At 42.6% G+C, this 144,179-nt stretch overlaps 2 protein-coding genes and 1 long non-coding RNA gene across 11 annotated transcripts; 2 read left to right on the top strand and 1 right to left on the bottom strand.

Annotated features, from left to right (window-relative positions):
• The first annotated feature begins 45,701 nt into the window (after positions 1-45,701).
• Positions 45,702-88,702, top strand: LOC119706375 (core histone macro-H2A.1). Of its 8 annotated transcripts, none has more exons than XR_005258514.1 (10): positions 45,703-45,853; positions 53,468-53,668; positions 66,401-66,507; positions 67,969-68,166; positions 69,965-70,075; positions 75,139-75,238; positions 76,719-76,809; positions 80,671-80,760; positions 83,834-84,008; positions 87,976-88,702. XR_005258514.1 is itself a non-coding variant. In XM_038149986.1 (10 exons), the coding sequence occupies exons 3-10, from the start codon at positions 53,497-53,499 to the stop codon at positions 88,139-88,141; spliced, it is 1,119 nt and encodes a 372-aa protein (XP_038005914.1). In that variant the 5' UTR covers positions 45,780-45,853; positions 50,927-51,010; positions 53,468-53,496; the 3' UTR covers positions 88,142-88,702. The 8 variants fall into 8 exon arrangements, 6 of the variants coding, with proteins under 6 accessions (XP_038005919.1, XP_038005916.1, XP_038005913.1 ...); XM_038149986.1 differs by lacking the exon at positions 76,719-76,809 and adding an exon at positions 50,927-51,010 and having other exon boundaries at positions 45,780-45,853; XM_038149991.1 differs by lacking the exon at positions 75,139-75,238 and having other exon boundaries at positions 45,702-45,853; positions 69,968-70,075.
• On the bottom strand, positions 87,072-112,330 carry LOC119706376. Of its 2 annotated transcripts, none has more exons than XR_005258516.1 (3): positions 112,218-112,330; positions 96,239-96,315; positions 87,072-87,465 (listed from the first exon to the last, which is right to left on the bottom strand). It is a non-coding gene; the product is annotated as an uncharacterized LOC119706376 (long non-coding RNA). The 2 variants fall into 2 exon arrangements; XR_005258517.1 differs by lacking the exon at positions 87,072-87,465 and adding an exon at positions 88,834-89,791.
• A 9,755-nt stretch (positions 112,331-122,085) lies between these two features.
• LOC119706592 (acidic phosphoprotein-like) lies at positions 122,086-123,161 on the top strand. Its single transcript, XM_038150446.1, has 2 exons — positions 122,086-122,504; positions 122,988-123,161. The coding sequence occupies exons 1-2, from the start codon at positions 122,303-122,305 to the stop codon at positions 123,056-123,058; spliced, it is 273 nt and encodes a 90-aa protein (XP_038006374.1). The 5' UTR covers positions 122,086-122,302; the 3' UTR covers positions 123,059-123,161.
• The last annotated feature ends 21,018 nt before the right edge of the window (positions 123,162-144,179 follow it).

The raw sequence follows: 144,179 nt of genomic DNA, 5'->3' as shown, positions 1-144,179 counted from the left end.
ATTACAAAGACACCATTTTTAAAAAGTGACTTAAGAGGTCTTAGTGAAAGAATTCTTACTGGTTTATTTCTTTTGGGTTTGCAGGAAGAATCTTGCAGGAAGATTTCAGTGCTGTCACCTTGGAGGTTTGATGAGTCTGAAGAAGGGTTCTGCTGGCTGCTCTGTCCCCTTCTCCTCGGTGCCAGGGTCAGAGAGAATCCCACAGCAGGAGGCAGACAGGGCAGCTTGTGAGCCCTTTGCAGCTGCCAGCAGGGGACTCACCCTGCTTTATCCCCCAGGATGCTGCCCGTGCCCCAGCATGTCTGGATGCAGGGTGGAGGGATGCTGATTTGGGTGAGCACCAGTCTGGACATCATCCAGGGTAAAAAAGCACCAGAATGTTCCAGCTTTCCTTCCTCATGCCAGGTAGATGCCTGCAATGGGCTGCACCCTTTTTTTTTTTGACTACTGCTCCTTCGAGCATGTGTAACTTCTCCAGCTAAACTTCTCCAGCTAAATATAGCTTGACTGACAATTTGAAGGCTTTTTTTTTTTTTTTTGGCTGCAGTACTTTCCTCTTTCCAGTAGCAAGAAACAAGTTGTGTTTTGTTTTGTGTATTCAGGTAACAACATTGTTTGAGTGCTGATGATGATTTATGTTCCTTTCAGCAGCAGGACTCTGGAAAACTACTTGGAATATATGAACACCAAGCATTTTTTCATTTTCTCATCAGATTTCAATTGTTATGATATATGCCCTCAAGAGACTGTGAGGGGGGGAGAGGGGGGCAGGGAAAACCTTTTATGGCATATTGTGATCCATATGGAAAAAATATATATTTCCCACACATCTGATTCAACACAGCGTGCACATTTGTAAGGCACATGTGAATGAATGCCAAGAGAAGGGAATTTTTATGAAAGCAGACTGATTACATGGCAAAAAATCTATCGGCTGAAGTTAGATTTATTTACAGCATAGTAAATTGTATGCTCAGAGGGGCTGGTACTGTACTGGTGATCAAGATGTCTGGGGAAATGTTGAGTTATGTTTGATAAAAGCCACCCGGGACAGAATTCCCTGAGCCAAAGTATCCATGTGTCTTGCCTTTCTTGTGTCACAAGAAACCTGAGTGATGAATATATTTGTACCAGCCTCCTGCAGATAAAGTTGGAGAAGGGAAGGAAGAATGGTGTGGGATTAAAATGTCCACTAATGCATTAAGTGAAGCTCCAGAGATTTGGGGCCCTGGCCCAGCTATTTTCCTGTTTTCACGTCAGCTGGAAGTAAAGAAGCAAAGTTCCTCCTCCCCTGGGATTGCAAGAGCTGCAAGGGAAGGGGAGGAGGAGGAGGGCAGGATCCTCCATCCTGGGTTTGTGTGCAACGACCTCGGCACCATCCTTCCAGGCCAGAGATGCTGCCACTGCACAGCTGGACCCTGGATGGTGGAGATGAACCTAGTGGAGGATATTACTTGGAAAGTGGGTCTCCAAAAAAAACAGGAAAAACCCTGTCTCCTCTTAGTGGGCACATAACCACTCCTGCCAGTCTTCCTCCTCTACAGAAAGTAAAAACATCTGAAGGAATAGGAATTTCTCCATTTTCCTTTAGCAACTTCAGGCTATGGGTTTTCAGCATTAGAAGGTGGTTTCTGTAATTCATAGTTGTTCTTTGGTTAGTATTTTCCTGAATTTCTCATTCTTGTTGTCATCTTCATCTGTGTCCCATTTCCATGGGGTAAAAAGAGATCCATCTTTTATCTCCCCAAGATCAGGGATTATTTTAAAATCTAGTCTTTGTAATTAGGGGATCCCCTTCTAACTGGAGATGAACTGGAAGAAAAGGGATAATCACAAACCTGAAGAAATCGTGCTGAACTACTGAGCACCTCTGGAGATGCTCAGTAGATGGTAAAGCTCTTGCTCTCCCACAACTCTACATAGTCCCACTGGATTTCTTTCCACTGAAATGATAGGCCAGGTGGAATCCATCATCCTTCTTGGAATAAGGCTAATTTGGGAAAGAGCTAATGAGCTTTGAAATATTTATTCGCATTGCAAAACAGTGAAAAGAGTTTGAAAGAAGTCACCAGAATCTGGATTAAATACTCTCAAACTTAACCCTAACCCTAAGCCTAGCAGCAGCTTGACTTTGGGGCTCAGGCTCCCCACACCAGGGCTGGTGCAGATCAGAAAGATGCAGAAGCAGCAATGTTGGGGCCCTGCTGGGGTCACCTTGGGACACCTTTTCCAGTCCCAGTGTTCCTGGAGCTGTAGGCTCTTTGACTCAAACCCAACCCCAACCCTGCTGGTGTCTTGTGCTATTGCTGCCACCCCCATTACCACAGGGCAGTGTCAACAATGCTGAGGCCCTGCCATGATGCCCTGGCAGTGCCTTTTCCAGCTCCACTGTCCCTGGAGCTCTTGGCTCTGTGGCTCCCTGAAACCCTACACGAACCTCCCAGCAAGCTTGGGGCTGCCACTGCAGTGCCCATCCCCATGCGTGGCCCTAATCTGAAAAGCGTGGAGGCAGCAATGCTGTGGGCACACCAGTGTGTCTGAGCACACACACACACACACACACACACACACACAAACACACACACAGGCTTTTCTTTAAGCAAAAGCAAACCAGATTGCATTACCCCATAAGATTAGTACTTTATTGAACCTCATTATAGGTTCACGTCCTCCCATAGTCATATCCCACTGTGTTATTTCTGGCACATGCAGCCATCATGATTTAGTATCCTGTGTGAGAAAAATGAAGTCTCTTTCTAAAATATGTTGACTATTATTCCAGATGTGGTAGTTGCCTGAGTTTCTTTTCAAGCAGGTTTTTATGGCTGAGGTTGTTTGGATCAAGCATTATTTATTTATATGTTCAAACTAAAGAAGGGGTGGGAGCAGTTTTTAATGAAAGCTAAAGGAAAAGGGATAATAAAGTGAGCTTGCTGGAGAAAGAAATATTTACACATAACTTTTGTATGTTCCCCAAGAAAAATGAAACAAGGGTATATTGAAAAGCATGGTTATTATTTGGCATTCTCCTGCAACAGCAAAATCACAGGAAAGGACTGAACTTAAAGTAATTAGAGTTTGCAGTTAATTAACTGGTTATAACTAACTGTGTTACTGACAGTAGATCCAGGAGAGGCAGTGAATCATTACAGACTTTTCCAAGGCAAGATCACACATTTGGAGATACACATGAGGCAGACACTGAGAGGGAGAAAGGACCTGAATTCCCCACTGCCACACAAAGCTTCCATGTCCTCACCTGCAGGTTTGACTTACTGTGGACCTGCTACAAACAGAAGAGTTATTTGCACAGCCAGATCAGGGGCATCAATTAAACATTAAACAAACATACTGGGGGGAAGAAGAGAAGTGGGAATAAAGAAGATTAATAAATTAATGTATTGGATGAGAAATAGTGACAAATGAAAGTGGGGATAAAACACACCCAGGGGATGAGGATTTTGCCATGATGTCAGTAGGGGCAGACACGACCCTGGTGTGGGGGACAGGACAGGGCCCATCATTGGCATAGCAAGGCAAAGTGCTCATCCTTGCTCTTCTGGGCATAATTGAGCTCTAACTATTACTGGTCAGGAGAACTTTTTCTGTGAGCAAACTCCTTCTCGTGGAGGAGCAGCCCGTGGGTGGCACTGGGCAGGAGATGGGATACAGAGCAGCAGCTCCCCTGCACTGCAAACTGTGAGCCTCTTCACAGAGCAGTGGGCTGGGATTGGGGTTTCAGGTTACAAAGAATCCCCCTCAAAACAGGCCAAAACTAAATTAAAAAAACAAAAAGGATAAAAAAGAAAAAAAGGCTGCAAATGCTGAAGAAAACTCAGCCAGAAGACAAGCTTACATCAAACTGGAAAACAAGGATTCAAGTCAAAATTTCCACTGAAACATCCAAGTGAAGCAGCCTCAGGTCTGTTACCACAGTGATTTTGTCATGTACCTTCCCTCCTGTGTGTCTTGAACAGATCTGGAAACAGAACCAGAAAAACACCAAGTGAAAACCTATTTCATGGACTTTCCTCAGCTTCTGGGAAGAACAAAGCCCTGGAATCCACAGTGCATTTCTAACCCTATTTGGCAGATGGAGCAGGGTGAGCCAGCACAGCCAGAGCTGAGCACAAAGGTGGGTTTGAATTGTCCAAATGTGCTTCCTTACTGGTCTTTGGTTTCTTTGGATTCACCATAAGGAACTAGTTTTTCTATTTGATGATTTTAATTTAAGCACAAATTACTGTGGAACAAATTCTCCTGTGTGGACCTGGCACATGAGATTCCCACTGCCTCCAGTTAATCAGGGATTTTTAAGCACACCCCATCACCTCTCCAGCAGGAGCAGCACTGGGTGGGGTGTGCAGCTGGAGAAGGCCCCTTTTCACCAGCTGGCTGGGATGAGTGGAGCTGCAGCCCCTCACCTGCCATCCACAGCAGGACAGGTCCCCAGCAGGAGCCCCTTGTCACAGGGAGGATGTTGGGATGCAGCCCAGCAGCCAGCTCTGCTTCATGCTCCTCTGAGTTTCCTTGACAGCTTGTGTGCTGGGACATCTCACCACCACAAATAAAATCAGGAGTGAGTCTCTTGTTAGTTTTCCTTCTCCCCCTTGAGATCACAAATTCTTCAAACAGAAAGGAAAAAAAAAATTAAATTCCACATCTGTGCTCACGCCCAGGCTCACTCCCAGTTATTCTGGATCTCCATTCAGTGGGGCTGTGTGCTTCTCAGGATGAGAGGTGTAAATCCATGTGTGTGCACACACAGGAGCAGCCTGCTCTCACTGGCATCCCTCACTCCTCAGGGGAGCAGGGCAGCCCAGGAGATGGAGCACACGCTGCAGGCAAAGGAGAGTTAAACCCTGTGCCTGAAGCTCCATGCTCATCCTCCCCTGGCACCCGTTCCCCCTCTCAGAGCCCCACGCTCAGCACTGGGGTCACCCTGGGCCTTGTCCTGCCTCAGCCCAGCCAGCACCTCCCTGAAGGAGGCACCAAAACCCTGAGGAGCTGGAAGGCCAATGTTAAATGCTGGGTTTTAATATCTCTGGCCTTTCTTTTTGTATTTCAGCTAAACCCTCTAAGGCTGTCCACACAAAGCTGGGAAATTTTAGAGACACTGAACCCTGAATGTCCACATTTCACCTGGTGCTTGAGACTTTGGATTGCCTCTCCATCACTAAGCCTTAGGGCTGGGAGGTTGAAACTGAGCAGAGAAGTAGGCAGCAAAAACATACAAAATCAATACAAATTCATTCATCTGCTGCTAAAAGACTTTTCTACTTTTAATTAACGACACCAGGTCCTAAATTATCCCTGAATTCAGTGGCAAAATCTGGCTTATTATTAAAGCATCTCAGGGCTGGAAATACACTAGATGCAGAATTTGTTCTTGTAAATTAATTCCTCACCCAGCTAATCGTCTGCATCAATAAAGGTCCACGTGAGCTTAGTTCAGTCTGCACTGGAATGGATGAAGAGCACTCAAACAGTCATCACAACCTCTCAAGACAGTGGGAACAGGGGCTTCTCAAGCTGCTGTTGCTGTTTCATGCTCCATGGTTTTCTCAAATCCAGAGCAAAACAATCTCCAGGGAAAAAAAAAAAAAAAAAAAAAAAAAAGCTTTCTGCTGTCTGGCCTTCAGCAAAATAAAATTCAGCCCAGGCTCAATGCAATTCTGATTCATTAGCATCTCTGTGTGAAAGCAACAAGAAAAATGGAAATCTGAGCAGCACAGTGCATCCCAGAGCAGCAAGGAGAGCCTGTGGGCAGTGAGTGGGGTGCTGCACAGGGCATCTGTGGGTGCTGCACAGGGCATCTGTGGGTGCTGCACGGGGCATCTGTGGGTGCTGCACGGGGAACCTGTGGGTGCTGCACGGGGAATCTGTGGGTGCTGCACCGGGCATCTGTGGGCGCTGCACGGGGCATCTGTGGGTGCTGCACGGGGAATCTGTGGGTGCTGCACAGGGAATCTGTGGGTGCTGCACTGGGAACCTGTGGGTGCTGCACGGGGGATCTGTGGGTGCTGCACGGGGAACCTGTGGGTGCTGCACGGGGAATCTGTGGGTGCTGCACGGGGAATCTGTGGGTGCTGCACGGGGAATCTGTGGGGCTGCTGCTGCTGCTGCCCACCAGTCTGGGTTCCTGCCCCGAGCTCCTGTGTGCCTCCAGGTGGCTGCACCCGAGCCCCAGCCCAGCTCACTGGCACAAGAGGCACATTTGCATGGATGAGAGGGCTGTGAACTGCTTTAGAAACATCCTGAGGAGAAAGCCAATGACAGGCGAGGCCATTAGAGAAGTGGGCTGGATTACCATAGTTTTATTTCCCCTTCAGCAGCACCTGATGGCACAAGCAGCATCCCCAGGCTGAGTCTAAAAACACCAGGATGCCGAGGAGTCTCCCAGGTGGCTCTTGGTGACCTCAGGAGCCTGTGGCTGATTTTGGTTTTATTTATACCAGACTGTCACCACCAGCAATCTGCAACTGGCCTGCACAAGTGAGAAGAGAAATTAGGCTTTTTTTTGGCAAGCTTTTCAAAAGAGACACCAGCAGCTCCTCACGTTCTCGCTATTGGCAAAAAAATAAAGAGGATAAATCCAGAAAATTAAATATATATCTGCTGTTCTAAACCTATTTGCTGATAGCCAGATGTTAGCTTTAGTCTGGGTATTCCTGCTAGGAGGCACAGAAAGGCCAGCTGCAGATTAGCTCCAGGGAGGTTAGCTTTTATCCTAAATTGTCAGGAAACTGAGGAAAAAATAGATATTATCCACTTGATAGTGTGGATAGGCGGAGTAGACTGAGCTGAGGTAAGGGCATGACATGAAGGATGGCTGTCCAAGGAGCAGACCCTGACACTGTTACACCCTCCATCTTTGGCAGCTTTTCATTGCCTCTGCACAACACCCAGTGAGGTTTTTTATGCTGAAGATTCTTTTGGTAGTAAAGAAGGGAGAATTTCACACTCTGGCCATTCCACAGGGACACTGAGGTACCAGTATGAGGTTTAACATTTTTCCAACATTACTCAGCACTCAGGAAAAAAAAAAAAAGTCAGATGACAGATTTACATCCCTGAATTTCAGTGGATGTGAAGGGTCTAAAATCTCCCTCATGTTTCTTTTTATTGATTGCTCCCAAGATGAAACAATTGCAAGTCTGAACGAATTTATAACTAGCTTGTGAAATAAACCTCACATCTAGCAAAGATATTACATTAAACAGGAAACAAGCCCACAGAAATTCATTATGTTCCCAGAATTAAATGAAAACAATATAGTTTATGGACCACAGAAGGTAGTTACAGTAAAAAATGAAATGAAAATCCCTGAGCTGTGCACAGACAGCACAGAGGTCCTGGATCCTCGGGAGTGAGGACGTTTCAGCTGCCAGTTTTGTGTCAGCACTTCAGCACTCCTGATCTGGGGGCCTGCAGCACAGCACCAAGCACAGGCACACCCTCCCGTGGCTCTGCTCACCCCAGGAATCCAGCAGCAGCACTGGGAGTGCCCCTTGTCATCCCCGATGGCAGGGAGCACAAAGGAGAGAGGGATGGCACGGATGGCAGGGGATGGCAGGGATGGCAGGGATGGCAGGGATGGCAGGGATGGCAGGGATGGGATGGCAGGGATGGCAGGGATGGCAGGGGCTGGCTGGGATGGCAGGGATGGCAGGGATGGCAGAGGATGGCTGGGATGGCAGGGATGGCAGGGGATGACAGGGATGGCAGGGATGGCAGGGGATGGCTGGGGATGGCAGGGATGGCTGGGGATGGCAGGGGATGGTGGGGATGGCAGGGGATGGCAGGGGATGGCAGGGATGGCTGGGATGGTGGGGATGGCAGGGGATGGCAGGGGATGGTGGGGATGGCTGGGGATGGCTGGGGATGGCAGAGGATGGCAGAGGATGGCTGGGATGGCAGGGATGGCTGGGATGGCAGGGATGGCAGGGATGGCAGGGGCTGGCTGGGATGGCAGGGATGGCAGGGATGGCAGGGGATGACAGGGATGGCAGGGATGGCTGGGGATGGCTGGGATGGTGGGGGATGGCAGGGGATGGCAGGGGATGGTGGGGATGGCTGGGGATGGCTGGGGATGGCAGAGGATGGCAGAGGATGGCTGGGATGGGATGGCAGGGATGGCAGGGGATGGCAGGGATGGCAGGGGATGACAGGGATGGCAGGGATGGCTGGGGATGGCAGGGGATGGTGGGGATGGCAGGGGATGGCGGGGGATGGCTGGGATGGCAGGGATGGCAGGGATGGCAGGGGATGGCAGGGATGGCAGGGATGGCATGGATGGCAGGGGATGGCAGGGATGGCTGGGATGGCAGGGATGGCAGGGATGGCAGGGGCTGGCTGGGATGGCAGGGATGGCAGAGGATGGCTGGGATGGCAGGGATGGCAGGGGATGGCAGGGATGGCTGGGATGGCAGGGATGGCAGGGGATGGCAGGGATGGCTGGGATGGCAGGGATGGCAGGGGATGGCTGGGGATGGCTGGGATGGCAGGGATGGCAGGGGATGGTGGGGATGGCAGGGATGGCAGGGATGGCAGGGGATGGCTGGGATGGCGGGGATGGCAGGGATGGCAGGGATGGCAGGGATGGCAGGGGATGGCTGGGATGGCGGGGATGGCAGGGATGGCAGGGGATGGCTGGGGATGGCAGAGGATGGCTGGGATGGCAGGGGATGGCAGGGATGGCACTGCAGCAGCACAAGAAGCAGCAGCCTGAACTGAAGGGCAGCATCCCTCAGCTGCCAGCACCTGGGGGAAAAGAATCATGTGAGCTGGAGCCTTTTAAGCTGGCAATGAAAGGCAAAAAAAGGTCTTGATAGCCAGCCTTCCTGTGTTTATTTTTAGCAAGAAGCATTCCTCTCCCAGCTCTCCTGTGACCAGGGATTGCTGCAGTGGGGAATGCGTGAGCTGAATTTCCAGCAGTGGAAATCTCCTTGCTCCTGGGTAAACACTGAGCAATAGAAATATATGCCTCTATACACACAAAAATATATTTCTTTTAGGATAGCCAGATGACAGCAGCACCAGCAGATCTCAGTGTCCTGCTGGCATTGTCCCGCGGTGGCTGTGGGGTGACAGACATGGCCGTGTCACACCTGGGGGGAGCAGCAGCTTTTGACTCCACATTTTGCCTCTGGGAATAATGAACTTCTCATTACTGGGGTCAGCCTGAGGAGGTGAGACAAAAGCCGGGACAACAAAGCTGTGTGTCCACACCCAGAGAAAGGCACGTGGGTATCACCAAGGGGACACAGAACAGTGTCCCTGAAGAAGATGCTTATGTCAGCAGATATTTTATTTGGTTATGAAAACCAGCTGCACCATGAAAAGAGAACTACAGTAAAATGAACCATCTCACCCATTCGCAGTGCAGTAGCGAGGAAGATTTTTAAAGGCTGTGTCAGAGGAGGAATGCAAATGGAATAAAACCCCAGTGTTGGAAAGCTGGAGACACACAGAGCTGGGGCTGCCCCAGGAGCCATCACAGCCCCGGGGGCAGCCTGGACTGGGTGACTTTTTCCTCAAAATAGGCTCAGCTGAAGCACTGGGGGTTTATGCAGAGCCAGAGCACCGTGGAAGTGATAATCAATGTTTCTCCTGCTAAAGCAACATCTTATTTCTGGCTGATAACCCAGGTCCTGTTAAACCTTGTTAATTAAGAATTGGCCCAACATAGAAACCCCTGCTTGGTGGCCCACAAAGAATAACTGACAGACAGCATTTAAAAAGTGGCTGAGGATTTCAGGGAGCACCAAGCCCTGGGCACAAGATGAACCAAGAGCCAGCCTTGCCAGCTCCATGTCCCCTCACAGAGGAGGCTTCTGAATTCCAGCAGGAGCATTATACACCCCAGGCAGCGTGGCTTGAGAGATGTTTGCCATCAGCATGAACGAGACCATGCTTCCCTTCCCAGGTCAGCCTCTGCCTGGAGTAACAAAATCATTTAGGTTGGAAGAGACCTCTGAGATCATTGAGTCCAGCCTTTAACCAGCACTCCCAAGCCCACTGCTAAACCATGTCCCCAGGCATGGGGACACATCTACATGTTTTTTGAACACAGACCTGCTCCCTGCCTCAGCTACCCCACTAAGAACCAGAGCAGGGATGTCAACCCTTTTTGGAAAGCACGTGGAGATCTGGAATTGCACCAGAATTTGCCTTAAGGATTGGCACACACCTGTGAGGCACCTAGCATGTACAAAAATTCAAACACAGCCAAAGGCAATGGCTGCAGCTCCAGCTTATTGAAACTGGGGGAGAAAAAGCTGTTCTGGGAGCCAGACTGGCTGGGCAAGCCCAGCAGGATGATGGAAAGTGTGAACAGACCTGATGGGCTTGAGGTCTCCTCCCAATTCATGTCTCTCATTCCTTCAGTCTTCCAAACACCCAGCTCCAGGAGAAGGGAGTGGCAGGGGAAGGAATGGTGTTATGGCAGCTGGGATGGAGCCCCAGCAGCACCCACACCTCAGCTACCTTTGGAAAGCCCCATGAGCAGCACTGGCTGAAACTCAGCCTAGGAAAATGGAAAGTCATGAACTGGTTTCATAGTCCCGGCAGTGAGGCAAGGAGGAGTGAAATTCCAAAAGCAAGAAAGACAGCTTAAAGAAGGGGCACTGCTTTGGGAATTACTGCATGGAAAAAACAGAGTCAGAAGTGAATTGTGATCCCTTCTGCTCCCAGGCCTGGTGAGCAGAGCTGGGTGGGGAAGGGCTTCCCTCCAACACCACATTTCCAACAGTGTTCTTTCACCTTTTAGGTTTCACATCCACTGAAATAAGAGACGCTGTAGCAAACAGCATAATGGAAAAGCTGGCAAGGCTGGCTGCCCCTGGAGAGCTCCAGAAGCTCAGCCCTTGCTTTCCCTTGTCCTCACAAGAAGCTTCCAGCAGAAGCTGTGGGCATGCAGAGAGCTCTGGGGGCAGGCAGGGGCTCACCAGGAGCTGCATGCCTTGCATGGGGAGTTGCTGTTGCTGCAAAGGTTGCATTCAAAAACATCAGCTTCCTAGCTTGGCACAGGAAAAGGTTCTGGCATTACAGACTAGGAATCTGGCAGAGCCTTTACAAGAAACCAGATTCCCACTGCTAAACACCTTCCCCCCACCCTGTAGAAAGCTAGAAATGAGAATATTAACTTCTTCATGAGCTTTAACACAGTGATTTAGTCTGTGAACAGCAAAACTAACAAAGCCTGGATCTGTCCACATTTTCTCTGGTGGTTCATTTTAAAGGTGAAGCAGGAGCTTCAGCCTTTTCTGGGGCTGATCACATATGGGGACTCCAGAGTCCCACCTGGGCAAGCTGGTGCTGTAATGTTTCTCAGACATTACAAACAGACCTCACAAACTTTTAACATGTCAGTATCTCAGAGCTTTCTTATCGTTTGCTCAATTTGTATAAAATTGACCAATAGATTCACAAGTTACAGGAGGGCAAGAGAAGTAGGAGAGGGAGGCACAGTGAGGGACACAAGCGTTAGGAAACACACTTCCATGAGAAATCAGAGGCTGATTGGGGCTGCTCTTAACTTTCAAGTGGCAAAAAAGTTTCCACAGCATTATATTTTCCAAAATTATGAGGAATATGGTTTCAGCTGGGAGCAGTGCTCCTGGCCAGGTTCAGCTCTGAAGTCATTGGGACTCACAGTGAGCTTGACATGGGCTCATCCTTAAATATGTCCTTCCCTAAGCAGGCACAAAACAGTTCCCATCACATGCCGTGACCCAATTGCCCAGGAGACTGCTGGGTTTTCCAGACTGAAACTCCCTTCACACTGAAATCAACAGCAAAATTCCCATCTGCTCCAGTGAGGGAAAAAGATGAGACAAAGCAAAACACTTGGGAAAGAATCCCACTCCATCTAAGCTGGGGTTGTGCCATATAGCAATGAAAATTACAGACATGCAGAGAAGGTGTCAGACATAAGTAGCTTTCTTAGACAAGGTATCATTTATCCGCTTGCATACAAAAGTTAAATAAGTGGTCACAAAATTGTCTCATTCCTTAACAGTCTCTTTTCCAGGCCACCAAACTCTCAGAGACTCTGTGCAGCTGCTGAGGGTCAGATGCCTTCACCACTTGAGCTGAATGAGGCCACTGGCATCAAAAGTCATGTCTGCTCCCAGCCAGGGACACACCACAGCCCCAGCCCATCCCAGGGCACAGCGTGAGACAAGTCCACAAGCCCCAACCTCACGGGTCCAGAAAAACCACAGAAGAAACCCAGACCATTTATGCTGTTGCTGGAATTCTTGGAAATGGTGTGGACACGGAAACTCAGCCTGCCAGGCTTCACTTTTAATATTCAAACAGAGGGGGGAGGTTATCCCAGATAGAAATATTCATCCCAATTTACAGCTCTTTTCTTTTGTTATTCAACCAACCTATTTAAGTAGCTCAGATGAAGCCAAACTGAATCTTTTGCATATCACCAACTACTGTGACATCTGTACCAAGCCTGCCTCCTCGCCCTCAGCCTGCTGAGGTTCAGCAGGACACCCACTCCATGGCAGAGCTTCCTCAGCCTCGTGCACATCCACAGACTGTACTCAAACAGCAATTACTCCCAGGGTGACTTATGTGGTTGAGCTGCTGAGGCCAGCACTGGCAGGAAACACATGTTAGAAATTAGTGTGTGTCTGGTAGTGTCTCCCTTCTCTGTTTCTCCAGGTGGCTGAGCAAAAGCAAGAGCAAGAGCATTTTCTGATGCTGACCCTGGTTAATGTGAGCATAAATACAAGGTTAATACCCAAAGGATGGTTGATGAAGGAAAAAGTGAAGAAAAGTACCAAGATGAGGAGAGCAATTCAAACAATTCCTTGAAAAATATGCACCTTTGGCTTGTATTCTGACAACAAAGGGTGAGGATTACCATGAAATAGGAGAGTAGCATGTGTTATGTTACTTACTCCTCAGGAACTAAATCAGCAATGTACAGAAGATGCTAAATCTCAGCAAAACTAACTCGGTGCCTATTTTTAATCCAACAGTGTGCCCCAGCTCCAAGCAGAGTGTGCAGGCCCCTCTGTGGCTTTCCTGTGATGATGTTTTCTTGCAGTCTTGCTGTCTTGCAGCTCAGCTTGTCCTCAGGGATTTCAAAATTCACCACACAGAAATGGAGCTCCTGCTGCCTGAAGCATTTGTGGAGCCAAGTGCATCCCAGTGCAGCTCCTGTGGGTGCTGCAGGCTGACACCAACCACACCTCCCCAGGCAGGAGCCTCCAGACATGCCACAGAGAACACAGCTATTGAACACACTGGGTTGGAGAAAGCCAGCATTGTCCCCAGGGGTCTCCACTGGGAGCAGAGAATGAGGAGTGCAGAGCTGCTGTGATTTTACTGTCAGGACATTGGTACAGCCAAAGATCAGTCAAAAGGCCAGACAGCTTCACAGGAATTATTTGTCACCTCCATCACTTTCTTGTCTTTTTTTGTTCCCTACTATTATGCTTAAGTTTTTTTAAGGGAGGGAAATTCCTGCTCCCTCCCCTCCACATATTCAAGAAAAGCACAACCTGTCCCAAAGCCTTAATACATTTTTATAGATACTTCAGGCCAGTTTTGGCTCTCAAATCCATCAAGGTAAATTTGGAATGAGCAGACTTCAGAGGAGCCGCTCCAGCTTCCCTGAGAGCAGATTTGCCCTCTCTCTGCCCAGTGCAATGGAATAAAACCAGTGAGAACCACATCTTTGGTGTTCTCTTTGCAGGCTGGATCTCCTCGGCTGACCCCCAGTTTGCTTCATTAGCTGTCATCTTCTTCAACCAGCTTGTCAGCTCCATTTCATGTCCCAGACATGGGAGGCACTGCAGGACACGAAGAACAGGCAGCACAAGCACAAGGCTGGGCTGCAAAGACCCCAGACCCTGCTGAGAGCTTCTCCCCGTGCTCCAGCAGGATGCCAGAAGGCCTGAAGGCCCACCAAGAGCAGCTCCCCAGCTGCTCCCCAGCCCTCAGCACCACGTGCAGGATGCAGGTGTCTGCAGGGAGCCCCTTGACCTGGCCACAGCCTGTTTGTGGCAGGGACACAGTTCAGGGTGTGCTTCAGGACCACTGCTCCCTCTGTGAACAGCCCACAGCACCTGCTCCACTCCGCTAGGGAAGCAGATCTATTGCAGATCTACTGCAGTGGACTGAGGGATCAAGACAGGAGAAGTAGCTCTTTCCCATAAGAATAAACATTCCTAGACCCTCATGGCCAGTGCAGGAGAGGATGCATGTGTGCTCATCCCAGCTCCTGATTCACAGTGCTGTGGGTGAGCTTTAGGAAGTGCAATTCTTTTTCCAGGACAGAGGCTTTCAGCACAAACAATAGGTGAGGATATGAATACTTCTAACACTGCCTATAAATTCTTGCTGAATGTCCAACAGTGATAGTTAAGAATGAGCTTGGCTGGTTATAGAAACATATTTCAAGTTTGCTTCAGACAAAATGCAATGAAAATTAATGCAATATATGTTTTCAACCTTCTGTAAGGCAATAGTCTCATCAAACAGGCATTCTGCTCCTCTGTCATCTTTGGAGGCAACAGACTACATAGAGAAAAGTAAACCTCTGGAGTCACAATTTTTTGGGGGTTTAGGTTTCCTCTGTCCATTACAGCCCCTCTGATTCAGCACTGCATCACCTCTTCTGCTTTTAGTCTGGTTTTACTCTACCTCCTTCTAACCACATCAGCCTGGGAGCCAGAAAGGGAGGGAATCTAAGTCAGAAAAAAATCCTGTTTAAGGCAAAAGTCCAACTCAAGGCAAGTTCCCTGGTGCCTAGCCAAGCCTTGTGCTGCTCTCCTGGCTATTCTCTCCCTCCTTTCTGATGGACCTGCGTTGCAGCTGCAGCAGCAGCAGCAGCTCATCTTTGCACAGTCTGTGAAATGAGCCTCATCAGGTCTTACCAAGTTATCCGACCTCCCCACAATGCATTAAAATATATCACATCACTTATCATCTGTAGCTGTAGACAAAGAGCCTGCCTAAACCCACTCTTCCCTCAAAGAAAACCAGACACACTTGCAAGACCTTCAATTACCCCTTAAGCCACCTCCTCCTCCCTGCTGCACTCATCCCTGAAGACCCTGGAAAACAGATGGTCCTTGCAGCTTGCCTGTGAGTTTTTTAAACCTGATGGACCAAATGAGAGGAAGCACGTTGCAGAAAGCAGGGCTGTGATCAGGATGCCCTCTCACCTCCTCCCCCAGTCACCAGGGATTTTGGCCTGAGCCCCTCCAATGCCCTCTGCTGCTACGGGTCCCTGGAGGGAGCAGCTCCCTCTTCCCCTCCCTCTCTTTATTACCCAGGTCACGAAATGGTTAAGGCTTTGCAAGCTCTGCTCCAGACCTGGAATTTCACCCAGAAACCTAATGGCAGCTGTGCTGATTGCAGAGCTCTGCATGAAATTCAGCTTAAGGAGGGGGCAGCTGCAGGCTGTGAGGGTTCCCTGAGGTGTTCATTCCCCAGGAACTGCAGCATGGACACCTTGGAGACAAAGGACCACACTCACATCCCTGAGTATTGGCAACTGGGGGCTGTGTCCAAGATGTACTTGCTGCATCCCAGATAATTCACACACTCCTGAGAAGGAAGAAGGCTGAATTCCTCTCCTGCAGATGCCCCAGGGAAACATGTTCAGTGTCTTTATTTGACTCATTGGACATATACATAGTCCTGACATATTTCTTCATGGAATAGCTGGATTTCCCTCTGAGGTTTTGCCTCCAGGAATTCATCATGGTCATTAGGAAAATCTCCTTTAAAACCACCATCTGCATGTTGCTCATACCCAGTAAGAGGGAAAAGCCACTGCATGCACAAATGGGACCACTGACGAGAGCAATGGGGTAGCTCAGGAACAAGCACGGCAGACATCAGCATCTAACTCTCATCTGTAAAGATTCTTAGATTAAATATGTGCCACAAATATGAACATCTGCAGCTCAGAGTAATGACAAAACTTATAATCAGCTCATAAAGTGGACTTTCATCAGCTCTTCACGTGGCTTAGCTGGATGTGAGACTGATGCAACATGGCTCGTTCAGGAGCTGTGCCTCAGGTGCAGCAATGGTGGGGCAGAAGGAAGAAAAAGGATGGATTTTTCTAGTTTAAATGTAAATCTCAGTTTGTTACAGAATATCAAATATCTCTTACAGATTTATCTTCCTAATGCAGCTCCCAGAAAAGAGTCCATTTTCAGTTTAACCCATTGGGCACTGAGGTTCCTGTGTTGGGTAATGAACCCTTGATTGCTTTTTTACAGGACAGGGATGTCTGTGCAAGTGCCTCAACTCTGAGGTCACCACATTCTGCACAAGGACATAAAATATCAGCCGACCTCTATTTCCTTCCTGGTTCTGTGGTAACAGAAGGGAGAAATAGCAGCGATCTCCAAACCTCTTTGAACAGAGGGCTCAGATACTGTGCTTTAATGAACTGCTATCACCCTGACTGGAGAGCTGAAGTATTTCAAGACATCTCTCAGCAGCTGCATTGCAAAAGTTAATGATCTGTTCATTGCAAGAGCACATACAGATTCAGGATGAAGGATATAGAGTCAGCCTTCTTGCCTTGTACCTTTTAATATTAACCTTTTCCTTTTTGTAAACATTTTCCTAGTATTTGACCTCAGAAATGTGACCAAGCAAAGTCACCGGCATAAAGAGAGAGACTGGGATTGCAATGAGGTGGTGAACTGCACGTTTACGTAGAATGGATGTAGTGATGGATGTTGTCACAAAAGAGTCTTCTTGCTTCAAACCTGGGACTGATTTTCCTCAATCCTAGGCTGATAGATCAATCCAGCTAAAGAAAGGTGACTGATGTAAAAAACCAAAAATTGTATGTGATAATAAAAGCTAGACTAGCAAGACCTGAACTAGTTTTGTTTCCGTGAGTGGACAATGCTACAAACAAAAGCAATATAAAAAACTCATCAAGTCTGAGATGGGAGTTTATAAGAAAAGAATTGTTTTAAAACACTTAAGTGTTAACAGAGAAAACAGGGCTGTGCTCAAATCTCCAATTTTGCCCAGAAGAAAACTTGAATTTGCAGTCAGGAAGTTATTAAGAGAAAAGTTTGTTATATCAAAGAACACCATCTGAGTCAAAAGTACTTGGATGCACAGAACACAAGATCATCATCATCAAAAGCTGTTTACCTGATGTACAAGTGTTTCAGTTTGCTGAAGTAATTTTGAAGTGTTTATATAAGAGGAAGAATCACAGTGAGCTGCTTTGAAATCACCTCTAAGCACCGAGAACTGAGCACTTGAGCATCTGAGTTGGCAAACAGGGAAACTTCAAAACTTCAGGAAACAGAAGCTTGGAGTAGCCAAGAGCATTTCTCCACAGAGGGAAAATTAAGTAGCTAGGACGAGAAATAGGAAAGGCTCTTGGGCATGTCTACGAAAACAGCCTCTTCACAGATCTGTGCCCTTGACAACAAATAACTTTCAAGTACTCATGCAAGGATCTGAGCAGAGGAATACAGGAAAATGAGAATTTACTATTAAAATGGTTATGACAAACTGGAGAACTCCTTGGCACAAACTCAGCTCTTCTCAGCAAAGTCTGAAGCACTCCTTTGTTGAGTGGATGAGTTTTTGCAGGAGGTTTTTTCAAGCCTACCTAGAAAGGGCAGTTGCCATTGGCATCCCAGTAGATGATCTTGCAGACCCTGATCCGAGGCCTGTTAAAGCCATGAAGAAATACTTCAGGAGACAATAAATCTGGCATTTGATGCTTAAATGACTTGCATTTTCACTGATATTCTTGGAAAGTTTAGGAATAATAAAATTGTTTAAGGGAGACTTTTATTGCATGGGGTAAAATGAATGCATAGAGCAATATTTTAAAATTCATCTTTTAAAATGTCACATTTTAGTCCTTGAGAAAGGCTCACTTTTCCAGAACCTCACACATGTCATGCAATTTGTTGTGAAACATGATTCATTTTTAAATAGAAAACCCTTTCACTGTCACATTCACATGGGAAGAAAATTTTGTTTCCCTGGATGCAGGGATTCCAGACAAGGACCAACAACCAGAATCCAGAGCATTGAGAGAGCTCTTTCTGGTGAACATTCAACTTTCCAAACTATTCACAGTTACTGAAATCCACCATTCAACAAAATACATACAAAACACCTTCTCCTGAGGTTTGTACCTTGCTGATCAGCCTGGCACAATGATAAGGACATGGTTTAATGCAGAACCAAAAATGCGTCACCTTCCCTGCAGTAATCAGCCATCTCTCATCCCCAGGTCCCATATCTAACATGTCCCCAGTGATGTGGAGACTTCGAGTGAGCCATGCACTGTCATGCAATCATAGACTCATAAAATAGTTTGGGTTTGAAGGGACCTTCAAAGGTCATCTAGTCCAGGCATCCTGCAAAGAGCCTTCAACTGCGTCAGTTTCTCAGAGCATCATCCAAACTGACCTTGAATCTTCCCAGGTATGTGGCATCTGTCACCTCCCTGGGCAACCTGTTCCATTTTGACTTGCCCTAAACACTGCTGTCAATATTGGAGATACTCCAAGAGCTCATCTCAGATGTGGAAGAAGAGGGAAAAAAGGAACGTTAAATAAGCATTTATGGCTTCAAGCTGAATCTCCTCCCAGGTGCATGCAGGCAGGGGCTGAGGTTTGCACACTGTCTCTGAACAAGACCTGCCAAAAGGATAAGCAAGGGCTTAGTGCACCTGATCCTGCAAAGTGGCCAGAGCTCAGGTCCCAGTTCTGCAAGGCAGTGAAATGAAGACTTAACTGTAGGCACATGAATAGTCTCTCCCACTTGGCTGAAGCTCTTTTCCAGAACACATTTAAAATGAGATTGGACAGAAAACCAGAAAAAAAGGAAAAAATAAAAACCAAGCTCAATTCCCACAGTAAGTGGGAAACAGAGAAAGAATACTAATAAACGTTCATCATCTCTAAAAGCAGCATTTGCAGTGGTGACTGGCTTGGAGAAAGATCTCATCTGGGTCTGAGCTGACAATGTGCTGTGTTCCCATTGAGTCCCCCAGTGCCTGAGGAACTACAGCTGCTTTTTTCTGGGGCAGAGAGGAAAAGGGGAAAGAAAAAAGGGGTTTTTTTGGGGAAGGCCAGGGTGGGGGGAGGCAGTGGTGGTGTAGGCTTTTACAGGTCAGCAAAAAGAAATATTTCCCAAGTGTTACATGATTTTTCTGATTGTGCTTGGTCCCTGTAAGTTCATGTGCTGTTGTCCTTGCTGCACCTTTTGAGCCACTTCCCAGTTGGTTTTGCCCTCAGGAGCACCCTGGAATCCTCCATGCATAAACAGAGCCAGGGCTTCTTCCAAAAGGAGCTGCAGAATTTAATTAACTCTACTCCATGTTTGCAGTCCTGTGATTTCTCTTACCTTTAACATGAACTCACATATGGATTAAAGTGAAATAAACCCTACAATTTGAGTTCAATTCAAAGCTGATTGGAAACATGTATTACCTTTCCTTGACCCGGCAGTGGGAAGGGAAGTTATTACAGTTCTTTAGTGAGTTTGTAAACTCTTTACTGCTGTGGCAGTTTTAATCCTGCTGAGAGAAAATTTGATCTCTACAATAAATTGCTCCCATTTTATTCTAATACTTCACAATCACAGGTTTAGATAGCAAACAAGCATCACGTTCTTTTGGAATCAACAAGTGAGAGTATTACCAGCATCCTCGTGGCATTTTTAGGGTAAACAATAAACAGCCATAATAACAAGAAATGAATGCTTCAGATCATGCAGGTTCTAATATGCTGATGCAGAAAAATTTGGCAATTTTAATGGTTTTGTTACGCCATGACTCAGAAAAAAAAGGTGCATGTGTGAAGTAAAGTTACTGACCCTGCATTCCCAGATAAAACAGCAGGGCTTCACCATTCTTTGGAAGTTTGTAAACATTTCACAGTCACACAGAAAAAAAGTCATAAATGATATGCAAAAATACTGGCAATGCTCTCATGAAAGTGTGAGTCTAGTCCAAAGGAGTGCAGAGCAAACCCCCAGCAGCTCCAAAGCTCTAACAAGCCCTAATGGCTGCTTGCATGGCGGCCGAAAGGAGCCGGAACCTGCACTCGGCTGAGTGATGGCAGTGAGCACACATTATAAAAGCAGAATTGGATTTTCTATCTCTTGAGGTCTTCAGATGAAGGCAGGATGTCTTCCTGGAAGACGTGCTTTGGCAAAACAGAAGTTATGAGGTTGCAAACAGAAATGAGCTGGGTAACATTTATTGGCCAGTGATAGATGAGTGGTACTACATCTAATGTGCTTCCAGCTTCCAGTGCCATGAATCTCCCAAGAAAAATCCATGAAGAGTCTCACCCAGGAAGTCTAAAATTAGCTAATTTGCTCAAATTAGGCAAATCAAATACTTTGTAGAGGACTGACATCTCCTAAGTGTTTGCATTTATGCATTTGCATGGTGATAAGGCACAAATCTCCCATGCAGTGTAAGGTTCCCGACCTTTCCTCTTCATTTAATGGTGTCAGCTGGTTCTGTGCATTCCGACAGAGGACAGACCTCACGCAGATCAGCATGTCACTGCCCCAGGAAAGGAGCTGACACTCTTGGCGTAGAAGAACTGGATACATTTTAGCAACAGAGTGAAATGTCACCTGTGAAGCATTTCTACATAATTCCTTAAAAATAATCTAACAAAGAAGGTGCAGGAAGGGGGAAAAGATATTTTCCTCTACTCTTAATTTGCTTGCCAAGTTGGATGCTGTGTAAGCCACCTGGGCACTCAGGCTCTAGGAAAGGCACTGTCCACTAGCAGGATTTTCTATTGCACCTGGGCACCAAATATCCACAGATTCTAGATCAATTTGCCACACTATTCAAATTGAAATATTAAACACTCCAGGGTATTCAGCTAAAAAGTGGGTTTTATTATTCTAAGTGAGCTTTAGACTTGCCAGGCAAAACCCCTCAATAATATTCCTTTTAACTCAAATAAATTATTTGTTCTACACAGAAGAGTCAACATAATATTATTTATAGGAACATAATCATGCCATCACTTTTACTATCCCTGTTTTTTTGCATGGCACAAGGGTAAAAAAGGAAAAATATTGATGCTGAAATCAAATCAGACAGAAGATGATCCAGTGTAAATAGAGCATAAGGGAAGAACTCTTTGGATTTGTTTTCACTGCTGACATCTGTTCCTTCTGACACATAAAATTAAAGAGAATGTTAATCTGTTTTCATGGGTGAACAAAGAAATGACTGCAAAATAGAAATAAAATCAAAAGTATGCAACAATGTCAGTAATGGGTCACACAAAGATGAACCAGCTGACAGTGGCTGCTGCTCAGGCTTTTGAAAAAGAAATGAGGAAGAGGATGAATACAGTGTGATGATTCTCCCTGTTCTTCCGTGCTGGCACGTAAGGACTCCCAAACCTGAGGTTCCAGGTTGGAGCAGCATGTTTGCCACCAGCCAGCTAAGCTCCAGGACTGCTTCCAGGACCTCGTTACACTTCTATTTGTTCAGGGGTGGTTGTCTTGTCATTTCCCTGAGCACTCCCTCCTTTTGTCTGAGGACAGCAAGGACAAATCACTCCTTACTCAATGTGCCCACATACAGTCTTACCAATCCCTGTGCTTCTGTTTAGCCTCTCTTTTTATGGCAGTATATTCCCTGTTCTCTGGATCACTCCCAGACTATTCCCACTCTGAAATATCTCCTATAAGAGGGGTTACCAGCCTCCACCCCTCAGTACTGCTTAAGCAGGAAGGGTTCAACAGCCCCTCCTCGCCCATTCCCCTCAGTTTCCCATGCAAGAGGTGATGTGTCTTCATAAATCCGTTGTTACAAATTTCAGAGGACTTTCAGACTGAAGGAGAAATCATTTTCCCTGTCAATAGATGATGAGAGGGGCTGAAGAGGGTCAACATGCATTTTCTCACATCCTGGGAGTGTCCCTGATGCTCCCAGCGCCCTGGGCCATGCCAGAGGCTCAGTCCTTGTCCCTTGGCTGTTGTCCTCTCTCCCCAGTCCTACTGCAGCCCAGCTCCCCTCTGGCACTGCTCCTGCTGAAGCTGGCTCATGAGCACAGGGTTTGCATGCACTTTCTCCAACATCACTGTAACCAGCTGACTAGCTCCCCTCAGCCCCAATTTAATTTTATATCATTAAACAACAAGGTACAGTCCAGAATATCTAAAGCCTTTGAGTGGTCAATGTAACCTACAGCAGCCAAAAGCTCCTGATCCCCAGCCAAAGCAAACTCATTAGGTACCACAGAAACAGCCGTGGCAACACTGTTTTTCTTTCAGTGCTGACTGCAGTGGGGATATTATATGAGGAATGTTCAAATGGAATATGATTTTTACTTGGCCAGTAATAATTCTGTGAGGTTTACAATCGCTGGGGTCTTGCAGGTCAGGAGTTATTAAATGAAGTTATGAATTTTGCATACCTACCAACATAGGAAATGGGCAGTGACCTCCTACACCACTGAGACACGCTCAGGTCTGTGGGGCCTGATGGGATCCACCCAAGGGTCCTGAGCCACTTTCCACCATTTACCATCAGGGCTGGCTGACGGGGGAGGCCCCAGCTGTGAGCAAATGTGACACCCAGCCACAATGCCTGGCTCCAGGGGTGCTGGGCAGTGCGACAGCAGGGTGGGGTGAGGATGGAGATGGGGATGGGAATGGGAGCATATCCTTCCCTGCACTGCTCCCTCCCTGCTCCTGGCCTCCCCACTTAAAACTAAACGTTTCAGCCAGCCTTTCAGGGTTGCTTTTGTTCTCTTTCTGCCTCTAAAACCTTCCAGGGAAATGCTGTGCTAACAGGCTGGCCGGTGCTGTGCTCGGCACAGGGAGGGAGCAGGGGGGAACACACAGACACCGAAACCCAGAGGTCACCGCACCGATGGGAAGCACAGAACAGGCTTTGTGCAGCTTTGCCCTGCCAGCTCCCTTCATTCTTGACTTGAAACACTTGCTGATAATCCACTCCTTGACCTCTCCTACACAGGATGCAGTGTCACTATATGGAAGCCATATGGAACAAAGGGATCACTCTCAATACACGCTGAGCATAAAAAATAAAAGTTTACAATGGCACTGTCACCACAGCAGCTGGGTCGGCTGTTTGCCAGCGTGCCCTCGTGTTGGCAGCTGGAGCCTCGTGTGCCTGGTATGACAAAGCACAGACTATCAGGCTTCAGTAAGAGGAATTTCTGCCAGGGAATGTGTTTGTACCTCTAACTGAGCTAGCTCCTAAATTTATTGTCCAGATTTTTTTTCCCCCCCTTTGAGTAATCATTAAACCTGTGAAATGTTTTCTAGAACATGAGAAACAGATATGAGCCTTGATGGTCCTGTTCCTTTGAAGGAGGATACCTGGTTCCCATTAATAACCTCGATATTATGGGATGGAGCTATGGACAATTTGCTTTCTAGTGATTACAGATTGGAGCACAAAGCTCAGGAATAATCAGAAAATACAATGAGTTTCTGCTCCAAATGCATTAAATGTGCATACATATCTCATATCTAAAATTTAGATTTGCCGATAGAATTTAATAAACTCTAAACTACCACCAAGATAAATGACCTACTTGTGCTTTGAGAAGAAGGGAAAAAAATCAACTAAAAAGTTGAATTACTTTGCAAAGAAACAGTAAGACTATAACTTTGCCCCCTCAATACAGAAATAAGTTCAAGGTTTCAAATAAGCCTTAGAGGGATGGAGCTACAGGTAAGGTTTTGACCTTCTTGTTCTGTATTTTTTTCCTAATCTGTCTCTAATAGCAGAAAAGATGTTCTGGCAGATGCAAAAGCCACCTGATGACCAAAATTGAGCCCAAGTTTCCACGTCACTTTTATCAACAAGGTGCTACTCATCCCCTGCCCTGCATCCCCAGCACTTCTGGAGCAGATGGCTGGAGCCGGACTACAACCAGCATCTCGTCTCTACCTTCCTCTGCCTTTCAGGAAGGTCTTATTGAAAATCTCATCTGCTCCCATTGGTTTGGTCCCATGCCAGCTCTAAATGAGAAATGGCCCATTTCCCATTTCATTTCCCCTTCACAATTCACGGGGAGTGCTTGGCAGTTTTCAAACCAAGCCCTGACCCAAAAGCCCAGCACAGGCTAAATCCACAACCCAAAGGAAAGCCAGCCACTCAGCCCAGTGCTGCTGCACTGGCATCACTGCAGGGAAAGCAAGTTCTGCTTGTTTGCAGTATCTTTTGCAGAAACCCTTCTGCCTGCACCAGACAGGAACACACCTAACTTTTGCTGATCATCTGGATGCCTGATAATGAGAAGTTTCTCATGATATGGCAGAGCACAAGCAGTGGTTTCTTCAGCATGACAAGTTAAACCCTTCTCCACTTTTCAGCCAGGAAGGAGGGGGGTTAGTTTGGAATCAATTATTTAGTTATTAGGCTTGAGAGTTCAGTATCCCTTATGAAAATGATAGAGAAAAATGTGATGGGTTTTAAGATAGAGATTAAGTGACCTTCCTTGCACACAGATCCCAGCTTGCTACTCCACACTTTTGGGTGGCAAAAAAGAGGGGTAAACTGTGTCTTTTCTTGTATGCTAGCAGCTGACCTCAGAGTAGCCTGAGGTCATTTTAAACCTACCTCTGCCTTTATTATGTGTGTCATATGCCCCTAGTCATCCTTTGTAGTTTAAAGCAAAAATGACCTTTTATAGCTATCTAAAGCGTAATTTTGCTTATGTTCTCCACTCTCACCATTTGTTTCGAGTTAAATATCAAACATATGTGCACCCATTTTTAACAAAAAAATGTTTAATATTAGAGAGCATGCCCTCATATAAGACTGGGAAAGCCTTTCGGGGAAATAAGCCTTTCAAATAAAAAGGCATATTAGTAAATTTTAAAGTGATTTTAACTGTATATTTTCAAGCATTAAAGGAAACAGATCCAGCAAGCCATAAAGTGACAAGTGGGAGGTGGGGAAAGATATACGGTACTAGTTTGAAAGAGAAATTAGACCTGGAACGGGGTGGAAAAATCCACCCACCCTGGAGCTATTTGAAGTCACAGGTTTGGAGGTAGGGAGGTTGGACAGAAGGAGGGAGGGCTGAAGACTGGACAGGGGCATCAGCTCCATGCCTCACCCCCTGGCAGGCACAGGCTGCTGACTGTTGCAATCACACCACGGAGAAGGTGGCAACATCCAGGCTCATTTTATACCTCATGACTAAGAGGCAAACAGCAAAGCTCAGGCTTTTCAAAGCCAGCTCCCAGCTGGAATATTGTGCTGTGGCTCCATGAAGGTACCAATCAGCTCAGTACAAGCTTTGCTCTTGTTTCCCTCCTGACTCTGCAGCACTGATGGTGCAGGGCTGCGTTAAACATTCCACATCTCCTAATACTTCTTGGCACTGCACGTATTCAAAATACAGAACTGAATTACCTGGCTTCCATGATCTGCAACAGCCATCTCCTCTGATGGTTAATGCTGAAATTAAAGTATTTCCATGTGGCTGCTTGAATTTCTTCTGCTGTAGGAAAGGACTTTCTCTGCTGAGACATGCCTGCAAATTACATTTCCATTTGGCACCAAGGATGGTTTGCACAGATTTACTCTATTCTGGGGCTATTCCATTTGCAGTTTGGAGGAGAACTGATACCTCTGGTGTTTTACAAACTCAGGTTGTATCTGCTGGTGCAGTCCAAGAAGATGTAACTGGTTTATCACTCCATTAGGCTGGTGCAGCAATACCCTGAATAATCTGAAGTCATTTTCCTTAATGACTGCTGAAGGGAAATGGTCCTGCTTCCGTCCACTTAGCTTTGACAAAGCAACCGAGCCCAGGGGTCTACAGGAATTAGAGCTTTGGGAGCTTGGGGAAATAATTCTCTTGCTCCCTCACTCTGTTTCTTTTTCAAGGCTGGCTGCCAGCTTGCACATCACAGCAGCTCCCAGAGCTGGCTGCTGGCTTCCCCGCAGTACATGAAATACAGGTTCCTCAGCTGTGGGCAAAGGAAAGAACATTTCTGTCTCTTTTAATACCTTTGTTTCTCATGATCAGCTGAAGTGGGAATGGAGCATTATTACATTGTGAAAAGTGTATCAAGGCAGTAGAAGATTTATTCCTGGATATTTCACTCTTGCTGAGGGATCTCTTGACCAAGGTCTCATAGTTTGGTGGCTTCTGAGCCCAGGGCAGACAGCAAATTTTGTGTTTGGGGAACAGTTGCATACCCCTGGAATGGGTCACATTGAGCACAGAGGTCACAGCTGCCACAGCACTGGCTAAAGGAGCAGTCCCATCACATCACCACAGCACTGGGGCAGTGCATTCCCAAAGCTGGGCAAGGAAGGGAAGTCAGTGTGTTTTTTCTGTGCCAATCAGCCTGGCCTGCCACTGCATAGTATGTCCATTGCATCATGAATTTTAAGGTCAGAAAGTACTACTTTCATCAAAGTGTATTTTCTTCTCTATTCACCTACTTAGTTGAATTATGAAGCCTATCACCACCACCGCAGTTCAGCAAAAGGTCATCAGTTCCTCAATTAGGACTTGTTTTGATTGTGTTCACTCACAAAAGAGCAGCTCAACCATTTGGAGACCTTCCAGCCTGACCCATCTCCCAGAAAGTCAGTGGGACTGAGGTTGGGCCCTTCCTTCTTTCATCTGGAAGGAAGAGAACACAAAGGCAGGCTGGAGAACAGGAGAGTAGAGTAGGCCCCTTCATCATTAAGGCAACTCAAATCACAATCCAAGAGAATTCAATAGTGATTTTTAAATTCAGTGCATTAAACCAGGACAACCTAATAAAACCAGTTTTCCACTCTAAGTATTGAAAAAGAACAATGGAATTATCGCTGCTTGCTGGACCTGCTGCCCAGCTCAGTAGGATTTCCCATCCTTTGCTGAGAACAAATACAGAGCTGACAGAATGTCAATGTGTGGTACTAGGCAATGAGAATCATTTAGATTCCAAACCATCCCATCCTAATCCTCGCCTCCCCACCAGCCGAGCTATTCATCGGATAACCAGAAACACCTGGGTACAAGGAATTTCCTGCTGCAATTCAGCCTTAATTTCCTCAGATAGTAAAAACCTAAGGCTCACAAAGGTGAAAGAAACCAGCAGTCAATCAAGTAAATCACCACCACCACCACTGCAGCAGTGATAGTACATTCTAAATTAAATTTTAATTCCCACCTGATGGTTCACTGGGAGTTACTTACATACAAACCATTCATCTGACCCACCTTTGTATTTCAGGCAATTTGTTGGGGTCCCATTAGTTATTAACACCCACCTAAGTTCCTAACACCTTTTTTATTTTTCTGTGATTGTGATCAGAATCAAAATCAGAAGCAAAGATAGCAATGTCTGCAGGAATTTGCTGGACAGGAACATTAAGGTACACAGACAATCTTACTGTGGAAAGCAATGAACAACAAAGCCAAGAAAACTCCCAAGTTCAAGCCTAAGTATAAACAAGACAGGTTTGGGAACTTTGATCTTTATTCATTTTGGGGTTAGAAAGAGCTTATGGTACTTACTGGGATCATGACTAAGTGACAAAGGTCACCTCTCCCTGTGGTTAACAGTCTTAGCAGCAAAGATTTCTGAGAGTTTGGCACAAACACACAGAGAAGGTATCCCTGGAAATGTTCAGGGCCAGGCTGGATGGCGCTTTGAGCAACCTGGGACAGTGGAAGGTGTCCCTGCCCATGGCAGAGGGGTTGAAAAGAGATGGTCTTTAAGGTCCTTTCAACCCAAACCACTCTGTGATTCTATGACTCCTCAAAGAAGGCCAGGCATTAATTAGAAAAGGTGATCAGGGCTGAGGGGTGTCGGCAGAGCTGAGTAGAGAAAGGCAAGAGGGGACATTTCAAACCAGCACTTTCAGTCTCTCATCACCTGGATTAATTCATAAAAAAAAATAAAAGTAAACCAAGTCCTGAAAGCCAGATTTTTAAGAGCAATATTTGTGGAATTTCCATTTTTACAGACTCAGCACAGCATCTGCAGTCATTTCTGTTTGCAATTCTGCCAGATCTCTCAAAGTAATGCACACAATTAAAGTATGTTTTTGGCAAAATTTATTGCAAAAAAATAGCTTAAAAGGAAAAAAAAAAAAAGTGAATTCAGTATAAGAGTCATCCAAAATTGCTGACACTCCTTTTCCCTTCTCAGTGAATTTAAATATGAATAGTCACAAATGCCTGTGAAAACTGGAGTCTGTATCCTAGGAAGATGCTTTGCAAGGCAGCTTCTGACACTCTCAAAGACTATTAAGACCAGGGAGCTTGCTGTGCTCACCAGGCAGGGGCTGTGTTAAGAGACAGCTGCCAATCCCAAAGGAGTGAGACCTTCCCCGAGAAGGTGTTGTTAGGCTTTATTGATGGGACAGGAGTTTCAACAACGTCTCCTGCTGCTCCAGCGCCCCAAGCACCAGGAAATGTCACATTGCACTTCTGTGGTAGGAAGGCCCTTTGCCTTCTGGGGGACGTGAGAAATAAGACTTTCTCCATCAGCTTTAAAATTCCTTAGAGCTGAAAAATGCTGTAGTGATCAATGTGAACACAGTAGCATCTTTAGGAAGGTATTTGCTTTGATATGTTGCAATGTGGGCTTTTAAAGGAAACACTATTTTAAAACAGTCTTGTCATTGTGCCTGAAGAGCAACAGTGTGGCAGCTGGAGCGGGTATTTTTAGGGGCTCAGTAAGAGGCTTTACACACCAGTTGCCTCTGACATCAAGATCAGTGCAAGGCAACAGACCTTTCCAAACTCTCTGGCAAAGCAGCAAAGTAGTGTCAGTGATAGTCAGTATCAAGCCAAAAAGAAAAATATAGGAAAAAAACCAAACCCTGCAACGAAGCTGTATGAAATTCTGTCATTGCAAACTAGGATACAGAATGGGATGTTACAGCAACAACCAGATTATGTTCTGGCAGTGTGAAATTCATGTGGAAAAACAGGAATCCTGCACTCACAAGGAGAAAACAAAGCACACACAATGTTCAGGTCTTTATCCTTTCTGGTTTCCGTCATGCTAAAAAGCTGATCACAGCCTGCAAAGGCTCTCAGAGTCCCTGTCCCATGACATCTCATAGAAACTGCTGGGACCTTCTCAAGGAGGAGGAAGATGAGCAGATGTCTCTGTAGAGCCCAGCTCCTTATGGGTCAATGAACTCCTTGGGACCCTGTTGAAGTGAAACTAAAGGGAGACTTTTCAAGCTACCAGGGCAGCTTTTCAAATCCTCTTGGTCCATATTTCTCAAGAAATAAGGTCAGATAAGCTCTGGAAGGGGAGAAATTCTGCAGTAAAGAACACTTCCCACAGACAAATCGCAGCCTCAGATGCACCAGTTTCCCAGCAGAGAGTGATTCCTTTCCTCCTATAATGACACACACACATGGACAACCATGTCCAGCAGTCTCTGAGAAGGGAAGGGTGATGGGTGGACTGAACAAGGACTGCACCAGGAATAACAAACACACTCATGTGGAAACAATTAGAGCTGTTTCTCAAGGGAGGAGATCTCTCTCTGCTTCTTCAAGCTTTTCTTTATATTCCTCCCTTGGAGTTAGCCTGAGCAATTTTTTAATTCATAAACTATATTATGTAGGTGGGATTTTCCAGCCTCCTGCCTGTTTATAGCAATCGAGATTGCCTCTGTCAGGATATTATGTCTATTTAAAAATGTTTATCACTCACTACTTCAATCAAATCTGAAAGCATATCTGTTGCCAAGCAACAGAAAAAGCTGCTCCTGTTTCCTGTGCAGAAAATAGGAGTTTAATCACCTAATGTCATCCTGTTCACTGATAATTAGGCAAAATATGTTCAAGGAAATGCCTTATGTTAAAGTTATGGGAATTAATTGTACTTCCACGTGTAGGATCAGTTCGTGGATTCTCCTCTGTGGTTTGTGGGGGAATTTTAAAACTTACTGTGTAATGGAAAGGTTTTCTCCTAAGTCCTATTCACTCAGGACAGTCTCAGAGCTTAATTCCAAGCAGGTCATGAGAGAGAGGGAGGAACCACACTCAGATCTCTAGAAATTCATCTCAACACGCCAACCACAATGTGAGCCCCTCAGAACTGTGTGCAGATATTTTCTCTGCTTCCCATGACCAGGAGATCTGCCTGACTCCATAGTCCTGCTTATGGCCACAGCTCAAAGGCACACCAGGAATGCTCCCTGAGGTCTGCCCTTCCACGTGGTCCTCTTGGCCTTAATTCAGGTGGATTGATCCCTGTACGTGACTGGGTGAGACAGCTATTCACAGCCTTGGATGGCACTGATGATCCCAACAAAGCCTGGTCCCTTGTGCAAAGGATGATCAGAACTAGCTCCTCCAGTGTTGTTCTCAGTGCCTGGGAGAGGAAGCCACAGGCATCCTGAACGGTTTAGAGTCTTCATGAAATGAGAGCAATTAATTTTAATCCCCACTAGATGGTGCAGGAAGTCAATAAATGTCAATCGTCCGCTAACACTGGACTTGTCTTTCAAGTGCTTCCATATTCTCCTGAAATACCTCATCAGATGGTTTCTTTCATGAAGCCCTAAGCAGGGTTTGAACCAGAATCTGAGCAGCACCTGAACTCCCTGCTGTGCACCAGAAAAAGTTTTTAAACACCTTTTGTGCATATCTCTGTGTTTGTACAGTAAATTATTATTTTGAAAAATAATAAAAACAGTATTATCATTAATAATAATACCCATACAGGAGTTGCTTGCAAGACTTAACAGAAATCTAGTTCTGCTGACATTTAGAAATTCTCTATGGGATTTAATAGACAACTGCATCCTTAATCTATATTAAGCTGGTTTAATGCATCAAAGGACAAGATCTTTATCTTATAATTAGATTGTGAACGATTTCAAAATACAGACTGTACAGCTTCTTGTACAAATGCTCTAATTCATGCTTAAAGATCTCCAGGATGCTGGAATAACATAAAAATATACATAAAGATAATAAAATCCTGATGTATTTTATAATTGTTTCTGTCTTTCAAGATTATAATAGCCTCATACCTCCAGTTCAGTTTTTGGACTCTCAGGCCATAAACCAGAGGGGTCTTGCAGGATCAATATGCAAGTTATTTAGAGGACTGTTTGATGCACATATGATTTTCTGTAAAACTGACACATGGCAGCACGTAGATCTAAACCCAACAACCAAACATGCACACATTGGGGTAAGGATGAAAGAGAGAATGAGCATGGCAGATGTTAGTCGGATCACATAATGCTTGGCTGGAAGGCACTCAGATACTCTCTGGTGATGAAGGTGGAATAACATCCTGTATAGATGAGAAAGCAATTTACCCAAGGAACTTGCAAGCAAATAAAAAATACAGTACCATACTCATGAAATGAGCCCTCTCTCTTCAGTCCTAAATTCTGCCATGAGGCAGTGCTCTGAAACATCTAAATCTATATGGATCAGATGAATTTCCAGCTCTGAACACAAATCAAATCCAAAGAGATAACGAGCCAAACAGAGACATTAATTATTTTTTATGCTGTCATTTATTTTGCAACATTTAATTAATGCCATAAAAATATATACTATACATTTTCAATAAAGAATTTAAAGTACCACAATCAAAGATCACATGACCCTAGTTTCATTATGAAAAGTACCTGGATTCAATAAAAGGAGGACATAGCTTTATCCAAGACATAAATTTGGTTCAGGCAGCAATACTGAGAAAGGTTAAATGGTAAAGAAAACTAATCTCTTAAAGCAATATGAATCATAGAAAAGAGGTGGTGGTAAGGTGCTAATAAAAGTCAGAGCTGTAATTTTCTTCTCACAGGAGCAATGGCTGCTAGGGAATGTAGAGCACTGCGGGTGCCTTCACAGCACAGCAGGAGCCAGCAGGGACCAAACACGCAGTGTTAGGAGTCACACCTGGGGAAGGATGATGGAGGAGACTTTGGAAACACGTTAGACTGCTTAACACGGCCGCTTTGCAACCTTCAGAGTGCCACTAGGGTTAAATACCGTGGGCACACATTGTCTCCTGGTGTCAGAGAGTGCAGAACTATCATTTGTGTGGAGCTGTGCCAGTCTACCCCAAACAGACAATTCAGTGCCAAATATCTCCAATTAGTATAATTGCTTATTTATATTTTTGAAGTCAGTTTAATCAAAAGCAATTTAAAACTTCTTTACTCTTCACTGTCCATTCTCTTTGCTGTCAGCCTGAAAATGCAATCCCACCAAAGTAAGTTGTTTCCATTGCCATTTGTCCTACAGTTTTAGACCTTGATGAGTTCAGAACTTTGAGTCCAGCTGAGGAGATGCACCTCTCAGTCAGCACATCTGGCCAGTCACTTATATTTGTTAGCATCCATTTAGAGACATAAAGACCCTTCATGTTCTGGTTTGCTTCTCACTTGTTTCCAACATTCAATGTAAACCTTGGCATGTTTTGAGTTCAAGTTTTTTAATTGTCTTTTTGGAGGGACAAATTTGATCTGACTTATTTTGGTTTACTTTAGTCTTCCTGAGCCCAGACTGGAAAAACGCAATGACGTAGCAAGGCTGTCAAGCCACAGTGATTAAAAAGGCGGTGTCTTGAAACCATTGCTTCCTGAAAGGTGGAACTGCAACATGTCTCCTCAGATTCATTCTCTCATTAGGAAAATGCAGTCTGGTTTCCCTCCTGCCATCAGAGAAAGACTGATTCTGAAAGTCAGTGCTCATGAAAGCATGAGAAGAAGACTTGGATTAATTCTGCTTCTTTAACAAACCAGTATGTCCCTGTATTTTCCTGACACCTACCTGAAAATCTTTGTTGCACATTCATTATCCTGCTATCAGCTGTCTGAAACCCTAACAAGTGTCCCTGGCACCAGCTCTGTCTCCTATCCAAAACTCTTTGATGAAAACTTTAGATGCACAGGCTGGAATTGAGTTGGCTCATGAGGAAAGGCTGATACTTCCCAGAAATAAAAATCCCAGCTCTGTTACTCACCAGCTGGATGTGGATAGCATTTGCTCATATTCCTAATAATTTCATATATGGGCATCAACCAAACCATGAAATGGATGAAACTTGAAACCTTCTGCAGTGAAGCCTCTCTGGATTGAAAAAGAGAAAGAGCTGAGTGGGTCTCAAGTATTTTAAGCTCTTGATCAAACCAGCGAGCTCCAGGCATTGTGGCTGTGCATGGCACATGACCTTCTGTCATGCCACTCTCCCCCTCATCCACCCTTAAACTTGCAGTAAAATATTGGATATAATAATAATTTCTCTAACCCTCTTACTATTTATTGCCAGACCCTGAGGAAACTGTTCCAGAATCCCTTCATTTCCATTTCCCTGGCAGCTCTGTAGCTACATTCAGGATTTATTTCTTGAAAGTACAGACTAAGTCCTAGACACAATCACACTACATCACTGCCCTGTGCAGAAGTTGTCTTCACATTCTGCTACATTCCCTGCAAGTTTCTCTATTATCTTAAAACTGATTTTTTATGTAATTACATTAATTCTTCTTTTATAGCTGAAAGCTTCTCTGATAACCAAAACAGAGATATTTGGGCTGTACATTTAAATGTTTTAATATAGTTCCATGTCTCTTCTATGCCTTCTTGGAGAAATAGATTTAGACTAGCTAATACTGTCTGGATAATGGAGTCCAGAAGCCAGGGAGAGTGAGCTCCTTCAGCATGTTTTACACAATCCAGAGCACAGACAAATAGCATTATAAGGCAAAATAATAAATACCTCATGTGATACACTGCAAGCACTGCCTAAAGAGAGATACACATCTTTAGGATGCACATCTGACAGAGGCCTTTATTTGATAAAATCACCAAACTCTTTTCTGATGAGCCCTCTTTCAGCCTCAACAGCTCAAATCTGCTTATTCCAGCGGCAGTGTTCTATTCCTTTGCTTCCCGTGCTATAATCCCCTCCTCGAAACAGTCAATAGCAATTCCTACACACTGCAAACTGACCATAACCTCCTCATTTTAATTCAGTAATTACCTCAGTTAGAGAGCAAAACCGGGGTGCCCTTTGCCTTCTGAACAACTGCTTTCACAGCCAAGGAGCTGATTCCCAGATTTAAAGAAAGGAGTGTGCAAAGCAGAGCTGTGTGTGTTTCACAGCAGCCTCCAGCACAGCCATCTGCAGGGGAGCTGCACTGGGGCATGGCACAGCCACAGGGACCACACCATTTGCAGCAGGAGGGGGACATTTCAGCCTGAGGAGAATAGCCTAAAAAAAGCAATAGACCTTGGTGACGAACTACCATAGGTATCCTGAATGCTTAAAGCTACATGATACAAGAGCAGGAGCTCCTGCACAGAAACAATGGTCCTTTAACAAGAAATAGTGAGTTTCCTCCAAATCAAAGGGATGATCTCCTATAACCCTCTTCCATGACAATTTCCCCACCTTAGATTCCTCCCTCCTTATTCCCTCTGACTGCTAGAAGTCAGCAAAGACCTGATACTAATAAAACCCCCACTGTCTGCTTTGTCTTCGGACTGAGGTGATGGCAAGGATCCCTGCAGAAAACAAAGCCTTGCTGCTGATGAAGTCATTTTAAAACCATCTGTCGTAATTTACTGACTAATGAAGTGAAGGCTTGCTCTCCCCAGCCTCACTGCAATTTGCCATTTTTTTGGCACATATATAAAATAACACTTGCCTCCTCTAGCAGTCTCTGTGACAGTCTCGAGGTGACTGTCCAAATATTCCTCAACCCTGGCAAATGTAAAATCACCAAACTTTGTTTGACCCTCTCTGAAAGACATTACAATAGAGTTAGTTTTGCAATACTCTAACAGCAATTTTTCTCCCAGAGGCTGTGTGTTGGCAGTAAAGGACAAGATCACACAGAATACACAGCAAATCCAAGTAAAACTGGAGTTCATTGCAGAATTGATTGACTGAGGTTCAGATGCAACTCAAAAGGTGAAACTATGTGTTACCTCACCATCACCTCTTTTATCTTGTACAGCAATTCACCGTCCTTGACTTCGAATCCTTTCCTTCTTCTCTTTTTTTTCTTTTCTTTTTTTTAATGCTTGTTCATGTCTTTTGATGTCTGAAATAAAAGTCATTCTGCTGGAAATACTGCAGTTAATATGTGGGAATCCAAGCAGCATATTACTTGTGGAATCCCATATTATTTCAGGTACATCCCACTGACCTCATACCCCATACACTGGCAGTTAGATTTTGTTTAGAAACTGAAGAAAGAAAAATAATACAGAAACATAGAATGGTTTAGGTTGGAAAAGACCACTGAGATCATCGAGTCCAACAGAAATATGAGAAGAGTTTATTTAATTAAAAAAGAAATAGCCTGATCTTGCCAGAATTTTCCACTTCTAGTTCAGGGAGGTTTATAGCTTGCCAGTAGCTCAGTCTTCATCCTTTGCACATTTTTCTTCCCTTATGTCTGTTACTCCCTTCAATCCTGGCAGGTAAAATGATGGTGGGACTGTAAGCACCGAGGTACACAAGTATGCTGACATCAGGCATGAAGCATTGCACCAGGAGGCTGAAAAGCCTGTTCATAGTGTATCATTTCAAGAGTGGAATGCCATATATTTTCTTTGCTTTTTGTAGCTTTCTTTAAAAAGTCTTCATGGGGAGAGCTGCTGATTCAGCATTGCCTCCTGGTGAGCCATGAGAGGGTGATGATGTGAAACTGAAACCCGAGATCCAGCGCTGGAACAGATCCTTAGATCAGCAGTCAGCCTTCTGCTATGGCAGAAAGCACAGCATCCAGGCCTTTGCATTGCTGAGGTTTTCTAAGGTGGCAAGCAAAACGCTGTTAATTTTTGCAGTTGGCGAGACAGTAGGAATAAGCCAGGGCTGGCTGTCTGGGCCCACCCAGGCAGGGGTGACCTGCCCCCTGGAACACTTCCCAGCGTTATTTATGACAGCCTCCGTGGCCACGGCCGCTCTCCTTCTCCAGCATCGGCTGCCAACTTTCCTTTTTTTGGCACTTAGTAAGGAGAAAATTCTTTTTTTTTTTTCTTTTTTTTTTTTTTGGCCAGGTGAAATGTATTCACTGAACTCAGGGTATTTGGTAGTAAATTCTGGCTCTGGCTTTGTTTAATGCTACTTTGGTCTAGTGAAGTTTGTCCATCTGCTCCCCAGTGCTGCATCCATTATGGGTGCTGAGATGCTCGTTTTACAGCTCCTGTTACTCCCTTCTCTCTCCTGAGGCGTTCTGCTGACTGATTTGAGAATACAAGCACGTTTTCAGATGCAAGGATCTGAAAATCATTTCAATGCTTCCAAACATTGTCTGGACATTTTCTAGAAGGTTTTTCCAGCCTGTGTCATCTGCTTTGAACATTATTTTTGTGGTGCTTTGCAGCTCTCCTTTGAGTCCTTTGTCACAGGTTTAGTGTCACTAGTTCAGGACAGCCCTGGTTTAGATGAAAGCAGTAGTTTTTCTGTAGCCTCCACAACTGAAATTTCAGTCTGTATAATTTGCTTCAGTGTTTTGCCTGTAATTCACATTGTCTCTGCAGCAATGGGATTGTGTCATCATGTGCTTTCAATGGCTGCCAATTCCCTTTCTTCTCCTGCATAGCTCAGAGGAAGTCAAGGTAACCTGGCAGTCCCTGATCTGCCCATCTGGTTTGCTTTCCCTTTCCTCTTTGCGTGTTCCTGCCTGATTTGTGTCCAGTAGTACTCTAGATTTTATAGACTCCATTTATGTGAGGTTCTGCAAACCACTCCTGGCCAAAAGGATGCAACCTTTAAATCGCCACAGCACAGTGTAACAATTTTCCCCCTAAAAATTGTGACATAAGGTCTTCCCTGGATGCCAGGACCACTTACAACTCTATTAACCAAAGCAAATCCCTGCATTGTTTTTCTTCACAGTCTTACACACATCTTACACTGATTTCTGGATAACAACAAAAGCTGCCTCCAGAACAGAGTAGCTTATCATAGCAGCATTTACTAAGGAGTTCCTGTCTTTAACCTCAAACCAGAACTCACAGTGCAAGTGATGCCAGACTGCACAGTTCATCTCTAAGACTGAGGTATAAGCCTTGGAGCCTGGCTCCATTCCCAGGCAGATGCCAGCCATAGCCATATCCTGCTCAGAAGGGTTGGCCAGCCCCAGTCTCTCTTGCTTTGGCTGTTGTTCAGCATTAGGCTCATAATAAAGCTCAGTGACAGATGCAATAAACCTTGCTCTCATCTACCTCCCATTGCTACCAGTGCAGTTTTATGATTTTTGTCAGAGACTTCTTGACTCTTCCATCTCTTTCAGTGCTTAATGCAGCTTCTAGTGAATCACTGCCATCAAATCCTACACTGAACTTATTCTAATCCTATTTTTTGCCATTAAGGCAAAAATAAAACAGTTTAAATTGGGAATTCAGTTCATCTGAGTGCTCCTTCTCCCCTCATGTCTGTTCAGGTACATATAAAAATGACAGATGATTTTTTCTTTTTTAATTTACACATAATGACGATTATTTAGCACTCCTCCACATTACTCCAAATGTGAGTCAAGCAAATTAACAAACTGCCCATGCCACCTTTGCAGCAGCAATGTGGTCCTCACTTAAACAGTCTGACAGGCAACAAAACTTTACCAACCCAACACTCTTCCAGAAGTGTCCTTAAGAGACATTTCCAGTAGCAGTTTCAGATAAACCTTAATCAAAGTCTAAAACTGCTGTTTAAACGCAATTTAAACTCCACCTGCTGGCTGAGCTCCTTAATGGCATCATGTCTGCCCATACAGATGGTAAAGGGGCTTAAGGATTCTCCCCTTCCAGTGCTAAGGGGCTTAAGGAAGATCTATGATACATCCCATTAAGAAAAATACCAGGCAAGACTTTCTAAAGTGATTAATGATCTCTATAGCTCTGTTTAATAGAAACATGTCCAAAAGATCTGATTTGCAAAATCACTAATCACATTTGGCAAAACCAATCCTGAAATACTCTGAAACACAAATGTGTCTAAGGAGAAGCAACAAATGTCCTCTCAGTTAAAAAAAAAATTGAATGTATTTCATGAACAAGGCTTGAAATAGCGGTTTGATGACCAGATGTTTTGTTTCCCATATCCAGTTTCCAGAGATACATTTCCAGCAACTGTAGAACACTAACTGTACATACACACACAGAGAATACAATGCACACATGTGACAATGAAGGATTTGTGCAGAGAGTTCACATTCAATTCCATTGGGACTCCTATATGCCTGTCTTTTTACAAAACCATACATTGAAAGAAAATTAGTATTTTGTTTTCATTTTTTATTTCAGTACCTAAAAATCAACTTCAGTGGAAAAACAATCTGTAGAGCAGTTTAAGAATATGAGGTGCATTCAGGAAAAATGTTGGGCATTAGTAAACTTTTCCATGTGTGATAAGGGTAATTTAGCACAAAACTATACATCTTCTATTTTCTTAAAGCTAGCCAGACTTCAGAAAAATGTTATGGTACCAATGAGACAGAAATCTCTGACAATTCAGTGCATGGCATACAGGGAAATCAAAAATTAATTTAAGAGGCATATTTCCAAGCTATGAGGGTTATTGACAATAATCAGTACAATCAGGAAGTCATCAAACACTGACTAGACTCTTTTCAAAACAGTGCATAAAAAGATATTAATTTTGTTTCATGTTCATATTTCATATTAATTTATTATCCAATAAACAGTTTATGTGACTGTATTTATATTGCATGAATTGTTTGGAAAGTATTCACCACAACTATCACCCAGAGAACGTTTTACTTTCCGTAGCTCAATTTGTGGGGCAGGTCAACTGACACTTGAGACTAATTCTGCTTGCCTGGTTAATCCACAAGCTTCAGAATGACCCTCTAAGCACTTTCAAACAAATACCCTGGCCCATTTCTCTCTCCTATTCACCCCAGTGCTTTCCATAAGCCATTTTTATGGATAAAAATGTCATCAGATGAATTAGTAAGAAGCAAGTAGAAAAGAATAACATACCCTGACATGAATTGTAGGGCTTTATGTAAACACACACCACACGCAAGAATATATATGTTACAGGCACCTGCTGATTCTTATTGTGCTAAGTGACAGAATCTGAACATGACAGAAAGATGGACCTGTTCTGTTGGTAACACCCTGTTAGCTTAATGCTGCTTACCCCTGCAAAAGTAGCATGGAAGAACAACCACAGTGCAAAGTCTGTTAGGGGAAGGAAAAAGAGAAAAGCAAAGCAAAACCCAGCAATAATCATAGGGTTTGTCATCAACATGTGTACTCTTTAAAAACTCAGGTTGTGAACAGTTGTCAAGAAACCAAGACTTAAGTTAGAAATAATTAGTTACGGTTCATACCCTCAGCATCTGCACCACATCAGCCCACCCAGCCTCTCTGGAATTAGCAGGAGCAGCAGAGGCTTGGCCACACAGGTAAGGCACTGCAGGAGATTTCAGTTGCCCAGAGCCTGGGGCTGCAGTACAGGTGATTCCCATAGAGGGAGATGTTGCTTTGTTTCTTCCTCGCTTCAAAGTTTTTCCGTCCACGTCATAGGAAAAACTCCATGTGCTCCACTCACGGCACAGACACTTCCCAATATCTAGATTTTGAAGATGAGCAAAGCATTCACCAGAACTTGTCAGTCATGTCTACTACTGAATTAAATGTTTCCATTCTCCTGCCATATGGCTTTTTTGAGCCAGCATTACTGAATTTACAATTCCTGATTGTTTTCTTATCCTGTCCAAAGGAGCCCATGAGGATGCTCAGAGGGCTGGAGCATTTCTGCTACAGAGACAGGCTGAGAGAGCTGGGGGTGTTTAACCTGGAGAAGAGAAGGCTCCAGGGAGACCTGTTAAGGACTCTCAGTACTTAAAGAGAGCTTACAAAAAATGGATAGAAATTTATTCCAAGGGCAGATGTCCTATCCTTAGTGATCGGACAAGGCAGAATGATTTTAAACTAAAAGAGGGGAGACTTAGATTGGATGCTAGGAGGAAGCTTTTCCATGTTGGGGTGGTGAGGTGATGGCACAGGTTGCCCAGAGAAGATGCGATTGCCCCATCCGTGGAAGTGTTCATCTGGGCTGGATGGGATTTTGAGCAACCTGGTCCTAGTGGCAGGTGTCCCTACCCATGGCAGAGGGGTGGAACGAGGTGAGCTTTCAGGTTCCTTCCAACCCAAACCATTCTGGGATTCTATGATTCCTAAAGAGGGATGGAAATGGAAACTGTTCTTACAAAGCAATGAAGCAGCTACTGCATTCCCAGCACACTCTGGATCCTTCAGCAATAGCCAGGCTGACCACATCACTTGGCACTTTTGACATGAACATACTTCTGTGTTCATCACAAATAGCTGGCACCATCAATTCCTCATTCTGTACTTCCACACAGAGAACTTCAAAATAAACAGAAGGAATAATGGGCTGTCTCTCATATAATGAATTTATGAAGCTCAGGTTAAACTGAGGACATCACCCTCTGCTAACCTATGCTTTGCTATGACAGCCAATGATCTTTGCATCTGCAAGAGAAGTTTTTTTTGTTTAATTTAAGGAGTTGGGTTTGTCTGATGAGATGGATGTGAAAGCACCTGATTTCATTGCTGCCTGGTATTATGGTGGACTCTAGTTCTCTTGCCTCCTTCATGAACCATATTCTATATAATATCTGCTGTCCAGCACAGGAGCTTTTTTAATTAATATTCCTCAGAGAGGTGATCTGATTTTGCTTTTGCAGGCAAAGAAATGGGTCTGCTTTAAAAATAACCTCTTATATGAAATGATGCATCACAGCAATCCCATGCAGAACAGCAGCTAGGAAATTATTCCATAGCAACAGCCACATCTTAATAGAAGATCATCTCCTGGACATCTCCCTCTGCATTTCTGCAATTACCAACTATGTCTCCTACCATCTGCAATTATATAAAATCCCTCTGGCAAGTACAGCTATTGCTTACATGGAAAATTAATGTAGTGGAGCAATGGGACCTAATAACTAAATATAAGAAATGTGAGTTATTACTACATTACTATCTGCCAAGCTTTACACCAGCTACCAGGAACCATTGAGCTGATCATTATGTGAAGTAATTTTGAATTCTTTGACTTAATAATATAAATCATAGCTCTTGGATTTAATATTTTCTTTGCACAGTAATGCAGAACTTTCCCCTGCCACTTGACATTAAAAATGCAGCAATGCAAGAGGCTGTTTTCAAAATCAGAAAGGAATTAATTGATCTGCTCAAAGGACAATGTGGGAGTCAAGTTATGTTAGCAGCAGCTGTGACCACACGAGCAAGGGACAAGTGTGCCTGTTGCCTGGGTACTCCAGGGCACATCAGGCTTGTTTCAAAGCACACTTCTTCCATATTGCTCAGAAAAAGGCATTTAAGTTTCCTGATGCCCCTGTGTCATACTGCTGTTGGGCTATTGGTTTTATAAATCAAAAAGCACTTAGATTCTATTTAGAAGAAGCAGGTTTTGAAGTGTGTCAGATTGCAGGTTAATATTACCCTCAATCTACTGATTAATAATGATTTTACAAACTTTGGCTTTTTCTTTTGTCCCAGCATTCATTAACTGTATGAACGACTTCCCAATCTGGGTTTAAAAGGTGCAGTTATCATAGTGGCTCTCATTTTCATCTTAAAAATATAAAACATTTGCCTTCTTTTTTTAAAAGGTGACATTTTATTTAAAGTATTTTGAAAGCAATTAAACATTTTCTAACAACGGGTATAAACATTGATAAAAAATATCCGTAACCGACATTTTTCTAGAAGAAAGCAATGACAAATGGCATACATGTTTGAAAATTTGCACAAATGTCATCTTGGGGAAAACATTAAGAGGTCGCCTGCCTAAAAAGATTTGGAACAAAGTAAATTATTGGTACTAACTTATCTCTGTCTACCAGCCTGGGAAAGAAATCCTAGACATCCACTTTTTGTGCCCTGGAAGTATTAATCTCACCATAACATATCAGCACCAGTCAGCACTTCTGCTACAGAACAACATGCCTGGCAATTAACAGAGTCACCAGTGCCTTGACAATGTCAAGGCAGGAGGAAATGTTCTGAAGAGGGAGGATATCCCAATTGTCATGACTTGGATGTCAAAGCAAAGATTGACTGTTTGAAAATGGAATTAATCCTGTTCACCTGTGGCAGATAAAGAAAGGCTGAGAGTAAAACAGCAGCTCAGTTCAACAGTCAGTTCTCAGGTTTTGAACTGTACTGAAACCAAACTGCAATTCTCTGGTGGTCTAGATAGAGGAGATAAAAAAGGGATCATTAAGATCAATGGCTCTGACCCTGAACCAAACAGGTATCAAACATACCGCGCTTCCAGCACCGGTCTGTGGGCAACCCTAGCTGCAGAACTTCCTGGTCTTGATGGGCTAATTTTGAATAACAGGGAAGCTGAGTTTCCTCCGAGTGGCTGGAAAATAGAGGGAAGTGAGAGCAAAGGCCTGGCCCCCACACACTCAAGTCCTGTGGTGTGTCACTCCTCGGGATGGCAATGACACCGGTGGATTACAGCAATCTGCTGGAAGGCCAGGGTCAGCCCTCTGGGAGTCACAGCTAATACTCCCCTAGGACAGGCAGTAGGTCTGTGGGGTCACATTAGAAGCACGAGCACTGAGTGGATTCGGTACAAAGTCACTGTGCCCCTCTGATGGTGAAGGCAAGAATGCCACCAGCATGATGCACAGTACAGGTGCATTTATCTGTGTCACTGTAACCTGAAGAAGCATGGATTAGTCACATGGTCAGCAGAGAGGAGGCTGAGCAGCTGAAGGTGGTTCAGATAACCCCTTCTGAGAAGCAGGTCAGGTATGAGGAATCTGTACTTTCTTTTCACCATGTGAAGCTTGAAGAAAAGCATCAGGGATCCGCTGGTTAGGCACACAACATCCTGAAGGAATATTTCAGCAACCTGCAGTAACCTAGGACATGCATTCTCATTGTCTCATAGCCAATAAACATACAACAACAAACAAATACCAGTGCCAAAAGAGGTGACACATTTAGAATTAGGATAGCTGTCCCAAAGTGAAAAAGCTTACCTAAGTTTAAGAGGATTACCCCCAGCCACAGCCCTTCCCACGCTGCTCTGCCCCCTCCCAGGTGACACTTCCTTCTCCACCACCTCTGCTGCATAAACAAGTGAAGTGTTTGTATTCTCAATCACTCAGAACTGTCTTCTGCAAACAGTCCCTTGAGGTTCTTAGAACTGATTATAGAATCAGAGTGTCAAAATAAAATAAGAGTAAATAAATGTAAGAATATGAACCGTTTATATTGGAAATAAAGACAGTGGAACCCTGGAAAGGTGCTCTTTATCATTCTATAGATAAATAAATAGATCACAACTGGCAAAGAGAACAAAATCTAAGCCAAGGTTTGTTTTAGCGAGGTAGTTCATGTAGTGTAGTTTCACAGGCTTTTGTAGAAACTTCTAGACAGTCATGATACATTGTGTGCTTTCAAAATGGGCACTCTTTGTAAGTCCAGCAGATGTTCAATATAAAATCTGTGTTTTGGTGGGAGGTGAGCCAGTCAGTGCTAACATTACACATTATCAACAGCAGTCTTCATGCTAGCATCCTATTCCACAGACAAATTGCTCAGGCCCTCTGCAAACTCAGGCAGCTCCCACTCCAGAAATGCTCACCAACTGAGAAGGCTTTGAAAGATAAAATGGAAAGTTTTGAAGGCTTTCTTCAAAATCATTAAATCCATAGGCTCCTTTTCAAACCGGACAAAATGAACAATGATAGCAGACGAGCACAGAAAGTGACCTTTGGGTAGTAAGGGACCTTAGAGATCATCTAGTTACAACCCACAAGTTCCTACCCCTTGCAGCCTTCCATCAATCCCATTAGACAATGTTGTGTGTTCTTTAATTTTACATGGGCCCTTGCAGCTCATATCAACAGAGATATTTGGGGGAGGATTGGTTTTGTGGTTTGGGTTTGTTTTTTTGTTTTGTTGGATTTTTCTTTATTTAAATAAAGCTTGTGTAGGTGCCAGGAAAACAGTGTGAAGAGCCAAGCGCTGGAGGACCAGTTCTGTTGGGTGCTCTGCACAGCATAGGGAAAAGGTGACTGCGTGGGCAGACTACCAGCATGGAAAAAGGGAACGGGGCAATACAGGGGAGGAAGAGGAGGAGGAGGGGGAGGTGGGAAGGAGATGATGTGCGTGGATAGGAACACAGGGAAAGCAGAGTGTGTCCTCAGCTTCCTAAGAAGAGCCGTGGCAGATGGCCTAGTCAGGACTGTATCCATATCCTTGGGTTAAGGGCAATCAGAGTACTCATCCAGCAGGGAGCCTTTGTTAGGCAAAACTGCCCCACAGCATGACAGGCAGGGTGCAATCAGCACTCAGGGAGTGCAGCCAGGACTAGGCTGCATTTGACCGTGTGGTGCACTGAGAAGTAATAAGAGATGTCTCAGGAGTCACTGAGTTTAGCTATGTTAAAAACCAGACCAGGTCTGGCCATTTAGATGGATGAGAGCATCGCAATTATAATGCCTGAAACACTTTTTGAAAGGATTTTCTCAGACCAGCCACACATTTTACATAGGCTGTTCCCACTCCCCTGTTTTTCCTTTTTCTTTTAAACTCCCTTCTTCCTTTCTGCTTTCTATTTTGTATGACAAAGGCCCTGTGATGATATGCTGATATAGCAAAATAAGGAAAGCTGGAGCTCAAAGTGGTTGATGAGAAGAGCAGGAGAGAAACTACTTGTAATCTAGTAGTAATGGCATTATGCCACTTGTCAGCTAGTACAGCTCTACCCATGAAAGAATAGCAAGGGACACTGGGGAGGAGGCTATGGGTTGGCATTCTGCTTTGAGTACTGAAGAAATAGGATGCTCCATTCAAATGGCAGTGGCAGGAGTCTGGGAGCATTAGCAAGCCAGGAATCTTCCAGGATATTCAAAACTCCAGCTGCTTCTAGTCCCACCATTATAAACATAGAGGCAGTCTGTTGTGACTTGTCCGTCCTGACTTGTCTGTCCTGCAGCCAAGATCTGCTGAGGCAGTTCCTCTTTTCCACTGGCAGCCGGTGGGCGAGGCAACTGGGGGAGGCAGGAGAGGAGAGGTGGAAAAGGGAATGAACCCTCAGTCTGGCACAGGGCGTGGGGGCAAGGGGCAGCAGCAACCCAGGGCTACCAATCCGGCAAGGTGAGCTCAAGGACATCTGTGTGGCCCATGCACAAACGTCTCCAAAGGCTCCATCTGGGGCCTTGGTAAAATGGCATGGAGCCATTTTTGTATAGCACGAGGAAGAAGGTGCGTGCCCCTCACAGAACAATCCAGCTGCTCATTCTCTTCCCTCCATGAACTTAATTCTTCGGAGAACACAGCGCGAACCCCTCGTTCTGGCCTCCCCATCCTGAAAATTTGGGAGCGAACACATTAATACACAATGGCTCGGCCGGCAGCAGCTGCGGAGGCCGCGGTGCCAAAGCCCAGCCCCACGCAGGGACCGGGCTTTTCAACAGCCGCCTGGGGCCCGTGCGGGCGGGAGGAGAGCCAGGAGAGCCCCGGGAACCTCCGGGATCGCGGAGCCCGTGGCCCAGCCGTGAGGGATCGTGAGGGGATCGGTGAGGGGATCGTGAAGGATTGTGAGTGGAGCGTGGGGAGACCGTGAGGGGATGGTGAGGGACCGCGATGGCTCGCGCGGCACCGTGCGGCGGCCCCGCCGTGAGGGGCGGGCGGTGGATGTGACGCGCGGGCGCGCGGGGCATTGTGGGAGCTCCGCCAGCCCGTCCAGCCGATCCCGGTGGCCCCGCGGGCGGAGCGGAGCAGCGGGAGCGGCAGCGGGGACGGGAGCGGGGCCGCCGCCGGCCGACCGGAGACATCTTGCCCGCGCCGTAAGTCACCGCCGTGGGCCGCCCGCCGTGCGGGAAGGAGGGGGCGCGGGGGGCTCTGTCGCGGCGCGGTGACACCCGGCGGCGGTGGGGGGGCCGCGAGCCGGCCGGGCTCGCCGTGGGACGGAGGGGTGCCGGTCCCCTCCCCTGAGGGAAACCGGCAGTCGGTTCAGCTGCTTCTTGGTGTGCCTCGGGTGAAGCCGGGAGATCCACCCGCGCCCCGCGAAATGGTGGCAGCGGGGCTGTATTTCCCTGGAATCCGCTATGGAATGACGGCGTGGGGCTGGAGGGAGCCCGGCGGGGGTGCCGGAGCGGCCGGGGGTGTGGAGCCGCGGTCCCCCGCGTCCCCGCTGTTCCACGCACGGATGGGCTCCGTCCTTGTTCCCACCGCGGGTCGCCGGGCAGGGGAGGATGATCGAGGGAGACTGCGAAAAGCGCAAGGCAAAAAACAGCAGGACTCGTTTTCCGTGCGTTTCACTTCGGGACGAGGAACCCGTGGTATAAAAGTTACCTGCCTCGTGTGAACGACTTAATTTAAAAAAGCCTAATGATGCGTTTTAAACCGTAAGCAGAGGCTGCTGAGAGTAGTAAAAATAAATGTTTGTCTGAGAACAGGGCTCCTTATTCTTTCAGGACTGTCACTTCTTGTAGAGGCTGCAATATGTCTGCCTGCAGGATCTGAGCAGCCCATACGGACTGGCTGGCTGTGGGTGTTCTCCAAGGGGACTGCGAGTACTGCAGGGCGCAGGTGAATGCGGGTTCCCGGGGCTCCGCACCGGCTCCAGCGCAGGAGCGCTGGGACCGAGACTCGAGGCTGGCGTGTTTGTGCGTGTAGGTGACAGTGAGGGCGACAGACTGATTCTGTGACTCGCATCCCCCTCTAATCCCTTTGTTTTTTCTGTAATCTTTAAAAGTTGTGGAAGGCCCGTGAAATTGTGTCTGAAGCCGGCAGTTGGAACTAGCTCCTATGCAAGCAGGGTGGTATAAAGCTGAGGTTGCTTCATTTGTAGAGATGGAAGGAGTCTTGTTGTTGAAATATACTTGGATGAGACTTGTTATTTATCTCTTGACCATGCAAGTGAACAACCATTTTTTCCCCAGGACTGTGTGTGGCTGTCACTTAGCAACAGGTCTGTAGAGAACTTGGCAGATCCACTGCCTCCCCCATTCTGAAGAGTAAAAGAAATAAATTAGCGAAGGAGCAAGCGTGCCTTTAATAAAAACAGTACCTGGGTTCTCGGGGACAGCCCAGAGTTGAAAGACTTATGTTGGAACAAGACAATTACAGTTTCTTTGAAATTTATGTTTTAATGCAGTTGGGTATGAAAAATTTTGCATCACTAGAAAACTACCCAGTGTATTTGGGAGTTTGGGGCTTTTTTTTTTTAATATTGTGAAAGAAAGCCATTACATTGTTTACTTAGTAATGGTTGCAGGTTATTTTGCTGCATTATGTTTCGTAACCTTTCGCACTGAAATCTAGGTCTTCTGGGTTTCTAAAGAGTAACTTTGCTGTGTGTGCTGTATACCCTTCTGATTGCCAATAAAGCCAAATGTTGACAGTGTAGATTAAGCCATAACTGATATAAAAACTAGTGGCAAGACTAGAATTTGGCTTAATGACAGTGAAGTCAGTAAAGTGCTTAAGCACGGCTTATTTTGTAGATCAGCATGAGCAAAAAGAGAAGTCCACCACTGCAAGCTTAGTCTTAAAAGAAACCAGTGTGTTTAAGTTTGTTCTCAGGAGTTGCCTAGTTCTGCCAATACATAGCAATGAGCTTTGATAAAAGATATTCTCTTGATAAGGTAGGTGATATAATCACAGTCTGGAAGAATAATCGTGAACCTTTGCTCTCAGAGAAGAACAGAAATATTTTTGTGCAACTCTGTCAGCCAGGATCAAAGCCTGCTGTCTGTTGCACAGAAAAGGTAGTCCTACCCCAGCAAGGTTATAAAGTAGAAATAAAGGAGCAGGGATCTGTAACTGATGTCACAAGTGGAGAAAAGAGCCTCCAGATAGATCCTCCATTGGGAGAGGAAATGTTGGCCTTCTGGGTAGTGCTGAGCATTAGGTTTTGTCATCTCAAGAGGTAAAATTGGAAAAGAGAAAGAAAAATACAGCGCTTGTGGAAAGACTGCAGGGCTGGCTTGCTTGGGAAGGGTGCTGAGAACACACAAAGAAGCTACAGTTCCTTAACCAGGCCCATTCTAAAGACAGGATGGTCAGGATTCAGCTCATGGTCCTTGTTCCAGGAGTGATGCAAGAATCACACCATTCATTACCTCCTTGATGCATCAAGTTCTTGCAATCTCTTCTCTCAGCAGTGTATTATCTATTTTAAATTTTGTTCTGCATCTGAATTTTGCCTTGGAAGCATCCACATGAATTCTTTATTGTGTTTTTATTTTCCTAAATGTTAAGGGACAAAGTTGTTTTCAAAGTGTTATTTAAAACAGTTTTTGTGCATTGAATTCACAAATGGTCCAGTGACTTAAGGCCCTCTGTAAATTTTTACGCTTTCTATCTAGTATACAAAACTATAATATATAATGGTTATTTCAGGCCAGTTCTCCCAGCAGTGGTCAGTGAAGACAATTGTATTTACATTTTCCTGGTTATTGGTGGCAGGATGCCCAGCAGAAACTCTTGTCATGCTCCCAGCACAGTTCTTAGTGGAAGTTTGCACATTAAGGGGCATTTGTTTTGGTGTTTCAGACCCACTGTGGGAGGGAGGGACTTCTGCCAGTAGAATACAATTGTGCAGCAGTATTTTGTTTAGCACACAGATTTTGTGAAAATGCTATTCCTCTTTGTCCTATCCTTTATGTTACTGCTATAGGAATTTTAATTGTCTTAATATTCAACAGAAAGTACACCTGTGGTGCATTCCTAGATGGGGAGTGTTCTCTTGGTTTTCCAAATGAAAATAAAAGTATGGTGCTATCTTCTCAGATGAGAAGTTAATGAAGTTTTGGAACAACTATTTTACAACTGTTTTTCACTCTTCTGTCTGTTTCAGACCTCAAAAAGTTACTGCTTTGATAGAGCTTGAGATAAGTTTGAAATCACATCAGATCAAATGATAACTGAGTGATTGGCTCTTTTTAGTTCTCTTGTACCTAGAATCCACAGTTCCAGGCAGAGACACTGTTGTGCCAGGCAAGTATCATCAGAGACCATTCTATACCATTTTATAAATATGCCAGAGTGGCTTCTGACTGGCTAAGAACAGAGCAAGTTCATTGTCACAGCAAAGTCAAATGAACGTTTTCAGCAAGAGTTCAGCAAGTGGCTATTATTATGGGACATAAATAGATTTAAGAGAGAATGGCAGCACTTACATTGTTAATCTTTTGAAACAATGGAAAGAAAATAGTATTGCAGTTAATCTTTTGTGATACAAAAATGAACTTTCCAGCTTAGTCTTTGTACTGAAAGAAAAATAATTATTACATCTTAGTGTTTTTCCTATTGTGGTAGTGATCTCCTGGATTCCACTACTTACTGATATGATGATGTAGCCCTAAACTGAATCATCTCTTTGCTAAGTGCAGTTAATAAACCAGTGTAAGCCCACGATCAGAACAGTCTCTGTCTGACAGCAGTAAGACTCATAGTGATTTGTTTAGTCATTAAGAACCAGTACCTGAAAACTGTTAATAACAGGCTGGGTTTATTACTGCTGTTTGAGCAAGGTGTCAAATCAACTGAACTAATGAAGTGCTCGTGTTTGGAATTTGGGTATTGCTTTACCAGGATGTTCAAGCTGTACTTTAAAGAATTTTGTGATGTTAAACCTTTCAGAAAAACAGATGCCTTTGTGCATTTGAGGAAGATGGTGTTTGAAAGTGTGGTTCAGCAGAGTGTCTGTCTTCACACAGAAAAATATGGCCAACCAGAGTTACTCCAGCCAATTTCAAAGAGAAAAATGTTAATTATGCTGATTTCATGGCTAGACCTTAAGGTTGTTTCTTAGGAAATATATTTCTGGCTTGCAAAGACATGACAGCAGAGGAGCCTTGTAGCTTGAATCTTTGCTGTCACCCAATTAATACATCATCAAATCTTATTTATGCATTTGGAGATCTTAGAAAGCAGTGTGAATCTTGCCAGTCTTTAAGGAGTTGCAAAAGGCTGTGAATCAAGTGCTAAATTCTGCATCTAAGGTGATCTGCATCCAAGCACAGCAGAGCCACTGAAGAATATTTGATTTGAAGTCAAAGGTGAACTTAGATACTTGACTCCTCAATGATATCCCCTAATTATCACAGTTATAATTATGTGAATTCTCACATTGAAACAAAATCATTTTATCATCAAATATTTGGAGACTTTGCAATGTATTTGGTAAAGTTCTCAAAAATTCCATTACAAAGGCAGGACAGAAGAAAGAAAGGAAAGTACTGCTCCATTGACTGTGATTTATTTAAAAATATATTTACTTACTTTTATTATACTGCTCAAATCTTGTCTGAACTATGATGTGTGTGATAAGGTTGCCTTCGGTTGCCTCTCTGATCTGTGGGCTCCCAGTGACTCAGCAAACAGCTCTAGTTCATTAGTGTTGGCAGCATTCCAGAGTTTCTGGTGTTACAAAGATAAACCATTTCGGAACATGTAAGGCATACAGCTTTCTTTGGTTTTTGATCTGTTGCCATGCTCTTTGCATTTCACCTCAATACATTTTCTTGTGGCTTTTGCAAGTAAAATCTCTTTCTGTTCTCTTTTTTGGTGGAGAGCTAGAAATAGGGAAGAGGCATTTGAGAGTTGGTTGGGCCATCCTGCAGCTCAAAGGCAGGACAAACAGGTTCTGCAAAGTAATGATCCTGAATGCACAGTGAAGCCCTGAAAAAGGTTTCCATGCCAGGCTCTCACTTTCACCTTCCAACATGGTTGGTAAAAGTGGTACTTGAAACGTAATTGAAGTTTTCCTCCCTCCACCCCCAACATCTAAGCAATCTGACCATACATGTAGGAATGGGATCCTTGAGATGGGAAGGTCTGAAACTCATCTGTATCACATTTCACCTTTAATACTGAAAGTTTCAGAAGGTCTTGTTTTTTTCATTATGCAGCCCCATGCACCAGCAGCTTTCGGATTCAGGCAAAGTTTCTCCTCAGAAATAAACTTACAGCTAGAAAGGTCTCTGATGTTCCAGGTAAGGGGATCAGGTGAATTGTCAAGATGGTCACATTACTCACATTAATATTTAGGATACCCTGGACCTAAGTGCATAAAATGAAGAGAGAAATTAGCTGTAGAATTTGCACAGGTGATAAAGTAGCTTATGAAAGAAAAAAAAACCAAACACACCATTTTATTTATGGGTTACTGCTCTTCTGTATTAGTACCTACTTTACTAATGCTTTGGTGCAATTGTTATAGCAGCTGGTAGCTAGAATGACATTCTCCCAAAGAAAGAAAACATTAGGAAGTAAGGATTTCCATATTCTCTTCCAGCTGTTCTGATATCCCATAAACTCACTAAATGATTAATAGACGTTTACTGCTAAAGGCTTGCAGGCTTTCTGTAGAAAAATTATGGTTTTCATCATTGACCTCTCAGTTACAAACCAAATATACTGTGGGGCAGCACAGATATTTCTTATGCCACTTTCCGTGGTGTTTCGTTCAACGAACCTCTTAACATTTGAGGTTAAACATCCCTAGTACTGTGGATGAAAATGGATTATGAAATATGAAAATAATTCCTGGCAGAAGGTCTATAGACAAGTCAAAGCCCCACCCAGCCTTCCTGCTAACAAAGACAGAGCTAGCTAGATGAGAAAATGCAATTAAATGGATGTTTTTAAAATCATTGGTGAGCTGCATTTGGGTCATTTCTCAAGGCAAGAAAATTGGCTTTTGTCCTCTTCTTCACAGAACAATGGCTATTACAGAGCTGAGTCCACAGCAGATGAAAGGAGAAGGAGCCCTTTGGATGGCTTCCCCTTTCCAAAGATTCCTGTCTGTTTCTGGACATGAATTTCCTAAACATAATGTGACTTTCATCTGATCTTCGAAGATGGGATTATATTGTTTAGCTTTAAAAAACAGTAAACTCATTGCATTTAATTTACTGAATGTGCTGTGCAGGTGTAGACTCTTACGAATGGAATGTGGAAGTGGAAAGGAGAAGAAACCTCTGATGCTCATGTTCCTTTAGCTATTCTGACTGGTATTTGTTTGGCACTTATGTAGCCTGAATCTTATTGACTCATTGAGAATTGAAGGGCTGCAGGATGTGTCAGCACAGAACAGAAATTGCAAAACCTGGAAGTGGGGTTGATGAACCTGTTTTGCCTAATTCTGAGATCACTTCTTTGTGGATTCAGGCATGTGGAAAATACAGTTAGGTTCACGAGGGCAAGGAGAGAATTTAGAATAAACAAGTGAAAAATAGGGGAAGTAGAGAAATGGTGTGATGGGAAAGCAGAACTAAAGGGGGTTTCATTGTGGAGTGTATAAACACATCAGTGGATTTGCCATGTGTGTTAGGTAGGATTTGTGCAGCAAGGGAAGAAGTGGGGTGCACAGAGGTGTGTCTGTATCATTGATGCATTCCGTTGGTTTCCCTGGAGTTCAGACGAGGGAGGGGAGAGATGGGGAGATGGACACTGTCTCCTTTCCTCTGAGGTAATTTCAAAACCCAGTGAGTTGCCTAAACCTTCAAAGACACCTTGAGAGCCTGTGAACCCTCCACCTCTTTGGATTTGTCAGTTTCTATTTACAGCCTGAGCAGAACTCAAAGAGAGGACAGAATATGTTTGACAGCTGTATCAGCAGTAGGTTCCCTCCGTGAGATAAACTGAGATACAGTTGTCAGATACATGCCGGGTGCTCAGAGCACTGTGCTGTCAGGGAAAGGTGGCAGATAGAAGATTGTCAGATTCCTGGAGGGAGTGTTGAAGCAATATGGTCTTCAATGTAGAGATGGCTGAGTTTTGGTAGGTTCAAATCTCAAAGGGGTTATTTAAGATATTTCTAAAAATAGAACATCTACTGTACAGGAGATGTATTTTGCCATCCATAGGCCTTTGTTCTGTCAATTCTCACACATCTGGAAAATCGAGTTTTTTAAAGGAAGTGAATGCACTTTATGAAAGCTTTGGTAGATGTGGTTTCTCCTAGTTTGGAATGTAATTATGCATGAACTTAACTGCCCTACCACAGCTGTTCAAATGCCCTACCAAAAGGTTTTCATGGAGATAAGGGGGCTGTGTCAGTCTCCTTGCAGAAAGCATCCTCTGCTTCAATGCAGAAGTTCTGTTTTAAGTCCAGTACCTACCACTCTTTGCTCCATTAGTGGTACAGGGCTTAATCTGTTAGGAATTTCAGGAAAGTAGATTCTTTGGAAATAACTTGTTTTATATATTTTCTGTATAAAGTTATACCGAATTACATTGGGAAGTAAACATTCCGTGGGAAATTATTTTAGGTTCTTGTTGTGTATACTCTAAAAAGGCAACTTGTCTGTATGTTTTAGATACTGTAATGCATTGCCTACCCAAAAAATGCTGATTTGCCTTGGAATTCTGGTCTTATAGTATCAGTCCCTATTAATAACCTTTTCTCTTTTGTTCCTTTTTTTTTTTTTATTTCCTCCTAAATATAGAGTGCTGTTTCAGACCTGATACAGACAAAATGTCCAGCAGGGGTGGAAAGAAGAAGTCAACCAAGACTTCGCGCTCCGCAAAGGCTGGGGTCATATTCCCTGTTGGAAGAATGCTCCGGTACATTAAGAAAGGCCACCCGAAGTACAGAATTGGTGTTGGTGCTCCCGTGTACATGGCTGCTGTACTGGAATATCTAACTGGTAGGTGTTGCTGAATGATGTGAAATAGTAGCAGTAAAAGTTAAACACAAACTGAATTTAAAAACAGAAAAAAACCCAAACAAGCAAAAAAAGTTATAGCTGAAATGTGTGTTTTGCTGACCACACATCTAAGCCAAAATCAAGGTATCCTCACCCCTGCCTCAGGGCCTTGATGACTTTTGTTCATTCCAGCATAGAATTTGCACTTGTAAACATGGTCTTTCCACATAGTCAGGGTTCCCACTGCCATCAGTGTGTGTGGACTACATTGTTGCAGTGCTCCTTGCTTTGATTTTGTGCCTGATGAGTTTGTTTGGGTTATAATAGTCTGTTAAGCATATACATTAATTTTAAATTGAGAGTTTCTCCATGTTTACACAGGGCTGAGACTGCTTACAGCCTTGTTTAAACATTTTTGTTCAATTTGCAGATTTCTTTTCAGACTACACGTGCTGTTTGCAATTTGTTTGAGTCTGTGTATACATGCAAGCTGTTCATCTGCCCTGGATCTATGTAGCTTATGTAGTTCTTGTTCTGTTCCCTTCATCACATCAGAATGAGAATACCTTAAATAACTACCTCATCCTCACCTTCATGCTGGACAAAAGTATTATTTTTCCTTCATTTAGAAATAAGCTTCAAAGGAATAAAATGCTTTGTCCAATGACATAAACAACCAAACATGCAAGTAAAGATCTTTACATAGCTGTTTTGTTCTCAAACAAAACTTAAAACGTTGCAAGTTTACCCACTCCAAACAACATTACAAAAGCAGTCTTTTGACAGAAAACCCCAACTATAATAGCATCAGCATATGGGCTTTTTGCAATAATGGTTTGCTTAAAATAAAAAAAAAAAAGGATGAGAAGGTTCAGTCACCTTCATATGGCCAGATTGATGTCTAAGTATATACCTGTGGTGTAGGGATCTAGCAAAAAGCACAAGTGCCAGACAGACGAGTGTTTGGAGCTAGATTCTATTAGCATGACTAAGGAAAAGTTTAAATTGGATCTTATTTCTCAAAGCAGTGTTTCTTTTTCCAGTGCATCTGCTTGTGTCGGTGTTCTTGCCGTAGGTTCAAATGTTTCAATGGACAGGAGACTTTAAGCTGTATTGGTGTGCTGAGCCTCTAAAAGGTACAGGTTTTTCTTTGACTCGAGCACAAAGTTACTGACTTTTCTGGGAGTATTTAAAACTGAGGCAACCTGACCTTACCAAAATATTAGATACATTTTATAATGGCTCTTGACGTTGAAGGACAGAAGGTTTCTTCCTATAAAGTTTCTTCTTCCCCTAAAGATGAAGATTGGTAATAACTCCAAATAATTAATAGAATGCTTGTTTTCTGTAGGATATTCAAACCATCAAATATATTTTTTTTCACCTTCACTTGTTGACATTTAGTATTCTTTATTTGGGCCTTTTCTTTAAAAAAATGCTTTTAAACTTCATAGATGGCCTTAAAAATTAACATTTCCTTTAGCTAGGTTGCTGCTTACAGGAATAACAACTCAAATAAAAGGCCTCCGAGGGTGAAGGGTGCTTTGAATGCTGTCCTTTTAAAGAAACAGAGCAATGCAGGTGAGCTTAAGGCTCTGCTAATGAGCAGCACATGTTATGAGTTAAATGATTTAAAGTGTTGACTGAGGCAGTGGTAGTTTAGGCAGTTAAGAATAGACTGGGGAAATAAAGGTGTTTCTGTAACTGCTGTGCATCTTGGGAACTTGTCTGAGGACATTACCAACAACAAGAAAAAAAACCCAAGGAAAATAACATACATCACTTTAGTAAAAACAAAAAGCAGGATGAAAGAATAGCTGAAGGAAAAAGTACTTTCCTTCTTTATCCCTTTAACTATTTTTAAGCAGTTTTGCTGTGGTTTTTCTGTCTCCTTGGAAGGCTAGATAGATAATCCTAGTAACCTGTATCTCATGGCTTTCTTTCATTCCTGTACATAGATGCCTCTCAAAAGCACAGATATGCCTTTCTTTCCAGAGTTGGTACTGGTTTTATCATAGGATTATTTGAGTTGGAAGGGACCTTGAAGTTCATCTTTTGCTAATCCCCTTTCCATGAACAGGGATACCTCTCACTACACCAGGTTGCTGCAAACCACATCCAGTCTGGTGGCCTTGAACCATCTTGGCCATTTCCAGAGATGGGGCAGCCACAGCTTCTCTAGGCAACTGTGCCAGTGCCCCAGCACACTCACAGGAAAGAATTTCTTCCTAATACCTAATCTAAATCTGTCCTGTTTCAGTTTGAAGTGATTCCCCCTTGTAGTCCCATCACTACAAGTCCTTCCCTCTCCAGCTTTTTTGTAGACCCCTTACTGTTTCAATCTGGTGGGTTTTCTTTTTCCTTTCTCTACGTTTTTCACACAATGTATAGTATAATTTTTAAGCCTTTAGTGCTCAGTATGTTTTCTGAACTTCAGGTCATTCATCTTTTTCACTGTAATTCAGAAACAGACCCTTGAAATGGAACGCTTGGAGATTTTTGGTTTGTGTTCTTTTTACCTCTTGGCAGTTACTACTTCACAAAACCAGAGAAATCCTGACTTCTCTCCAGGAGAGTTTTTAAAGATCCTTATGTTAGCACATGGTCTGAGACCAAATCAAAGCATTTCAACCATTTCAAAGTAAAACCAGGAACGTGACATAATAGGAAGGAGACCATGTGAACTGGCATGCTAATAAATTGGCTAAATCAAAAAGCAATCCTGTGTATCCCGGAAGGAGAAGTATAAAATATCAAAAGCAGTCATAGGAAAGAGAAACTTCAGAAACAAAAATGGGAGTGGAAATGACAGAGACATGGCCTAATAGAAAGGAACCTACTAAGGTTTAAAAACTGGTTCATCAGTGTGTGGAATATGGAACCAACTTTATTCGTTAAGAAGGTGAGGTGCTAAATTTTTGCTGGCCTTTTCTGAGGTTTAACTTCAATATAAATCTGAAATTAGCCCATAATGTGGTCAGATTTGGGATTTTTTGTTCAATTTGAGATTTGAAATTCTGAAATGCTTCCAGCTGTTCAGACTTGAAGTTCTGTTCTGGATTCATCTGGAGTTATGACTTACCACTTTGTACTTTGAAAGTAGCTTATTTTTATCATTTATCTACAACTCCTCATCAGAAGAGTACACATTCTGTGATTTCTTATATCCTTAGATTTCAATATACTTCATATATACATTTTAAAAAGTTGCACAGTGAGTATCCTCCTTTTCTTACTTAATCACTGAAGGTTCCTTGTTACCTAGAAGTAATATTAGAAAATAATTCTCTCATCAGCACAAGCAGTGTATCCAGTTTGGTTTCTTAAGCCAAGTTGCTTCTTGTTTCCTGTTTTTTATCTATGGAAATAATGTGTTATGTCCACTGTAAACAGGAGGCAAGTGTGTCTTTCATGGGTAAATGTGCAGAAAGTACCTTTGAGTGTTACCGATATTGAAGCAGGTGGATATGCTTCCTTTCTTTACACTGGAGGATTAGTGTGGATGCCAAAGAACTATAAATGCACAGTTCTTTTTTTTTTTTCCTCTTTGAAGCAGCAGTTCATGCAGTGCTTCCTGCCTTGCAGGGAATAGTCAGAATAGTGGATCAGTTCTGCAGCATAAGCAGAAATTAATTTTAACCATTATCAACAGTTTTCAGTTGGCACATTCTGTGGTGGTGATTCCTATTGTCTTCTTTCCTTATTGCACTTATTTTCCAATGGTTCCTTGCCTATTTGTCTTTCCAAATATGGACTTCAGAAAACTGCAATCCCCTCCATAATTTCTCTGCAAAGTAGTGCATCAGTATCAGTTTATGTCAAAAAAGAGCTCTAGGTCAGTCAAGAGAATGGCCACAGACTTCATCTGAGGCATTGCAGCCACTCGCATGAATTTCATCTGTTTGTATTTGTCAGAACTGGTTCTGCCATACATCTCATCAAGTATGGTCTTTTCAGGTATGGAGCTTGCACAAGTTACAAGATGCAGTCCAACCTTTCTTACTAGTGGAAAAAGATACTCCTTTGCCCTTGGAAAACAGAAATCTCCTGAGCATATTTAAAGGCAGCAAGAACCAGGCCTGCAAGTGATTTCTGTTACCCCCCCCCATCATCTGTTCTACACTGTAAATAATTTTCAATTGCCAAAATGTCATAGCAAATGAGGAGAAGCAGAAGTTTATAAAACAGCAGGAGCACAGGAATACAGAAGAAATGAGACTGATTTATATTTGTTACGTACATATGAAGGTAGGAGAAAATGTTAAATACCTGTTTTCTCCATTAGATCTTTTTCTCAGCTGTGTTTTTGGGGTTTTTTTGCACAGGGGTACTGTTGATCATATATTTTCTTGAAATGTAAAATAAGCACTTCTTGAACCCCATGGTTAGAATTGCATCTGAAGCATTCCCATGTTTACCTGAGTTTTTGTTTTTAGGCTTTCTGATGTCACCAGAATCAAATAATGGGAGTTCATGTGCTGGAGCTCAATTCATTGCGTTTTTATCTTGATGAATTTTCAATGTGGGAAACATTTTTGATCCAGCTGCTGATTGGCTGCAAAAGAAAAGTCCTTCCTGAGAGCAGCAGGTTTAACTGCTCACTTCAGATGCTTGCTTTGCAATGTCCAAGCTGATTAAATTGAACTGCTGTTCACCTCTTGTGTTCTGCTCACTGACCAAAATCTTCACAGGGTCACAGAGGAAAACAATGATTTGCCCTTTCTGTCAAAGCAGATGTTCCACTGAACTCCTGCTTGGAAGCAGAGGGGAGCTCAGGGGTCCATAGTAAAAAAGCATTAGGTAAAAAGCAGATTCAAGCTCCAGGCAGTCTGAGACTCCCGTAAATAACCATCCATGGAGAGTAATGAAATTTAAGAAGATAATTAATTGACAATATCTTTTTGATACCATTGAAACGTGCATTCACTACCAAGATACATTTCTTCTGTTTAAAAAGGCAGCTTTAGAAACACTACTTCATTCTATGGTGGTGTACCGCAAACTCTGTCCTAAAGACACTGGAAGTAAATTAGGGGCTCGTAGGGCCTGTGCCTTCCCTGAGCAAGCATGAAAATACTTCTTCGTAAGTAGTGTGCTTTCAGTATGGATTAATACTGCTCCTAAAATACAGCAGGATTGTTTATGGCCATAACCTCACAAGCAGAGACCTTTTGACTGTATCAACATAGGAAAACTCCTTTGTAATATTCCTTGTACCTAAGACTTGTGTCATGCTCTCAAGTGAAGTGTCATGATCACAATTTAAAATTGCTCTACTTGTAAGAAGTGCAACTTCAGATATAAAACTTTGCACTGTTATCAACTGAATGACCGACTTTTTGAATTATAAATGCATGAATCAGTGTCTTTTGAATGTATATAAATGAAGAGTTTTCTTTCACTTATAAGCCCTTCCTTGGGTCCAGCCCTGTAAGCACTTAGGTATGTGTCTGTCTTATTCTGTAGTCCCGTCAGCTTCCATGGATCTCTGAGTTACAAAAGCTCACTCAGTACAAAATTTCTGACCTGATTACAGTCCTGATGTATTCTCCAAGCTGCACAGGTCAGGTTTAATGAAAAACTGTAAGAACCAACAAGTGTGTTTTCTTGTAATAAAAACTCCAGCAGTGCATTCTGCTATGTCAGCATAGTTCAGAGGGGTAAATATGCAACATTTAAATATGTGACATGTGTTGTATTGCAAGAATGTACAAAATGCTGGATGGGGCTGGTTTAGTTTTTATGGCATGATCAGTGAATATTTCCTCCTTGGAAAATGTAAATTTTTTGCTATATTTCAGTTCTGTTTTAACTAGCATTAAATACTTCCTATTCTAGTAAGTAATTTCTGTTTATTTGGCTGAGTTACAACAGAGTAATGACTATTGTTTAATACTTTTATCAGTTTAATACTGGTATCAGCCTTTGTTTGGAAGAATGGAGTGTAAGAGAAGTGTAAAATAAAAATGTGGCTGATTTTGTTACACAGTTTTTTCCTACCCATACCTTTGTCTTACATGGAATTCCTTGTTGAGAAGAAGAAAAGACTTCAGCTTTATAAAGTCCTTTATTCTTTGGCCCTTTATTCTTGGAATGACAGTTGTAGGACAACTGGGTAGAAGCAGGAAGACATTCTGACTCTACAGTGTATTTACCAAGCAGTTTCTTTCCTCAGATATTCTCAAATTTTGGAAGTTCTTGCATCAAGTATTGTAAGCATGATTTTTTTTCCAGCTTTTTTCCATGAGGATTATTTAGAATGCTTGAGTTCAGATAATGTTCTGTCTTTGGTCTTCAGTATTTTTCCAAAGTATATTTTTCCCTGATTTACCTTTAGAAATGAAATTCCATGTGGATTCTTTGGTGCCATTCAGATGAAATGCTCCATTCTCAGTATAAACTTTGCTGGGGAAATATAAATTTAGGGGATATACAGTGAAATAGAATATTTCTAAACTATGCAGGAGGTACTTTTCTCCCAAATTGCAAAAATGTCTGTGGTATAGCAGGCTTTGTTAGTGCAGGATGTTATGGATACTAAAAATGGTGCTAAACCTTTCTGAATGGGTTCAGAAAACAATTAGACACATCCACAGAAGTAAAATCTGTTGGGGAACTAAACAAAAGGTCAGCATTTCTAACTTGGGGAACCACTCAGCTGCACATGGCTGAAATCAGAGGGAATGTTCTGGAAAATTTGCTTGCTCCTTTAGTGCTCCCGCCCGCCTGCACTTGGGCACTGGCTGAGGACCGGCGGTCAGGCTGGATGTGGGCTTTGCTCCAAGGAAGTTACAGCAAGTCCTCTTGATTTCTTTAATGTTTAGAAATGCAGCATTAAAGACTAAGCCAGGACCCAGTCTCAGGATGTGAGTAGTCTCCTGTATTCTTTAACAGCCAGACCAAAGCATACATGGAATCATTTCGATTGGAAAAGCCTCCAAGATCATCAAGTCCAACTGTTAACCTGGCGCTGCCAAGTCCAGCACTAAACCATGTCCCCAAGTGCCACATGCTGCACTTGATCAGGTAACGTCTGGCAGCAGTTACTTTAATCATGTTTGAGTGCATTTCTAAAACATATGTAAGCTGTTATGAGGAACAGCAAAGTGTACTGCCAGGTAGAGGAAGCTCCACTGAAAAAAGAATGAAGGCTGATTTGAGTTAGATCAGGGTTCTTGTGGAGATGAGCTAGGCTGTCTCTTTAAATTAGTACTCAGGGTGTGGCCATTGCTATAAATAACATCTGAGTTGAAATTTGGGTTTCCCTGCAAATTGAACTCTCATATATTTTACAGATCAATAGTAAACAAGAACTTAAAATCTAAAAATAAATTAAAAAAAAGAAGTTAAATAACATTGGATGTCTTACCAAAAAAAAAAAAACAAACAATGGGTGGTATTAAAGTGTAGAAAAAAGCTGAAGAGATGTGTAAGTCGGATCAGAAGGCTCTAAATGGCAGTGGCTTTTGTGGCCTGAATTTGTGTTTTGTGTAAACAGCAGTCTGTCATCTGCCTCACAGAAAGGCAAAACTTATAATAACTTGACAAAGTTAACAGTTTTTCCTTTAAGGGGCCTAGTTTTGATACAGCTCAGACACTCAAGACTGAAAGGATTGGGGTTTTTATCACATCCTAAGAGAATGATTGCCCTGCTGAGAGTTAAGGTTTCATCAAGGCTTGTTCAAAGCAGTAAAGTTTCTTGAACTGATTTTCACTGCATCAGATTTCCATGACTTTGAACCCAGGCTGAGAACTGTTTTATTGGAATGCATAAGAGGGAAAGTGTTGTTAAATTATTCTACCTTCACTCTTGCAACTGCAGATTCCAGGGGGATTGGGTGGAATACACGGAGAGAAGAATGCAGGAAACTCATAACAGCCTTGGTTGATTGGGGTTGATTGGGTTAAAACCTTCCGGAATCATGTAAAATGAATCTCAAGTCAATAAAGTGCTGATGGGAAAGATGATTAGTTTGAAGTACAATAAGCAGACTCTTTGTCATTTGGTTGACTCTGTAGCAAATACATATTTTTCTCAGTGGAATTGTATCAATATTCATTTTTCTTTGATTTCTGGATATTGTTTTCAATTTTCTTTTGAGGAGTGGCTTCACAATTTTTTTAGAAACCCCTGACTTGTTCTGTTGGAATTTGCGTGTTCCAGAATTGGCTTTGTATCAGCACATCACCTGTTAGTTGTTAAGAGTTTAATTTTCAAAGATATGATTTCATCTCCCTGAAGACAAGGTGGACGAAGAGATTCGATGCAACAGCAGTGATTTAGCTTGCAATGTAAACCAAAAAAAAAAAAGAGAAAAACACCATTTTGGAGATGAAGTCAGACCAATTGAATTTACTGTTTACATTGAGAAAGATTACAGCCTGGAATGCATGATAAGCTAAAGGCTTTGTTATTTAGGCTTGAGAGGAGTTTAGTCAGTAATGACCAGTAATATTTTGTTTGAAAACTAGTGATAAATGTACTGGAGCACTCTCCGGGAGTGGGAGGAGAATGCATTTGCTTTTGTAGCATCCAGGTCTGCAGTTTGTACTGTGCCTAATAGTAATTAGTTTCATTTTAAGCATGTATTGTGTTCTGTTCCAGAATTTGCAAGTGTTGTGAAATACCAGTGTAACAATACTCAGGACAGAGAGCAGCCCCCCGTGAAACAGGGAAATGCAAGTAGTGAAATTGGGAAGTTAGTAGGGTGTCTAAGAGATGACCAGGGTCTCTGAAAGTGAAGGATGAGGAAAACTGAAATCTGAGTCCTGAATCCTGAAAACTTCATTCAGGATGAGGTTTCTGTGGAGACTTCTGACACTTTTTGGTTGTGTTTGAGTAGGAAATGTCTTGAGAACAGCTTTTCCTGTGGTCTTATCTCAAGCTTAAATATGAAGATGTACAACCGGTTTGCTTCTCTCCTTTAAAAATATTTAACCGAACTTTTAAAAACCTCAGCTGAAGAAAAGCAGTTTTGGTCCAAGTGCTGAGAACAGGCGTAGACCAGTTTTCACTACCCATATCCCAGCTCTAACTATTACCAAGAAGTTTTTCAAGTGATCTAAATGAAAACTGCCTTGGTGATAAAATTTAAAGAAAATCTCTTAACTTTTAGGGTTTCCCACTCAACACTTCTTCTTTAATAATGACTGAAAAAAAGAAAAATAATCATCATAACTATGTCTTTTAAATCATATTGATGTGCTCATGGTGTAGTCAGATTTCTGAGGCATCCATGCCTTTTTTGCTATCAAACACTTGTCCATACATGAACAGATCACATACTGACATTGCATTCCTAATTAAATTTCTTTTCCTAATTATACAGCTCTCACACCTTTTTCTGGTTTGTTTTATATCTGTTCTTAAAGCAGTACATGTGGGTTTGCATTTTTGTTTGGAATTATTCAAAAGCACAGAAAAAGTCATTTGTGCAGATGGAGTTTCTCTTCATATTAATTCAGTATGTGGTAGTTGAAAGATGCCTTCCAAACCATATAATATTGAAAAACTTGGTATTTTTCTTCATTTTTAAAAAAATAGAACTTTTCATGTTCTGTAGTTCTGTAGAGTGAGTCTTGCAGTTGCCTGCTGCCTGAGTGGTAGTGATGTAATTATTCTCTAGGGGGGAAATGCCTTGAGTAAATACATGAAACGAATGGAATAGACATTATGCAACTTCCATCATTTTTGTGAGGCCTCATTTTTGTAAAACATTTTTGTTTTGGTCTTCTGGCTGGATAAATACAAGCTGAGTGAAACCTGATGTCATGGAAGCTCTTAACTTTCTTTTGCCTCAACAATTCTAAGCAAAGCTTTCTCTCTTGACCCTGCTCAGTTGCTGGAGTTGATTTTTAAATGTCTCTTTTCTCTTACTGTGGGAAGATTGCTTTTAATGAAACAGAACTTCTCATGACTCAAACCTTTGAACCTGGTAGAATGACACTTCCAAAGTGATGGGTTGACATAAGAGTTCAAGTCCAGTCTCAATTACTTTTTCCCACCTACACATTTTTCCAGGTAAATCCACAGTTACTCTTCTGAAAATTTAAATCAGCCCCCTTACAGAGAGATATAGGCTTTTCTCTAATTTAAAATTTATTTTAAAAATGGGCAAAACACCATTTAAATCTCTCTAATTAAACCAGCATTAAACAGATGTGAAAGCAGTGCTGTCTACAAGAAAAATCCAGGCAAGCAGTCTGAATCCTGTCTGCATCCAGAAAGTCTTCATTTCCAGCATTTCTAAGTGCTCTGATCTGTTGGATTTGGGTTAGGTTTGTCTCTTGTCAGTTCTAAATCAAAAAGTCGTTGCCTGTATTGGCCTCAGTTTGAATAGCTCCTAATCCTCTGTTTTTAGATAGAGGAGCCCCCCTCCTAGCAGACTTGTGCACGTAGCTGAGTTTGGCAGTGCTCGGTGCTGTGGGTCTCTCTGCACGTACAAGCAATACTTGATTGTCGCTGGAGTGCTGAGGAGAAGGCCAGAGGAGAAATTCCACCCTCCGTGGCCTCCTCCTCTCTCCCTCTCCCAAGCTCCTCTTTTGTGGTCCTCAACACCAGTGCAAAGCGTTCCCTTCCTGAAGAGGAAGTGGGGTACCTCAACTTCCCTAAAGGACCATTAGAAAACTGTAATTTCAAAATGAGTTTCCTGTCCAAGGAAGAGGGCTTAGCACTTACAAGAACAGTTCTCCACTGTACGAGGCAGACATTTTAGTTTTATGAGGAACAAATAAAACATTCCTGTGTGCTTTACAGGCATAACACTTTCTTAGAGTCTTTAGTTCCAGAATGGCCTGTCTGCATAGCTCTGCTGATCAGTCACAGAGAGCAACACGGCCTGACTGTTCAGCAGGGCCCGGTGCCGGAAAGCAGCAGAGGTGGGGGAGCAGAGGCAAACCAAAAAGCAGCAAAGCCTTCCCTTGCTTTTCAGCTGGGATTAGGTCTGAGGTACAAACAGTTGCATTCCTGGTGTGAAGAGGTGGAGGTGGTGGCATTACTCGGTGACAGAGCCTTGCTGAGGTCAGAGGGGATGCCTGGGGTGCACCCAGCATTTCACCGTGTCCTCTGCAAGGTGATGCAGGGCTTTGCCACCACAGGCTGCAGGCTGCAAAACCTCACATGTCTGAGCTGGGCTTGCCAGAAGTATGTGAATGGGATTATGCCAACTTAATTCAGTTCTTTGGAGGTGTGGAAAGCATGGGCAGGTTGACCTTACCCTGCTAATCCAGCTTTAAAAATAAATTAAAGCAGTTGTTGTCAGCATGAAATGTTGAGTTACTTTGGGGTTTAGACTTAATATTCTGCCTCATGCTATAATAAAGTTAATTGTGTGCTTTGAAAAAAACAAAAATGGTGAAAACACACCAAAATCCTCAATGAAGTTTAACTGTGGAATATCTAGAAGCAGCTAAAAGTTTTCCAATAAGCATCATAGCTTACTTGTTATGGGACTTGGGATGAAAAATAATTGGTGAATCATGTTAAATTCAGTCTAATGAGAAGCTGTGCTGTATAGTATTACTGAAGATTTACTGTGTCCTATAGTAAAGGCATGTGGTCACATGAACTTGGATTTTAGTATTTTTTGTTTCCAGGTTAATGCCTTAATTCAGTTCTCTTTGTCTCTAAATCAAGCTTGTGGGAGAGCTCTCATGGTGTAGTCAGTTCTTAAATGTGAAATCAAGCTCATACATACAGCTTAATGTTATGTGTAATAGACGTAAAAATAGACATTTCCCTTTTTTTCCCTCTTTTTTCTCCACACGTTACCAGATATGCAAAAGGAAATCTACCAAGTGCAATAGTGAAACACAGATTGTAGAGAGGGAGATGAAAGGTTAGGTGTAATGGAGACAGCAGTAGCACATAATTGCTGAGTCTGATAAACATGTTATGTCATTTTTTTTAATTATTCCCTAGACTTTATTGTAATTAATTGCATTCTTGCCCGAGGTTTGTTGAGCTGCAGATAAATCAGTTAGCAGGTAATGCTCTAGTCTTTCTCTTCAAAGATCCTTGCACAGGGAGCAAGTTAATCTTTCCTAATTCAATAAAAGCCATTAAATGCCTAGCTGTTAAACATTATTTTGTCAGTGCTGGAAATATCTTCTGAGGAATAATTTATGAGGAGCAAACAAACATGATTCATCAATTATTTTTTCTGGTTAAAAACTTCTTCTCAGATAGAGAAAAAAATCTTTAAGTGAGTGTAGCAGCAGAATTTGTATTTTTCGTGTCCTAACTTGGATGTGTGCTTACATGGCTCCCTAATGCTAAAAATGAGTCATTGAGAACAGTAATACTTTTCCAGTAATAAAAAAGTAGAAGTGATACAAGCCAGAACTCACATTTGACAGATTTGAGAAAAGGACCTATAGAATTTGTGTATCTGCTGTACTCTGTCCTCCGATAGGAGGAGGGTCCTAAGAGATGAGCACACAGTAGCCTTGAGAGGAACACAGAAAAGTGAGGAATCTAGGGAAACTGCTTCAAAAGAATAAAAAAATAATAAAAATAATTCTAGTTTAAAGCACAGGACTTAAGTGTGTATTTGTTCTTCAGTGATTAGACATGTAAAAACAATATGGTAATTTTAGAGTTAGATGTCTATTGCAGGTAGGTACAGTAGTTAGGAGTAACATGATGTAACTCCCATACCTTTTTACATGGATGCTAAATAACACTTTTCTTAATGACCACATTGTAATTAAAGGAGCTTACTTTTTCCCCAGCGGAAATTCTGGAATTGGCTGGAAATGCTGCAAGGGACAACAAGAAGGGTCGAGTCACTCCTAGACACATCCTGTTGGCTGTAGCAAACGATGAAGAATTAAATCAGGTAAGAAAAACCTCTGCCATGTGAAGGCCAGGATTTCCTTTAGGGCTTCTTAAATTGTCTTTTCATATAGCTGACTTGTAACTCAAGACCTCTGCTTATTGAGCAGCATACCAGGAAACACTCACTAGCACGCTGGCTGTGTAGCTGACTACAGCACTCAGCTTAATTATGTATTTCAGCACTCCTAAAATGTGTAAAATGCAATGGAGATGTAAAATGATGTTTGCTAACACTATTACAACCACTTCTGTTGGACTGGGGTGTTGTCATAAATTCTTCAAGGACACAGAGAAAATCCTGCAGATGCTGGTTTTTGTTTGTTTTTAGTTTCTCCCTTAGACAGCTGAGGACTCAGTGGGACCTATCCTGTTCTCACTGAAGTCTGTCCTTGTGACCACAGAAGAACTCTAAACTCTTGCAAGTCTGTCCTTTGCAGACTTAAAGATGCCTTTAACCTGGCCATAAAAAATTTGGCATTATTATTACAGTGCTGTGGTATCAGCCAGAGGCAGTGGCTGGGATTAATGTACCTTTGTGTGAGGTGTTGTAAAAACCCCTCTGAAAAGATACTTTTTCCAAATCTGTGTATCATGATGGAGCAGGAAAAAATAATATTCCCCCAAGCAACCTCCTTCTGGTTTTGTCTGAAATTTGGTAATACTTTCCATTCATTATCCCTTTGTAAGCTTGGAGCCTCACTGAGTTGAGACTGGGGAGCAGTAAATATGAATCAGAAGGTGGGAGTACCTGGGGGACTTTGATGTCACCGTCTGTATCCTCCTGAATAGTGAATTAGTCCCAGTTAGATGTATAAAAATAAGTTAAAGTGGTTTTAAATACAGAACATGATATTTCACCTCTGTTTTTAAAGGCTTGAATAAACTGCACACTTTTGAATACTGATCTTCAGCTGCATATTTTTTTGAAGACAGTTATAGAGATTTGTATAAATGTTGCCCTCCATTTTGAAGTTGCTTTTTCTATGAAAGAAACCCTTTTAATAATACAATTGCAGGAAAATGCAGCACTTGGGACATATACTGGGTTCTTCACAGTGTGGTACCTGCTGTAGTCTCACACCCTGGACTTTGGGGTCCCATTTTTCTCTCACAGGCTGCCCTGCTGGGCCCTCAGGTGTGTGCCAGGGGCTGTCTTGTTTTTCCTTATTGGGTAACAGCCTTCATGGCATGGATTCAGAAAAACAGAGAAACAGATCTCAGGTGAGCCCTGGAGATGCTGATCATAATAAACACGTGTGCAAGAAGAACACATGTTCCCTTTACAGTTAAAATCAAGTATGTGGTCAGCTCCATTGCATACATTTCTCATCACTTCTTCAAGGATAATGGTGGAGAGACTCAAGGCAGTATACAAAATTTGCAGTAAATCCTATTTTCTATTTATCAGTGAGTAAATACTGGAATTTGTCACATACAACTTTTTTTTTTTCATTTTGATTAGCTATTGAAAGGGGTCACCATAGCCAGTGGTGGAGTGTTACCCAATATTCACCCAGAGCTGCTGGCGAAGAAGCGAGGATCAAAAGGAAAACTGGAAGCCATCATCACTCCACCTCCAGCAAAGAAGGCAAAGTCTCCATCACAGAAAAAAACTGTATCAAAGAAAACAGGCGGCAAGAAAGGAGCAAGGAAATCCAAGGTAGAGTAATGTGTTTATTTTAAACCCAAAGCTTGCCAGCAGTAGCTGCAGGGAGCTTCACACTGGGTCAGCTCTCGTTTGCATGCGTTGTTACCAGTGGTGATTTCAGCCACAGTGTGAGCAGGGGAGGACGAGCTCTGCCCTGCCCCTGGTGCATCTGGAGCCTGAACACCCTCAGAGGGGCCCAGGTCTGCTGCACAGACAGATGGACCATAAATACTCTGTAAGAAACATTCTGAGGTGGGCAGAGGGTGTGCCCAGAGACAAGAGGAAGGTGTCTGGGGGCTGTACTGGTGGCACCTTACAGGTTTCAGTTTGTAGGAGTAGGAAATCTTTCTAGTGTGTACATGTGTAGCCAAGGATGTTTTTTTCTTTTGCAAAGCAACTACAGTTAAGCAATAAGTTTGGCAAGCAGGAAGAAAAGTACAGGAATTTCACATGAAATGGACAAGGAATGTGAAAGTTCCCTCTGGGTCAAGCAAAGCTTCTTTATTTATCCTGTCTCTGTTTACTAGGTCTCTCTTCTGATTGTTTCACTCTTTTGGTTTTTTGAGCTGTTGAATTTAGTTTTCTCCCTCGGAACGCTTAGTAGTTGACATTTCAAATGCAGTGCTTCCAATAACCATGGAATAATTCCCCTAAATCTGGAATTTTTTTGCCCTGCTTGATTACAAAAGCAGGAAGTCTGTTGTGGGGTTCTGTTTTTCTTCCACACAATAAACTGTATTGTCTGCTTTAATATATTGGTATTTGGCTAACAGTAAACTCCTAGGGAATTGAAATAAGACCCATGAAAATCTAATTTTCAAAACACTTGTGTAAAGTAAAGCATGGTTACAGCTTCTAAAAGCACAATGTACCCTTTGCAATGTACCCCACAATGCATCAAAGTCATTTTAGTTGTTTGGCCTGAGACTTAGTTTATATACTTTGGAAAGGGACAATAGGAGAACAGTGGCTTGCTCAGTGTTCCAGGTGTCCTTTTTTTTGCTTCAACACAGATATTGCTGAGGCTCCAAATATTTATATGAAATTGTAAGTAATAATTTTACTGAAAATGTGAAATTGGCACCAATTGAGTTTATAACCACAGCCTTTGTGAATTGATTTCTTTTTCAAAATGTTCTAATCTTCCTTTTTGTTCAGTAAACCAATTAATTCCTGAAACCTGTTATTTCACTGCAGTAATAAAGTTGAAAAAACAAATGATGGTTGAGGGGAACTCCTCTCTTCTCCAGCAGTTTCACTGTAGATGAAAGTAGGTGAGGATGGAAAATTGTTCAGCCCATTTCCTGCAAGCAGGCAGATAGAAAGTACTGCTTCTAAGGACAGCCACATTACAAAGGAGAATTTCTAAAAATAAGTCTGTGAAATCTGGGAGCACCTCCCTTCACAGATAAAATTTATTCTCTGACAAGTCAGTTTCTAGCTTTCAATGAGTGTCTGCCCACACACAGAGATCTGTAATCTTTGTCCACACAAGCTATTAGAAAGCTGTTATAAGTTTGGGGCTGTTTAAATGTTTTCCCGCAACATTTAAGAAACTGTCATCTCAACTGTGTGCTGTTGTGGGCAAGAGGAGGTGCCTGTAGATCTGCAGACGTTGAGGTCGTTTTTCCTATTGATCCCTTCAGCTGTTATCAGGCACTTTGGTTGGACTACAGGATAAAATCCAACACCACTGTTTGTACAGGCATTTTATTGCCTGCTAAGCATTTAGTGCATGTCATATATCTTGGTGTCATTAAACTGTTTTTCTCAGAGCCTTGAGTTAACTAATTAACTATATTTCTGGAAGAAGAAGCAGGGAGAAGTGAGCAAATCTGCCAGTGCTGACAGTACAACAGAGGGAACTCCTGCAGATGGTTTCACAGTCCTGTCCACCAAAAGCCTGTTTCTTGGCCAGAAGGTATGATCCTGCATTTTTATAAATTAATACCTATTTTTCTGTGCTGCTTAGGGAACAGCCCCCTCCTACTACCCCCTTTGCCACAAAACATCTAGGTACAATGGACATTTCCCCACTGAGCAATCGAGATGTGTGATATCAGTTTTTCTCATCAAAGAAATTCTCTGAAACAACTTCTAGAGCATTTTAAAAAGTACATGAATAAGTCTTCATGTGACTACATCATTAAATACTTAATTAGAAGGAAAGCCTGTGTGCTTGTAATTTGTCTCTTTCATAAACAGCATAATTGTTACAGATAAGCATCTGCCAAAGAGATTATTCTAAGCATAAAATGCATTTTTTCCAACAGTCAGCCCACTTCATTGCTGATGTAAATGATTTACAGGTTTTTATCAAAACCTATTTTAGACATTTGTTCATAATAATGTTTTTATGCTGTGTTCTGCTTTGTGATTTACAGAAGTTAATGTTGTGTAATAATGAATGATGCTTTTATGAAAAGCTAGAGATCAACAATTCTTTTTTTCCCTGTGAATATGATTTGGGATGTGGGTTGGTTTAATACAAATACATATCTGCTTAAAGAGGATCCATTTAAAGAGATGAGTCATTAAATTAATTTGGTCTTTTATCCTGAAACCTGCCTTTAATTTGTGATGCAAAATTTTCTGAAGTAAAACTGCATCTTTCTGCTATCATTCAATAATCAGATCATTGTGTTGTAAGCCATAAAAGATGAGCCATTGTCCATTGTGGAATGTAACTCCTCTGACTCATTTTTATTTCATACTGAGGTTGTTCTCCATTTATCCTCCAGTTTGTTTGCCAAGTGACATGCATGAGAGTAACATTTTTTTCAATACTTCTGATTTTCCACATTTAATCTTACAGCTACAGCTAGGTGGCTGGTTTGGTAGGGTTGGTTTTTATTTTGCTCCTGTTAGGGGGGTGGTTTTTCAAAAACATTTTGATGACTAAATCAGAACCCAAAATTTATAGTCTACATTACTGTTTCAAGAAAGCAAGTAATGTCAGACTTCTGGAGCTGATTGTGAGCTCATTTTATTTACCACAGGAAACCTATAATAATACCTAGTGTTGTGTTCCAGCAAGACTGACCCAGCAAATCAGTGGGGCTTTGCTGTTGGGCTCAGTGGAAGAAAATCATGAACTGCAGGACTGCTTTAAGCTGTGGTGGCAAAGCCAGTGTCCGTTGTACAGCCTCCCAGTGAGTCCTAATACCGGGGAATGGACTTTTTGGCTTTCTCATTCATTGAGTCCAGCCCCCTGAGAAAATTACTGGTGTAACACATCCATCCCTGCACTGGGTCCTTGTCAGTAAGCCCTGCACATGAGAAGGACCAGTTGTTAGCATTTTGTTGTAACACATAATGAAAAGAGAAATTAAAAGAAAATGAAAACCTGTTTGTCTCCTGTGAAGGAACACTCCAAATCAAAGAGATCATGTTCTGAGAGTTAGAGAAGGCATTTGAATAATTGCTGCTAAGATCAATCAATCAATCAGGATCTTTCAAACCTTCTGTGACATTCTTGAACACCTTTCTAGCACATCTGTTTGGTTTGCAAAACCATTATCTGCCAGATCAGAAAATCCTTTGCTAAATGCAGAGAAGGAGGAAAACAATCTTGGTTTTGATATCACACCATTCATAAGTGTTTAATGGAAAAATATTTTTCTTGGCTCCATGTTTATGGAAGGGAAGGAACTTATTTGCAAGAGCAGCTCTTCATCCTTCTAATAACCCTAAATTTAATTTGATGCAAAAACTACAAATGAGAATGTTGCAAACCTGGGTATTGTTCAGTTTTTAAAATTACAGTTATTGTATTAAATGTTTAGGTAACTGCTAACATTCAGCTGGAAATTCTTAGAGGTCATGAAATGGCAAAGAATCCTTCAGTTATACCTGTAGAAGTTTATTATTGCCACATTAATTATTAAAATCTAGTTAATATGTAAATGATTGCACATCCACGAGTGACATCCCAGTGGAAATGTGGCATTGAGCACATTACCTACTTTGTTTTTCCTGAGAGTATTACAAAGTAGAGGCAGACTTGCAGGATCTCAAGCCTAAGCTTTAAGGTTTGGACTTTCCAAGAGACCTCAGCTTTTGGTCTCCACTAGGCATCTTCACTTTTCAGTATGAAACTCATACCAGAAAAAGCTCCAAGACTTTTAAGGTAATTTTGTCCAAAATTAGAAATGCCAGGCTTGGCATAAATAATCATGGATGTGCTAAGTGCCATCTGCATTTTATCTAACTAACATTTAATTGAAATGTTACCTCAAGTTATGTCCATTCTTTGTTGCACATGTATATGCAAGTTGTGTCTATTTATTTTTTTAAAGTGGCCCTTTAGGGGATCACTTCTGCCTAATACATGCTTCATACTATTGGGTAGTGAAATTGAGCAATTACTCATTGGTGGATTTCATTCTGCAGGAAAAATTCTGATTAATTTTTTATTTGTTTTTGGCAATTGGATAGCTAACAGTGCATTGAGCAGTAAATGCAGAATTTAGTAAAATAATACTTAGCTGCTAACACATGCTATCAGTCATGGGCAGCTTTTTAAGCATTTTCTTGTTGCTAAATTGAAACTTTAATTACCAGCTGTCTGTTATGTAAATCCCATATATGAGTAGGCTCAGGGATAGATTTAAGGTCCAAAACAAAAACAGTCTGCAGCAATAGATCTGGGGTAAAAACTTGTAGAGCACAGAATTAGGAATCAAAAAATCACTTACAGAATGAGCAAAATATGTTTAGGAACATACTATAATCTCCACAAAACAGTCGTGGTGTGTGCATGTGTTATGCTGTTGGTTTTTTTAATTTAAAAATTCATTAAGTTTTTTTAACATTTTGGTTTGATTTGATTTGACTGTTTTTTTAAACAGCAGTTGCTTGTAGTCAAACTCAAGACTCAAACTCAGTATGAATAACTCACCACGTGTGAAGTATTAAAGGATTCCAAGCTATTTGGAAAGGAAGCTTTCTTAGATTTTTTTACAAATTCCCAAACAGACACGTACTTAAAACAGGCCTGAATTACATTCATTTTCAGTCAAAGTCACCCTAGTTTGAGGTAACATAGTTTACTCAAGAAACATATGCAAATTATATGAAATTGCAGGCTTTTAAAAAGAGAAAGAAGGTCAATTCATAGAATCGAATGAAATGGAAATACTTTTTTCAGAAAATTTTAATATAGGGATGATGACCTCCTTAAATGTCCCATTCACTTTTATGGGTTTCATGGACTGGCTCATATTCCCTGTTAATAAATTAACATACACAAAGAAATTATTTGAAGAGTTAATTTTAAGAACATGGCCTACAACAAACAAGAGATAAAATTCTGATATGGATGATATAAAGTGCCATGCCTGAAGATTTTATGCTTTGTAGGCTGAGGGCTTTGGATTAAAAGGAAAGCCTGGCCTAACTGCAGCTGGTTGCAGGAATTGCATAAATGAATGAGAGCTTTCTCCTTCATGGTTGCTTTCTGTATCACCCAAACAGCTACTGGAAAAATAATTTTAAATACATATTGTAAACTCAGGCATTGGATATGCTGTCACTAATGTATTTCCCAAAATGAAAAAGTCTGGAAAAGCTTTTGCACTTTTAAAGTTTTGTCAGGAGTAAACATGGCTCCTGTGAAATCAGACTTCTAACAGAAGCCATGAAGCAGTGTCAAACCTGCTCAAACCCTTGTTAGAAACTTCCCATACCTGCAGTTTTGACCTTTGCCAAGTTTAGCATTCCCATTAGGTTGCTTCACATTGTAGAGTTGGTTTTGTGTTGTGGGTCACATCCCGTGAGGAGACCCCTGAACTGTCTCTTAAGAACACAAAGTGCAGATGTGAGGCCAGGCTCTAGATCTCTGTGCTGCCTCCTGCAGTTCCCTGTGTGCCTCAGGAGAGAGGAGAAATCTTCCTGGTTTAGAACAGGAAAGAAATTGAAAGACACGATTGAAATATATGGGGGTACTTAGAGGAGTAAATGAGCATTAATGGGTGGATTTAAAAATCTCTGCTTTCATAAGGGACAAAAGGAAGTAAAGCAAACAAAATAAAAACTAGAAGCAATAAGCACATAATATCATGTGCCTGCTTACAGTACCTCACCAGACATTCCCAAAGGCTGCAGAACTGTAATGAGGACTGAAGTGCTGTAATACAGAACATGGTGACCACTGATAAGGACAGAAAAAAAAACACGTCCCCTTGTTGGGATGGAGAAATTGCTGGAGACAAGTGTCTGCTTTCTCAGAGATAGGCTCATGTTTGCTGGCTTAAAGAAGGAGCAGCAGCATCTTTGATCCTGTTTCAGTGCAGAATAGTCCCAGCACATCCCTGTAATTGATGCTTAAGGGATGCTTAGGTTGTCCTTCATCTCCATACGTGGGGAAGAAACAAATACCCTCATTTAATGGCAAAATTAGAATCACAGAATAGTTTGGAAGGGACCTTAAAGCTCATCTCAGTCCACCCCCCGCCATGGCCAGGGACACCTTCCACCAGACCAGGCTGCTCCAAGCCCCATGCAGCCTGGCCTTGAACACTTCTGGGGATGGAGCAGCCACAGCTCCTCTGGGCAACCTGTGCCAGGGCCCCACCACCCTCACAGGGAAGAATTTCTTCCTAATATCTAATTTTAACCTCCCCTCCTTCAGTTTAAGGCCATTCCCTTTGTCCTGTCACTCCATGCCCTCATGAAAAGTCCCTATCCAGATTTCTTGTAAGCCCTCTTTACATACTGGATAATAATAAGAATCCCAAATAGTGATCAGTGTAAAACCAAAATAGAGCTTACTAGTTGGTACATTCATGTTCTCCCACTATGAACAATGTTTGAGTCTTGTGTTTGAATTTTTTTGGCTAATATCCCTTGATGACCTGCCTTTTATTTTGCATATTTGTTTGCAGTGATGCTATCTCCATCTGTGTTGCAAAGCTCACTTTTCTGCAGCTTCTCTGTGATTTCCCAGCTGTCCTGTTATTTCCCACCTCATGCTTTTCTTTTCAGCTGAACCTTATTCACAGTGAAATCAGTAATTTAGCCGGCTTCGAGGTGGAGGCCATTATCAATCCTACCAATGCTGACATTGACCTTAAAGATGACCTAGGTAAATGGGGCATGGGTTGACACAACTAACGGTCACATGGAAATTATGGAACCCAGAATTTACTCCCTAGGGCTTCATACCTTTAATCAGAGCAGAAATTCAAATCTTGCAGGTCCTGCTTTGTTGAAGAACTATATTCAAAACACTTTTTGACCAATTCTGAACACTTGAAGCTATTGCTAGTCTTCAAGCTGATTTCAGTTCAAAAATTTTAAATTCTTTTCCATAATGATCATATGTGACTGTTAGCTATTTTGGGGGGTTTCTTATTTGGATACTTTGAGGACTACAATACTTTTTTTGTCAGGTTTTTCTCAAAATAAGCAGTTTCTCCATTCTACTTGCAATCTCAGGGGTTTTATTTCAATACTTAGAGTAGGCTTAAAATTTTGGAAAGGGTTTATTAACTTTATTAGCTGTCCCCAAATCTTCCATTTCTTGATCTGATGTTTAATTCAGTCAATAATTTGTTTCCATTATGTTTCAGTTCTTCTCTGTCACTTTTACCTTCAGCTGGAAACAAATACTGATATTATACCAAGAGTGAACTGTCATGGGTGGAGAATCACTTTTGAAGCTTTTCTCTTGATCCAGATTGATAAGAAATGAAAAAATCCTTCTTTAATAGAAGTTTATTCTTCAACAAAACAAAAATTGCCTTTCATGCATTATGTACTGCATTCCCTTCTTATTTGAGTAGACCTGCTGCTGTCTTTTTTTGAAACTTCCTTAATGGAATACAACCCATAATTCTAATACTGCTGCATTTCCTATGGGAATGTAGAGAAGTAAGTACACAAGAAAAAGGTCTAAGAAAGCTAATTTTTATATCAGCCTTTCTTAGAAGTACATATATTTCTGCAAGTGTCTTAGCCATTCCAGCACATATTAAAAAATATGCCTTACTTTTAAACTTTAACAAACAATTATTTGTATTTTTTAAAGCAAATTCTGTACAACCCTGGCTGCAAATACATCATTTCCTTCATGTGAAGGAAACTGGCATTTTTAGAAACAAAATGATAAATGGCTTTACATATGAAGATTAGTGGCTGTCAGCTTATTAATGCTGACAAAATGGAGAAACTAATTATTTTGTTTGTCTTGATGATCCTGAATTTCTCTTTTTTAAACAGATCCCATATTTTAATGTCATGGTCTGTGGGGAACTGGTTGTTCTAGGTTTCTGCAAAGTGAAATGGGGCATTAGCTGATTTTAAAACTTTGGAAATGATCTCATGTGATTGCTCTGACTTGTCATTTTAACATTTATTTGATCATGTCATACTCAATATTCCTTCTCCTGCTCCCTACACCCCTTTCTCTACACACACCTGCACACACAACTCAGCATACTCCTTTGGCGCAAGGTTTGGAGATGTAAAGGTAGGAAAAATGGACGTTGGTACATGTGTAAATGTAGAGCCTGTGCTGGGTCTCTGTCCAACGTGGTTGATATACATCTGTTTACCTGTTGTAGTTGCAAGTTGTACAGGCTGACATTGCCACGATCGACAGTGATGCTGTCGTTCACCCGACAAACTCTGACTTCTACACCGGTGGTGAAGTAGGTAATGGCAAGTTCAGTGCTGCGCAGTTCGTATGTGTGTGCATGGTCGATCAGCAGCCACCAGCTTGTTGTAGCTATGCAGATCTGCATTCATTTCTCACTTCCAGCAGTCCCCACTGATCCTAACAAGAAATGAACAATTACAAACCTAGTGGGCATTTTTGGTTTTTGTTGCCAAATCAGCCTTTCAGAAGTAACCATGGAGTGCACCGCCAAAATTGAAGTGCAGGAACAGTGCGTTAAATGCAGGCATGTGACCAAGGAAAATGAATTACAACACTGTTGGTCTGACACCTTAAGTGCCTGGTTTGAATGTGGTTTGAGTCTTGATCTTTAGATTTAAACCAGTTCCAGTGCACCCTCTCCATGCCGAGTTTCAGATGTTCATATCTGGATTCATGGGCTGGATCTAACCTGTTTGTATTTTCCAAACTCCTAAGATTATCCTTATGGACCGATGACCTCTCCATGCCAAGTTTCAGATGTTCATATCTGGATTCATGGGCTGGATCTAACCTGTTTGTATGTTCCAAACTCTTAAGATTATCCTTACGGACCGATGACCTTCCTAGCCTGGTTTCAGGGTCCTCACACCCACAAGCCCAGGCTAGGGCAGCACATACATCGGTCACCTGAGCTACAAGGATGAGAGAAGGCATGACAGGAAACAGGACAGACTTCTTAATTCAGCCATCTTAACTGTCCCTTGAGTAACTCTTCTCCTAGCCCTTCTCTTACCCCTCTCATACACAGAATTTTGAAGGATTTTATAAAAGGATAGGAGAACTTTGATTGAACTGCCTTGGTAATTTGAGAAGGCAAATCAGAACTTGGGCCGAATCTAGAAGTGGCTGGCACTGCTTAAGAACAAGTCAGCTGATCCCAGCCTCCGTTCTGCATCTCATCTTGACCTCACCATCACTGTGAGAACGAGCTCCCCCCATGCCTGAGGCCTTGTTTTCAGTACTGACTTGGAGGGACACACGTCCTGCACCACCTGTTTTTTCTGAAAGGGCTGCATTCTGAGTAACAAGCAGAGAAATATAGCTCTGGATGACCTGTTGGGGCAGAAGCACTGTGACTTTGCTGGCTAAATAATATGCAGTGTCATAGTAGCCTGTACCTGAAGAATATGCTTCCAAAGTCTGTCAGACCCATTTAGCCAATGTGCCTGTCTCCTACCCTGTGACAAAGAAATGCTTTGCTACTCTGCAAAGAAAATTGTCTCTTGAAGTCGGACTGCTCATTCCTTAGTGTAGGTTCCTGTTGCCTCTGACTGCTGTAAGAAAGAATAGAAGTGCACAAATGCTTAGCTTCCAATGATTAACTTTTACCCATCTAAATTTTTTTTTAATTTTTTGTTGGTTTTTTTTCCCTAACAATTTAAGTGTACTGGGGGCTTATCCTGAGAATTTTAGAGCCTAAATTTCTGCTAACGCTGTTTTCAACACTGATACCAATGCCTGCTTGGAAAGCATGAGATAATGATCTTATTCTCATGGGAGTGACACATATTTATGCTTGTGAGCAAATAAGCTACTAACCTTGAAGCTGTGAAGCAAGGCTTCCCTTAAGAAACTTGCTAGTGTAGTGGAAGATGGTTAAATACAGTCTGTCCTTTGCCACATTAAGCTAATTTACAACATAGATGTCAAGTATGATTTCAATATAAACCCTCACTATTAATCAGAAGAGCATAATTGAGGAGTAAATGCAGAATATTTCACCCATTCGTACCAAATATTACTTTTTCTCTTCTTTGTACCAGGTCTGCAAGAAGAGAGCTCAGTGGAATAAACTGACATGATTGTTCATTGCTTTTAATTATAAATTAATTCCCAGTAGAAGGGAAAAAGCTGATCCTTCTGGATTGAATTAAACCAAACTAGGCTAAATTCCATTAAATGTACAACAGCTTTGCAATGGCAAAGAAATGACCTACTTAATAGAACTTTGCTGTTCCTAGGTTCTGCACAAGGCTTAATTATGTTTCCCCTTGAAACAAGAGAAATTAAGGATTATGACTGTCATGGGTTTTAGGACTGATCAGAGTCCATGGACTCATGGGGAATATAATTGGTATATATATAAAAATATAAATAGGAATGATATGGAAATATATACAAGAAGAATATAACTAGAATGGAAGGCTGTTTCATTGCCTCTCCATCCCTTCTCAGTCAAAGTGATTTTATAAGACCCTGGAGTCAGCCACATCTGCTGGATGGGCTCAGCAAAGGGCACAGGGTGTTGTGCTTTACTCACTGCCTTTGAAGGGCAGAGTGCTTCCAAGCACCTCTGGATCTCCTTTCCCAGCACTCTCCTAAGACACCTTGCTGCTACAAGTAAAGCCATTACTGTCTTTTCTAAGAGATTTGTAAGGTGATCCTCCTACTCAGTTGCACTGGGATAGGCAACTTTAAGTTCAGGAAATCCTTAGAAGTTTGGCTGAAGTATTTATATTTAAAAGCTTAAATGAGCACAAACAGCAAATTACACTCTGACCTACACAGTCTGACCTTGCAATCCAGTTTTTGGCAAACCCTCTTGTGAACTGGTTATGAAAAAGCCAAAGAAAAAGCACAGCTTTTGTAATTGTCTTCAGCTTTTGTACCCCAAAAGCAATAAACTCCCACAAACAAAATAGACTCAGGGTCACAGAGTCAGTTTTTGAATGGAAAACAAATATATTGTTTTCAGCTTTTCAGTTTGGAAGAAATTTAGCAAAACAAAAGCATCTTGCAGTCTTCTTGGTTCCTAGAGCTGCATAACCTGATTTAGTAACTGGAATCTTGGAGGAGGGACTCTGCTTCCTGGAGCATATAGTATGTGCACTTCCATCAGAAATTGCATTTTTTTCTTTCTTCATCAGTGGAAGTAAGGGGTGTCACCAAATAAATGTCTAGATCTTTAGAGGTCCTAGTTCTGAACTTTTGGAAATCAGTTTTCAAAGCAATATCTCGAATCAGAGCCTTTATGATATCACTGCTTTTTATTTATCTGTCTTTATAATTAATATGCACAGTGCAAAATTATGTGGGATGCTTATGTAGTTAGGAAAATGCTTTCTTGGGCTGTTTTTTCTTTCATTAATATTTAAAACTAGAGCTGCAAAATAAGATCTAAACCATTTAGTGATGGACTGCCTTTGTAAAGAGCATACCTTTTGGTTGCCCTGACACACTGCACAGCTCTTCTCCTCCCAGAATAACTTTGTCCAGCTCCTTAGTTGTAGTTAGAGAAGTTCATTGGAGGAATGTGTTCCTTAGAGATTCTCCTTATTTCTGAGGCTCTTCCTCTTGGTTAAAGGTGGCTCAACAAGCTGGGCAGTTACCAAGTAAAGCAGCCCGCTGCACTCACGAGACTGTTTCATTCCTGGGGCCACCTGTTGGGGTCAGGGACCAAGATCAGGTGAGTTTCAAATTCTTATTGTGGCAAATGGCTCTTTAAAACAATTTGTAAGAGAAGAGGGGAAATGAATCCTAGGGGAAGGAATTACAAACCTTCAACCACTGTTGAGCTAGCACATTCTTCTGGAACATTTCACACTAAGAGATGCTCATGAGAAGGAAGGAGGTAGGGATGTCATGTCAGATGTTTCTTGACAGTAAATTCAAGTCTGAGAATGTTAGCAAGGGAATGTGAGGTTTTTGGGTTCTTAGGGTTGTCTTTTTGTTCTTTCTGTTGTTGTTGTTGTTGTTTTTAATGACTAGCTTATTCTCAAGTCCCAAAAGGTTTAGATCTTACTTTGCAGTCCCCAAAAAATGTTTGGGCAGAAAACTCTAGAGTGATGTAACAAAAGCGAATGATGAGTCACATGTCTGCTGAGATCAGAGGAGTAAACTAACGATTCTCTGTTCAGGGAGCACTTTGGAAAAGAAAGGTGGCAAGGAGTTTGTGGAAGCCGTCATTGAGCTCCGCAAAAAGAACGGGCCATTGGACATAGCCGGAGGTGAGTGAGGCTGCGCTTCGGGACCCCCACCCAGAGCCCTGTGGGACTGGGGCTTGGCTCCCACAGCCCAGCTCCCCCTGCAGCACCGCTGGGGCTCTGCTGTCTGCAGGCAGCTCCCAAGGGCTGTGCGTTTGTATTCTCCACAGTTAAACTGCACGCTTTGCATCTTAAGTAACCTTTACCTAAGCACCTGGGAAATGGGCAGTGCTGTAGTGTTACAGTAGAGCCAGGCTGTTCACAGGTACGTGCATGCACACTCAGTGTTGATCATTAAGGGCACAGCTCAGAAAAAAAATTAATGAGATGCTGATTTTTGAGTCCAGCTCTGTTAAACATCTGCTTTGCTGAAATGCCGCTGACTTTCACTGAACTTAAGCATGTGCCTAAAGTTCAGCATCTGCTTGGGTACTTAGTTTAATCAGTGCCAAAATCATCACTGTAAAAGCTTATGACTTTTTGATGCCTAGTTATCAAAATTTATGTAATCTCAGAGAAAAATCTACTATGTGAGTAATAAAGTTTGATAATGGCAATATATAATTTTACACCATCTGTGAAATTGCTGATCCATGTTGTTCATATAGAAGGCTGATTCTGCCATCTGTGTTTATGCTATAAAAATAAATACAGTGTGCACAGTTTTGTAAACGAATCCTAACTACAGCCGAAGGGGAGATGTAAGAATTCAACTCTGACAGGAAAAATTACAACTGTTTACTTCTGGAGCTTAATACTTTGGGGGTTTCTCCCTTGCATTTTAAAAATTTTAATAAGTTTTTCTTGGAATTTTTGTTCTGCGAAAATATGCAGAATCAATTACTCACTTTTTTTCTTTTTACTAACTTCTGTACAAGATTGCTTACCAGCCCAGACCAAACTGCTCCAAATAGGTGGCAAGCTGAAAAGAAAAGTTTATTTTTCTCAGCTGTCAGTGCATCCCTCAGATCTGGGTTGCTTGGCAGTCTTACTCCAGGGCAGCTCTGCAGTCACTGGGATAAACTGGCCGTTAGGGACTTGTTGGAGGACTCTAGAGCTGAACTAATACATCCATTTTTCAATCCTACATATACCCAGGGTTCATATTTCTCAGTTCTATGGACATCCCTTTAATCTGTCCATAACCAGAATGCTTCCCTGGTATGTGACTAGCACAGAATAAGTCCATAGTTGGCTTTATCTTTCTTACTTCCCATTTCAGTGCATTTGCATTTGAAGTAAAGGACAGCTGCTCTTGGTAATGAACGGTTGTCCTCATCAGAATCCTAATGAGTTAATTAATGACTACCCTGGAAAACACTCCCTGAGAAATATTAAAGTTGGTCATGTGTATCAATACAGTATTTTATTCTTTCAGGGTGAGGGTGATATCCACATTTCACATCTGACTAGAGATATATCAGCTGCTTTTAATAGATATTTCTTGGATTTATGATGTATTCTGAATCTGCCAACATTTTAGTTGCACATTATGACAAATTAACATTGCCTAACACTGAGGCTGTTCAACATGTTGGGACTCTGCAAAGCCATAAGAACATAAATGCTTGTGCTTTCATTGTCCTTCAAAATGTTCTGGTTAACCCCTGGTCAGGATCCATATGACAAAGTCTATTTTCTCTTTCCTGCAGCAGCCATGAGATAGTATCCATATGTGATGATCATGTGCCAAGAGTTACCTCTACTATACCTAAATAGCAAAATGCTTCCTAAACATTCCAGAACAGAATAGAGGATTTCTATGAGCATCTCTGTAAACCTGATTTTTAAATTTTTTTTTTAAATTGTTGTTATTTTTATTATAGTTTTGTGAAGACATAAGTTACCATTTTATACCAACACTTTTGTGGGGTATTTTAGGGGCTGACTCTCTGTGAAGGCTCGCTATATGTTCTTGTGAGATTTTAGATGGATGTTTTTCTTCCCTTAGCTTGTGATTAGGGTGGCTTGCTTCCCCCCACCTTTTTTTTAACAAACCAAAGTCACAACTTTTTAGTTGCAACCACAGCCCAGTGAGTTCAGAAATGACAGAGATCCTCCTACCCTGGCTTCTGGCAGGCAGAGCACAGTCTGTTGTTGCTCTGGGATGGGAAGTGGTGAACTCAGAACGTGTTCTCCTGCAGAGAAGGAGGCCTCTCCTCTGGAGAATCCCTGCCTGTCAGCAGTTTGTAGGCAGGGTCTGCTGCATCTTCTTAGTCCCCATGTGTCCATGGTAATATTGTGGTGATAAGATATGATTAGCATGGTAAAAATTCTTTTTCATTTCTTTGTACATACAAGGTCTGGCCTGTTGTTACACAAACAACGTGAATCAAACACTGCAAATCTGTAAATGAATCCTCTACACCCTTCTGTCAAGAATGTGATGAAAGAGAGAAACTAAGCCCAGCATTGTTCAAGTGATCTTGGATGACCTATACACAAAAAAAGCTAAAATAAGGCCAGGCCCAAAGTCTTGAAATGACACAAAATGTCTTCATTATAGTTATTCAGAGACAAAGCTGGAAATAAAGCCAGAATCTTAATTCATCTCTTTTCCTTCCTTCCTTTGGGGTTTGCAGAGCACTAGTAGCTCTGAACTGCTCCAGTTTGGGCTGGGGTATGATCAGAAGCCAGCTGAACTCTCTGCATTTAGCAGGAGTAGCTGAAGATCACTGGAGTGCCTTGTGCCTGTCCAGCATCCTGGCATTTACTGTATCTCTGCAGTAAACCCACCCAAAGCAAGATCATCCCTTGTTGGCTTTGGGTTCTAACAGATACTGCCCTTCTCCTTATCCAGTCCTAAGTATAAATGTGCTTCTTTTGATGTCAGCCACGAATTCTTGCTCTCTCTCAAATAAGCTCAATCCTAGCGATGATTTATAAATTATCACAGCAAAATGCAGCTGGAAATGGAAAACACAAAGTCTCTGTAATCATGTTATATTTTTAGGTTGTGTGATTTGTGATTTATAATCTAAAACATTCTCATGGGCTAAGGGAATGTCTGTTGATTGATTGCTATTTTAATCACATGTACACTCCTTTAATCCTAAAGAGAGGAAGGTAATTATGTTTCATTTTCAATTCTTCCTAGCTGTTGTCAGTGCTGGCCATGGACTGCCTGCAAAATTTGTGATCCACTGTAATAGCCCAGGCTGGGGCTCAGATAAATGTGAGGAGCTGCTGGAGAAGACAGTGAAGAACTGCCTGGCTCTGGCTGATGAAAAGAAGCTGAAATCAATTGCATTTCCTTCCATTGGCAGTGGCAGGTAGGGTTGTCAGGCAAACCTGATGCCAAATAGGTCACATTCTCTAAGTGCCATCTGGTGTTCCAGTCCCTTCCCATGTACAAAACACATTCCTACAATGTGGCTTTTTATTTCCTTGTTTGAATCAGTTCCCTAAAAGAAGAGTTTCTTCTAGGTTTGTTTAGGCAGTGCTTGGAGCCTGCAGTGTTCTCCTGCAGACTAGTTTAGTGTGGGCAGATCTCATAGTGATTGATCCCTGCAAATCTCAAAGCATGTAAATAGGATAAAGAGCATAAAATGAACTTTCAAGGGACTGTTAAAAGACTTCTTGCAGACCATTCATTCATTCATATAAATTGGAGATGTGGAAAAGAACATGAAGAAAAGGGGTCTCTTTTGCCTGATTTTAGTGCATAATGAAGCTTACCTGTCTTGCAATGGCCAGAAGACATGACTTAGTGTTTGTTTAAGCAGCAAACCTAAAGTGCCTTGATTCTCAGGATTTGCAGAGTCACTTCAAGCTTTCATCCAAAATCCATAAGCTGAATTCCATAGAGTTTACATCATGGGACTATTTCATTAAAAAAAAAAAAAAAAAAAAAAAAAAAAAAAAAAAAGACCTTAAAAACCCTTGCCAAGGTCTTTGAAAACCTCAGTCTAAAGTTCAGGTCCTCTGGCTCTGTACAGTGTGTTCAGTGCCTTTGAAAGTCAGATCATGTTCTTAAGAGTCTCAGTTCAGACTGACTGCACCTTTAGTCTGAGGCTCCTGGGTTTGGGGTGCAGAGGGAGGATGGGAACACCTGGCCCTCATTGATGGCTCAGTAGGAAAACCAAGGGCCAAATCTAGGCTGAATTACACAGTTGTGTCTCTTAACCCTGAGCAACTGACCCTCTTGAGTTAGCCACTCAAAGTTTGAAAGAAGTTGGCTGGTGTACAAGAATATTCTTCCCACTGTGCTGTGTTGCAACACTAGATTAATTCTTGCATATTCTGTGGGCTAAGGCAGAAAACAGTGTTGGAGGTTTTGGGTGAATGACAAGAAATAAAAGTTTCATTAGGATGCTAAATTTAAGCAACTTGCATCATAGAAATCTCCAGCTAAGGTTGATTTGCATAGGTGTCATTTGAAGGAGATAACTTGAGCAAACTTTACAGAAGAGTAGAGAAATAAAGCAGGGGGTTCACAGTAACTTATTGGATTAGCTGTCAGGGTCACAGGCTGGTCAGTACAAAGAGCAGCTCTGAATCACTCTCTGGGTGAAACTCTATTCCTCCACAGAATAATGTGGAGAGTGCAGAGTGTCTGTGGAATTGGTTATGTAAAAGTGGGACCGCGTAAAGTATCTTCCACACAGCCCTGTCTGTTCTGGATAGCTCCCAGCAAAGAACCATTCCCAGCCCTTGTTGTGAAGTAGGTGATTGGTACTGGAAGATGCTGAAGCCTTGAACAACCCTCAGGATTCATATTCTGTTCTGAAATTTGGTTACTGACAGGCAGGATCTGGGGCAAGCCCTCCACTTGGCATATACACGTCATTCTTACTTGAGCCAGTTGAAGTGGTGCTTTTAAAAGATGGAGAGGAATCAAAAGGCCTTGAGTAATATATGAGGTTATGTATTTTTCATTTTTTCCTCCCTTAATTAGAGATACTCAAGTGTAAGTTAATTTTGGAGAGAACATAATATATTCTGACAATACTCTCTACTTGTTTTTATGAAGTCAAAAGCATTAAAAAAAGAAAAAAGTAAAGCTTTAAAAGATAACAAATGCCAAAGACACCACATGTATGCAGCTGTTCTAGTACAGGCATCTGTCAAGCAGACATCACCCAATAAACCCACATAAACAGTTTCATTCTCTTTTATAGTTGAGGAATGGGATTACATGAGGGCAGTTCAAATAAATCACGAGGGGAAATAAAATAGCATACTTGTAGCATTCATTGGGCCAGATGCTCAGCTACAGCCAACTTATGGAAAGCACAACTTGGGTTCTGTTCAGAGGTAGCCTGGAGTTCAGTCTGGTAGGGCCAGCAGGAGAAAAGGGAAAGGAGAGTTAGGGATTGAACATGAACTCATCCTTGAGAAGGGATTTCATTCTGAGGTCTGACTTTGATCTGAACTGACACTGGTTTGGCTAAAATCCCAAACTGCCTTTTCACGAGAATTTAACTCAGACCCATTGATCAGTGACTCAGGCTTCTGTTTCTTGCAGCCCACACATGGCCGTCAGGCCAGCACCTTTCTGCTGATTTTTCTGCGCTCTCGTTTCTTTTGGGAGAGGTGTCCTGAGCAGTGGATTGTTATCAGCTTGCCTGGCACTGTGCCTTCCTTTCACCAGGCCACTCTTCTTTCATGTGCCCTGGTGTGACCACTCTGCCAGAACACTTGGATGTTGTGTGACTTCAGAGGCCCCTGAGAACAGTTCAGAATCAGTGTATGTTTGATGCTGCTCTGCATGACAGTTCAGGAGCAAAGTTCCTGGAAGATCTCTGCACTGTATGCCAGGATGCAGCACTCAAAAGTAACCTGCAAGTGCCCAGCTGTGGAAGCTGCTCACTCCTAAGCAGCTCCTGTGTCAAAACTGCTCTCGGTTGATTTGCTTTGGAACAGTACAAGCTTTGCTCACAATGCTTTTTCTTTTTTTATTTTTTTTTCTTCAACAATAGAAGGGAAAAAATCAGACATTTTCAAAAAAGAAAAAATAAGCTATTTCATGCCATCATTTTTTAAATACCACAAACATTATCTTCAAGACAGCACGTATAATATCACATTACAGGCAGGACTGACATAGAATTGCTCTCTGCGAATGTTTTTTGATGAGGCAATGTGCAGCAATGAGCCATGACACAGGCACTTGCCCTTCACATTTGGTGTGTTGCAGCACAAAATAAGAGGGAGATTACAACAGCATTTTACTACCAGTGCAGTGCTTCAGTGAGCAAGTGCTGAGAAATGTTCACCTGTTAGTGCCAGAGGTGGATTTAGCTCAACTTCCTTGAACTGCTTAAGAAATGCTGAGAAACTCATCCATCTGTGTAATCTGTGAATTATTTGTAGTATTAATAGTACACACTTTATATCAGGGAGTATTAACTACCAGGTATCTGTAAGTGCACGTCAGGGAACCAGGTGATGTTCAACAGGCTCTTTCAGGTTCTTTTTGGGTGCTATTCCTAAGAGAGTGGTCATGTCCCATCACCTTCAGACTGACTGTGGAGTGCACATCACTGAGGCTCGGAGAGGGCTCAGAATTTGGCAGGGTAAAGCCATGGTCTGGGTGAGTAGCAGTACTTCAGGAGTAACACACAGCAACAACGTTCAGGCCATTTTCCAAACAGTTACCAGGTGTAATTCCAGAAGTTTGCCATGATCTATAAAATTCAGATCATAAAGTTCAGGTAGCTTTGTTCATACCATTCTACTTGTGCTTGACATGTTTTAAGAATAGATGAATCTTTCAGACAAGGATTCCTAGACAGAAATGTGAAGAAAGGTTGTCAGGTTAGGTCCTGTAAAATCCTGTGCTTAGTTACCATTAGTAGTGGTAAGACTTGGTACTTTGGGTCTTTCCATGTTTCATATTCTATCTCAAGTTCTCTGTCTCTTTTTACTTTTCTTGAACAGTTGCTTTGCTTCCAGGACAGGTTTAATTTTGCAGCTCCAACACATACACTGCTTTCCAGAACACAGCAGGCTCTTGGTTTACTTACCTGTTAAATGAGAATAATTGACCCATCAGGTATCATGAGGCTCAACCTAGCAGTGCATGTAGACTCTGTATTCATATTTTAGGAATGGTTTTCTTCTGTTTGAGCATTTTAAGTCTTGCCTTAAATCAACAAGCTTCTAATTCACACTGTAAACACTGGCTTTGTAGCTTTGAGGTGTTGGAGAAAAGCTGGAGCCTTCCCTGGGAGGTTAAACCATCAAAAGTTGGTTCAGCGAGTCTTGATTTTCTATTTTTTTTCCCTCTCCTTCTAGAAATGGCTTCCCAAAGCAAACAGCTGCTCAGCTGATCCTGAAAGCCATCTCCAGCTATTTTGTGTCTACAATGTCCTCTTCAATCAAGACGGTGTACTTCGTGCTCTTCGACAGCGAGAGTATAGGGATATACGTGCAGGAAATGGCCAAACTAGATGCCAACTAAGCCTAGAAAGCTACAGTACCAGCCCCCTCCTCCACCCATCAGCATCCCCAAATTCTTAAATCATTGTGAGGCAGAGCATCTCTTATTTTAAATTTTGCTCATCTAGGGAGATAAAGGTGGGGGTTTTGTTGTTTTGTTTTGGATTTTTTATTTGTTTTGTTTTTCCTCTCTAAACTGTTTTATGTTGGCACTGATAGTTGGCATTACTGCTGTTAATGCACTGTTTTACCAGGCATTGTCTGAATTAGTGTAATCTAGAAGATTTTATAGTTTTATTTTAATGAAGTATGGATTGAAGCAGGAAGCTGTTAGGAGTATGTAGTCTTTTACTTGTGAAAGAAACAAGCCAACCCTATTTTGTAACTGTGTTGTGGTGCTTTATCAATACATCAAGTGGCGTTCCTTTCATTTTTTAAAAGAACAGATGCTATAAACCTAATTTGTGTTTGTTTATTGTCTTAATGATTCTGGAAGAAAAAAAATACAGAAACCCTGTCGTCCTTAATTATATTTACAATTTTGAAACTGTGTGAATTGATTTAGTAAAATGTTTGAACTGTTGCTCTTGGTGTACTTGGATTGCTTTTCCCTTTAAGCCTTTATTTTTTAAGTTCTGAAAAGTTAGCTCTGAGAGGGATGAGAGCAGATCAGAATCAGTGACCTGGAAGCTTGTTTGGATATGCTGGGCATCTTCCCTGTGCTGGCTGCGAGTGTGCTCAGTGCCACCCACAGCTGGGATTTCTCCAGAGTGTTCACCCTTCCCAGTTGTTGCTTCAGATCCTCCCGTTCAGAATCTGCCCTAATTGCCTAGTCAGTTTGGGAGGTTGAAGCCTTTTAGATCAAGCAAGGCCTGAGATTTTTTGAACTCTTTCCAGTCATCTAATACTGGCCTGTTTGAAGCTACTTTGTATTTTTTCCAAATATTTATGAGCCCTGTTTGTAGTGGTGGCCCTGTCCTTTGCACAGCTGAAATCCATACCAACATAGACTTTATGGAAGCCACTTGGGTTTGTACTTTGAGAAAAAGAAGTTACACTGTTAAAGCTATTGCATGTGGATGCTGCTCTGAGGGAGGCAGCTCTTCCTTTGAAGTTTTTACTGATTGCTAGGTAGGAGGCATACGTTTTCCATCTCTGTTGAAAACTTCATTTGCTGATGAAAGAGTATTTCACATCCAGTCTGGATTAGTCCAGAGCAACAAGCAGACCAAAGCTGACTTTTCAGTAAGTTCAGGAATACCAAATATTAAAAATGTGTAGCTTGAATTCCTGCAAAAGTTTGGAGTGTTTTCTGTAAGTCAAAATACTTGGAGCCTTCAAGTGTAGAGGAGCAATGGCACCAATAGCAGGAGGCAAAATTTAAAATATTAAAGTTATTCTAAATATATACCCAAAGTTAAAAGGAACAAAGAGTAAATTATTTTTGTGCTTCAAATGCATAAAGTGTTTGACCAGAATATGAGCTCAAACTTTAAAATTTTTAATGGCCAAAATGCATTTTGTTCATTTCTTAGACAGCAGCTTAAGGGACAGTAAATGAAATAAGGTGCAGTACTTCAGGCTTTTAATTGTGAAGCATCTGCTACTGCAGTTGGATCGATCCTTGGAGTTCAGCTGAACTTGCACTTTCCCCAAGTTTCACTAGATGTCACTGAAAGAATTGAAAAAGATCAAAAAACTCTCATGAGCAGCTAACTTGGAGTGAAATGGGCCTTGATTTTTTCAGTACAGGAGGGGATTTTTAACACAGGAGTGCACACATCACACTGAGGATTCAGATCACAGAATCCTGATCTGTTAGCAGTGTAGAATTTACTATACTGTATTAAATCTCACTATTTTAAACTCTGAAAGTTTTAAAGTCAACTGAAGTGTTTATCCAGTTTATTTTCTAGGTGGTTGAAATTACCATCTCCAGTGGCATTTAACAGATCTCACTCACACTGCACCAGGCTGGGAGGGCCAACTTTTGTCTTCCAACTAGAAAATCCTAAAGCAAACTGAATTGTAATTCAAATCACATGGACTTGCTTCTTCTGGCCTCACATGTCAGCTCCTTTATTTAGCTGTGGGCTCCATAAGAAGCTTGGCTGACTTCATTGAGATCACCTGTGATGTGCCATTTTGTTTGCTGGGATTATGATGCTTTTGTAAGGAAAAAGCAAAACCAGAATAATTTACAGTGCTGGAGCTGGTCTCATGTGGGGCATTGCCATCATCTCTCTCTCTATACAAACACCAGAGCATCCTCTAACTCCTCCAACAGCCCAGAGCCATCTGTGTTCACCCACATCTCCCACAGCCTTAGGAGTGCTGCTCCAAGGTCCCAAAATCCAGCAGGCTCTGTCAGGGGAGCCAGAGATCCCAGAACAGGCCTGACCTCAGGCAGCCTGAGTAGATTATGGCACCTATTCAAGAACCTAAAAAGTAACATATCAGGTTACATTCATAACAAGGAAAACAAGAGGAGAAATTCCTGCTAACATGTGCACTGGGGCCAGGACATTGCTTTGGGAATCTCTGTGGCATTTTGTGTGTTGGAGCTAAACATGCAAGCTTCACTTGCCAAAAAAACCCCCCAAAAAAAAAAAAAAAAAAAAAAATCACACTTTGGGAAGACCACACATGGAAAAATGTCAGTGAGGTGCTTTTACAGCTTCTTACTCTTACTGTCTTTTACCTGAACACAGCAGTGAAAATAGACATTCTCTACCTTTTCAGTACTTTCAAAGTAAAAAAAAAAGTTTAAAGCATTTTGTGGCCAATAGGATTTTCAATTCACGTCAGTAGAAGTCAGGTGGCTGAGCAAGGATGACCCTGACAGGAGGCACAGACTTTGCCTGTCCTGATCCCTGTTGCACCCTGGAGATCCCACTGCTCCCTATTTTCAGACAACCAGGCAAAGAATAGGAGGGACTGCCTTGCTTCCATGTGCTTGACTCAGAGATTACAGGTCTGACACTACATTTTATCATCAGCATTTAAACTTACAGCACAGTAGAAAACAATTGTTCTAATTGTTTAACGAATGATGGATTTAAAAAAATTAATTTTAGATTAATAACTCAAGCCCTCATAACCATAATAATGGAGAAGCAGTGTGCAGCAGGGTAAACAAATGCACCAATGGGACATCAAAAATGTACAAGATTTCATCACAACTGGGAAATGCAATTCAAGGGTCCATTGGGAGCAGTATCAACATAATCATGAGGATAATATGGAAATTCAAAAAGATACTTGTTAATAGCTAGATAGAAGAGTAATCCTTCAGCCACCAAGAGTACTAAGGAAGAGTCACTGAAGTGACTGTAGTTTTGTAAAAATGTGAGAAAGACTGGAGTCATTAGGTGTTAGCAAAGCACCTTTAGAAATGCTTTTTTCAGTAAGAAGGTGAATCAGGAACCTTTCTGTTTGTATAAACTCTAAAAACCAGAGTAGAATCAGAGTCCTAGGATGGGACTAAAGTCCTAAGAGGGACATTAAAGATCATCTCAGGGACATTCCACTACAACCGGTTGCTGAGCCCAACCTGGCTTAAATATCTCCAGAGAATTCAGTAAAAGCACTCCAAAAGGGAAAACAACAACACACTGAAAAGACATCAGAACCATACTCAGGCTGAAACAACCAGAGAGGCAAAAGTCAACGGAAAAATAAGGCTCCAGCTTTCCACCATTCATTAGCACCAAGTTTTTGTGAGCTCCCTTCCCCTTGATCCTAGCTAAAATTGGGGTTTCTAGCCTGGAAACAGCATTGACAGGAGCTGCAGGTGCTGGTACTTGAAGAGGGCTGTAGCCTGTGCTAACCAGTCACACACTCTGCTCCGTGCTGGTTTTACAGAGGACGGTAATACCTCAAGTTGTAACTGCAACTGGGAAGGAGCAGCATAATTGATAGGCCTGAAGAGTGCAGGTAAGTAGCAGGATTGTATTTATATCCCTGGCATGAAACCCAAAGGGAACCAGGCTATTGCACACTGGCTAAAGTGCTTGAAAATTGCCACCGATCTCTTTTTGTGTCAAGTTCTTCAGAGATTTAGTTTGCTCCTCCATAGAATCCCACTTAATGCCTCCACAATTCATGTTTAACCATTATCACTAGCAACCTGCTCATAAATGCTTCTTCCTTGTTAGATTCCACAACCAGGAATCAAGGGGAGATGATACTGCTGTTGCCTAATACAAGGGAAGGAGCGACGATGTTTCACAGCGCAGCCCATAAAATCCCAACTCTTCCCCACTTTTTCACCAGCCTGGTTAACGGAAGAAATTTGATATTTTTGTACCTTGAAATGACTAACCTTCTTAGGCTTAGGAGAATAAATTAAAGTTGAGTCAAAGTATGCCTCAGCTGCAGCAATGGGCAGATTGATTTGCTTTCCATCTGGGAGATTAAATTCCACTGCCAAAAAAATGGCACCAGCATAATTAGCTGTCAGTCAAGTTGCAAAGAGACAGACTATGTGGGATAATTGAAAGCCCTGCAGCTTCTCATTACATACTACAGTAGCCCTATTTGCAAATTTCCACCTTGAGGAGGTTCTCCCAATGTGGTCAGGATTGTACTCCTTCCTCCTGGCACATTCTTGTGAAGTGAAACAGGAGTGTTGTGCAGGGATGGATTAATTTTAAGTAACTCGCTTAACCTAAGTTGGTTATAATATATTTGTCAACAGCCCCTGACAGCTCCACTAGACTTTAATTGCAAACAAATCCAAACAGCTAGAAGGAAATGGTGTATCTTCCACTCTGGGTACGCCCAGGAGACACCTCTACAGGCATAAAAATCACCTCCCTCCCTTTGCCTTTCTTTTTCCATTGTGCACTGTCCCTCCCGCAGGAATCCTCCTATTCAGCGAATTGTAATTCATAATGCACCCATCAGTATGCAATATTACAAACATGCACCTTTCATAAAATAATGAACTCTCTTTTTCCTCCCCCATTTCCCGAAGCTTGAGCATGCTTCAGCGATTGCTGACTGCACAGGAAGGTTTAGAATCATAGAGGAGAATCACAGAATGGTTTGTGTTGGAAGGGACCTGGAAGATCACCTGGTTCCACTCCCCTGCCCTGTGCAGGGACACCTTTCACTAGACCAGGCTGTTCAGAGCCCCATCCAGCCTGGCCCTGAGAAACAAGTGGCTCTGATGATCAGCCCAAGCCTTACTGAAGGGTGCTTAGTAATCTTGGTGATGAGGCAGGAGGCAAAAAGGGTTCCAAGAGTAAAATATGTTACAGCTATCACCCTAAAACTATCGGGAATATGTAATCCAGATTTTCCCTCTGACTAGAATGGGAGTCAGCACTGCCTGCACTCTTCTTTTAGGGTGAGATGTAATTTCTGTCCCTCTCCCCCAACAGACTAAGGAGAATTGGGTCCATCAGACTCACCAAGCTCCCAGTTTTAATCAAGGCACAGCTCCCAGCAGCTCCTGATGAGTGCCCTGGCCATCCTTCCCTTCCCAGGGGAGGAGGCAGCCGTGCCCCGCCTCGCAGCTGGGCGTTACCTGATCACATCTGCAATAATGGGGTTTATAGCAGTGTCCCGAGGTGGGAGGGATGGGGGAGGTTTCGGGGGCTTCATCTGCTTTTGGCGGCTTCGAAGTTCTCCAAGGCAGAAGAGTTTCTGGTTCCCACAGAAGAGGGAGCCAGTGTCACACCTCCCGCATGGATGCAACCCTCCGAGCTAATAAAGCCCGGACTAATACACTAATAACTCTTCTTAAACCAGAGCTTTCATTATAAATGTAATTTATGTTCACCTTTAAGAGCACCACAAACCGGAGCCCTCTCGCAGGCACAGATTTGCCTCTCGCCTCCCTGCAGCACTTCCTAACCCTGGGAGCAATGAGCCTTCCTCACTGGAGCGAGCTGGGAGCCGAACTGGGAACAGAGCAGGTGGTTCCTGAAATGAGTGAAGCCAAAGTAATGAGTTTGCCGCTGTGATGTGGGAGAAGACTGGATTGGCACGACAGAGCAAGAGAGAAACTGCAGAGAACAGTGTGAAACTATTCCTGATTATTCAGGCTCCATCAGAAATATAAACACGCCAATCTGCTCCTGTGTCTAGAGGGAGCAAGTCAGGATTTAGCACACAGACAGGTCTCACACTGGCTTATCCTCATGTATGCTAGGAATGGGAAAATTGCCCCTCTTGTCTGTGCACAATGCCCCTTTATGATTTATTAGACGGTCCTCTTTTTTTGCCTCAATTACTCACTTCAAAAGAGGGTGGAAATGGGACATTCCTAGCCCTAATACTAAATGCATGTAGTCAATAAAAAAGAAAAAACACTGAAAAATGTTTAAAGGGAGGGTGCTTAAGTTATTGCAGCCCTTGGGAGCATTAATGTATGTGCCAACAAGTTACTGTATGTGGCTTTAACATGCTTATTTATTCTGCTGTGCAATAAAACTCTCTCTTAAATAGTGCCAAAACCTGTTTGCCATGGCAACCCCTCATCACACATGTGTTCCAGTAGTACTTACAAGCACCTTCTTAAAGAGAAATACACAGCAGGATGAATGTCTTGTGACCTTCAGGGCATTTTACAAAGTTTTAAGCACCCAAGTAAATATTGCTTTGGACTGAAATATTTATTCCAGGTATTTTTTTTTCTTTTTGAGCAACATTAAGCAGTGAAGCAAAGCTTGTTCCTTGCTCACTTCTCTCCAAGTGGAGCTCTAATGACTTGGACAAAGCACAGAGCCTGGTTTTTACCTGGCAGGGCTCAGGTGTTGCCAGTTGGCTGGGGAAGCACGGCAGGGATCAGCTGATCTTCTACAGTTTCAAGTGCACTGCAGCTGTTCCTGGTGTAATTAGTCATCCTTTGTACTGTCACAAGAAAATAGATGTTTTCCCTCCTCCCACCCACACAAATGTTTGCTCAGTGTAGCCACTGGCCTGGGATCCAAGCATGCACATGTCCATAATAAAGCCACTATCACTGGTGTTACACTTCCAGTCCTGCAAGTACCCAGGAAGGGATCCTGGTTTCTTTTACCACTGTTTAATTTACTGCTGTGCCTTAACACAACTGGCAAGACCAGCTCATTTCCCACATCACTGGATACATCCAGGGGCCACTGCAGGAAGCTGCAGGGAGCAGTCTGGGTTTTGCTGCTGAGCCATCCTCCCACGGCAGGACGCTGCCCTGTTCCCTGTCCAGCCAGCACCTCTCAGCTGCAGGCAGCACCCAACAGAGGAGGTTCCTCAGCCCTTCCAGATACAAATTCCCAGTGACTCAACAAGCAAAACCTGATTGATGGGGGTCTTTTTTAATCATCATTGGATGTTTGTCCTGTTGTGCACAAGCAGGACCAGTGGAAGGAGCAAGCCAGGCAGGTTCTGCCCAGAGAGTGGGGCTGCCCCCAGGAAGGCTTAATTGCCAGGAGTTACCCTCTGCCCCTCCCTCCTCACCTGCTTCTCTTTGTGGGGTTCCCACTCCTTTTCTTTCTTTTTTCATTTAGAGGAACATTATTTAATATTTCCCAAACCCATCACAGGACTGTAGAGGATGATGAAACACCTTTATTCCCCAGGTCTGGAGAGGGCAGGGCTGGCTCACTGAGCATCAGAAATGGCTGGTGGGGCCCCCTGAGGAGCCCCTCCCCAACAGCTGCAAGGATCCTAAATAACAGCACACCCTGAAAAGCCCCCACAGCCCCCAAGAAGGATTCCCAGTGCCCTCCATCCTGAAGGTGGTACTGCCCAGATGTGAGCTAATGCTTGGGGCATCCCTGAGGGCATGTTCACTTCACTGAATTCTGCTAATAAGATTGTTAGGGTGGAAAAGAAGAGATACTTTAGTCCTCTGGCATCATATAGAACCACAGAATATTATAAGTTTGCAAAAAAAAGTAAGATGATTGAGTCCAACTGTTAACCTAACACTGCCAAGCCCACCACTAAACATGAATTTTTGCACAATAAAGTTCTTTACAGAAAGAAATCCATTAATATTATCAACCTCCCCTGTGCCATGCACTTTCCTCAGAGCTGACAAACCTTGCCCACCTAAATTCCCTGTCCCAGGCCCTGCTGCAGACTGTGGAGGGAAAGGGCTGGTCCCAGTAAGGCACAGGAACATTACCAGATATGGCTGCACAGACATTCCTTCTTGTAGCCAGCTCCAGGGAAATGCTCCCTCCAACACCCAGGAAAGAAATCCTAGAAAGCACCAGAAAACAGTTGTTTTAAAAATAAATAGATGTATATAAAGCAAAAAAAGAAAACAGTGTATTCTTAATGCTCCATTATTAACGGTGCTCAGGAAGGGATTTTCTGCTTTACTGGAGCATGTAACAGGCTTAAATAAGAATCTCTACCAGAATATAATTTTGTAATTATGCAGATAATATTTTGTTCCTGTAATGACAATGTGAACACTCACAAGCTACATTACTTACACATTTCTCTTCATAGCAGGGATGTCTCTCAGGTTGCACTCCCATGAAGACCACAAGCGTGTCACCCTGACAAACCACAAATCATTTAAGACTCCAGGCATTTAATAGTGTTGTCCTGTTGGTTTTAGTGAGGCTTTCAGCTACTGGCTCCTGGCAGGATTCCTGAAGCAGTTGTGCCAGGCAGAAAGCCGATTTCCCAGCCCTGTGTTATTAATTAACCACTTCAGCACCAACTCAGGTGCATCCTTTAATGCTCAGTGAAGCCTGTAGGGAGCCCACCATCCTGAGGGCTGTTTGGAAATGCCTCAGTTTTACTCTTTATCTCCCAAAACAACAATACCACACCTAGAAAGAAATAAATCATAGAATGGTTTGGGTTGGAAAGGACCTTAAAGACATCCCATTCCAGAGCCTGCCATGAAACCCCTTCAACCAGCCCAGGTTGCTCCAATCCCTGCCCAACCTGGCCTTGAGCACTTCCAGGGATGGTGCAGCCACAGCTTCTCTGGGGTCCCTGTGCCAGGGCCTCACCACCTTCATGCTGAAGAAATACCCTCTTTTTTTCTTCCTTATTTTCTCAGTGACTAACACAGAATATAAACACAGCACTTGCACGCCTGCAGCTGTGACAGGACATAACTCAAAAATTCCAAATGTACAGAAATGAAGTCTAACAGCTCTGTACAGTAAGTGATTCCTTCTGGTAAACTGTGACCCACTTCTGTGCTATCACAGCAAATATGTGTTTTACTGCTCTGGCAGAGGGATCGATCCCTTCCACAGTAAGTGTTTAAACAGACACATGCTTTGCTAGAGAACTGGTTTTGGACCAACTCCATGGGAATTCAAATTTGTGCTGAAATGTCTAATTATGAACACTTCTGTCATGTCTTACAGCTTCCTAAATCCCAACTGGAAAATATATTTATTTTATACTGGTGTCATCAGTTTAGACAAACAAAGTTCCATTTATTGAGCTGCAATTCAGCAGCGCATTCGCAAAATTCAGAAAAGATGTTAATGTGTGATTCCTCCAAAAGGCAGGCACAGAAAACACACACTGATCTACTTGTGCATGTGTTTATAATTATTTTTGTACATTACTGTGTCCAAATAGTTGTTAGAAAAAATTCCAGGCTAGTGTGGATATGTTTAGTTTTACCCCAGTGTCCATAAATGCATAAGAAATCTCTGCTGCCTAGAGACTTCTGAAAGCCTCCTTCTAGCTGGAATCAAATATCAGGAATGATACCTATGACTGCATCCCCCTTGCCTGTCCCATTATAACTTGGAGGCATTGCAATATTTTGTGTCATTACATAGTGCTGGAGGCATGAAAAGTCTCCAGGCTGATTAGCATCCTAGAATTTCTCACACAAGCACCTAATCCGTTGGAAAGGACTGCTGGGTCTCAGCTGATCACTCATTTGTCTCATTGAAACACTATGAGTCCATTTTAAGAGCTTTTTTATAGACTCGTATAAAGGAGAAAGTGAACTTTTTAACATGTTTGCACTTCACTAAGTCAATACACATAAAAAGAAGTACAACTGGGGTTCCTACATGGATATACAGCCCAGAAGTGCTAAGCTGGTAAAGAGATACAGCTACTAGCTAGGGAAGAGATTAACTTTATTTATTTCCTTTCCTTCAAATTGCTGACTTCTTCCTAGAGATACAAGGGACATCCAGGAATGTGACAGCAGGATGAGTCAGATCCCAGACTCCCCAGACAGATGTTTTACCCAGCACATTTATATGTGATTTTTTTTTCCCTTAAATAATTTTCTTGGAATAGTCTGTGTTACTCTGTGAGTTGTTTGGCTGTTGCTTTTCTGTCCTTTGAATGTCAAATCCAAAAGCAGAGCAGGATTCCCAGAGCAGTGTCATTCCTGTCTCTACAGAACCTTACAAACAGCTCCACACACACAATCCCTGTCCCAACAAGCTTCCCTGGGAGCACTTTGCCCAGTTACCTGACAGGAGGGTCAGGGAGCAGCAGTGAGGATCAAGGGTCTGTTTCTCCCACGTGAAAAACTGGTGCACTTGTCCATCCTGCTGCCTAAATATCTAACAAGGGTTTATAAAGCCTGGTGGGGTGTTTGACCATCCCAATTCACCGAGAGCATCTCCTTTTCTCCCCAGCATCCCTGCTTGTTGTCCAGATTGTCCCCACACCAATAGGAAGGTCTGAGTCCTATGAGAGAGAAGAAAATCAAGTTCTCTGCAATGGGAGTGTTGGAGGCACTTTCCCCCCTCTCTGATGCCTGTGAGATGCCAAGAGAAAGACTTAGAGGAAGCGAGACAAAGAATCTCAGCAGCTGCAAGATGCAGCAAACAAAAGAGACATGTTTTTTAAATAGAAGCCATCAGTACCAATGCAGTTGTCTACTGTGCTTTGCCCAAGTGAATTTTTATTAAGCTCTGTAAAAGCTTCCAAATCTGAAACTTGAAAAATGTTTTTTTCTGTTTAAAATGAAATTTAAAGTGGCAAGTTTTATTAAAAACTAATGTTAAAGCAAGAGCATAGCCAAGAGAATCACTGAGATGAATAATGTTATCAATTATCATTTAAACATCTACATCTTCAACAGTCATCCAAAACCTGTCAGAAGGAAGACAATCAGGATCTCCCAGCCAGATGGCTGAAACAGCACCAGCCAGCCTTTCCCATGGCTAACTGCCTCCTTCACGGTCTAACTTCCAAAACGTTCACATCTCTGACAAAGTCGAAAGAAAAATGCTTGATCCAAAATTAGTGACACTGGTGTAGCACCATTGACTGCTCAGTTGCAAGGACCTGGGTGGCATTCAGGAAAGTACCAGAAGAAAGTATGAAAAAGAAGAAAAGAAACTAAGCAAACAGAATTCAGAAAGTCCAGTTATATTCAGAAAAGAAGAACCCTCACATCAGCAACACAATCGAAGTGAAAGTTGCAAGTTGGCTTGGATGGTGTTTTAGTTAAAGCTTTTCCAGGCTGGGGGTGGGGTTCTTTTGTTTTCTTGAAAAGTGCACACATTACCCCAAGCCCTCTGAAGGGTGGTGAAAGCCACAAAATTCCCAGCCATTGCCCAGCATTATCTTTTCCTAAAAATATTGTTCTAGGCTGTTATTTGACCAAAAAGTTGAGAACATTTAAACCAGAGTGAACCACAGGCTAGAGACAATGCTTATTAGAAACAGCCTCAAATTATATATATATATTTGTATACTGTGATCTTGAAGTTATATAACAATAATTCTTCTTGGAAGATAATCTTCCTGGAAACAAGGGCAGAAATTTCTGCTGCCCTCTCCTTTCTGGCACTACATTGAGAAATACCCTGGCAATTCATGGTTTATTACCATGAAATGAAAGTTTAGGGGAAGAGATCTGTCAGGGCAAGCAGACCTGTAGCTGCTGGATGAAGATAAATACATACAACAGAGGAAAAAGTGTTCACAGCTGAGTCTAAAACCTGAGGGAATCCAACTCTTTGCCCAGCTCCACAGGTTTAGTACAAGTAACTTATTGTAATAGCCATAACTGTATCAAGGGCATAACTGCTGCTTAAAATAACCCAGAGAAGCAGGCATTCATGCTTGGATAATCTGGAGCTCCATGATGGCAGCACTTCCATTTATAAGGCAGGGATGTAAACCAAGGGGACCCACCAAAGCCACGGCTGGGCTCTGCCAGCAGCACTCGAGATTTCCGGTCCCAGGCCAGTTTGCTGTGCCGGATTAGGGATGAGCAGGGCTGGGCCCCAGGAGCTGGATGACAGACATAGTGAGAGCAACCCTAGCACAGCCCCCAGTGCCCCCAGAGCGTGTTGGAGCACACCAGCATCAGCTGTCAGATGGAAAAGGGGGGTGAGAGCACTGGCATGCAGAGCATTTTCTCCAAGTCTACACCAAGCTACAGTCTTGTGGGGAAATCTTGATTTATGTCTCTATACAGTCCATAATCAACCTCATGACCCAGGAATTAAGGGGATCTTGAAATAATTGCAAGCTTCTTATATAACTAGGGAATTAGTTTTTCATTCCCACCCTCCAACAAAAGAATTTTTGACTCTTCTGCTTCTACATGATCCCACACCCTTCCCAACAGCAGGCTGATTAACTTTTGATCCCAAAAGGATGCAAAGAACAAAAGGACATCAAGGTCTTTGGGTGCATGAATGCAGGACAGCAAGCCATACGCAAGCAGTGTTTGGGTTTTCTACTGTTCCCCTGACTCCCAAAATTCTCTGAAAGACCTGGTGGAGCTCATGTTATGATGGGCAATTTGACAACAATCTGAAGCATGTCCTATCCAAAATACAGTCTGTGACACAAGTGGTCTAGGCAGCAAGTACAATGTTTGCCCATATGCTATGATTCTGTGAACATGTGGAGTAGTATAAAATGAGATTTTGAAATGCTTTGGAGTTTAACTTCATTACCTCACTCAGTGCCTCATTAACTGGGTCTAATTTTAATCAGCCAACAGTCCTCATTGAGCAGAGCTGTCTTCCAAGGGCTAGTGGGAACAACATCACTGCCCCATCACATTTATTCAAGGCACAGCATTCCTGGAGTGCTTGTCATTCCCCAGGCTTTGTTTCAGAAACCAGGGCAGTATGATTTTACTCAGCTCTGGTGAGCATGGAGGTTCGTTTCATCATACTTCTCACAACAGGACTGTGGGAGATCCCAGTTTCTAAGCAAGATCACCATGACTGCTCCCATCTCACAAAAAGGTGGGAAGAGAAAGACATCCCAGAGATTTTGGGGCAAAATACCCAGGGCCTTTCAGTATTGGGACTGTTGATTGAAAGGTCTCTAATTTTTATGAGCTCTAAGAGGTAATTTTTTCAAGCAGCTCCTTACTTTTTTACTCCTTTATTAAGACAACTTATTTCCTTTTAATTAAGAAGCCAGTGGTCTTCTGAGAGATAAACAAAAGGGAGGGAGACCCCCAGCCAAGTGAACAGGATCCACTCTCTGATATGCAGTTTGTGCATGGTTAATGGATGTTGGGCATTAATATTTCTTACCCTTTTGTCTGTGTTCTCTGTAATAGAAACCCCTGTCTAGACTGAGTGGCTACTACAAGTAATCCCAGTAATATCCAATAAAATCACTCTGAAATGTGATAGCTATAGTTATCAAGGAGCACCAGGATTAACTTGATTGATTGAACAATGGACTTCTGGTTTTTAACATGATCTATATGCGTCCCAAAAAAAATTCAAAAATATACATGAGGTTGTAAAACCTTCAATGCTGGGCAACTTATCATAGTCTGTAAGTGTACTGACACACCCTGAAAGGAGAGGGATTAGGGCTGCTCCAAAATTAAAGGGAAAATGGCAATGGTCATAAAGAAATACTTTCACTTAACCAACTTCTGCAAGGACAGGACACATCACCCTCTCACTGACAGCCAGCAAACAAAAACATAGATACTCAATCTTTGCCTGAAAATCCTCTGCTAAAATACTGCAAAAGTCTTCCTTTGCGACCCAGGTCCAACCACGAGACCCACCTGTTTTTCCTAGAGTGGCCACTGAAATATCTCAATAAATACATCTTTCATTGAACAAAGAGAATTAGGCTCTTCCAAGTGGTACAAGAGCACATGGAATGCATTTGCTGAATTTCCGTAAGTAGCACAATACCTAAGCCCAGGTGTGGAGCATCATCCATTTCTGTGAGCCCACAATGGCTTTCCTGCTGGCCTAGGTCTGCAGCTGTGCATCCAACACCTCTGCTTTGAGCTTGGTTGGTTTATGGTGGGGATGTCTGATCTTTCTGGAGACTGAATCACATCAGTGGATAATTAATTAGTCAGAGGTGCCTTTAACCAAAACTCCTGCTCTCACTTCCAGCTCTGCTCAAAGTCCTCTTTTTGAGTTTGTTCAAAACCTTGAGTTCTTTGCATGGGCTGGTATGAGTCTGGAAAGGAAAAAAACATTCAATAACTAAATGCTTGCTTAAGTTGGAGATGAATTAGTCTCAAACTAGAAAAGTATCAACCCTTAGGAAAGTTGCTCAATGAACTAGTTTAAGCTAAGGAATCCCCACCCAAAAAACTGCATTTTATTTCCAGAGTTCATAATCAGTTCCCAGGAAATTGAAAGGAAACTGTCCTGAGTTTGCACCAGTACACAGCTGTAGAAAGGCAGCAGTATTGACACCAGGAATTTTGGTGAGGCACAGTCTCTTGGAATAGGTTCTGAATGACCTGGCAGCAAGATGGGGTTTTTTGCTCATCTGTGGTACACCAAAAACCAACATGTCTGCAAAGGAATAGAAAGCTACTAACCTTAACAAATTCTTCTGATGTTCAGGTTATTTCTGCACCAGATGTGCAATGGCACAAAACATTCAGGCACTGTCTCACACTGCAGCAAAAAAGCAAGCTTCCTTCCCCAGTTCCTCTGCCTCCCCTTTTATAATGCACCTGTGGATCACATTTCCCTTGCTTCCTGCATTAAAATGGCAGAACAGGGGGGTCAGGTTTGTTTGAAAAAACAATTAAAGGAGCTCTCCCTATACTGCCAGTTGTTAAGTAGCTCAGCCTTACTCACCTGGGACTGGTCTGCTGCAGCAGGGCTGCTTGTTCCCTTTGTTCCTGCAAGTAATCCAATTTAAGCAGGGAAGGAAAGGGAATTCCAACCAAAAGTCATTCATTCACTAATATTTTTTTTTTCAAGTGGAAACATTCTTATTGCTGCAAGCTGGGTCTGTACCCACTGCCCAACTTTGCTCAAATTCCAACCAAATCCAACATTTAAAATGAGCAAAAGGTGAATACTTGCAATCACTTCCATCCACCAGCCACTGTGGAGCTCTGACAGTTTCCTAGAGAAGGATGTGGTCCATGTCTAGCAAAACATGGTTAAAGAGCTCCCTTTGCTGACCTGACATTGAACCTTTCCCTGAGCTGTTCCCAGTGCAGGAAAATATTTATTTTATTACAGCCCTGCAGAACTCATCCCAGTCCAGGCACTCAGATTAAGACCAAATGTGTTGAGCTTGCATTAGGTGAAGTTACGATATCTGCATTTGGGATTTTATCTTTTTTGTAGGTGCTGGTGGTGCTGAAAGGGCACAAAATCAAAGAATTGCAATAATAGCAGTGTTCATGGCAGTATGTGGGTTCTGTTGGGGACTTCATAAAGGGGATAGCCCTATCCTGTGTCAAATCTTGTTTTCAAAGTCTTATGTGACACAAGTCTCCCTGAATCCTAAGAAATTCCTTTTACAAGGACATTCACGAGGCTCTCCTGACTGGCTGAGCAGCATCAGCCTCCGAGTCTCAGCTCCCTGCACACCACAGACATCTCCAGAGCAGCTCAGCAGCACCACCAGCCTCCCCAGCACCAGGAGGGAGATGGAGGAGGGAACCTCTCCCCGGCCAAAAGGGAAAGGTGTCGAGGTGGGGAGAGCTCACAGGGCACACATGTCTCTAGGCATAACCCACATCTGATCCTGGGAATCCTGCAGCCTGAGAGAAGAGACCCTCTGACCTGCACTGAGACCCAGCTCAGAGGGGTACATGCAGGCACCAATGAACCATGCTCATTTATTTCTGATTTTCACTGCATCAACAGCTATTTCAAATAGCAATGAGAGGACTGAAATCTCCTGGGGTTAGACATTGATGAAACCATTAAGGAGTTTTCTCACTAAAATTTCTAAGTAATCCATGTTCTCATAGTAACAGAAAAATCCCTGTTTAAAATATAGTTGCAAATATCCTGTTTCTTTTTATTGCTGAGTTGATATATCAGGCCTGGGGTATGAGATATATGATATTTCCATTACAACCATAATGTCTCCTTGGGACCTATATGGTGTCACTGTGTATTACCAGACTTCAAGAGTGATCCTGAATACAAGGATTTTATTTACTAAAATATCACATATACCAGTTCCTGATCCTTCTATTGTAATATGAACAAAATGAAAACTAATGAGAAATAAATGCTAATTCCAACATTTTAACGCCCAAGTGTAAATTTCCACCTTTAGAAAACATGGTAGGGAAAAAGAGAGGGGTGAAAAAAGTGTGAAATCATAAGTTCTTTTATCTGATCACAAGAGAAATGCCAAATTAATAGCATGAGGGTTTATTAGTGTCTCTGGGCTTGTTTCTGAGACTGTGTGAAAGGAGCCTTTATAAAGGAGGCTTTATTCGAAGACACCCCCCAGTTCTCACACAATTTTCCAAAAGTGTAACAATAGATCACTAGTAAGAAACAGAGATCTGCCACAGTATTATCTGTCCATCTATTTGAAAGCAGCTTGAGAGGCAAGGAAGGGTGGTGAGGTGCAGATGTTATCAATTAGCCAAAGAAGTTAACAAAACAGCTTCAAACCACAGCAGTTGTTCCAGCTGAGAAGGCTGAGGTTTGAAGGGGGTATTGAGCTGTTGCTGTGTGCTCTCTGCTTTTCTATGTGCTGATAGGATACCAGTCAGAGCACAGCTGTGAAATCCCAGGTTTGGGAACCAGATCCTCACTTCAAATCCGAGGGGCAGCAGACAGGGCTTGTATTGCAAAGGATGCACAGTCCCAAGGTAAAAATCACAGCAGGCCTTGTAAAATGGTTATTGATGAACAAAGTGAGAGGGAGACAAAAATAAACCCATTTCTGTCATAGCAAAAGCAGCAGTGACATGAAAGTTATGTAAATTGCTATTAAAAATAATTCCTTCAAATCATGACACATAGGCAAATATGTGGATAAGGGTGACCAAGTCTAGAATTAAATAGAAAATGTGCTTGTTTTAAGCCCTAAAATGCCACCAGGTGAGATGCAATTGCACAAAGTCCCAGATATTTGCAAACACTGCTTCGTCTTGGGGCCATGCTGAACCCTCGGCACCATTTACTGATCACCTGCTAGAACATCCAAACTCTGGCAGAAGGAAAATCAGGGATTTGTATTTCCTACTGACAAAAAAGAACAGATGTCCAGAGCACAGGAGAGCCAAGGAACCTTCCTTCCTGAGGGCAGAACTCCCAGCGGGTCTCTCAGTGGGTTATTTAGTGCAGCTTTGGCCATCCCAGCAGGCCCATCAGCTCCCAGCGAACGTGGAGCTGAAATCCAGCCTGAGGATGCTCCCAGGTGACTGCACTGGCAGCACCCAAAGGCACTGCCGGTTCCAGAGCAGCCTGAGGACACTGCAGGCTAGAAGGGCAGTGTTTAAAGCCTGTTGGAACAGGCAGTGGTGCTTCCTGTGGAGCCTCCATGGCCTGAGCAGAAGCTGCTCATCACCTCTGCAGGTAACATTCATCCAGACTGCGCTTCTGACTTCTGCCAAAGTCAAAACGGAGTCTAACAAACAAGTAAGCTCAAGATAAATACAGCTTGCCTGCAAAGTCACGATGTCTTGATTGTGACAAGCCTCCTGGGGCTGTCCCTGGCCCAAAATCTTGGGTGGGAGACAAACACCTGGTGGTGTTCAGCCGACAAGGCTCCGTGGTGACAAGACCACAGTGCAGAGCTAACCAGGGATGGAGAACCAGGGTTACATGGTTGGAAGCAATAGGAGGCCAGAGCAACCAAGGGCAGCTGAGTAATTGATCTTACAACAGTTAATTAAAAAATCAGTGTGATTCAGAAGAGTGCAGCCAGAGGTTTAGAGGTTTATAAGGCAGTGTGCTGTGGAGGGCGTGTGTTGGCATGGTTTAAAAGAAATAACAGCAAGAAATACAACATTCTCAAACCCTGAAGTGACAAGAGAGAAACACTAAAAAGTTGCTGTACCTGCAGTTTGTCAGTGAGCTCTACAAAGACTTTGTTTCCCTGCCTTGGAGCACAGAGCCATCCCTTTGTTTCCAAGAGTCCTGCAGGACACGGCCACTGGCCCAGAGCTGCCGCCACCCTGGGGTGTTGCTGGGGCTGCATCTGCCTTGTCAGAGTCAAAACTGCCTTCACTGAGCTCACTGGCAAGGGGTTGCACCAGCAGACAAGCAATCTGAATGAGGTCTGAGTCACACAGCCGTGGCATCTGGTGCACAACACCTTGCAGCAAAAAGGGCTGGGAGAGGCCTCCTGGGTCACCCAGCCTTGTCTCCTGCTATCGCAGGCACCGTGTTGTATAATCCCCTTCATAAACAGCAGCAGCTGTGGGAGAAAGGCTGGAATGGCTGAGGATGCTGAAAGTGAGGTGTTACAGGGTCCTGAGTCAGGGGGATTGGGAGTATGTGAGGAATGTGGCTATGTGCTGCTCAGAAGAGCAACATAATATTTTATTAATGAAGCTGGAAAGTCAGACATCCAGGGAAACACCCAAACCTTAATTATGCCAGAAAGGCATCAGGGTAATGCAGTACTTACTTTCTACTTCTGGCCTTGAGTTCAGAGAATTGTTTTCTTCTGTTTCAACATTTGGTTGAGTGCAACATGCCAGCAGGAGAGAAAAAAAAAAACTGGTTTCCATTCCTGGGTCTGGTTTAAATCATGAGAGAAGGAGACTTCTAATGAGGCTGATTCATATAATGATGTATTTTACAAGCTATTCTTAGCAGATTCACTGCAATATGTCATTCTTTATGTACCATGAGAGATATATGAGCACACGAGCTTACGAAGGGTGGGGAAGTCTCTGAATAACTGGCCAGTTTTGCACCTCATGTGCTGGAGAAGGGGAAGTTCACACAGACTATTGCTTCCAAACCCTCCAGACCTCAGGTCAGCTGTGAACTCCACTCCAATAAACCCCAACATTACAAGACTCGTGTCTTAAAACTTATTTCCAAGGAAGTGTCTCATTTTATTGCAACACGAATAGGAGACTCTAAGGTAATATTTACTTTGGTTTACATTTCATAAAAAAAGAAAACTGTAATTTCATGGAGGCTCTAACAGAAATTCCTCTTTCCATCCAAGTGGAAGAAATCATGTTCAGGACCTTTCCCCAAGGGCTCAAGGAAAGCAATTAACATGGCAACTCCCACTTTGCTTTATTTGTGAGTTACCCTTGCAGGAGGACAAGGCTGGAATTGAGACAAACTATAAGTGGACTAACAGGCCAAAGCCCGTGACATTAAGGGGTAGGCAAAGTTGCTGAGAGGATAATCCCAAAGATGCAGCTCTTCAGCTGATGAAAATCAGAAGAGCAAATAATCACTGAGGGAGTCTCACCTAGACAGAAGGTAATTGCAGGGGCTGTCAGCACAAGTGGTTACTCCAGTTCTGCCTGTCACCCCTGCCACTGCTGACCTTCCCAGCACTGCGATTGAAGATGCTAGAGGAGGGGCTGAGGCCCTTTTAGTGAACTGAAAGGATGAGCAGGAGGCCTGTCCAGACCAGCAGAGGGAAGAGAAAAGACACGTGCAGCAAGCCCTGAGCACGGGGGAAGCAGAGCTGCTGCTGACGCAGGAGCTGCTGGAGCACAGGTGACCCCAGGAGCTCTCCACACTGAGCCTGAAGGAGCTCTGGCCAGGTGGGACAGTGCCACTGCCACAGCCACAGCCACACCAGTGCCCAGCCTGGGAGCCAAGGATGCTCAGACTGGTGAGTGGCTCTGGCTGGGTTCTCCAGGCAGCCCCGGGTGCTGCTCGAGGGGCCCTGCTCCAGCCTTCCCTCCGCACTGATGGAGCAGCCTGAGCTCTGGCACGGGGAGCTGGCTCTGTCCCCTGGCTGGGCTGCCATGGACCTCCTCCTTCTGGCCCGAGGGGCCACCAGAGAGTGATCCAGGCTGCTGCCAGCTCCGTCTGCCGGGGAGCAAGGGACCAGATCAGAGCTGCTCTCTGCTGCTCGCCTGCAGACCGGCCCTCCTGGATTTCCTAAGGGCGCGCTGCCCTCTCTTACTAATTTTCTTAATTTTTTGTGGCCTCATCGATGACTTAGTCATAACACCAGAGCAAGCCACCAGCTGCTGCCTATTCCCACGGTATAACCTGCCCCTTCACTGTCTTTCCTTAAATGTAATACGTGGTACATTTGTGTCTGGTACTTTCTCTTGTTTCTGCAATTGAAATTTTATCCGTTCATGGAGTGCCCGAAATTCTGCAGAGACACTTGGCCTGAATACTCATTTCATTGCTGAAAGCCAATACTGCTTTACCAGATGCAGTAAAATTGTGAGAATCTAAAGTTCACTTTTCTTCTTTAACTGCTCCAGATGAAAGAAGTCCACTCCACACAGCTGAATGCCTCTCATGTGTGCTGGCACATGAGCTTTAAAGGTGTTCTGGTAGTTTTCAGTCCTCTGTGCTGCTGGAGTGCTTTTGTCCAGATCCTCAGCTGGAGGAGATGGATGCAGCTATGCTGCAGCCAGCAGAGCTATGCTGATTTATACCCCCAGGCATATTTTTTAATGTGTAGATATCCTTAGAAAGTAATCACCAGGCTCCCTCAAGCTGATTCCTCATGACTTGCAACTGCAGTTTCAAAGCAGTGCCATTCCTGAAGCCTGGGTACCCCTCCCACACTGCGTAGGAATCTGTCCAAGGCAGGAGGGAATCTGGAGCCACACGAGTGGCAAATTCACAGCATCTACACAAAGTATCCTTCATCCTTAGACATGCTTGACTGTATAATTATTGCATTGACTTGCACAATTTCAAACAACATTTCATGACACAAAAACCTCCAGACCAAGTTGTCAAATTATTTGCATTACAATAATTTAAAAAATACAAAATCTGTCATTTCTTCACCTCAGGGAAATGAAAGCAGAACGAGCCAAAGCTTTAGCACTGGACACTGTGTCTGTACCCCACATCTTTAGATTCTCTTTCAATATCATTTCTGCCATGTGAGTTAGACCAGTGCAGACCAGTTCTCTCCTGCATTTGCAGCAGTCAAACACCCTGTTGAGATGTTGGGCTCTGTTTAGTGTACAGAGCTCACAGCCCTGAGTTACAGGGCTATCTCCATCCAGCAGCACAGCCCCTCTGTTCTCTGCCGACCTTGCAGGTTTGTCACCATTTGAAAACAATTATTTTCCCCTGACTTGGCATTTTTGGCTCCTACCCAACTCCTTGCGGGCACTTTGGGATTTATAGTTGGAGCTCCTCAAAGGAACAGTTATCTTGAAAGCTGAAATTATATCCAAAAGGTTAAAACATATCTTTCAGCTGAGTGTGGTTTTTCCTGCCAGAATTGCTTCACATGGATCTAGCAATTCATTTTCCTGCAAGGTAAGGGTTGCAGGAATACCTAAGGGAAGATTGGGCTGAATGTCTCTTACCACCAGGGATTTGACAATAGCAGAACAATTTACTTCCCTTCTGAGATGATTTACATAGCAGAAAAACGTCTATCAGATCTTCTGACTGAATCATTTTGTGTGAAGAAATAATGTAAAATAAAGTAATTTAGCTGGTAAGTAAAGGTAATAAACATTTATAATGCTCACAAGAGGAGAGAGGAAGATCCAAGAATTATGACAGACCCACCAGGTACCACTGAAGGCTTTAGCTCCCAGAGAGGGAGACAGTGAAACACAGAGACCCCAACCCTGGCAGCCTGTCCTCCACCATGCACCGTGAGGCTGCTTTGCCAATGGGAACACAGGGAATGGGAGCTCAGCACAAAAATACCTGAGCTGTACCTGTCCTCCAGACTGAAACCAGGATCTTGACATTCTTGCATGCTGTATGGTGTTAAAAATGATTGTCTGTAGTCCAGTGGACATCTGTACCCAACTTTCCTGGCTAGTGTTTAGCTGCAGGGAAGCCCAAGCAAGCTGCTCATTTTGAATAGGGGGAACTGTTTGTGTAGCAAAAGTGAGATTCCAGCCTTGAGATTGGTGCCACTTCCCTAGCCAAATCTTTCCATGCCTTGGTTTCAAAGGTTACTATTTGATAGATAAAAATAGAAATAAAATTACGTCAGTGTTTCTCTTGCAGTCACCTCTTACTCAGAGCGGTCAAGACATCTTTGAATCATTCCTCACAAACACACTAGCAACAAAAACAATAACAAAAACTGAAAAAAAAAAATAAATCCATGTTTCTGGTGTACAAAACTTCTTTCCTGGGGCAAGGCCTCTAGCATCTCATGCTGTTCTTGGTTTTTATAGCTGTGGAAGGAAAGATGTTAAGCTTAAGCTTTGGAATTTGTGCTTTGATCACTAGTTATGTCATGCAGTAGGACGTGCCAAGTGGAACTTTCTACAGTCTTCTTAGAAACACCCTTGCATAGATCCCAGAAAGACCTGGACCTCAGCCTGGCACATTTCAGACTTGCTGATTTCTGAAGTTAAAAAATAAAAAGAAGCAACGCTGCTAGCAGCACTTTTGGATGTTTTTGATCCCCAGCCTTGTCATGTAGCTTGTTCACGGTGCAGTCAGCTGGATGGCCTTGGTCAGGACTCCCAGGAAGGCTCCTCCTCACATTTCTGCCCCCTATTATGACCCACTCATTTAACAGGAGATAAATATTTCAGTCATCCTCCAAGTCTGGTTTCTGCAGTTGCAATATCTTCCTGAAGTGTTGGCTTTCACCTGCTTGTTAATAAAACATGCAGGTGACTGTGGTAAAAGGAAGTGAACCCACGCACCTTTCACTGCCAGTGAAATGTCAGCTATTTTGGTAATGACTTTAGCACAAACAGATGAACTGAATGTTTGCTGTGATTTGGGTCAGTGTGACAGTGAGGGTCCTGCATGGTCTGGAATGGAAATGGTAGTTGACCAAAGAGGGTAACAGGAAATAGAGTAAATGAAATAAATTACTATCCACACTGAGTTTAAAAAGGATTTTCAAGGCTCTGCCATTGGGTGAGTTTATTAATTTTCAATTAAATTAGCCTTTTCTCTCTCCATTAACAAAAATATAACATCCTTGTAACTGTTACAGAAAAAAAGCATATTTCAAGCTCACCTTTAAATAGGTATTTAACAATCTATATTCTATTATAACAGGTGGCCACGAGGAGGAAAGCTGAGGCTACTGAACCATAACCTTCATGCTGCTCTACAGCTGTCAGGGGAACATGATCTGGAAAATACTCACTTAGGAAAATTGACTAGAGACAGGGGCTGATATGAGTCAACACCTCTGCCTTCTGCAGGGCACTCAGACTTACCCAAGCAGATATTTCAGATGGAGTTGAGCCTGCCTGTTTTACAAAAAGATCATCCTACTCATATTTGGCCATACTTCATCCTGGGGAATTATTGCTATCATTCCTTCCTCTGGAATTCCAAAGAAGGAATGATAATTGATGTTAATAATTTATTTAATAATTTATTATAATTTATTGGTTATTTGTCCATACATCAATGCCTGAATGATCTCCCTGGAAAGCATTCCTCACAGGGAGTGCCATCCTGCCAGGACCCTGTTTTGACCTATGCCAGTGCTACCTGCATAAACTGATCCTATGGAAGTGTCTGCAGTTCCCTGGAAATCCTTTGCCATCTGAGAGACTGTCATGAAGAACTGTTAGTAAATTCTGTTTATAAGTGGTTAAATCTGTTTCCTTAAAGAAAAGTGAGACCACAAGCAGGCTAAGAGGGTCAGAGGAAAATTCCTAACCCTGGAATCCAATGCACTTTAGAATAAAATACGATAAATTTGCTTAGTGAGTGACAGCAGCACTTGGTAGGAATGCAGTTGTAGCCCATCATTTATCAGAGCTTCATCTCTTTATCAGACAGATTTCTTTGCAGAGCTTGGCTGCATCATCATTTGAAAAGCTCCCATAAAAATGCAAAGTTTGTTCTTACCTGCCTTTGCCCTCCATGCAGTCCCTTGGTTTGCAGTGCATTCCAGACACTCCTGCCCCTTGCAGACCAGAGCTCCATTAGCACAAGGTTTTGGTGATACTCAGATTGCTTTCGACACCCAGAGTGCTTAATTCTTCAGGCTGTCTGGAATATATTGGCATCAGTGGTGAATAATCCCTCCCAAGTCATCACATCAGGCCTGTTTTAGTAAATCTTTCCACTTATTAAGAACAAATTTAAACCATCTAAATATGCTTATGTAAGGAGTCCTTTAAAAATAGTTTGTAAATTTAGGAGCCAGCATATGATGAAAAAATACAATAAAAAAGAAAAGAGTCAGTGACATACTTTAGCCCAGTTTAAACTCAGCTGAATCCTCCCATCTTTTGCAAAACAAACAGGAGGTTTTGCATAAAAGCAGCCAGCAAAGTCCTGCTGGTGTTAAGACATTCTTTCTGAAATGCAAGGCAACACTTCATCTGCTTTATGAGCCCAGGGCCGAGCTGGTATCTACATTCCTGAGCAGGCAGCCAGGATTTAGAGAGGTGCATGTGCAGACCAGTGGCCCCCCAGCTCTGGAGGAATGGAGAGGGACCCTACTGAGCGCTCAAGCTTCTTGCATGAATCTTTGGGATAAAGAAGTCAGGGGAGCAGTTTCTTGGCTGTTCATGGCAGCCCCGGGGAGCAGCTCTCTCTGTGCCAAGCTCTTAGCCAAGCACTGGGGCCAGGATGCTGTAATGCTGGCTAGGAGAAATCAGCAGCACTCAGGAGAGTCACTGGCAAATCTTGGTTGGAGCTGCATTTCACTGAAAGCCAGACTTCCTGCAGAAGCATCCCCCTCTGCATCCTTCAGGTCCTCGTGCCCCTGCAAACACAGCAGCCCCTGCCTGGCCAGGGGACCTTATCATGCAATCATGGAATGGTTTGTGCAGGAAGAGACCTTAATGCCCATCTCACCCCAACTCCTGCCATGGGCAGGGGCACTTTCCACTGTCCCGGATTGCTCCAAGCCACATCCAACCTGGCCTTGAGCCCTTCCAAGGGTGAGGCAGCCACAGCTTCTCTGGAAAACCTTCTCCTTGCTCTCCCTTTTAACACAAGGCACTTCCCTTTGACTGCTGCTGAGACCTACCCTCATTTGTTGGCGTGCAAGTGGAGGTGCAGGTCCAGCCCCAGGTATTATCATTCTTTACCCCGAGTGTGTGCCTGATTGTTTGGTCAGTGCGTTCTGAAATCAATGATCCTATTAAAAAAGCAGACTGCCAGTGGATGGAGAATTCATTGGTATTGCAGGACTGTCTTTTAAAGATGCTCCCCAGGGCTGACTTGAAGCTTCTGCTTGACAGGTGTATGTAATGTACCAGGATCCAGGGAGAAATCCTGTCTTGACAATTCAGCTGAAATGAGGCAACGAAGGGAAAGGACAGAGCCGGCAGGTTCATGTGTGGGTTAATTTACAGCATCTCTAAGTGTCTGCCAGCTCAGTACTTGGAAATCCTGTCACATTCTGTGAGATTGTATGAATTATAAATTCCCACTAATGGCCTCACACATATGGATGTTTCAATAGTAGTTCCTTATTTTTCCTTTTCAGTATAACAAAAAAGACAAAAGGACTTGCAGCACATTCCAGAGTGATGCATTGCCTGATTGTGACAGTGTTTCCCTGTGCCAGTAAGAGTTGTATTTATCATTCAGGAAGGTAATCTTCTGCACTTCCAATATAAGTAAATATAAAGCATTTTGCTCTGATTTTTATTCAGGCAGATTTATGCCTTAGATAAACCCCACTTCCAAATGTACAACCAATATTTAGACAAGTCTAAACAAAATCTTATTTTAATAAATACATAGTTTGAGGTCTGAAAAGATTTTGCCTTTATTCACCAAAATGTGTAAACAGCATCTATATGCCTCACAACATTTCCACTGAAAGCAAGCATGATTACACTGAGGTGCAATCAAAGCAGAAAGATGTGTTTGTACAGCACAGAAGATGTACTGGGGTATCCAGAGAAGATTATGTTATCTTGCTGCCACACTGGCCCTTAGGTTTAAAAATAGCAATTCTTTGCTCTAGTTTGCAGAGCACTGGGATTCTATCTCTGATTTTCACCTGGAAGCTTCTGATGGAAAGAAAATCAGAGCAGATGTCTACCTTAAGGGACAGTGGGGAATGGCTTTAAACTGACAGAGGGCAGATTAGATTAGATATTAGGATGATATTCTTCTTTGTGAGGTGATGAGCCAGTGGCACAGGTTGCCCAGAGAAGCTGTGGATGCCCCATCCCTGGAAATGTTCAAGGCCAGGTTGGATGGGGCTTGGAGCAATTTCAAGGACCTATGTATTTGAGGCAAGGGAGGTTAATATTTTAATCAATAGTTTCCTTTGAAAATATCCTCCACAACTCTTTGAATACATGTTAAATTATTCCCCAATTTTTCTGTATTCACACAATCCTAGATGCTCTGCATTAAACACATTTGAAAAGTTGCCCGCTCACAGGCTTCTGGTGCCAGGGCTGGTCTGGAACCCAGCCACAGCCCCAGCAACACTCGCCAAGCTCAGCACATTTATTGTTGCTGCCTGTGATCTTCTGGTGCTGCAGTGCAGGGGACAGATGTGGCACACTAAGGCCAGGGTCTGCTTCATTTCTGCAGGTATGTGCTTGATTTCCTCCTGCCTAACCCAGGGCTAGGGTTAGGGTTAGGGTTAGGATTAGGTCATTGTCCTTTTCTGCTGTTAATAATTTCTCTGTGCCAGCAGTCTTGTCAAGAGCACAGTGCCCTTCTCTCCCAAACCCTTTTTTCCTTTGGCTGGGGCACTGGACAGCACTGGGGTGAAGCAGCAAGGTCTGTCTGTCCTTCCACAGCTCCCTCCCAGTGATGGATCCCATAACTGGCTCTGCCAGGCACTCACCCCTCCCAGCTCCCATGAAAAATCCCATGGCTTTGGGGACACTCAGAACTTGCAGTCCTGTGCTTGGTCTGTTCTGCTTCCCTGGAGTTCTCCAGAGTACAAAACCTTTGTACCTGACAGAGGCTAAATGAAAATGAGTAATTTTTTGCCTCCTAAAGGCACCTTCCTGAATATTCCATTGGCTGTTTTCTTCACATGAACATTTTTCTATTTTTCATCTGTTAGGCAAGGTCATGACATTGCATTTTGCCCTGTGGAAATTTTAAACAAAAATAAAGCTATTTTTATTTTGATTTCCAGCTTCTCTGAATATCAAGGGAAAGTGCATTAGCCCCATTTCTTTCAAAATGACTTTTTAATAAAAACATTCATGTTTTTCCTAATACTGAAAACATGGCTTTCTCTTCCCTTGAACATTCCTTGTTTTTCTTTTAAGTAGTTCTGATGAAAATTACTTTGGTTCTCTTTTACTAGAAAGCTTGCATGAAACAAGGCAGAACATTGCCTTGAAATGAAGAAAACATACCTCTTATTTTAATCTTCTTATAAAAGCCTGACTTTTCTCCCCATCTCATTGCTCATATTTTAAAAAATTATTATCAAATAGAGAGCAGAAAATCTTGAGTATTATTCTTTGGCTCTGTGTTCAAATTGAAGGTTTTTAAAATTCTTCTTGGCTGTTCACAAGCCCAGAGGATTTCTTTTGATTTTTTAAGCCTCTCTAGAAAGTGCAGCCTTTTCTCTGGGGACAAGTTCTAAAAGAAACAAATCAGAGATGAGGAATTTTAGTAGTCAGTTCACTCTCTGGCTCATTCCTTTGTCTCTCTCCTGTCAAGCCACTTTGATTCTGCATCCCCCACATATCTCAGCCTTTCGAGGCATTTATAAATTATAGAAGTATTTATTATTGTGGGGAAAATATGATCATTCACTGAACTCATGGTGAACTTTGCACACATGCTCACTCCTTTGGTCCTGAGATTTTTTTCATAGCAAGCAACCCCCTTTGCTTTAGGTCTGCAGGCTGAGCTTGGCAGGTGAACTGAGGCTCATTCTGCAGAACCCAGAGCTAGAGCAAAATGCAAAAATGCCCACTGAGTCTTACTCTTTCCTAAAATGAATCTGCAACTTTCCTTCAGTTTGTCCAGTTTGTCATATAAATATAGCAAGCATCATGTTGGTGCGTAAATCTCTGGGAAAAATTTACCCATAGTCCCACATAGCTTTATGGTGAGATTTTCAGTTCCTTTGTTGCTAAAATATAAATGCATGTGAGGGTGGGATGTGAAAAACTTGTGAATAAAATTAAGCTGTATTTTTCTCTTTCTTGGGTAGTATTGAAAGAATAAGTTGGTGTGTATTGAACAGGGATCTTGTCACTCCTCCTCTCTTCCAACACCATTAAACAGGACAGTTCAATGGCAAAGGATTTGGGATATTTGGGTTCACACATTTGGGATATTTGGGTTCACACCTGAATATCCCACCTGGGATAGCACCTGGGAGATTGATAATTCCTTATCAGTGGGATCTGTTCCACTGCTGGCTGTGCAGACACACGACCACGTCGCGTTTCCTTTCGTACCCTTCCTTGATGCTAAAAAGAACAAAGTTCTCAGTGTGTGCTGTTCCACTGCTGCAAAGACACTGCTCAGCACAGACACTCTGGATTTGAGCTCAAGCCCCCGGAGAAGGCCACTTAATCCCCAAAAACACCTCCAGTAGCCCCCTCAAAGACTCCTCACTTACTGGGTCTTCTGTGATATCTTCCATTAACACTACCAGGGACCCAAACCCTGCCTGATCATGGAGGGATCTGTTCTCCACCAGGCCAGAAAATGAATGCATTTAATAAGGATTAACCCCAGCTGGCACTAGGGAGCAATAAATATCATAGCACCAGCATTTGTAACGCTGCAGTTATCATTGTGTCAGCATTTCTGTTATAAACCAGGGGTTGCAGTGGATTAGAACTCAGCCATAAAATTTTCTCCAGGCTGAAACTTGGCATAAAAAAGAAATATCAGTCTATGATATTTTTTCTTAACCTTTAAAAAAAAATCTTTTCGGTCTATTTAAAGTTGTAAAAAAGAAAGAATATGAAACTCTTCCCAAATTCTTTAAATTATCATCCAGGCCTCTGGGGAATGAAGAAAGACTCTGGCTGAGGCTGCATTTATGGGTGAGTTTTCAATGGGATATCAGAAGTTCAGGGATTAAAGATGTTTTTTGGTATTTCTTGAAAGTCAAAAGCTTTGTCACATTATATTAAAGAGCTCAATTCTTTTGCCATGGGGCTTTACAAATATTTCTTGGTCCCCTTTTTGTTCAGAGAAGTGGATAATCTGAAACTACCAGGACCTCCGAACCACACTGAGTACCCTGGCCAAGCCCCAGGTTGGGGGTCCCACTGGGATCCCTCCTTGTCCAGGCTGGGGTGGCTCAGGGGACAGACTGGGAAGGCTGAAATCAGGGTTGTTCAGATTTTATTCTGAGCTGAAACTCGAGGTTTTTGTCAGAATTAGTGCCCTCTCAGAAAGCAGCTGCACACTGGGGACTGCCATGGTGTGGGAGGAGGAGCAGGCACAGAGCTGTGCACTGGGTGCCTCCTGGGACTCTGAGCCCTTCCCAGAGCAGACATCACCCCTGCTCTCCCTGCCCCCTGTGGGCAGCACAGCCCGGGGTTCCTGTGTCTGCCCCAGCTGCTGGCTGGAGAAAAGCACAATTTACCCTGCAGTGTACAAGCGCACACTGCCAGAAAGGTCACCACTGTTTTGTGTAGACCTCAAGAGAAGAACATGAATTAATTTGTTCCCCTCAAATAACATTTTATTTTAGAAACAGGAGAGCTGGTTGTTTTTTTTTTTCCTTGTGCAGTCTGAGGTACAATACTGAGTTCCAGTTTCCCTTAAGTGCTGAACTTCATCCTCCTACTAGGATGGTTTTATTTTAGTTACCAAATATTTGAGGTTAAAGTGAATAGTTCATCTTTAATGGGATTATCTCTTTCAATGTTTGCTTTCATTACAGTTTGAATTGCTCTGAGCATGAGAATCTAACCTCACCAAAAGCATATTTTTGTAATTTGATACAAACTAAATTTAACCTTTGACTCTCATCTATAAAGACGTTACTTTTTTCCACTGAAAAGCAGAATGTTAGATTAAAGATCTGCCAGTTTCAATTTCCAGGTTGCTAACCTTCCTGTGATTGGGTCCTGCACTGTGGAAAGCTGTGTGTTCAGTAAAGGTATTTAACATTAGCTGTAATGGTTGAGATGGTCTCATAACTGCTGCTTTCAATGGCTGGCTGAAGTTCTCTACTGATTTTTTACATGGACAATCATTTCCCTGACCTACGCTGTACAATACAGGAGAACTCTTTGGACAGAGATATTTAAAATAAAATCTTCCCTTTGAGTCACTTCACCATGTCACCATAGTTCTTTTGTTAAACAAATAAATTTTATCCAAATGCTTTGGAATATTGAGGCTGTGCTTAGGAAAACTAGATGCATGTTCCCTCTCCTGAGGGCTCATTTTAAACGGGATACAGAAAGGGAAACAGAGTCTCTGTATTATTCCATATATTTTCTCCAGTAAATCACCAGGAAAAGTGGAGAGGACTGTCTTTGTTTTAGAAAAAAACAGTATCCTTGTTCTCTGCTGGGAGAAACCTTCTAAATGCGTGGAGTTTTTCCCTTCTGCTTTGATAAGATGAAGTGTTGAAACTTTCACTGACAAAGCTTTTCAGATATTTGTCAGCAATTTAAGGGTGGGTTCTTTAGAAAGAGCAATTAAGTGTGAGTGAAAAATTATGATGTCTCCAGTCCTGGAGGACAGATCCAAAGTGGATCAGCTGTCAGACTCCTGGGCAGGGAATGGAGCCCCCCTGCCTTTCTGCAGAAATGATGGAAAGGGGGAAATGGCTCGGTGCATACGTCAGGACACGGGGAGGAATGGGGGTGCATTTATTTATTTATTTATTTATTTATTTATTTATTTATTAAGAGGGAAAATTCCCTATGAATTCTACAAAATCCTTTCACTTGATAGGTTTCCTATGTCTCTGTTTTTTACACTTCAAAGAGAAGTCTTTGTGTTCATAAACTCGCTCAAGTTGCATTGGGAAGATTGATCTGGATGCAAAATTCACACTGTTAATTCACACTGTTAATTCACACTGTTGAATCTGTCCGTTCTGTAGAGGAAAGCAAACGAGAAAGCAAAACAAAACAAAACAAAAAAGAAACCCACCTTTATTTCAGCTGTGCAGTCATCAGAGAAGAATACTGCGGCTAAAATTGAAATTTCAGATTGAGCACTACACTATAGTGCACTAATAAATGGTCAGCTTAGAAGCATTTCCTGTTTATACACTGTGCTAATAAGCATCCATCACCATGTCACATATACGGGATACCAAATTCAAATGTCAAACAAAATGTAAGAGGTCACACATTTTCCTTTGCTAACTAAAAGTGTAATTCATAAATATTATTGCTACCAAACTCTCCATCTACAGCACTTGTTTAGAAATATGCACATGTAATATAAATTGTGATTAAGTTAAATGGGTATATTATTTCCTGTTTTAAGGGCGAGCAGCAGCATGAATTATGTTTTACTCAATAAGCATTTCAATAAAAACCTACAGCCCAACAAGCTGCTATCATGCAGCTCAGCTGCACAGACTAACATGAGAAGGGGCTTATGATCCACCACTGATATTTCAGCTGTTTCTCTGTCTGTTATTTCTGCTGATGCAGAAATACACAAATGAGAAAACACATTTTCTTAGCTCAAGACCTCTTCTCATTTTTTGCTATAAAAATTAAGCTTATTTGGTTGTAGGGGGTTTCTACATGCAGAATAAATAAGATAAATATAATCAGCTAATGGCAGTTTTTTCATTTTTACTGACTTAAGAAATGTAGGGCTGGAGGAAATCACTCTGTGAAAATAATCAGCAACTCCCATGTTTTGAAATTACTTGTTTTCACTTGTAGAAATCAAACACTCAAGGGACAAAATAATGGAGAGGTTTTAGAAATTACTTAAACAGATTTTTGAAAATGGAAAATGTGCTTTCAATGTCACGTAGTCACTAGATTTTCTAGAATTTTTGGCTAGCCTGTGGTGTCTCTCTTTTCTTGATATTGAATTTGCAGTTAATTTGAAGCATTTTAGGACCAGATTCAGAATTCTCTGGGGTCATTTTAAAGACTTGCAAAGCTATAAGTAGAATAGACTTAAATGAATTTGAAGAAAAAACCTGAAACTCTGATATTATGAGAAATATTGTTACTGTGACAAAACAATCTCCCTTCAGCTCCAATGAAAGATCTTGCTCACAAAGACACCAAATAAAGATATTAAAATTCAGTCTAAAATACACCATTTCCCACCCTCCCCCCCATTTACTTAAAAACTGCCCGAATTCCTTAGCTTTCTGTGTGCAATTAAAGAATAGGAGCAAAGGTACATTTTGCTTGGATTTTATTTGAGGAGAGTCATTCCCACCAAGGAGCTGCAGAGCCCCAGATAAGCAGACCCAGTTACTGCTTGTCTTGAAGCACTGCATACAAAATGTGGTTGCAAATACTGTCAAATCAAAGGCTTTCAAGGCAAATAAGAATGCCACACATTCCCAAGTTATCTACTCCTTTTTTTTTCAAGCTTTGGGTAAAAAAAGGAGGTTTACCAAGTCACTGGAGTCTGGTGTTCTTTTAAAAGCTTGTAAAATGGGAGCCTGAATATTTTCTTTTATTAGGAGGAACATAGTGCACAGCAAACACAAAGAAGATTACTGAAAAGGAAGGGGTGCTAAGACCTTTAAGATACTCAGAAATGAAAATAAGTTCCATATTCTGAAAATCCTAGGAAAACAGCCATATAGGAGCACTGAATTATATTTCAGAGTTTTTTACAGTAGTGTAAAATCTTTGATGTGCCCTTGTTTATGAAGTGAAGGAGACACCAAGGCAGATACTACCCAAAAGGAAAAATGCCATTCCATTTAAGTATTCCAGTAATGGAAAGAGAGCCTAATTCATTAAAATTTCAGCACTAATAAATAACTAATTGTATAAATAAATCTTACCCTCCATGTTTGAGCCGCTGAATATCAGTAGTTAAAAACATAACAGAGTGAAGTTATTATCATTAATATATATTATTGAGTGATTTCCTTGAAAACAGCCAACAATTAGGGAAGAATTCCAAAATCAGTTCATAAATCGCTGTGTTGAGTTTGTTTTGCTGTGGGGTTATATCCTTTAGCTTTTTCATATTCCTGAAAACTTCCCAGAAGGAATTCCCAAGAGATGTGTCTGTTTTTACACCACACCACACCACATGTGAGCCTGTGTTGTCCTTCCATCCTGGAGAGGGAAGAGAAAGCCCCAGGTGGCCCAGGGAGCAGCCTCAGCTCCGGAGGGCGAGGCTGGGCAGCAGCAGCCCCGGAGCTGTGGGGAGGATCTGCAGGAAAAGGGTCTGTCCAGGCAGCCTCCAGAGCTCCTGGATCCCAGGGGATCCCTGGGGCCTGTGAAGCAGAGCTCAGCCTCAAGGGGATTCACAGGGACAGAGCTGGGGGGAGAGGAGGGCAGCCAGCACTGCCCCCCTGCCTGGATGCTGCAGGGACAGTCCCCAGGGAAAAGGGTTTAACAGTGGGGCTGCAATCCAGGCCCACGTTAGGAACCCCTGAGTGTTCAAAGCAAAGGTTTTATGAGTAAAGACAATGTCCTTCCCTGAGTGAAGATCAAACCCTTCCTAATCTTCTGTTGCAACAGACAAATATCTTAATAACTGTCTGCATATTCTCCACATAAGCTTTTTAAAAATAACTGAAAGGGTTTGTAGAATTGGTGTCCCTAACTGTTGAAAAACAGGGACTGAAGTAAGAACAGATTTTCTTTTTTCTCCAAGAGGCCAAAACATTGCAGTTTATTTCCCTTCTTCACACAAGTAGTACCATATTCTTGGGAGATACAAATTTTCCTGAAGGCAGAGACAATTCAGCAGCATGTCCTTCTGGTCCAAAATTGTCCTGTGAATGTTCCAGCTGATCCCAGGTGGCTGCTAGATCTTCTAAAAAATTTGTCCTTTTGTTCTATGCTCATTGCTAAAATCCCTATTCATTCTTAGATGAGGTTTTTGTACAATTCATGAAATCTGTTCATCTTCTAGATATTTTAGGAATATACACTGATAAAAAGAAGAAGAAGAAGAAGAAGAAGAAGAAGAAGAAGAAGAAGAAGAAGAAGAAGAAGAAGAAGAAGAAGAAGAAGAAGAAGAAGAAGAAGAAGAAGAAGAAGAAGAAGAAGAAGAAGAAGAAACTAACCAGTGTTGCCACCACAGATATTACCAGTACAGTGGTGTTTTAATGATGTTCCCTTCCCATCCTCCACAAGATCTGTGTTAATTAAAATTAAGAGTCAGTTATGTTAATAGGTTGTAAAAGAGTTTTGTGTTGTTTTCATTTCATACACAGAATTGTCTAAAGCACTGCTTCTACTGGCAGAGGCACTAGTGCTCAGCTGTTGGGTTTCCAATTCTTTTGGATTCCCACCTATGAAATTTTACAACTAAAAAGAGACAATAGAGCATGTAGCTACTGATGCAGGAACATGAATTTTCAAAGGGCCTGAGGCAAGGATTTGGGAAGGTACCAGCAGTGGGTTCAGGAAAAAAGGAAATTCACTTAAGAACCAAACACAAGTTAAGGCAGCAGTGATTTCTAATACCAGCTTTCAGTGTCCATTATTTCACCAAAAATCATATTAAAAACTGTGCCTTAACCACAAATATACCACACACAATTTCCTCCAATGTAATCTGCTTTTTGGATAGGTGTGACTAGCAGAGACCTCAGTATCATTGGCCATCTCCCCCAAGGAAGGCACTCAGTAGCTCCTCAATAAAAACCTGATTTGGGCCCTGAAGACTCTACATGTGCTGAAAGGTTCAAGGTCCAGGGATTACAGGTATGCAATGGAAAGGGCTGTCCTCTTTGAATCCCTACCACTCTTAATTTGAGTGGAAAAAATTCAAAAGCCCACAAATGTATAGTTCTTCCTTCAGAGCCTAATACACACCAAAATGTAAATGGTGAAGGATGTTTATCACAGTCATTGACTGCTTAAAAAAAATGTGTTTGAAAGCAACCTTCAAAGAGACAGAGCAGATCAGAACAGTCATGGTGACCCTGTGGCCCCACAGGAAAATGTCACTCTGATGTCCTATGCATTTAACCTCAAAAAAAATGTCACTTGGTCCATGCATCTTCTTACCATTACAGGTTGCTTGACTTTGAGCATTTTCCTTTTGTGGGGACCATGAAGAGCAGGATATGGGGAATCCATTTGAATTCACAATTAGTGGCCCCTTTTAGGACCCGAAGCAAAGGAACAAAAGGTGTTGAGCACAGCAGGGCCCCAGCAAAAAGTAGATAGAATGGGAAAAATTATTTATTTGCCCTCTGTGAATGAGTGTTTGATATTATTTCTCACCAGGGCTCCAGTACTACCTTGTACACTGCTCAGACAAGCTTCTCCAAAGTCATTTAGGTTCATAAATTTTTGTTTTGCACAAGGTTGTCTACAGAGCATGTGCCGCCTTTGCTTGCAGACGACAGTGAGGAAAGGAGAGCCATGTGGGACAAACGTCAGCCTCTGGGTCAAAGGGCTTCACACGTTACTGCTGGGTACATTTGTGGGAAAGCTGATCAGCCAGCTGGAAATTTGACTTCTGTAGTTACAACTGGAGTTCAGTATCCTGCTGTCTCAGGGCACAAGGCTGAGCTGGAGCAAAGCTGGAGAGAGGCCATCTCCAAAAAGGAGCAACTTCTCTCCTTTTCCCAGTAATGCTGCGGTTCCTCCTCGGTGTCAGAGACAAATGATCAATTCTGATGGGAGGAAGGCTGTGGGACACAAATTTTACATTAAAAGCCAAATTATATTTCTTCCTGTTTATAACTGCAGAACTCTGGCTCAGCAGAGCACCAACTCCTCCCAGCCACTGAACATGTGCACAGCAGAGACCTAAAGCTGCACTAAGCCCTTCGATGGCAAATGAAACACAACGGGAAGGTAATGAGAGAAATTTCATCCATCTATGGTCAATTAAGCTAATTTAATACCCCAGCAACTCAGTGTATAACATTTATCCCTTTCCATTACTTGTTTTGTTCCACTGACACTCAATCACTTATTTCTCTCTGTTGCTAAAGGGCCACACCTGGGCTCTGATTTATGGAGCACAGTTGCAAGGGAAGAGCAGCCACTTTCACTGCTGATTATTACATTTCTGACTAGTGAGTAACAGGTTCAACCTGCACAGGTAACTTGGAGGAAATTAGCACGGAACCTTCTGTTCTTCCACCTGTCCAGCTGTATCCCCTGCTTTTGTTCGAAGTGACAAGCTTTTCTTGTCACCTGTGTGGACTTTCCATGCACTGCTGGGTTACCTTGCAATATTTCTTTCCAGAAACCAATTGAGGTTTTCACTTTTTGGCATGTTTAACGAGCCAGACATTTCTGGGAAGCCTCAGTCCTGGTGTGCATGCATTGGCACAGTAAGCCCACAGTGTCTTGAACACATCATGTTTATCACTGGTGCAGGCTGTGCCTGCAGCTCCTGAGCCAAAGGTCTGACCATCCCCAAATCACATTTGGGTTTGCTTTGATCTGCTCACAGACAATGGACAGAGCTGAAATTTCAGGGTGGTCAGCAGCCTAACTGGCACAATAAACCAGATGGATTACTAAACATCTGGATATCTCCTCCTAAATTTACAAAAAAATCACCAAGTTGAACTCAGGCAAAATTTCCAAGAAAAGAGGGAAAATGTGTCCAGAGAAACCCAGATGTTGAACATCTAGGTTGGATGTGGTTTAGATTGATGGTGCAGAGGTGAGGGCAATTATTAATTTTTTAATAGGAAAACAAGATTGGGAATCAATCTGAACCAGCAGTGGGCTTCATTAATAAATGTAGTTTTCTGGTTTCCAGCCCTGTTTGCAGAGGTTCTGAGCACTTATAATTCATATTTAGGGCAAAAAAGCTTCAGATGTTCAGCAATGTTAAAGTCATTGGAGCCTATTGTGTCCCTTGAACCCCAAGACACAGCAGCCTTTTAACTGCAACTTCCCGTGGCTCATTTCCAGTAAAGAAACATAAACATGTGAGGTCTGCTGACTCTCTCTCCATTTAGACTCTGGGAACTTGATAAATGCAAAACATTTGCTTACCTTATGAAGAGGAAGTCATGCTCTCTATTGCAAAATTTTGATGGCAGAATGAGGGACTCGTTGCTGTAAAGCAAGAAAAATAATGCGAGAAAACTGTGTTTTCAGACAGATTGTGTGGATTATTTTTTATGATTTCTGACTGTTTTGACTTGGCAAAGCAGGAGTCTAACAAAACAAGTGATGAAGGCTCCTGGCATGTGACTTCTCAAATATTTAGCAAGTATTTGTACATTTTATTAAGTCAAGATGACTCATCCATCTTGACTTGCTTGCATGTATGTTTCGTGTTCTATGCTATGTAGACCAATAGAAAGTGTTAGTCATTTGTTTTATTGCTGCTGGGTTTTATTTCAGCAAAACTATCTAGTTTTGATGCTGTTTATTTTCAGAACAGCTCGGGGTGAATTTTGTTGGTCTGCAAAACCACTGGCCTTTCTATCTTTTTTTCTAGGCAGAGGAGACATAGAACTGTGAAGCAGAATCTCAGTTTTCAGTTTAAAATTAAAAGAATAAGTTTGTCTCTCTTTTATTCTGGGACTGTGTTCTTGGAAATATAACTCTGGTAAAGACAGAGGAATTATTTTTGCCAAAATTCTTCCACTGCTTTTTGCTCCAGGTCTTCTGCAGCCAGGAAAAAGAAACCCACAACCATAGGTGTTCTGATTTTGCAAAAACTTCCATGGGAGGTAAAGTTTAGAGGAGAGAGTGACAACGCACAGATATTTACTACAGGGGATGTGGACATTTTAATCCTTTTTTTGAACTTCAGTTTGTCCAACTTGAATGAATTTAGTCTCTTCAGATGTGTAACACCCCCTGGCTGCCCAAAAACCCCAACAACTGCTGGGTTTGCATGAGTCACCTTGAGGTATGAGCTTGGGCAAATCTCTTCCAGGATGCAAATATAGATTTCCTCAGCTAAAATCCTATGAAATAGCTGTGCCATGTTATGGTGCAGCCTCTGGGGCTGTGTCCTTCCCCACTATGGCTGAACAAATTCAGTCCTTCCATAACCTTTATTGAACTTTATTGAGTTCTCCTCTTATCATGAGTGAGGTGACCAGTTTTTTGACCAGAAAAAGGGATCAGCCCACTCTGAAGGTGGCAGCATGATCTAATGAGCTGTTTATCAGTCTGAAAAAGGGGCCAGATTATGCTGGTGAAACATTATGAAGTCATACAGGCCACAAGGCAAAGATTTGGGACATGAGTGTTTAACATATGACCTAAATCTAGCTTAGCTTTGTTCATCTAGACAGATATTCATTTAAGCCAGCTCTGAAATTTCTGACTGAAGCCAGGAAACCACACAGCTAGACCTCATTAAAAACAAAATAAAATAAAAACTGGGGGGGGGGGGGGGGGAGGGGGGATCTGTGGAAAATTGTTATTCCAACTAAAAGAAATACATGGACAGTGCTTTTCTTCTGCTAAAAACATCATATTTCCTCTGGAAAAGGGAAAACCTGGGCACCAAAATAAATCTCCTGAAAAGTGCAAATTTTATGTATTAGTTCCTGCCAAGAGATTGCTCCTAATGAAAATTCTGTTTCCACCACATTTTTTGTTCACAAAAATCCTGCCTAAGCTTTCATCAGCTCCACACATCACTATGTACTATTTGCAAAGTCTGTGCTACCTTCATGTCTTGTTGTGTAAACATTTTTATTATGTTTCTTTTTCAGACCAACAGCACATCTTCAGGAAAGAGAATAAGGGAAAAATAACTTAGCACTAAACATGTCTTTTCCATCAGTAAAAGAGAACAGATGGAATGACATGTGAGAGGCTCTTGAACTGAAAAAATATGTGGTAGATACATAATATACATGTCTTTAAACTCATATATAGGAACACACAGGCGCATGTGCATGCACAGATGACACACCAACATCATGTACACTCTGCAAGGTAAATAAATGCAGATGGAAGCAGATTTATGTTCCACAGCCAAACACATCCAGCAGCATCCAAAAGAACCCTGAGAAAGACACTGTAGATGTATATTTTATCTGCAATAGCAATCTACCTAATCAATTCTGAGTTCTGGCTGGTGTCTCAGGGTTCTCTAGTGTTGCCAATTGTGCAGTAAATCTGCTGGGTCACATTACCAGACATATCAATACCATTCACAGTGCAAATGAGCCATCAGCAAACTGTGAACACCAATGCAGATCATTTAAAAAAAAAAAAAAAGACAATAATAAGTAGGACTGCCCTATCCCCTTACAGCCCTAGGAGTGAAAAATGAGTTATAATGCAGAACACCTGTGCCACATAATGAAAGTCCTGGAAAGCAGTTGTGGCTCAGAAAAGCTGCTCAGTAGTGTAACATATCCCTGCATCCGCCGTCCAGGAACATAAAGGCCAACAACCAAACCCAAACCAGCTCAGACCATACGCTGCTTTTGCCCAGGAGTTTTTCTGGTGACAAAGAAGCAGGAACATAATTCGGTGCTTGGGAGTGGCTGGGGCAAGCCCTGACATAAAGCCTTTCCCAGCTCAGTCAGGAGATGAATGCTAGCACAGGGGGAAGAGTTGCTGTTTGAAAGGTCCTGCAGATCACACAAATAACAGGGGCTTCCCTTCTCTCACTCAAGTCAATTGTTCCTGCACCAGGGTCTGCAGCACGTGACAGAGCTCCTTCATGGATTTTTCCAAATAAAAGATGTGGAGAGGCAGAGTCTGTGAGAAGAGTTGCTTATTCATTAGACCAAAAACTCTTGGGAAACAGTGGAGAAGCTTCGGGGCACAAAAGCCCTTGTAGAGACAGCCAATGTCAAAACCAACACAGGCTTAGAACACCATCTCCGTGGTGTGTAATTATGTTAGTCATCCTGTTAGGCTGGGCAGAAAGGGTGACTGGAGCTGAGGAGATGAGGAAGGTGTCCCTGTGGGACAGAGAACTGGAGTTCTGGGGGGTTAGTTGGAGAAAAGGGTCTTGTGATGAAAATCCTAATGGACAATAAGACAGAGTTCAAGTGATGGAGACTCTATCATGTCCCTTGGGAAGCTGTTTTATTAATAACTTACACCGTGTTTAAAAGTTCACCTCTCATTTCCAGGTTTGATTTTTCCTTCATTGACATGAAGCCAGAGGACTTTGTCTGCCAACCCTAAAGAGATTTTTATTTGTGATATTTAAGGATTGGTAGAGTAACCCAGAATTTCTACTTATGGATATTCCTTTCAATTTAAGGGTCCTTCCACTCCTTTTTTTTTAACCCAGTGCTTTCTTTTGTCTTAGAAGGAGTCCCTAACTTTACTCTTCAGGGATCACACATAATACAGCACAGATTGGGAAGGAAGGTACTTAGAAAATGCATATGGAAGGTCTAGAGATCCTGAGAAAGCTATAAAGCTCTGCAATGAACACAAACCAGAACCAGTTCCTGGAAGCTTCTAAAATAAAACTGCTGCTTTATTAAAAATTAACATTTCAAACCTGAATCTCACTTTGAGTGGCAAATACAGAATAAACCCAGCAGAACGGAAATAAATTGGTTTCCAGGAGGGCTAGTCCTGCATGGTCAACACACTGCTGAACTGACTGGGGGTTTATGCTGTTGTAAATAGCAGAATTGTCCCCCTTATCAGGAGATTTCACTATTTTGTGCTTTGCACTCCTGTTGTTCTTTGGAAGGTTTTTATGTAACATTACTGGTTGTCCTGCAAAAATTGGGATTAACTTGGAAGACATATATTGCAGATTGGATTAGACTTCAAAGAGGTGTTGCCAAAGAGAACTTTTAAAAGGCTTTAAAAAATGAATCGCACCGATACAGGCTCTTTTCCTTTGAACATGGGGGATAAAAAAGCAGAGTTTAATATTACTTAAATGAGTCCAGCAATTAAGTTGCTTGGTACTCAGGCAAACCACATGGGGAGGTTTTCAAAGGAAAGAGGATCTTTTAGTGACTTTTCAATGATTCCCTTTCTGCACATTTCTTCTGTGCCCCTGAGACAGCTGACGCCCATCTCAGTGCCTGTGTCTGAACCTGCCCTCCATGCAGAGCACCACAGCCCTGTCAGCCAAGGGAAAATGGCTTCAAACTGACAGAGGGCTGGCTTAGATTGGGTTTTAGGAAGAAATTCTTCCCTGTGAAGGTGGCGAGGCCCTTGCACAGGCTGCCCAGAGATGGGGATAGCTCATTCCTGTCAGGATGATGGGGCTTGGAGCAACCTGGTCTAGTGGAAGGTGTCCCTGCCCAAGGCTGGGGGTTTTAACAGGAAGATCTTTAGGGTCCCTTCCAACCAAACCACTCTATGACTGGCCCAGGATTCCCCTTTCCTGCTTGGGTATAAAATGGTCCCCTTGTGTTTTGTACTGTCCCCTCAGGGTGTGCTGCCTCTCTCAGGCTCTGTGAAATGCACTAAGGCAGGATGGACACCCCTGCCTGTACCAGCACCTGTGTCTGGAGCACCACGCAGGGTTTAAACTGGGGATATTTTAAAAATTATGGGCTAATTCCTGGACAGTCTCTGCCCCAAAACCTCTGTGTGTGCCTTGGCTCAAAGCAGCTGAGGCAAAGAGAGAGGAGGGACTGCTTTCACACTGCCCCATGTCCCCCAGCCTTGGGGTGCTTTCCCTTGACCCTCCCCATGCCACTGCTGGAGAGGACAGCTCAGCATGTTCCATCCAGGCAGCACTGCACAAGGGATGCCACTGGAGTTTCCAAATGAACATTTATCAGATGTTGTTGAGCTTTCAGTGGTTTTGGCCACCCCTGCCCTGGTATAATGGTCAGCTTGGAAGCAGCAGGCACGAGGAAGACATGCCCAGGCTTCAACAGCTGCTGGGCACCAAGCAGTCCTGCCCTACCTGTCTGCTCCCAGTGCTCTGGGGGATGACCCAAAATGTGGCTCCAGCAGCTCCTGGGATACACATCACGTCTTTGAATGGTTTTGTATTCTTCTGCATCTATTTTTAATTTCTTCAGGGTAAGAGGATTTATCTGTCAGTAGGACTTTGGGGTAGTTTGTTTTACTGCAGGGAAGGTGAAACCCTGACTGGTGGATGAAGTCAAGTGCTTTTCCGAGTGGATTTGGGTGTTCGTAAGGGCATGTGGAACGCAGGGAGGGAGAGCTGCTGTGATAGGGACCTTGGCTGACTGCAGATTTTCTATTGCAAGAGTAAATACAGAGGGTAAAATGTCACTGTTTTTGTAGAACATAATAGATCTCTTTCTTTTTCTCCCAAGAAGCCTGGGAACTCCAAACAAATGTGGGGGCTGTTTTATTAAATGAAAATATTCATGCATTGAGCTAATTTATATCTTTCCAGCCCAGCCCAACAAAAAAAATCAGTTGAACAAACCACTCTCTCAGGAGCTGGGGAGGAGTTATGAGCACACAGCAATCCTGCTAATTTGCACTCTACCTCAGTCTTCCATGTTGTTAATCAGTGGCCAACAAATCCTGGCTTTCAGAACTCATTATCAACCTGCTCCGTGCTCTTACCCCTGCCCTCACCCTTTGGATACACACTCTGCACAACCTCTGCCTTAGGCACCCTCCAGGTTTCCTTCTGCATCTTTCTGGTGCACAATCATAACCAACTCTGAATATAAGTCAACTATAAATAACTGGGGTGCTGCTGCACATGTGGATTGGTGCCAATGGAGCAGCAGAACAGAATGAGCACTGGTGGCCAGCTTTGCTCCTGCTGGGAGCTTTAAAATCCAGCCTGGGTTCCAGAAGATCTCTGCCAGTGGAAACTGCCCAGGCCCAACACTTCATCACTGTAGCTCCTGGCTGGATCCACCCCACCCAACATAAATGTTTGACAAAATTTTACAATTGGAAGCTCAAGTCAATTTCTCACAATCTGCAAATAAATTAAAAAAAAAAAGAAAAAAAAGAATAAAAAGCAATTTGAATTTTCTCCAAACTTCACATGACTCTTCTCTCTTTCCTTCAGAGTAGATTTGGCAATTTCCAGGCCTAATGAATTTTCCAAGTTCCAGTAAAAGGGGAAACTGCCTGCAATCCTGCCTGCAAACTTTCAAACCTTCCAGCTCCTGAAAGCTCAGCAGTGCTTTCCAGTGTGCTGCCTCTTTGTGGTATGTGCAGTAAAGATCTACGATTCCCCCGGACTTCATTCTCTCTGCTTTTTTTTTGTTACAGTCTGTCTCAAATACATTAAAAAAATAAGATTAGAAGTGGGGTTTGGATGAAGAACGGTGACATCTGTTCTAGTGCCAGGTGACTTCCATTTTTTCAGAGTTTTGTGACAAGAACATTACTTAAGAATATGACTAGATGAGAACCATGTCCCACCTCCATCCTGTGTCCATATGTTTGAGTTTGTCCTAGAATGGCCATGAAATATCAATCTTTGCTGCTCTTTTGGTGTCTGGATGTTACAGCATATACAAGAGTTACCCTAGAATGAGGTCAAAACACCATGACGGCAAGATTCAGGGGGATTTTCTGCCCCCTGATCTGCATGGGCTTGTGGCACAGCTGCATTGTCATACTCAAGAGAATGGAGATAGTTCAATTCCTTACCCTGGGATCTGGGACATTATTAGTGGCCAGTGTTGTCTGGCTTCATGCTGGCTTGGCTGGGCAGCAAGACTTGGGCCATGGAGATTTAGACATATGGGGAGAACCTGCTCCAGCTCATCCTTGGAATGAAGATGATGGGAATTCCCCAGGAGCTGAGCATCTAAGAATTCACACAGATTCTTTGACAAGAGGGAAATAGAAAGCAGTATTTAGAAGCAGATGTCTCTCCACCACTACTAAGCAGCCACAGACACTGCACAGTCATATGGATCCCTCTGCTACAATCCAGATTTATGTACATGGAACCTCATAACAACATAATGCACAGATCTCCTCACCAAACCTGCTGTAGTTCCTCCCAGAGACTCTTTAGCCCAGGCTTTCTCCACCTACAAATCTTCCCCTGCTTCCTGCCCATGGAGACAGATAAATAGCCACCTGCAAGAGGATTCACTGAGCATCTCCCAGAAGAAAGTGTAATCTTACATGCTGCATATTTGGGAACACTCCTGCAGATCTAAACACACCAGTGTTCCCTTTCTATATGTGACAGAGAGGCCACATTGCCATATGTTCAAAAGCAAAGCAAATTCTCCACCTTGCACACAGAAGGACAGCCCTCACCCATCTCACTTTGTCTCCATTTTGATTCAGATTTTTACCATTTTCTCGAATGCAGGTAGAAGTCTGAATGGGCTCTTCCAAAGCATCTGTTTACCTCTTTCTGTAAGTAAAATACCTTCCCCAAATCTTCCCTTTGCCCATCTGCTGCTGAGGAGTGGCCTCTATCAGAAAAATGCCTTTGTCTGTCACTTCTCTTTGGAGGCTGGTGCCATGGAGGCCATGTCACTTGTCACCTCATTTCCTCACCAACATCTGTTGCCCCACCAGCCCTCAGCCCCCCCCGTATCACATGAACTGCAGACTCTGCACCAGAGGAATTACGTGGAGCTTGAGGCAGCCCTGATTTATGTTGCAATACAAATTGCACTGTAAGTTATGCTGCCCTCAAAGGCGAGGGATTCTGACAGAGCACCTGTTGTCCAGATTCCTCCCCTCTCCCCAGATCAGTCTCTTGCAAGGTCGAGTCATGGCCAGCATGGCTTAGGATCCAGGACTCTGAAAGCTGAAGGCATTGGAAGGATTGTTTACCCATATTTTACATCAGGTATTTCAAAGATGCTTCTTATAAAGAAATGCAGGGATGATAAAAATAGTAATGGCTAAGAGTACCCTGGCTAGTATAAGGGTCCTTAAAAAGATCAGAAATTATAATAACAAATTCCCAGCAAGCAAAACATGAGACAGATTACCTGTGCACATTAATGACTTACTGTTTTTTAACTGCTGTTTTTCTTAGTTGCCAGCACATGCTGATGTACACAGCAAAGTTGACACAGTGGACTTAGCAAAGGTTTTTCCAAGTTTGCATTGTTTACTCTCACAGTAAACTTTTCTGCCTGTTAAGCTTTTTGTGCCAATACTGGTGACCAGTTAAGATCAAGAAATCAGAGATGAGCAATGGTCAACTGTAGCAGGAGAGATAAATATTCTGTTCCAATGAATCCTTTCCCGTTTTCTCCATCACCTTCTGAGTGTTTAGTTCTCACCAGACTGTCAAAGAGGACAGTTTCTTTTGGCTGGTTTGCATCTCATCTACATCACCTGGAAATGAAAGAGAAGAGAGATGACCTGCTGCAATGTTCCATCCTCACATGGCCCTGCAAACCAAGACCTCCCATTCAGGCCAGAATAGCAAAGGAAGGGCAAGACCACTGCTGGGTTTTTCCATATCATGGCCTCTTTTGCTCCTGGGAACTTTCTGCTCGGGCAGAATCTGAGGAACTTTTTTAATTTTGAATTTCTCTGACATACACAGTTGATTGAAGTGACCTGCTCCCATAATGAACTGTTGTGGTTATTTATGTTCCCAAAGCAGATATTTGAGTTGTTCAGTGCAGCTGGTCCCGCCTGTCCTGAATGCACTGAGCTTTGCTGTGCACACAGATACTTTTTTGTCTGGTCTGTGGCATCCAGAAGGACATGCCAGCACAGCAGAGGTGAGACACAGCACTAACCACTGCACTGAGACAGGATGAATCTCAGACTTTGATCCACACCAGTGTCCTTTGGACTCCCCTGTTCATGACATGCCTTTGCAATGCGCAAAGACTCAAACCTTGGAGGGGAACTGTAGGAAAAGGTGTGCTGTATTTGTTCAAAAATTAATTATTGATGTCAGTCAAACTCCTTAGCCTTGAAGGTGTGAAGGGGAAACATTAAACCCGTGCAAAGGTCAGCTTTACCAGGACCTGCCTATTCAACAAAAGGAACTAAAGCAGAATGATAAATTGCCAATGAGTTCCTGTGTGTTTAAGCAAGTGACAAACTATTAACCTGTAAAACTGAACATTGCAATACAGGAATTCAGCTTTGGGATGGAGTCATCACTGAAGTAGGTAAGCAGAAGGTTTTGTGAGTTGTAGATGAATAACTGAGCATCAAATATGGAGAAAAAAAGATGATGCAAAAGCAGAGGGCACTTTTGCAGACTAACTCTGCTTTTGGTTAACATAAATATCTAAATTCCCATGGATGAACAAGAAAATGCTGATGACATATGCAAAGAAGAAGTAAATGGATCTTCTATTGCTCAGTACTGGAGTCTATCAATAATGGAACCATTTGCTGAACCAGGGTAGTAAAGTACTCCTTTGTTTATTATCCTCTTGTTTCAAGAACAGGCCACTTGTAAAACAGGAAATCTCTTAAGGTCAAGTCTTTCACTGAGTTATGCTTATAGATTAAGTGCCACTAAGCCCAGCTAGCTACACAACCACATATTGGTGTGGATGGGAGAACAACTTAATAAAAAATGGGAGCTTTGACGATTATGTACTTCAAAGCCCTGAAACTATCACTCTTCCCAGTCTCTCCTAGTTATTGGGATGAAGATTCTTTCATGAATCTGTTTTTTTTGCTATAAAGTTGGAGCATTTGTTAAAAGAAGACTCAGAGGCTGAATTATTCCACAGCCAGCTGCCACATTTCCATGGGATCTCTAATCCCAGCTCATGGAGAGTTTTTAGAGCAATGACTTTACAGCCCCAAGGCTGCCACACTTCTTTGGCTATGAACAGACACTCACCCCCTTGGCAAGTTAGGAATCTAAAACAGACCAGACATTTTTTGTTTAAGTCCTTAAAAGTTGTTCCCTCTATTTGCTTTCTTTAGTAATCCATGAGTGTTGAACATCCGGGACTCATTGTTTTGTGATGAACATGATGTATCTCATGCCTTGAGCAAGCCCAGTAAACCTTGGTAGGTTTATGTCAGAAAAAGTCAGTGGACACTCCTGTGAGCCTCTGGTCATCCAGCTTCACATGGGCAAGGTCTACCTGCTTTGGATGGAAAGTCACATCTGTTCCAATCTCTGCATGGTTTTGGTATGCAACTGCTGACACTGACTTGATCTAGGACATAAGTGTACACCAATAGACTCACGAAAAGCTAAGAAGCATTCCATTTCCACGATAAAAATAAATTTTCAAGATGCTTCTTGGAAATATGCATACATTTTAAAAATAAACCACACCAAAGAAAGCAAACAAAGCAAAAGGCTCCTCTACTTTATGATAGCAATTTCAGTTCAAAGTGAATTCAGACCTATGACTTGGGCTACGTCTGCTCTAAAGCTCAAGGTCTGTCAGCAGGCCAGTGTTAGGCAAAATTTCCTGTGTGTCCAGAGAGAGAATTTGCAGGCACAGCTTGTGCAGGTTCTGGAGTAACTCTGTGTCCTCCCCAGAGTGTGCAGAGGTCTCAGTGCTCTGGCACTGTTTGTGCAGGGTGCAGCTGTGTGCACAGGGGTGGCTGTGCAGTCCCCTCACCCAGCACCCTCACTGAGCAGTCCCTGTGAAGCAGAGCCTGATGTGAAGCCAGGCCTGCAGGATTTGAAGGGAAGACGTGGGTACTCACCACCTTGTTAAACATGGTCTGAAACCATAAAAAGCAAGAACAAAAATATTTCCTATTCTCATTAGGGTCTGCAGGCAGGCCTGTCTGAGAACTGAAATATCTTACTCCACTGTGGCTAGAATTGGGCGAATACTTGGACCCATACTTGTATTTCTCATCTTTTGCAGGTACTGAAGATTATGAGGATCAGCTTAGTTTTGCTGTAGTAGTAAACAGCAGATCCAGTCTGACAGACACAAACACCCCTGGGTAATGCCACTTCAACGTGCAGCTCAGCACAGACAAGTCACCTGAGTCAAATATATTCACATGTGTTTTTAAAGAGCAGTTCTCAGCTGAAGGCTTGGGACTCAAGTGCTGACACCCTTAGTGGAAAGACAATTCAGCTGGCTAAAAACAGCAGTGACTGTATTTGCATCTGTCATCACAAACATATTTCAGTTTTAGATTGGGGGAGAAGAGAAAACAAACACAACATTTTCTGGTTAAACAGAAACAGAGTATGGAATCACTGAGACCTTCTGAAGGAGAGTTTATTTAATTTATTCTTCCGTACACACAGCTAGTTTGCTAGGATATTATAGCTCAACTCATTTCTCTTGTGACCCATGGCAACCTCTGGATCAAAAGGATTACTTGTGACTCATAACTTACCTTGGCTAAATATAAATATAGGGCTTTAGGTTAAGTAATCTAGGCCTTAATCAATAAAACATTTAAAGTGACAGTACAAGGAGGGATTTCAGAAGTCGTGCTATTGTAATGTTAACTCCTAATACCTGAGTTTCTGGGGCTCTCCTTTTCTGGTTTAACACAGATGCCCCACATCAAGGATTTTCCATGCATTTTGTGCATACAAGTACAGCTGCATACCATTTGAATGTTCTCCTGTTCCACAGCAGACTCATGCTCATTTTTCCCCACAGGAAATCCAAGCAATTGCCCCTGTGTGCAATACCACAATTAGGTGACCATAATTGCATACTTAATAAGCTTGTATATGTTATAGTGCCAGTTTCTCAGATGTGGCCCCCTAAATGGATATCTGAATCTCACTTTTGGTGGTGAGGTTGAGAAAAAAATGTATGCAAGTCTTATTTCATATACCTAAATTGGACCCAATTTAAATCCCCAGTTCAAGTGCCTGAATTTCAACATCAGACCTTACGTGCAAATCAGCCACCCTGTGGGCTAGCATTGGCAACCTTGAGATGGGAAAATACAAGTTGAGTAAAATATTATTCTTTTAAAAGAAGTCTGGAAGCTTTCCAAAGAACTGCAGGAATGTAAAGATCTCAAAATTATTTTTCCCCAGCCTGGGGAATCTGCGGGATCATTCCTGGTTATAGCCGTGGTGGCCACTTGAGGGAAGTGGTTGCCAATCCATGGTACCAATCCAAAGCCTGAACATCCAGTGAGCAGAGAGTGGATGTAGGGCCGGACTCCCCAGTCCCAAGGTAAGACAGCTTCTACACCCTAGAGATGGATGGGACAAGGGGCAGCTGCTATCAAACCATCCAACAGTGATTTTCAAGTGTACAGGCACCAATAGATTAGACTTGATATGAAAATTTACCAGGTAAGAAGTTAAGAAATTGGAAAGAATCTGTGTTTATCTGTAATTATTTTAGTATTATTGACATGCTGGGACTTCAGAAACAATATAAATTATGCTGTCTGCTGTCCATAGTTCCACTGATGTCAATGGAGGGAGTTTGGACTAACACACCTTCCCCAGAGCTTGTACAGTCCAATTTATGAACATAGAGAAACTACTAGTTTCAGGTATAAATAACTACATTTTTTCCTTTTTGAAGGAAAGAGCTAAATTTGTATCTGGCTTTTATTCTTGCCCAGGGTAATGGAAAAGAGGAGATGAATTGCAGCCTTAAAAACCTTTCCATGAGTTCTTCAGTATGAATTATTTTATATAATTCACAGAGAAGGTGACATGATTTACATCAATATATACAGTTAAATTATTCTATATTGTAAACCATTAGCAGAGAGGGATGAAGGGCTTACGAAGAAGAGTGGAGAGACTACACTGTTATGACAGAATGAAAAATTTCTGGACATGCAAGAAGACATCACACTGTTTCCATTGGAGGATGCTTGTGTATGTTTCCTACAGCAAATATAAGATCTTTGGCCTGTGCACTGGAGACTGTTCCTTGTTTATTTTTGTTATATACCAGAAGGGTTTGGACAGAAGAGAAAGGAGATTGCACCTCAACTCCCAAAGTACAAGGTGGGGTCGGTTGTGGAGGTATCTGTCGGAGGGATGTAACTCACAGCTGATTGGTCTTATCCAGCCTCCATTCTTCATGAAGTGGTGTCGGGGGAAGTGTCGGTTGGATTCTTTCCCCAGAGGGTGGCTGGGCACTGAACAGGCTCCCCCTGGCAGTGGTTACAGCCCCAAACCTGCCAGAGCTCAAGGAGTGTTTGAATGACACTCTTAAGACACGTGGTAGGATTTTGGGGGCTGTCCTGTGCAGGGCCAAGAGCTGGACTCGATGATCCCTCTTGGTCTGTCCCAGCTCAGGGGATGCTGTGACCCAAGTACTCATCGGTGCAAGAAGGGTTTGTTTTACAGCACAGGCTGGTGCTTGCCAAGTTTTGAGGCACAGCTGCCCTGTGTGTCTCCATTCTCCAATGAAGGAGATACATCAGCAAGTTGGTCCTCAAAGCCAGCACTGCTGGGATATGAATCCCCTGAGTTTGGGGATTAAGAGAGAGCAAATCCCTCTTCCTCCTTTTGCACAAGATCTTAGGAGCAGGATGCTGCATGCTGCAGGCTAAACAAACCAGACACTGACCTGGAATCCCAGGGGTGGTTTTGATGTAGGAGGTTCCCACAGGAGATTGTGGTGGGGGGAAAGGTGCAACAAACTCACCAAATGGTTTATTTTGAGAACAGAACTCACCCTGGAGAAACAGGATGGGAATACTGTGGCACTAGAAAAGGAACTGCAGAGGGACTCTCTTGCTGCTACACCTGTGTTCTTTTCATCATCTACATTTGTCATCTGCTACGACTCTAGGGAAAGGAGCACTTGCCAATCCAATGCAGGGTCTGATACTCTCCATCTTGGAAGTAACTTCAGCCTTGCTTATTTGTTGTTGTTTTCTGTCTGCTGCTGAAGATTCCAAGGAAAAATAGTCAGTTTATCTCTTAACCATTCTTGCATCTGTTTTGAGAAAAAAATCTTGTTTTCTAAAAAGTGTTATATTTCCCCCACTATGGACCCATTTAACTTTCCTTTGTAATCTCCTAACTATTTGGAATGAGGTCTTTAGTAGTTCTGCTTGTTGTGAAACAGCTTTGGGAGATAAGTCCTAGTCCATGTTAACTGCACTTCAAATAATATTTGTGTAACTGTGATGCAAACTCATAATCTCCCAAGGGCCGTTTATAACCATTTTAATGACTGAGACTTAAGGATGTTATTGCAGGATGGGCAGAGAGAGAGGGGTGAAGAACTGACCAAGGAAGCACAGTTCAGTTAGTCTTCCAAACAACTCAGTGTCATTCACAGCTTTACAAGGATGAAGTGACTAGTGAACAAAAAAGGAGGTCTAATCTCAGATAAAGAAAGGGGGTCCCATACTGACCAGCAGCCTTCTTCTGGAAGGTCTTATTAGCCCATTCTTGTTTCTTTGCAGTGAGACAGAGGCTTGAGTTTCATAGGACTGGACACCTTCAAACATTAATGAAACATACCCTCAGGATAATGAATAGACCAAGCTCTGATGTCTGAATGCACACTCAGAGGAGTTGTGTGCTGTCCTTGGGGACATCAGTGGTGAGGGGAAATAGTGCTAGGAACTGTATTGAACACTGGAGAATGTCTTGCATTAAACTGTTCTTTAGACAAAGTCATTCTCTCACTACCCTCTTTTGGGCTGCCTTTTGGTAAAAGAAAATCTGCACATACCAAAGACAGAAAACAGATTGGTATTTAAAAATGAGATGGTTTCAACATCCCTTCAAATAAGTCTCCCAAAAATACAGCAAAACACACAGTAACCTACAGGGGCAGAACTCCTTCTAGAGAAAGATAAAAGCCTCTAAATATAATTTCTGACTACTCTTTGTTTGCTCAATTGCTTTTAATTAAGCCACACTTGGTTTGGGGAGCCAGCCTAAGATGGAAAACAAAAAAGAGAGCAAGAAATCCAACCCCTCTAACCTTTGCTCAGTGGCTGAATTTTCCTGGCTTTAAGGCACAGTCTTTCTCCATGGAGGCTCAATGCTTCTCTCTAAACCTGCTTGGGAGAATTTATTATCCCTGTGCACAAGTCTTTGAAACCATGATTTTAACGGTAATAATTTCTAAGCAGTGAAATTTGTGAGAGGCTGTAATGTAATGCCAAGTCTATCCTATTATGGTTTTAATTGGAATATACATTTTATGTGTTATTAGAGAAATGTTACTGTCCTTCTTATGCCTAATACTAAATGAATAGCTAAAGCCCTTTAATGACCATGTAATTTATTGTCCCTATAGTTATGGCATTAAGCTACAAGGCACCTAATACTTGCAAACATTGTAAACTCCAATTGCAGCTACACCAGTGATCCTTCTGTCAACTGAGCTAAAAATGACTGGATGATAAGGTTAAGCACTGAGCAGTTATCTGGAGCTCAGCACCTGTACTACAGAGAAATGTCCAATAAACTGTGCTTAAACAGCTTCACATTGTTATCAGATATAACTACAGCAAATACATCCAGCTTCCAGAATGCTGCTGATTGCTCTGATTCCACCAATCTTTTATGTATTTGTCAGCTTTAGCCTAATTTACTGTTAGCAGTAAATCAGTGATTCTCAAGAACTTGAGAGATTTCAGAGGCACCAGAGTGGATTCTGCTCAACCCCTCAGGAATCTTGGAATTTCATGAAAAATTGCCAGCAGTTTCTGTGCGAGATGAGGTCTTCTTTTCAAACGTCCGCAGCTGCTTGAGAAAGCACCAAACTCACTGACAACAGAATTCAGAGAATTTGGAAACGGGTTAGACTGCTTTTGCCTTTTGAGTGACAGGAACTAGGTACCACCTGAGGGTAACCTTGACCTCAGAAAAAGCTGGCCTTCAACAAGGGTGGTAAATTGCCAGTCAAAAGCAGACCTCTCACATTGATGCCTTTGTCTGGCAAAGGAGTCAAGAGAAGTCAGTGCAAAAAGATTCTGTAAAGACCAACCAGAGAAAGCTCTCCAAAATGATTGACCTCAAATATGATAACTGGAGATATGTCAGAAGACGTGTATAATATGGATTCTTCATTGGCTTTTTCTAAACAGGAAGGATATAAATCTAATCCACACACCAGAAGAACAGCAAGATCCATCCATGGACTAAATTACCTCCATGCAAAGTTTATCAGCACAAATGGCTTGTCAGATTTATTAATAATTCTGGTTTTCTTTGCTCATTAAAAAAAAAAAAAAAAAAAAAAAAAGCTGGATGGAAATAAAAGGAGCTACCTAGACTGATCCTCTCTCTGAGCCATTCTGTGCCCCATAATTTTTAAGAGGTTTCCAGAATCCTGACCCTAATTTTAGCTTTTCATACTTCTGTGTTCCAAAAGGAGGGCTGACATTCAGCTTCAGAAGTGACCTAGAAGTCCAGTTGGTGTCCCAAAAAGAGAAAGCAACTTTAAAAATTCCCTGCATTCAAATACTCAGCTCTGTATTCTCAGGTTCCACACCTGGGTCATGGTCAGTGTCATTCCTGGTGAGGCTGTAAATGAAACAGAAACACTCTACCCCGGATGCATTCTATGTAGAAAAGCCATTCCTAAACAATCTATTTTAAAGATTCCTGAGATGTTCTGTAAGGCTCAGGGGACTCTCCCCACACTGCTGAGTTTTATTTCCTTTTTAAAGGTGGAGATGTGTGGGAATTATCACCTATATCACTGACAATGTCATGCTTACCTGCAGAGTCACTCCTGCTGCCCAATTTGCTACTTGTCACATGCTTTACAATGCCATGGTGCATGCACAAAAATACTGTAAAACCCCATTTTATTTCCTATAAAAATGCATATATTATATGTGTGTACAAGTATTCCCACAAACTGTAATTTGTATTTGTTTTGGAGGGCTTTACACCACACAAGAGGTGATGATTAAATAGAATCCTGGCACCAGCTCCATTAAGGATATTAAAACATTTGCAGAAACTCTCTCCCGGATGATCTGTGATGTCTGTGTAATTCCTCTGGCTAAGCATTCCTCTCAAAAGAGTACAAGTAGCAAATCAAGTGCACGAAAAGGATAAATCACCTTTCCTCACCTGTGATTTGTGATTGCTCACTTAAACCACCTAACATTTCTGCAGCCCAAAGAGGAGGACTAAAACCTGCTAAAAGAGGAAAACTGCAAATCACACATTTCAACAACATTTCAAACTCCATTTTGGAAAGGAACGAGCACTCAAGCTGCACTTTGTGACACATTTGAGATTTGTGTCGCTTCGTACATTTCCCATGACCATCCAAATATTCATGAAGAATTAATAACATGGTCTTGCTTTTAGCAAGTTCCATCCATTCTTATTTGTATCTGGCTATAATCAGCACTGAGACCCCAAATAGTGGATGACTGCATTTGATTCTTGAGTCCTTTTCTTTTTGTTTATGTCAAAGCAAATTAGCTGGAAGGAGACTGATGAGGAAATCGAGCAAACTGTAGAAGGTCAAGAGGGCATTTCACTGAAATGTAATATAATAAGTACAATTTAAACAATGACAAATCCCATTCACCTCTTTTGTTTCCTTGAAATGTTTAGAATTATTTTAACCATCTTTTTTAATAAATAAAATCGTTCTATTAGTTTGTTGTACATTTGGATTTCATTAATTTTAGAATATTTTCCAAGCATCTAAAATTAAACAGATGTCATTGGGCTCATTTAGACCTCAAATAACCCTTGCAACAAAACCAATTATTCAAGGGTCAGTTGGAAGTTGGAATTTTATAATAAAGGAAAGTTTAAAAGTTAAAAAATGAAAAGAAGAAGAAGAGAAAGAAGAAGAAACAATGCCAATTTCATGTCAATTCAATTGTTAGCACAATAAATGAAGATGTGTTTTATTGTTGGGGAGAAGGGTGGAGCCAAAGAGTGAAAGTTCAGGAAAGCTGGTTTATTCCCAAAATGCCCTAATTATCCCCTTTCCTGTGACAATTAGTCACGAAATATGTCTCCTAACTTTCTAACTCTACCATGGGGATGGAAAAAGAACAAAGATTTGGCTTTGTTCTGAAAGCTAGTCCTGTTGGTCAAAGAAATTTCAAGAACATCGTGGTCATGTCTGGCAAATTGCAATCCAAGGACACACAGCAGAATGGACAAAGGCAAAACCTGGGATCCTGACCACAATGCCATACTCTAAACGACACTTCCATTACTTTAAGAGTGAAGGGGTTTCATTTGTTCTTGTCAGCACAAATTTTAATTTGTCGGGGGGTTTTTAGGCTGTGGAGAAGGTTTTGAAGGACAGTTGGGAAACAGGCTGGACAATGCACTGCAGGAGTTGTTCCCAGCAGGAATCTCAGGGGCAATGCTAAGCCAGCCCAAGGTGCTCAGGAGGAAAAAATTACCTCTGTGAGCCCTGTAGAAAAGGAAGCTTAAAAACATGGTATATAGGCAACTGCTTTCCCCTTCCTCACAGCTTGCCAAAGAGGGAACTGGGCTCCCAACTCTGTAAACATCTTCAGATTTATAGGGGTGTGTCTGAGAACAGACACGAAAAATCCAACTATTGTCATTCCTTGGCTGAAACTAAGAAGCTGGGGTTTACTTTACTGAGCAGGAGGGAAAATGGAAATTGCCTTCCCTGTAACCTGAGAGACTTAGCAGAGTTCCCCTGCCAGAGTGCAAAGATATGCAGTGGTCCCTGCCCTAAACTCTACCATCCTACTTAGCTGCCAGGACTGCTAAATGGAGACAGAGAAAAATGAATAATGGATTGTATGAAAGCTGTATTACCATAACTTTAAAATCCTGCTGCTGGAGGCTGAAGATCTCTCTGAAATACTATCAAGCACTGTGGAAAGGGAGTAGAGGGCTAACATCCAAAAAGAAATTTAATCACTGACCTCTGAAAATCATGGTTTAGGTTTTTCTTTTTCTCTTTTTTTAAGAGACAGTAGCTGTAACTCTCCTTCTGACCCAACATTAACCTTCTGCAAGTTTAACAGATGATTTGTAAAAACACCCCTTTATTGCCTTGACCTGTTTGAGGGCTGCTCTGTCCTCCAGCACAGCTGTGTCCTGTGGTCTCAGTTAGCTGAGTAGACA

The sequence above is a fragment of the Motacilla alba genome, chromosome 13 (genome assembly GCF_015832195.1).
Source record: "Motacilla alba alba isolate MOTALB_02 chromosome 13, Motacilla_alba_V1.0_pri, whole genome shotgun sequence".
NCBI classification, from domain to species: domain Eukaryota; kingdom Metazoa; phylum Chordata; class Aves; order Passeriformes; family Motacillidae; genus Motacilla; species Motacilla alba.
This window is presented reverse-complemented; position numbering and strand designations above follow the sequence as displayed.

What these genes read in the sequence shown, in the direction of transcription:
- LOC119706375 (XM_038149985.1), top strand. Translation starts at nt 53,497, where the DNA reads ATGTCCAGCAGGGGTGGAAAGAAGAAGTCAACCAAGACTTCGCGCTCC. An exon ending in AAGGAGCAAGGAAATCCAAG is followed by an intron (nt 68,167 to 69,964) that starts GTAGAGTAATGT and finishes TATTTCTGGAAG; the next exon opens with AAGAAGCAGGGAGAAGTGAG. An exon ending in GCCATTGGACATAGCCGGAG is followed by an intron (nt 80,761 to 83,833) that starts GTGAGTGAGGCT and finishes AATTCTTCCTAG; the next exon opens with CTGTTGTCAGTGCTGGCCAT.
- LOC119706592 (XM_038150446.1), top strand. Translation starts at nt 122,303, where the DNA reads ATGAAATCTGTTCATCTTCTAGATATTTTAGGAATATACACTGATAAA. An exon ending in TGCCACCACAGATATTACCA is followed by an intron (nt 122,505 to 122,987) that starts GTACAGTGGTGT and finishes CTTTTTGGATAG; the next exon opens with GTGTGACTAGCAGAGACCTC.